The 104,081-nt window shown below is 41.5% G+C and overlaps 2 protein-coding genes across 2 annotated transcripts; one reads left to right on the top strand and one right to left on the bottom strand.

Moving 5' to 3' along the window:
- Positions 1 to 574: 574 nt before the first annotated feature.
- ppm1j (protein phosphatase, Mg2+/Mn2+ dependent, 1J) lies at positions 575 to 16,992 on the bottom strand. The gene is made up of 10 exons (XM_071519851.1): positions 16,578 to 16,992; positions 9,564 to 9,678; positions 7,267 to 7,596; positions 6,460 to 6,572; positions 5,833 to 5,917; positions 4,812 to 4,930; positions 4,551 to 4,614; positions 4,006 to 4,113; positions 2,924 to 3,075; positions 575 to 2,056 (listed from the first exon to the last, which is right to left on the bottom strand). The coding sequence occupies exons 1-10, from the start codon at positions 16,829 to 16,831 to the stop codon at positions 1,909 to 1,911; spliced, it is 1,488 nt and encodes a 495-aa protein (XP_071375952.1). The 5' UTR covers positions 16,832 to 16,992; the 3' UTR covers positions 575 to 1,908.
- Positions 16,993 to 22,898: 5,906 nt separating this feature from the next.
- Positions 22,899 to 89,350, top strand: tafa3a (TAFA chemokine like family member 3a). The gene is made up of 5 exons (XM_071519937.1): positions 22,899 to 23,079; positions 62,463 to 62,575; positions 81,714 to 81,863; positions 82,775 to 82,899; positions 88,559 to 89,350. Exons 2-5 carry the CDS (start codon positions 62,464 to 62,466, stop codon positions 88,568 to 88,570), a joined length of 399 nt encoding a protein of 132 aa, XP_071376038.1. The 5' UTR covers positions 22,899 to 23,079; position 62,463; the 3' UTR covers positions 88,571 to 89,350.
- Positions 89,351 to 104,081: the final 14,731 nt, after the last annotated feature.

The raw sequence follows: 104,081 nt of genomic DNA, 5'->3' as shown, positions 1-104,081 counted from the left end.
TGTGGATCTCTCTGGCGTGGCCTCTACACAAAGCGTTCTGCCATTCACCTCTTATCTGACCAGTCCCTCCTGACGTGTGGAGGGCCTGTGCACTTTCTCACGGCATCATGTCAATGGTGCCATAACTGGGAATTTACACCAAAATGCCAGTCACAGTTCCGACTGAACTCTGAATGGCAAAACAGGTTTTGTTCATGGTTATACAGTTATTTTACTTCACAATGGGGATTCCCTCTTAAGGAGAAACAATGAATAGCATTTGCAAATGCTTTGTGCTTATTACTAAACATGTGAGCATAAATAATGGACCAAACGTCTTTTTCCTCCTGTTAAAATAGTTATATTACATTTTTTTCATAGTTGTCATATAATTTAAACTCTGCTCTGCCTTTCCAATTTCTTTCTTCATTTCTTTATTTCTTGTAGGAAAAGGTTTGTCAGCGACAGGCTGGCTGAGCTACTCTGATTCATCAGCTGGCTAGTCCACATGTTTATTTCCTTTTGAGAAATACACAGCAGTTCATTAGAGACACAAGTGTGTGGTGTGGTTATTAATTAGCAAGTTCAAAGAATATGGGAAAAAAAATCAGATTTATTTCTAATTTGGTACACATTATCCCTCTACCTCTCATTGTGGTAGCTCATAGTCTAAGACGCACCGTCTTTCTCTAAACAATCAAGTATGGATAGAAACATAAAAATAAACTTTCCGATACAGCTTACAACCAAAGTTTTTTGTTTTTTGAAAAGCTATGGGTAATCTAAATAACAACATGACATAACAAAACAGTACAAAAGAGGTATACATTTGAGGGCGTACAATGTTCTTTGTCACTTCTATGAAACTTTAGTGCATCTGAAAGAAAACAAAACAAAAACAACCCAACTCTGAAGTCCCTCTCATCTCTTAAGCATAATAAGGCATATTTGTGAAGTTTATCACATCCTACCGTACCGAGACATTTACGGACTACAGATCACTTTTACCTCTGAGGGCTGAACAAAGAAAAACACACAGCTAAATTAAACCGAAGATCACATTCTATTACGTTGTGGCAAACACAAGCATTATCTTCCTTTCTCTTTCTCTGGAATGGTAAAAGTAAAACAAAATATACCGATCTATGAGCACATTCAATAAAAAGATACAAATCTGAATCCCAAATCAACCAGTGGGCTACCATTGACCATGTTATGACAGTCTTAAAGTGCTTCGGGTGTCATCATTCACTGCAGCTTTAACATTGGAAGTAGAGATACTGACTCAATTGATTGTGTTTGGGTCCAATGCTGACTAGGTCCATTTCTTCGATTCCACTTCAGTAAACCTCCATGCTTCTTTAATGTACAGACTTGGGTCACATAGTCCTTTTTTTGTTTTGTTTTTTTGTTTTTTTGTTTTTTTTTGTTTTTACAGCCGTCCATTCATTAACATTCCCATGGCATGACACCACTGCTTTGGTGCCCTCACATTCTTTTCCCTTTTTTAGGACGTGACGAAGATGACGACCAGCCCACTCAGCGTTTTGACTAGCTGGTCTGCTTTGAAGGTTAAAACAAACAGAAAAAAAACAAACACTACAAGGACTTAATTCTCATTGGCAACCGACACATAAAGCAGGCCAGGGAGAAGGAGCGCGACTTGTCATATGATGTCACTGAACGTTGTTTTGTTACATGACTAGCCAACAGAACAATATGTGTGATTGATCCGGGGTTAGGCTGAAGTTTTCCGGTCTGGTGGTGGATGATGGTGCGGCTCAGAGCCAAGTCTTCCCTATGACAAAGGTGTTTTCTTCTCCCTCTGCCCCAGTGGTCCGGGGGGGTGGGGGTTTTGGGGAGCTTGGAGGGACCATGGGAAGCACCCTAAGGAGTCAGCCCTGTCTTGGCGGCGGGTGCGACACCTCGTCATGTCTCTACCTCGTGCCCCGCCAGCGGGATCACAAACACGGTGATGTCATCGCCCGAGCCCAGCTTCTCATTGGGTAACCGCCAGCCGCGCTCTTTCAGCACGCCTCGTGACCTCATCAGCAGGTCCTGGGCTGCCAGTGTGTACCTGGTGTTTCACACAGATGGGGAAAGAAAAGCACAAACAATCAGAACAATATCAACAACGTAGTGAGATTCAGCCTGGGGGGGATTTCACACAGCAGGATCAACAGGTTCGCCACAAAACCTCAGAATCACAATCATTTTATTGGCCAAGTATATTTACACATACAAGGAATTTAGCTTAGTGGTTGCTGGTGTACTTTGTTAAAAGACACAGAAGAATAAAAGACAATATAAACCAATAAACAGTAATATAAAAAAACAATATAGAAACAGTAGAAGAAAAAGATAAGATCAGAATCAAATACAGAATATATAACTTAAAAATTGTTATGAAATATATCATATTCCTAAACCAAATATTCAGGTTTTGTTTTACAGATTAAATCAGTCTCACCAGGATATAGCATAATCTTTTTCACAGTTATCTGGCTAACTTTTCTAATGCTTTGTAAAATAAAAACAAGCACAAGCACACATACACACAAATATCGCTGCCTAAATCAAAAACTACAGAATCATACTGAGTCAATAAAGTACATCAAACAAACTGCCCCCTGCATCCTGAACATTGTTTATGAATTAATTGATTTCAATGCCTCGCCATTCTGAGCAAATTCAATCTGTAGCTGTAACTTGTTGCAGAATGCTGCAGGTGGCCTAAATATTTGTAAAGGTCGCCACCTAGTGGATACACTGTGTTTAACCGAGCCCAGTGTTGATCTTATTTTCCAATGGATTTATGAAACTGTACAACTCAGTGAAATTTGTGTCATTTTACTGATGGCTTTCACACGGCACATAGCATTAGTAACAATCATATAAGTAGAATGTAAGCCTCATAATAAGGATTATATGGCGGACTCCATACCTCATGGGATCAGAGGGGTCACAGCAGGACAAGAAGGCCGACACTGCATCTACCACCTCCCTGTCCGTTGTTACATCCCACAATCCATCTGTACCCATGACCAGGACATCATCCGGGCCGTGTTTGTTTTCAGCCACGTCATAAACCTTCACCTGGAATAAGAGGACATACTCTTCACCAATTTCATTCATCATGGTCTAATGATAAATAATATCATTTTGTATAAAGTGTGTTTGTGTATGTTTAGCATGTGCTTGCTTGCATGCAAGGGACATAACCTCCATATGCTGCAGTAAAGCTGCTTATTTTCATTTACATTTTAGGAATTTAGCTGAGGCTTTTATCCACAGTGACTTACAATGAGTGCAACAGTAGAATAAGCTTCAATTCCTTGATCGCCATAATTATAAGCAACGAAAATTACAAGCAACTAATAGCAAAGAGTGCAATGAGAGTCATGGGGTCCTGACAATATTCCTGTGATCCTAGGCTAAGGAGTGCTATGAAAAGAAATGAGAAATAAGAGCTAATGAGATAGGTAGAAGGTATTTTTTTAATTTAAAAATAAGAACATAAGAACACAAGTGCCCAGTTGGCAGCTCTACTGTACAGCTCCCATGTCTGAATATATTGAGCTGTAAGAATGAAGTAGCGTGTTGCTGAAAAAAAAGACATGTGCACACAGTAAACCTTTCCTAAATAAATAAAGGTAAAAAAAAAGGCCTGCATGTAAGAAATGCAAAACTGGAGCGGATGTGTAGCTTTGCACTCTATCCTCGTTTTATTAAAGAGAGAAAACAAAAGCACGTCATGTACTGTGTGCATTCTTCCCAGCTTTGATCAGACAAGAGGGTGCGGCACAGCTTTGGGCAACGTAAAAGAGCAACGCTTCCAGCAGCAGGCAACAAAGAGAAGCGCAGGGCTCGGTATCTGTTCACATGTATCCTGGCAACAAGAAGCTCCTGGGTGAGTAAAGCAACAACAACGCTGAGGCAACTCCTTCAGCAGTGTTGACAGTCAGCGTTGCCCCAGAAGCTGCTCGGCACGTTGCTGCATTTAGGCTTCAGACGCCTCGCACTCACCTCAGGGCAACATGAGAGGAACGGCTTGATGTGAATGTTGGAGTTGTACACCTTCAGGTCGTGATCTCCCAGCCCGCGGGTTACTCCGATTGTCGCCATGACGCGTGCCTACATACACACACACACACACACACACACACACACACACACAGTAACGTAGGTTATCGCTTTGGGGTGTGCTTAAATTCGAGGAAAATCCACTTATGAGGGATTACTGAGTGAACGACACTTCTCTCAGACAATAATGACAATTTTGAGCAGGTCTCACTTCTGCCCAGACAGATACTGCAGAATTGAACTGTAGACTTGAAAGCGCACGAATATAACCCCCCCCCCCACACACACACACACACACACACAGAGTGAAGAAGAGATAGCACAAGCACACACTAATAGTAGACAGTCTGTGAGCAATATGATAATGTGAAGTGCATATTCTGATTACAGCGTTATTAACTGGAAACTTTCAGCCCCATAACATTTGGAAATCTCTATGACAGGCTGTATATCCAGTACAATACATTACATTTTTTTCTGTTTCTCACCTTTTTGCCCTCGCCGTATATCAGGGGGAATTTCAGATCATCTTCAATGATTGTCTTGTAAGACCTAGAGCCAAACAACAGACACATCCGAGATGTAAACTACAGAAAAATTGACTGTGGGAAAATCATTAGTAATTTCTCGTAAAACACTCCGCCAACAAACCGTGCTGAACATTTTTACAGTGCTCGACACAGACAAAGGTGCCCATGAAAAACTAATTAACTATTAAAAATGTGATTAAAACGGATCCCCAGATTTACCAGCCAGTCATAGTGTGGTCTCGGAAGAGCATCTTCTTGCCCAGCTCGCTGTGCTGGATCCTGCGAGGGAACTCAATGTGAGTGAACTCATTCCCCAGGAGCTCCGGCCTCAGGAAGCCCTGTAGTAAAACACAGCATCAAACTGAAGCGTATGAAGCTTTACATAAGCCTAAAATGGCATGCCGCTCAAAATTCAGTAAGGCTTCTAACACATGAAACAAATATTTTTCACATTTACAATTTAGCCATTTCACTCTCACGCTCTTATCCGGAGTAGTTTACAGTGAGCGAAGCAACTGAATAAGCCTAAATTCCTAGATCATCAACATTATATGCAATCAATAGTAATGAGTGTAATGGTCAAAACCACCGTTCCCGATAATAAATACAATAAATATTCCTGTGTACCTCTAACAATCATGTATGTAAGGAGAAGTTCTAGGTAAAGAAATAAGAGCTGACAAGAAACAGTAGAAAGGTTTTTTTCAGCTGATGCAACTGGCTTTAACTTGTATAAACTTATATAACCTCAAGTTGTGTAATATCAAAAGGCTAAAAATGTAATAGTGGGAAACCGAGGACACAGAAGCAACAAATACCTAAGGCACAAAGCAGCTCCCTGTTTTAGCTGCAGTACCAACGCCATCCACCCACTCTGTGACTCAGAACTACGACTAAAACTGCTCCTACAGCAGGCAACCAGTGAACATCGATTTGGAGAGATTGCAGGATTTCCTTTTCCTTTTGGAGCCAGGATGCCTACTTGTATGTGCTGCACTCAACTGCAGCCACAGATTCTGCTCTGCCAGTAAAACCTCACTCGACTAGTGAAACTGAAATGTTCAGATTTATGCTATTCCTCTTTCAGTTGGTTATGCATTTTATGTAACCAGTAATGCGCTTGGAGAGAAATATTGTGAATCAAAAATCCCCTTACACAGATTTGTATGGAGTTCATTTCTGATTATTTGATTATATAGTCATTTTGATTGTCATTTGCAGCATACAAGATAAACAATACCAGATACTGCAGTCGCTGCCTCTCAGACTCGGGCGTGAACTCATTAGACATGGGAATAATTTCATCATTTCGTATGATTATGGCCCTGCAGAGAGAAAGAGAGAGAACAACAAATAAACAGGGAGGACAGAGAAGGGTCACAGAGACAGAAGCAAATTTCCATTTCTACACACAAGCAGCTAATATGAACAAGTTGCTCTGCAAGATCATTGATGCAAGTAGAGTGGACTAAATGATGCTGCAGTACACAGAACAGACTCCAGGTGGCGCATGAAGCTGCTGTGTGAGATCAACACATTGGCTTCCTTATCAGGAGATTCCCGGAATCACATGTCTGACATTTGACACTTAAACACCTATTACAAAGCCATAACTACGGTCATAATCACATCAATCTAAAGTGTAAATCATTTACACTTTAGATTGATGTGATTATGACCGTAGTTATGGCTTTTGGTGTCACAGTGACACAACCAAACATTTGTTGTCTTTATAAACCCTTTGCATAGGTAAGTACTTTAAATATTCTTCCTGTTTGAATCCATATCAGTCTACTTAGGGACCATTTATTTAATTTTGAAATAATCACATTCATTTTGATTAACCCTGTTTTACCATTTCTCTCACCTGCTATCTCCAGCATTGGCTACGTAGAGTTTCCCCATCAAATGGATGGCAGCTAAGGCACAACACCCACCAGAAATGGTATAGGAGGCTTTTTCCTTGTCAATCAGGTCATCCTGAAATGAAGAGGGAAAAAAACAATTAAATCAAAAGGCCAGGCGCTCACAGAGGTTTTCAGAACCCACTCCGCCTCTCATCACTCTGAAGAGCTCGTTCTTTCTCCATACATATTCATAATCAAAACAAAAATGAAACGCAGCAGTGCTAAATATGGAAGTAAACAAGGAGGTCTTGAAGAATACATTACCTAGGCTGTGCCGGGTTATTATCAGTACCATTGTTACCCTTGTTAAAAGCTGCACTAGGCAAGATTTTTATGCAGAAATACAGCCTTATCTCTCATCGGCGTAACAGAGAAAAATGCCATAGATTCACCCTATTTGCCCAAATGAAGTTCTGTTGTCGGGTGTGGACACTTCACGCATACGAAGTGACGAATTAAAACTTAAGAGGGAAATAAAAACAGTCTCCTTAACAGCTGTAACGACCACTCCATCCAGAGAAAGCTGGACTTAGATCTTTTGCCTCTCTCCCCTTGGGTTCCTTTGTTTTAAAGCGATGACAGACAAGCCAGTAAAGTTACATGATTTCTGGATATTTCTGGATATTGACGTTCTAATTTTTGAATCTCACTGCCATGCGGAGCCACCAAAGCGTGAAGTTGCCAAGTGCAGCTTGGAATAAACAAAGTACTGTTGTTGTTTTTTTTATCTTAGTGGTAAAAACATCCATTAGTAATCTCCTACTCACCATCTGTTTGAAGGCGTTCTCTATGACGCCCATCACCAGGCTCTCCAGACTGACAACCTTCTCCATGTGAAAGCGCACCGAGGGGTCGCTGATGGCATCGGGGTCTTCCGGCTCCTGTGCGGCTCCCTTCTTCGTCTCCACCTGGTACGGACTGCCGTTCTTGGCCAGGCAGATGGGGGGCGCGTTGGAGGGGTTCTCCAGCAGGTGGGCGATCTCTCCCAAACGGTCTCTGATGAGGCGATGAAGAAGCTTGGAGGCCATAATAGCGGCTCCGGACCCCGCATGGCCATCGAACACCCCCCAGAAGTGAAGAGGGATTCCTGTGCCATCCTAAAAAGAGCAATAGACATAACAAATAAATAAAAAAATAATATAAAATAATAAATACATAGGGTTATGGGTGTAGTCCAAAATCTCACTAGAGATTAGTTAGGAGTCAGGAGGCACAGATTTATGAGAGCTTACAAGCTCAGGGATTTCCTAGTTGGTGACATTATGATACTTTTTAATGCTAAGCACCATGTATCTTCCACTCTAGTTCTTACTGGGCCACAGCTGCAGAAAAGCTAGATTACGATAGTATAGGAAAGCTGGGAAGATATGAAATTCATTGTAAGCTGTATTTTGTGTAGTGCAACAAGTATAAAATGATATAGCACAGTAAAATTGCCAATGTTTGAGTGCAATAACACTGTAGTATACTGATCACAACAAACAGAAAAAACAGATAAATGCAATGTTATTCCTCATCAGAAGACTTCTCTGCCACGGAGCAGTGGGTTCACACAACGCCTTGCCACCTATGTGTTTACAGGCTTGTTTACAAGCCGTGCTGGACTGACAGACTAACAAACAGATGAACAGGCGCAAGACATCTGCTTATCCCTCTGATGCCGGACAAGAGGGGGGGGAAGGGGCGCAACAAGAGATGATGTAATTCATTTAGACAGACTGGAGGAGGTGTGTGTGTGTTTGCGTGAGTGTGTGTGTAGTCATTCGGTGGGTGGGTGTGGTTGGAGTAGTGACTCCAAAAAAGAGCTATTGACCACATCGCAGTGTAAATATGTTTAGGAAGATTAAAGGACCCCAGTCTAAGAGGGAATAGTTTAGTGAGAGGTAAATAAACAAGACACGCTTAAGCTGCTTAATGTTCTGCCATAATCACCATGATATTAAACACAGGAAGTTATGCTAATGAGGCCATTAATAAAGCTAATTCATTAAATAGCAAGTATTTCTGTTAACATACTTGTCTTCATATAACACATGGGTGGTATTAATATGAACTACCGATCTTATCTCTGTATCTCCGTTATAGTAGTTTCAAGAAAATTAGTTTTTCCTCATTAATATGCACATTTATGCAGCAAGGTGCTCCAAAATCAAATCAGACCATCTACTGTATAAGGGGAACCTGTGGTGTAAGTATGAAGTTTCTGTTGGGGTTAAGAGAATTAACCATTGTGGCGGGACATGCAAACAAAACTAGAACAGTCTTGATGCATTAATCTTTGTTGTAAGGGGGGAGAAAACTAATCCTCAGTGAGGTCTGCCGCTTTCAAGTATACACAGGAGACAGGTTGAGACAAAACTAAATACAGCTTAAGAACAGATTTAACTAGAGGAATTTAGGTAAACGTTGTCTTTATAGGTCGTAGCTTCTGCCTGACCTTGACCTGAGAGCAAAATCTGCCTTGCTACGAAGGTAGGGGTGAAGATACTGGTTCAAGGTGCTTGACCAACAAATGTTTGTGTATGTTTTTTTTGTTTTTTTTGACTGAACAAACCTAATTCTGATGCTTTGCATTGTGATGAAGACACAAGGACCACAGAAGGATATATTTGAGACCTTCCTATGATAGCAGGCATAGTGAAAACTGAGAAGTCCCGCAAGGATTGGAGAGGTAAAGGAATTATAAGTAACAAGGAGAATCAGTCAATACCAACTAGGATAAGAAGACACCAATATTGGGTATCAGATAACTACAATGCATGCAACGAATGTAGAGTGGAGCTATTACACTTTCAATACACTGCTGCTACGACTATATTGTGTTTTTCTTCCTCAAATTAAAAAGTTTAGCTCCTTTAACAGGCCGACTAAAGCCTGAGGTTGAACTGAGGTTGTGCAAATTCCATTCAGCGACATTCACCCCTGACAGCTTCGGGATTTACTGTACATTAACTTCAGATTCAAAAACATTATCAAGGATTATTTACGAAAGCGGCCCAGCCTTTGACCAGACATTTCATTCTTTATTGCCTGGCTCCTGTTTGGTGTTTGGGAGCTCTCTCACCCCGCTGTCCTCCAGCAGAGTGGAGTTGCGGTGTTTGCCGCTCGGCCTCTTCACGTACAGCTTCTCACAAGACGCCTGGTCCTCGTTCAGCATGCTCTTCCCCGCGTTGATCACCCTGGAGGAGAGAGACAAGAGGTGGGAGTAAGACGATTTATAATGTTTGCTCTGGATCCTCCAGCCGCACTGCATGAAAACATAATAGCAGTCGGAGAGATAGAGAGAGAGGTAGAGTGAGAAAAAGAGAGCGAAAGTGGGGCAGGATGCAGTCGTGTCCCAGAGGGAACTTGCAGGAGGGATTAAGTGTTTTCATTATGAGCTGATGCCTGTGGAGGATAATGGCTTTACAGTAATGCATGGTTTCATACTCCAGCAGCATCATCCATTCTCCTTTGTGCTGCAGCGGTATTCACTGGAGGCAGCAGGGCAGAACAGAGATCTGAAGAGAAACTCTCCCTAGCAGCTGTTTCTCTGATGCTTAAAATATTGCTATAAAACTATAATATCCAAACTACCGTAACCTCAATAATGACCTAACGTTAGATTAAATTATACTGACTTTATGGGTGCCTTTAGCTTCTATGCAATGAGGCTTAAAAATTGCATGCAACATAATACAATACGAAAATGAAATGGTAGCAGTAAGAGATCTTTATATTTGGCTACAGAGAAAATAACATCCTATCTCCACCACACCTTGAAATCTGCAAGTTAGTTTTACAACAAATGTAAGCCCAAACAAATTTTAAGCTGCCTTAAGCTGCCACATCAGTCTAACTTGGAAAGACAGTTCTACAGTAGTTTGGACCTCATGCTGGCATATTACATAACACTTTCAATTATAGATAAATGCCACATTAGCTAGATAATATAGCATAATATCTACTGCACAATTCTGGTAATTCAAGTATTGTCATAAAGACCTCTGCAGAGTAGGAGAGAGGGGATTAGTAATTTATTACTTATCAAGAGACAGAGAGAGAGAGGGGGGGGGGGGGTAGAGCAGAGAAACAGACAGAAAAAGAGACAAAAATGACAGACAGGGAGACAGAGAGAGAGAGCGAGAGGAGAGACACTTTTGTTCCGAGTCTCTATAAACTGAAATGTCAAACCAAGGAGACAAAAGAATTCCAGGGTAAGGATCTAATCAAAACAGGACCTTTGACCTTTCACTTTTCAAATAGTTCAAGCAATCAAGCAATCATTAGGGGAGCCGGTCACCGTGTGTCCAGAAGCGCTGATATCAGAGAGCAACAAAAATGAGGCACAATATGCAACTGCTGCCCAAATCTGGATTATAAAAAGCCCTTTCACTTTCTAATCAGTTGAAAGCGGCGGACTGGCACCACTGTGTCCTGCACCGTGCTCCCTGCATTAGGACTAATGATAGGGAAGAATTAAAAGTCGCCTGATTATCGTCTAAACTTTCTGCCAAGGCCCCGATGTTTTCAGAGATCTGGACGCAAGGCCAGAGAGAAACAACTTTTCATCCATATTGGAATATGATCACAGCAAATCTGCTGTGTTCTGCCAGCACTCTTTTTGGCTCAGTCATGCATATTGCTTGGTTTTCTATAGTTTCTCACTGACTTAGCCAACTGCTTGGTCTTTTAGTTGAGGTCATGCAACATTGGGAAAGGCTGGCTGCAGGCGGAGAGACCGCACTGAAGCTATGGTAGGCTTGTACAGAAATTGGCATAAAAAAATATAGTGTGCATTGTATCTGCTGTTATTGGATGCATATGTTGTTGTATCAGCCATGGAGGCCTGTCTTTGGTTAGTTGTTGTGTCCACTTTAACAAGTCATGTAATCTGGTATTGAAGAAAAATGTTATTTAACAAGTGAACAAGTGAAAACGTATGACAATAGGGTGTGATAATTTCACTTGGTTCCAGTGTGAATAAAATCAAATTTTCTTCACACTAGTGGAAGGATCTCACGTATTCTGCCTCGCTTCAAGATATTTACACTTGTTCTTAGAAGAGTCCTGACCAAGTGAAACTGCAATGGAAACAAGTGAAATGCTCTCACCCCATTAGCATAAGTTTTCACTTGTTTCGAGAAACATAACACTTTAAGGCTGAATATGACACTACATGACTTAAAATAGATATTTTTGCAGTGTAATGAGGTGTGTTTTTGGTAAACTCTTCAGCATCACTCACCAGTCCTGAGAGAATCACCACATCATCTGTTTTGAGAGTAGTCACATGTCTTCAATGAGCTATAACCATACTATAAAGCAAGGAATCTCTGTCTGTATGTGTGTCCTTCGCATATCTCGAGAACCGTTCGTCCGATCTACTTCACACTTGGCGGGTGTATTGCTGGGGACCCAAGGACGTGCAGTGTCGAGTGTGAACTTGTTTGGATGAGCGGTTCTCGAGAAAGCTGCAAGCAGCAATACCGGAGGCCAAGCAATCGGCCCGTTCCGAACAGGAATGTTTTGAACGGGCACTGTACTAGTTGAACATAATGTCAGATGTGTGGGAGGATGTGATTCTAAAGCAGCAGCTCAAGCCTTCCAATAATGTGACTTAACTGTGGGAGATATCTATGTTTCAGTCATATGTTTCAACAACTTGTGACTGAAAGCCATTGGTCATATCTGGCAAAACAACGCTTCTGTGTTTGATCTTCCTGCGTCACGCAAGGAGAGTTCAAAAGAGGAAGTTGACAATTCCTGTGAATTCTCTGATAGCGGCTGTTCTGCCTTTTAAGGCCATAAATATAATGAAATAGTGAACGGTGTTATAAGACATCTTCGTCATCTCTCAGAAAAAAAAGTGTTGCAATTAATTTCTTGTCATCCCCTCTAAAGCAGAACAGACTATTTCAGTGATCCTGTGGAAACTCCTCTCTACACAGTAGTTCAATGAACGGAAAGCCAGGTAGTACATTGTAATACAGCTGCTGAAAGCACCTCAGAGTAAAGGTTATCGCTATAAAATAATCCATTATTTGAGTTGTCTAGTATAATTTCCTGTCACAAACTTCTCCCACAGTCTGAAACATCTGTGCCTGCTATTGTAACAATGAATTATGTTTGTACAGTATATTCCTCCTTTGTTGAAGATACAAATTGTATAAAACTGGGTAATAAAGAATTTCAAATGAATAAAACTCCTCCCTCTGTTCGTAACACTGATACATTTCAGAGCGTGAGAGAGGACTGTTTCAAAGTTGAACATTAAAATCAGTAATCGCAGGTTGCTGCTGGATGATGCTACGTCAGGTGCTGGGTGACAGATGGACAAATACTGTAGGCCTATTTCATAAAGCCTCATCATCCGCAGCATGCGGAACATCATATTCTAACTTTACAGGGAAGTTTCACTGCAGTTCATGTTTGCAGAGCAGATGGTGCAATGCTGTGACGAAAATCGACTGGCAAGGCCTGCCAAAAGAAATCAACAACTAAAATAATGCTTTAGCAGTTACTACAGCAACTTATCTGCTGTGAAGACCACAACTCAGGTACTGGAACTAAATCATGCTGCAACTTGGAAACTGTATCTCAGCATCAACTGAGGATCTGGATACAGAATAATGTCAATCAAGGGTTTGAACTAGGGCTGGGTGAGATGGACGAAATTAATAATCACATGTTATATTATGTGAAAACACCTGACATCTTCGTGATATGGAGTTGCAGCCCCTTTTGCACAATCCACATCTCAATAGTCTCAAAGCTTAAAAATCCTTCTCTAACTCGTCTGCTTCTCAAGTTCAAGTTCATTTATTTATATACTGTAGCCCTTGCATGTTGCAAGGGACTTTACATAGAATGAGCCTAACTAGATCTAACTGACAACCACAGTCAACCACAGAACAGACTCATGCAACAAAAACTCGAGGAAGCAAAGACAAACCACAAGACACACAATAGCAAGTTTTAGCAAGACATAGCAAGACTACCTATTCTACATAGCCTAGTCTACCCGGAAATAAAAACACTGCCAAGAACTCCCAAGAAAACCTTATTAGGAAAAAACATGGAAGAAACGTTGGGCGGGCCGAATCAGAGGGATCCCCCACCAGGACGAGTGAGCGTGCAATAGGTGCCAGGACAAACAGTAGAATCTCTTTATCCACATCTGCTCCTTTGTGATTGGTATAGATTTAATAAGGGAAATCAATAATGGGATAATGGCTTTTACCTGGATTCACCTCATCAGTGTACTTAATTAAATTATTAAGTGTACATTCAGTGTAGAGTATGATAAAACTCTACTTATCAACAAGTTTGTGAGATATTTTATTTAGTATTTGCTTTTAATCATTAATTTAGACAACAACATTGTCTATCACAATAACTTGATACCATTATTTCATCATGATATTATTATTATAAGTATAATAAATTGCTAATCCCCTATTACTACCACCAAAAGACGATAATACTGAATTATTTCCCAGCCTTAGTTTGAACTCCCCTCCCCTGCTATGCACTGCAACTCGCCAATGTTATTATTTGATTAAAATTCGTTCTCCGTCATCTTGGCTTAAATCAAGTCAAGATATCCATGAAAAGAGGCATCCTACTGAAATGGTTTTGGGTGCAGGAAAACCCTTTTTGTTTTTGCTTCTGAGCCTTTGCCCCTCAACACTTCTTGCACCATCCTAGTGCCAGGGTGTGAAAGATTGCCTGTATATTAAATAGCCATTGGACCGAAGCACTTAGAGCGTCTTACCGTAAGTGCACTCATATGTGGATGCTGACACAATGCTGTACAGCGGCATTACAGCATCGATCAGAATCCTCTTCTAAAGCATCTTAACCCTGGCATAGAAATTACACAGAGATTTCAGATTCAAAATTCCCTGCGAGAGTTTAACCCAGGACAGCATTGTGGGTAAATGCCTCACTGCCGAGTAATCCTGTGCATCCTACTGCTGCACCACCTTTCACGAATATACACAGAACATGACAACACTCTATGAAAACAACAATCTGCAGAGGAAATGTTCAAATGGCGGAGGGGAAAAATTGCTCAACCGCTGTATTGCAAGGCCAAGACAAGCCAATGGCAACAATGAATCCTCATAATCACCAGAGTGAATGACTGCAGGCACTAAGTAAGTGATATCAAAGCGTTGAAGTTGCGCGGTGTCTGGAGCAGAGCCAGCAGGTCGGCCTCCAACTGGACAGCATCCACCTACACTGTGTTGGGCCTTCATTGTTCCTACTCATTATATTACAGCACAAGGGAAGTAAGCAGCACTTCAGCATTATGCCAGTGCTTCTCTCAGTCCACACCCATCATCGTTAATTTAACACCTTAGATAGTTTTGAACAGCCGCCCCCGGAGTCATGGAAAATTTCCAGTATACATGACTATTAGGTTGATTACAACTGCGATTTGGCATCATGACTGATTTTCAAGATCGGACCAAATCCAAGTGTACACAGCAAATTTTCTAGTGTTAATAAGTGTTTATTTTTCAGTGACAGTTATTTGGAAATTGATGAGTGTTGATTGGAGCTTTGTTTGTTCACTCATAGAGCTGATATGGCTCTGTGTTCAAACCCATCTAAAAGTGTTAATTAACTGTGAAGAATGGGACAAATAGAAGCACTGGCATACTGTTGGTTTTTACACTGTTGAGACTTAAATGAACACTGGCTTTGTTGATTTGATGATCAGATTTTGCTGTGTGACCAGCTCAGTGAATTGGGGTGTGGTGTAAACAGCACAGCCACTACTGCGATTACATTTTAGTGACTTATATTTCCAAGATGGCGGCACTGATAGCAGTGCACAGCCCCCGGACAGTGAATCAAAATTTCCTGGTATTAGAGCATCCTCATTCCACCTCTCTCGCTCATCCTTCTGAGAATGGGTCCAGCTTCCTCCTCACAAACCTCTCCCCTGTCCCCTTGAGCCACTGTGCATGACTCAGCCCTTTTCTGCTTCAGCACTGGGACCAGCAGGGCGGATGGGGGTGGGCAGCACAGAGGACCGGAGCTGTTCAGCCCTTCCTCACCCCCCTCCGAGAGGAGGCTGAAAGTGTTTTTCCTCAGCAGGAATCGACCAAGCAGCACATTCTGGCCAGCAGCGTGAATGGAGTTACTTTGATAGGTGCTGCGTGGTTTGTATCTGCAGGTGTTTATTACAGTATGCAGTAAACCCAAGGACATGTGGAGTGACGCTCTGCAGTTTAGGCACAGTGCACTGTTGGAGTTAGCTGTGAGTGGTCACTACTTCAAGTGACTACATCACATAACCTTTTTAAGAAAGACAACAACAAAGTTGCAGTGAGCAATTGAGACAGACAAGAGCATTACACACACAAACACATCCATGCAGACTAGGCACTTGAGTGTGTGTGTGTATATGTGTGTGTGTGTGTGTGTGTGTGTGTGTGTGTGAGAGAGAGAGAGAGAGAGAGAGAGAGAGAGAGACAAGAGAGAGAGAGAGGGAAAGAGAGAGAGACAGCCAGACAGAGAGGGATAGAAAGATATCATGGAGGTTATAAATCAGGTATTTTTGAATTTCAAAAATATCATGAATGTATGAACACCTACAAAAAGTAACCTGCTGCTATTATGGCTGTAGCAGAGTAACTGGGGAAATAATACAATTCATTTCAGGTTGACTGCAGTTCCTGCTTTCACTTTTGGATGGCTTGGCCATGTCTGATAAAGCTTCACTGTTTCCTCATAGCGATACTTAAAATGAACCGAGGAGGAGGCTGTGTAGGCAAAGCTTTGAGCACAAATGCCAAGGTGTTGTCATTATTTGATCCGAATGGTAATGAGCGTCTGTGTAATTAGGCTACAGTAAGAGGGGAGGAATACTGTAGGAATGGTACAATAGCAAAGGGCCGTATTGGCCATCATTTGGCTGCTGCAGTGGCTGCTGAGGCTGCAGCAACACAAAACACTTCATGATACACAGGCCCGACACGGATCAAGCCTGTCTTGCACATGAAAAAAACACACATCATATGGTGCTGTTATTTTTTTTGGCAATTCGTCAATGAATGGCTTTGATCGTGCAGTAACCACTCACTCTGCGTATCCCGTCCGCCAGGGAAGCCTGCTGTCTCTCTTTAACGTGAGCACCGGCCGTGATGCATGCTCGGTGGAGTACTGCAGGAGCTCCGGGGTGAGGTCCAAGAAGTCCGGCCGACCGTATGGGAACCGAGGCGGCAGACCGTCCGGTCCGCAGTTCTGACCGGTACCTGAGTGATGGTGGTGGTGGCCGTGGGGCATCATCCCTCCCACCAGAGTGGACATCGCGTTTTTAACTTTGCTTATCATCATCGGCAATAAAACATAGGCTAGAAAAAAAAATCCGGACGGAAATTTAAAAGCGATGCGATATTACGCAGGGCAAATAGAAAAAAGAACCAACGACGAGGATCATTTCAGGAAGCGATTTTTTCTCCCCGGCCCCATGTGACGCTTTAGACAGACACTGTGTTTTCCTCATTCACAACAGAATAACCCTCCACCGCCTGCGTATATAGGCAGTAATCCGGCAGCAGGCTGTATCTCCTCTCAAAAGGCAGGGCTTCACAGGGAGATGCAGCAAGACACAGCTTCACAGAAAAACACATGCACATTCAAAATCTCAGGGCTATAAATTAAAATATAGCCTAATACAAATTCAACATCTAGGCATTTGCGAACCTGAATATTAGGCTGCTTTTGTCACAATGACAGATTTGACAGATCTTAACCTTAAATAGCTAATCCCATAATACTACATTTTGGAAGGATACTCCAAAGATATCACAGCAAAACTATAAACTAGGCTATATATAATATTCAATAGGGATATGACCATAATATCATACAAAAATAGCCTGCCATACAGTAAAGGTCACTGTAAATTTGCTACTGACACACTACACTGTCCCTACACTAAATCCCTATGGGAATATTATAGTAATATTATAATGGGGGGATTATTTCAACATATACTATTGAAATAATCCTGTAATAGCCTACTTATGAGGCTATCTAATGTAATAATACAATATATTTGAATGAAATATGCACCCTGAGACTGAATTCATACATTACTCCCATGATGTTGGAAAGCTTATAGTTTAGATTTGTGAACATGAATAAATCTCAGATTATGTCATCAAGTTGCTAACACATGATTTGGGTTTTAGTGTGGACTCTGGGTCTTATAAAAATGACTGTAAGAGCTGACAGATGATTTCAGAACATTTTATGTAATTTATGCCGATTTAAATGGTATAAATCCTTATGCAACAACAGTGCAGGTACATATTGTTTGACCTATCAGTCCCATCCAAATTACTACTCAGATACAAACATAGCTTGTGGTAATCATGTAGTAACTACATAGTGTTTTGGTCTCCACCATCGTCAGATGTGCCCAGACATGTACTAACGTACTATGGCATCCCATCCTATCAAGGTGGTTTTCTGTTTTAATTGAAAATACCTGGTTACTATTCTTCACCTACAAACCACCAATTACCAAAAAAACTCTGTTTCCTTTGATCTGAAACATTGCACAACATTGCAGACTTATACAGTGATTACAGTACAGTTGGTTGTATTTGTCCTTGGCATTGCAGAAGGTCCATGTTTTGGTGTCCTTTTAAAAGAAGAGTAAGCACTTAGTGGTGCATCAAAACCATAGGAGCCTGCAACTGTGTTACATAACCGTTTTATCTGAGACCGTAGTCCATCTTTCAGCTGATAGTGTTCAAGGACTGAGGTGCTGATAAAAATGCCCCTATAGACTGTGCTTGCTCTTACAAATCATTGTCGCCAGGTAAACATACATGTGTCAATACTAAAGTTAATAAAGTTATATTGTCCTTTCATCTGTTATTGTATTGTATTTACTGTCTATAAAGCACTTTGTAACTTTGTTTTGAAACATACAATACAAAAAGTTTATTCTTTAGTATTAATTTAATATAATTACAATGTTTTCATAGGCTACTCCAGGACTCTGTACTTCTGTAATAAAGGTGGAGTCAGATTAGATTAGAGATCAGAGTAGTTGTGTCTTTGCTTGTCATTTACATTTTTTTTGTTTGTTTGTTTCTTTTGTTCATATGAGATGAGATTTTTTAGGAATTTGCATTTTTTTGTCACTTGATTTCTGTGCTTTATCACCATGAAACTAAACTAAACTAAACTAAACTAAACTAAACTAAACCAGCACAGAGACCACATTGGAGATGTTTTGTACAGTTCTTGATTAGGTTCTGCAGCCTATAATAACATAAATAGATGATTGCACCTGTATATATTTTCCACTAGATGGAGCCAGAGCATAATAGATGGGACACAACCGGAAAAGACTAGTGAGCAGATGTTGTGGAGGAGGCTAATGTGAATTTACTGAGATGTTCGCAGACCTTTAAAACAGATGGAGGTTGTTTCGTGCTCAAACATGTTACTTTTGATCCATTATATACTCAGTAGGATGCATACGTTCCTCAGTATGTTAACCTTAAATGATTACCATGTATGTATATTTGTGATTCTGCTTTATCATTGGTTACTGTCTGCTGTAACACATGCTGGCAAGTGATAAAAGAAAATGAAACGACTTCCTTTGCTTCAAAGGATGGTTTTTACTTTTATTTTCTCTCTCAAAGATGAAGCACTCTCAACATCCAATAGCAGTGGATGAAGATTTAATCTCTCTCCTGATGAATGACCCACTACTTCTCTGTCGGGGGGGCGGTGCTGAGGCACGGGGCACGAATCCAAGACTGATGTGAATCTAATGGAAACAGGGGATATGACAGGTGAATTTGTTTCTTTGATATTTTTCTCTAGCTTTATGTTTATATAGGTGCTCGTATGTAGGCTATGAGTGCTTGTGTGTGTGTATGTATGTGTGTGTGTGTGTGAGAGAGAGAGAGAGAGAGAGAGAGAGAGAGAGAGAGTGTGTGTGTGTATGGGGGGACAGACACTAGGCCCAGTTTAGAGGATCTCTGGTGAGAGGAGACAGAGGGAATACAGAGGCAGAGAGAGAAAACAAGACAAAAGGAAAATAATACTGTGAAAATCTCAAGAGTTCATATTTCATGGTCTGATAATGGAATATGAACACTCAGCAACCAGCGCTACACCGCAAAAATGTTCCTTTTAACAAGTCATTCATTAAATTTCATATTTAGTGTTACATTTTGTTTTCCCTGAAACAAAAAATCCTGCCAGTGGGGGTGAGATCATTTCACTCATTTCCAATGCAGTGTCACCTGTTTTGAGAATTCTTTTGAAACAATTGACAATGTTTTGAAACAAGGTGTATTCCCCCCTACTAGTGTCAAGATAATGTCACTCAATGCAAGAAAATTCTTGAAATTAGTTGATTTGCATGGTGAAAATTATCTCACCTTGTGTGCAGATTTGTTCATCTGTTTCAAATAAAACACAAATTTGAGACTCACTAGAAGATTAAATGAGATGAGTTCTAAGATGTAGCCTATTTGTGGTGTTTTATTACATTTTATAGTATTTTATTGCTTCTATCTCATGTCTTACATTGTGTTCTATGTGTTTTAAGTGTTTTACGTCTTGTGGTTAATTAACCTTTCTTTGTCCCTCTCTGTCTGTTTTAAGTGTGCCTGCCAAAACAAATCAACCATGTTGAGATGGCAATAAAGTACTGAACTTGAACTTGAACTTAAGATGCACATTTTTGCAGCGAAAGATTGACTGGACACAAACACAAGCCACTACAGCCTCTTTTGTCTTTGAAATATGCTCTTTTTGTTAATCAAAGCCTTCATGGCGGCCCCGTTGTTCAGACTGAATTGAGTTTACAAATATTCTGGCTTTGTGTGGCCAATATTTCTTCCTGTTCCCCACTGGTATCTAAGACAGTTGGTGAAGTTGGAAACTCCATTAGGGCGGGCCCTTGATGAAAACCCATTAATGGCTCCACTATCGGGATTGAGGTCGGGGAAAGACCTGGCAGTGCAACCGCACACAAAGCCATAAAGCCTGATGTAGCTGCCTCTCCTCCAGTAGCTGCGGTTGGAGTGATGCTTGAGAAGAATAAGTGTCCCAGGGTCTGCGAACCTGTTGAATTAAAGGGGGCATTAACTGCTGCTTCCTCTGCATTATTGATAGCCAGCTCCATTCCTGAGGCCATTATGCCTCCTATTTTTCCCCTCACAATTTTCTGGTAGACGTCCCACTGTCTTCCAGCACACTTCTGCGGTTAAGGCGAGGAGGGGTTCAGGCAGAGGGCTCGCGCTGCTCCCTGCTGGGCCTGTTATTTTAAGCTGAACCACCACAATCAATGCCCTGTTGAGCCTTCCAGCGCTCTGGCTCCCGGCGTGACGTGCGAGTAAGCACAGGATGACACTGTTATGCCAGGTGCCACCGAACACGACCTAAAAAGACAGTGAGGGTTCCTCTGTAAGATGTCAAATCACATAATGCCTAAAAAGCAGGAGATGTGTGTTTGTCATTGGCAGGCATGAAAGTCTCCTGTGGTGTGTCACCTCAGAGAGACCAGAGCCTGTTCAGAAGTGTCCCTGGCTTTTATTAGATTTGGATGCCAAACGCTCACTAATCGGGATTACCTCATGACTCTGAGTCTGAGTCGTCTCATCTGTGACCTATGTGCTTGTGGCCTTTTGTTGAGCTCTGCAACAGAAGCTAATAACGTTGGCTTTATCTCCTCTCCCACAGCTTGAGACACCTTACCTCATGGTTGACCTCATCCTGTCATATGATTTAATGAGCTGCGCTGTCACAAACCACAGTGTCAGGGCTATGACAAGATAGGTCTACAGTATGCACTAGAGATTAATGAGGTCATCTTCTCTCTCTCTCTGTCTCTCTCTTTCTGTCTGTCTCTACCTGTCTCTCTCTTTCTGTATGTGTGTGTGTGTGAGAGAGAGATTAAGAGAGAGAAAGAGAGAGAGAGAGAGGGAGAGAGAGAGAGAGAGAGAGAAAGACTTGACGACCTGGTAGGCGTCGGCCATCATATAAAGACTGGCCTAAATAGAAACAAAATAACAGCTTCTCTGTCTATAGGAAATTATGAACTGAAGTTACACAGGCTTTTAAAGTGATGTGAAGCCTGGCTTAGCTCTATATATCTGCTCCGAATTTTATAGCACAGCCCGGTCAATGATAATGGGCTGACATTTTTGTACTTAGTCCTCTAGGATTTGTGTGCTCTGCCCTTTGATTCTGTGTGTGTGTGTGTGTGTGTGTGTGCGAGACTGTTTACTGAGCTTGTCTATAAGGTAGATGGCTTTGGGTTTATGATGATAACACTCTGAGGGTGTCCAAAAGCAATCAAATCCAAATCCAAATGTTTGCCTCCCATCTCCACAGGCTATTTCAAAGCTTGTATTGATTATTCCGCCCATTGCTGCCTTTTGGGGGCCAGACAAAAGAGACTGCTTGAGAAATGGAGAGATGATAATGCGATTACTGGGGGGAAGCCTTTTTAGACTGGGCCGTAATGCTCGAGGAGGGAGGAAGTTTAGCGTCAGAGAAAAACAGATGTATTATCATAACCTCAGTGAGTGCTAATGCATGTCATAACACACCAGGTCCTCTCAGTAAATGTTTTTATGCATACCCACAGTCCCAAAATAGCTTCATCCATCTCAAGCACTTTTTCTAAAGCCATATCATGTCATATACTGGCCCCTTTTAAATTCATAGTTTGGTTTGTTTGCATTTGGTTGCAGTACATTTCATTATGATAGGTGCTGCAAATAAAAAAAATAAAAAAACAGCCATATTAACTGTGTCATTCAATAAAGAAACCACAAATAGTGCCGGCACAACTTGTGCCAACATTAAGGTGCATTTTATGGCCTTTTCTCTTACACAGTAATTGCGCAAACAAAAAGACAATTAATAGTTTTTATTTACGAAGTGGTCTGCTGCCATCGCGAAGAGGGCACAATCATCCAGTTGTTATTATCTGAGGCTGGATTGAGATAAATGGGCCATCTATGTAAATCTCTGCACTCCTTGCTCGCATCAGCACCAGCCGAGGCCGCAGATCTCCACTGGATGGCGCTGAAACACCGGCGCAGCGCCGCCCGGGAACACGCACACCGGGAATCCGGTTGCTCTCGCATCCCTCGGACCTCAAATGCATTTCTCTAACTGCACGAAGACGTTGCCAAAACCCAACTGCAACCAGTATCTGGATGGATTGTAATAATCACATCTTGCTTGAATCTAGAAACTATGAGTGACAGTCCGGCGTGTTGTCCAGCTCCTGCAGCGCCTTTGCGAATGGGAAGTTGTGAGAAAGAGCCGGAGGACCAGCAACTTTCATAGACTTTCAAGTCCACTGCATGCAAGTAGCCTGCAGCTCAATTTAGACTTCTTTGACTCAGGGATTGTGCGTCTGGAGCGCTTTGACATTAGCCCAGTCTTTTTAGGTTATGTGTTGTCGAGGGCACCTTAAAGCGGCAAGGAAATGGCATTTCTCTAAAGAACAAATCTCTGGTTTTTATGGTTGACAATGGAGAACAAATGAGAGGGACATTTCCCGGGATTAACTGACAGCACAACGACAGGTAGGTTATACTCGCCTGCGCTGAAACCGTATATATGTATTTTTGCATTGACATACACATATTTTAAATGAATTTGTATATAATGTATGGAATTTACGAACACTGGATGCTAATTATTGAATGCGAAATATAATTTATGTTAACGCATGTTTGAATACCCAATAATCAAACGCCTAATAGCTCATGTTTGACTGCGAAATAGCCTACCATTCAAACCCATGAATACGCTTATCGATTAGATTATTGATTGTTTCCACAAGGATAAATAGTTATTAACTTGCTGGACAGCAGACAGTACTACAAACTAATCAGATGACTTCAGGTGAGGCAGGCAAACGTTCCCTTTTAGATGCAGCTTTTTATTAATCCTCGACAGCAATATTCATGAAGCAAGATTAGGTTTATCGCTGTTATTAACTCGAAAATATGGTAATATGCCTTTGAAATCGCTGACTGCATAAATTAGACTAAACGTAATTCAAGTTATCCTGCTCATTTAGAGATCAGCGCGTTCATTTTTGGGTGCAGGAAGGCGCTAATGGAACTGCTTTCTGTGCGCAAATGGGCAATTTGCGTTTTTAAAATGCAAAACTTATTAGCGCAGGATGAAAGCCACGTAGTCAAAGGGAAGTGAGTGAAGTGTGTGGCCGCGGTCCTGCACAGAAGTTACTGTTGTATGGTCATTATAATTTCAGAGAAGAAAACCTTAAAACCTTGAAGTAAATGATCACTAATAATCCTGTGAATACACTCAGCACTGTCATCTCTCTCTCTCTCTCTCTCTCTCTCTCTCTCTCTCCCTCCCTGTCCCTGTCAATATCTATCTATCTATCTATCTATCTATCTATCTATCTATCTATCTATCTATCTATCCTATCTATCTATCTATCTATTTCACTCCCTATGCTACCCCCCCCCCCTCTCTCTCTCTTTCTCTCTCTCTCTCCCTCTCCCTCTCTTGTGATATGACGCAATGTATTACATCCAATATGGATCTGACATGCAGTATGTTCAACTTGTTTGTTGGGGATTCTTCTTTTTCATCAGACATTGGCAACATAAAGGAGAGCGCATCATTTACTCAACAGTTGCCACATTTCTGACATATATGGGCATCAAAAAGAATAACGTACCATTAGTGAAGGTAACACCAAACAAAAACATAGCTCCCTACAGTAAGCTTTGCAAACAAGTCAGATCGCTGCTCTGAAATGGGAGTGGAGCTGGAGTTGAATTCACAGCGTGGGCCGTGTCCTCTACCAGTGTGATTCCCCTCAACTCCAAAAAGCTCCAGCTAAGCAGCTTGTTTATGAGTTTAGAAACGTACAATATCTTTGTGGATTATGCTTAGAAGACACGAACAGCATCCCTAATGAAAACTAGCTCTAGTTTCCCCTGTCAGGCCCTCTGCACGCAGACTGTAGATATTTATGATTATGCTTACACACCACTGTGAATACTGTGTTTCTCTCTGTAGAAGTCTCAACCCTCCTGCCCTCTCTTTCCCCTCACCCCCCACCTCCCACTTCCTTTCGTTTTTTTTTAGTTTTTTTTTTATCTCGGTCTATCTCCTTGTTCGCCCCATTCTTTCATCTGCCCTTCATCCCCTTGACAAGCGTTGTGCGGTCAGCTGTTTTTTTTCTCCCCCCCTCAATTAGTGCTATCATCACATTTCATCCTGCGGAATACAGGGATGGTAATAACCTTACGGCTCCTATTGCGTGGTGATACAATTCTGCTGTGATTAATTGAAGTCCCCTCAGAGAGTCAGAGGAGGCGTAGATCTTCCCTTTCACACTCACTGACAGGCAACCCATTACAGTGTTTTATAGATCGCCGTCAGTAGCCCTTGAAGCTGCCTGCGGCCCACTGTTGTTCTGGAGGGTTTTATTGTGCAGTGTTATTGGTAGGTATTGCTGACAGGCAGAGCAAAGGCCACCATGGGATTATCGGAGATGGGATGTCTGTGACAGTTCCTCTGCGCTTGACAGAAACACTGGAAACTTTGAACGATTTGTGATTGTGGAAAACTTATAAGAATTGGTTACGGCGCTAAACACTTGGCATGAAGTTGCCCCTCGTACCTGTAAACACCCTGCCTTTGCCTTATAACCTTGCCGACGTCGTGCCGAGGCACACTAAGACATTTCCCCTAACAAGAGGGAAAGGAGGGGTGGGTTGCTTGTTCCATTTTGGTGGTAACAAAACACCCAGCAGCTCTGCAAAAAAAAAAAAAAATGCCATCACCCACTCAATGCCAGCGTGCAGAGGATAGATAGATTAGTTTACAATTTCAGTCGTGTTACTTAAAAGCCACCGTCGCACAGGCAATGCAACAAACAGCAGAGCCTGAAGAAGGCACAGGAGAGCAGGCTGAGGCTCGGAGAGAGAGTACTTGATATGCATGAGCCACCAGGTGATTTCCAGAGGAAGAGAACACCATGGATAAGAGGCTTGTCTCTAGTTTTAAGGAGCCACCCCAGGCAGTATTTGTGTTCTCCGCCAGCTTCCTGCTCCCTCTGTCAGATCAATATAACGTGAGACACTGGCTTGTGTTTGCAGGCATGAGACAAAACAAACACATATATTTTACTTTTTACTCTCTATACATAGGTAGGCCTACTTGAAGCCCTATGGAAGTTGTAGTTGTACTATGAAGACAGCCTGCTCAGACTGCAGTCCTTCGAAATGCTGCGTGACTGTTCTCACTCTCAATGCAAGACTTACATTTCTGTATTCAGTTTCCTATACTGCAGGCATGTCTAATGTGTCATTTTATGCATACAGTGCAAGTGCATATGACAGCCCAGTGTCTTGTCACAGGGAACGTAGCACTGCAGCGCCATGAGTTAACCATAAAATCTTGGGTATTGCCTCATTTGAGAAACTTGGTATTCAACACCAGCGCTGTGCATTTGGCTTTGCGGAACAATAAAAAGTCAGCCATCTATCTACATGATTACACCCGATTTCAGCAACCCAAGATTCCCGGCTCAGCACCGTTCACAGGCTAATGTGTTTAGAAAGCACAGTTTGTTCCACCTCTCAAAGCGCCAGCCCGAGCCGCTGAGGTGAATCGGTTGAGTGTTTAAGGGGAATTTCTAAGCCCCATCGTAGCGGTCGAAATGCAGCATCGTGACACGAGTGTGCCGCTCCGTCATGTGAGGAGGAGGAGGACGTGGGGGGAGCACATCCCATGTTTTATAGATGCCATTTAAAGGAGCATGCCCAAGATAGGCTGGCTGCAATGAACTGTAACCGCGACAAAACACCAAGACAATAAACAAACAAATTGGTTGCCTGGAAGCCAGCAGTGTCCCACTCACTCGCCCGGGCCTGATCCTTGCCGATGCAGCAAGCTGGTTTCTCCTTAGAGATTAGGCTGTGAAACACAACTCCATCTCTTATTTATTTATGTTGATTTGCTATGTGTGTGTGTGAGAGAGAGAGTGAGAGAGACAGTAAAGCAGAAAGAAAGTGTTTATAGTGTGTGTGTATGTGTGTAAGTGAGTGTTCCCAAGCATGACCTGTGTGTTCGCGCACGTGTATGTGTGCATAGTTTTCTTGCTTTGTTATTGGTTGGTTAACTCAGTTGCATCTGTTGTCCACTCAGTGTGTCTGACTGGGGTGCAGACCGGGGTCCTGCAGGCCCGATCATGTAAAGTTCACACGGCTTTGTTATGAAACGGGAGCAGTGAACAGCTTGCGCCGCGCATTTGAACAGGATCCCACAGCGCATTCAACTTTTTGCTTGAACTCCTTGATTGAACCTGAATTACAATGTACGCTGCAGTGTCTCATCAAATATTACGTGTATTTGTCTGCAAGACTTCTCAGCTAACTCACGTCCTCTTGCCATAGCACATAAAGTACATCCATAAAACATAATATAACTACTCATAATTCAAGTCACAAGTAAAGAGATCTTTTTCTGAGGTATGTTTGTTATAGGAACCTATCCTTTGGAACCAATTTGTATCTTGTTAGACGCCTATGAGATTCAATCCAAATGATCCAAATTAAACTTGACTTCTATCCAGATCTTAGAAGACTTTTACATTTCTATTTGAACTGTATCCTAGGTTCCTAGGTTGGGTATAATTTCCTTGGAATTGTATCCAAGATTTGGCTCAGAATATGACATGATTTCAAAATGATTCTTTCATATTTTGGAACCGATCCAGCTGGATTCCCAGAGTACTTTCTGTCTAGGGATGACACACGTTATCACACCTCTTCACATTCTAAACCCAAACTCAAATGTTCTTCCCTTTAAATCCATCCCCAGCATACACTGTGTACATTGGAGGAACCGGGGTCACTTTGCCAGAGAATTTCTCCAGCTAACTCTTGAAGTGGTCGGGACTCAACAGGGCAGCGAGGTTTTGAGTCGAGAAGAGCTTCTGCAGAGCTTAGGAATCCACTCTTCCATGGAGGGGGTTTTCAGCTTTGTCGAGCATCAGGCAGCCTTCTTTTCTTTTCCTTTCCTTTCCTTTCCTTTCCTTTCCTTTCCTTTCCTTTCCTTTCCCTCAGTCTCTCTCTCTCTCTCTCTCGCACACACTCCATTCCCTCCCCTTTGAGGTAGTCAGCGTTTGGCAGCCTTCACTCCCAATATTGTGCCATTGCACTGAATTCCTATCAACTCCTTCTCCAGCACAGTGGCGTAGAACTCAATTCTCCGAGCCCTTAACCATCAGCCCAGTGAAAAGGATGGGGAATTGCAGATTTTGAGAAGCCCAGTTCTAAACCCTGTTTCCTTTGGGAGGAAGAGAGCTCTCATTTTTGTTGGCAGATTTTTTTCCTCTCTCTCTCTCTGTTGGTGCCCCAGGGTCCTTGGCAATGTGTTTTTTTCCTCTTTTTTTTTTTTCTCGCTCTTTCTCTGGTGTTGTTGTCAAGCTCCACCTCATGCCTGTAATCATTAGACTCCAATTTGGGCAGAAAATTGCAATTACGTGGTTTAAAAATGAGCCTGTTATTGTCCACGCTTGTTATTTCTTTGTTGAGAAGGCAAGGGAAAGGCAACTCGGTTCTGATTATAATTAACGGAATAGGACGCAATAAAGCTGGCAATTATGTCAAAGTTCTCTCCATTTGCTTCATGGAGGAGGATTGCTGTCCAGGCAATTTTTTTTTTACTGAAGTTGGAACAAAGTGGCTTAGTCTCTTGAGGGTTTTTCTGCCGGGGTTTGCTGACATGATTATGGCTGTCCCTTCTCCTGCCCTCCTGCCCCTCAACACGCATACAATGGGAGGGTGTGTGTGAGGAGGGGTGGATTTTGTGACCTCAACACAGAGGCTGGTCAGGTTTCTTCATCATCAGATCCCACAACGGAAGAGCTGAGCAAAACTTCAAAGAAGGCTCCTATCTTCAAAAGAATGTACTCGTGTCTTTAAATGTATTGTGCAGAACCCAGCGTCTGAGCCTTGATCTGATGTACAAGACGGGAATGAGAAACAGAAATCTGTTATCGCCCCATGATAGAATTAGCTCAAGGGTAGCTGCAGTTCACTCCTCTCTTTCATCCATTCAATCATCGTCTTCTCTGTCAGTCATGTATGTGCACATTGTACTTGTACTATAAATACTTACACAGCATTTCGCTTTAATTATTCATTTGCATCTTGATTCGGTTTGATTTATCCCTCACATTTCCACTAATGTGATTAACCTATGAAGCACTGTCTTGTGTGAAAAAGGTGCACAAGCTTAAAAAAACATGCATCTATTTCCTTTGTATGACATGCAACTATAGAATTACCTTGATGCAAATAAGAAACATTTTTTATGAGTTTGCATAAGTGTGATAATTATCGAACCATGGGCTGTTTCTCTTTCTTCTCTCCATCATGTATCCTTCCTCTTGTAGCTATACTACTATACCCTTACAGTACAGAGAGGCTATTCTCTTTACTGCAGCATATTTCTGATGCTTAGATTGATGTCCGTTTTTCAGGCCATGAGAGACTTTTTTCGATATAGCATCAATTTTCAGATACACGGCGGAATTATAAGCCTTGGGATGGAAAACAATTTTGTTCTCTCTCTTTCCCTCTCTCTCCCTCTATCACCCTCCTTTTGCCTTGCACTCTCTCTCTCTCTCTCTTTCAAACACACACACACACACACGCTCACACACACACGCTCACACACACATACTCCCTCACCACGGCGTGCAGGGTGACTAATTTCTCTTGGGCTTTGGACTTCGGAGCAAGAGAGGGTGAAAAGGAGAAAATGAAAGAGAGCGGAGAGGCAGTGGTGCACTGGCAGCTTAGAGGAAGCCGCCCACATCGAAGGAGCCTGATACCTTCTCTCATCTCCTCTGTCAGGCCCTCCTTCTGTTCTTTCCCTGGATCAGTGTGAGCCAGGAGCACCCGGCATGCTGGTAGCCTCTTTGGGACTATGTCAATTTGATCACTGTTTACTCCCCAGTTTCAGGTACTGGAGACAAATCATAAGCAGCTCCCATCTGTGAAGAAAAACGGAAACCCGAGTGTGCTCTTTTTGCATCCAATTTGAGTCGTCTTTGTTGAATTCTGTAGAGTGGAACGGCTGCCAATCAGCGGGGCTTTGTTTACTCTCTATGTCCTGCTGACAACTGGCTGTTACAAATATCAGCTGTTGTCGTGTCACACACTGAGCCTTTTAAAAAATCATTAAACACCTGAACCGTACTGTACTTGCCTTTCAGTAAGTCACCAATTATACACGCCAGTACTAAATCTAAAACTAGGGATTTTTGGACCCAACACTCATTATTTAGGGAGCCAAGATCCAATTACGGATTTATCTGCAGATAAAGAATTTCTGCAATCTCTTTTGATAAAACTTCTAGTGAAACGGAGAGGAGCCGGCTACCATTCGAAAGCCAGATTGCTTATACAAATCTTGGTTGAGTGAGTGCGGTCGTTAGAAATCTAGGCGGCGATTGAACAGACACATTTTCTAGTCGTATGCGGGTAAACATTCCCCCATAGAAACACTTCCCAAAAACTAGTGAAGCAAAGAAACAAATGGCAGTCTCAAAGACTTTCCACTTGCTTAAATGTCTGTAAATGGAAAAATGTCCTCACTTATTACATTTTTGCAGCAAGATTTTTATGAATGAGCTGTTACTTTGTTGTACTGAAAATGCAATGAAGCAGAAATGAGAGAAAAGATGGGAAGAGGACGACTTCGTTCTTATTTGCTGGGACTTCACCCACTGGGCTGTATGCTCTGGTACTGAGGTTGGACTTATTGTGATAGTATCTCATTTACTGGCCCTATATGGCCACTCTTGGCCCATTCACATGTCTGTCCGTAGTTGATGAATGGAGTATTGTCTCCACTTGGTCATTGTTGATGGAATTAGGTTGGAAAGTTGAAAAAGTGACGAATCCCAGTGACAAGACACACCATTTGTTTGAGTTTTGTCAAAAAGAGGACACTAGTTTCCAACTAATGTATAGACATAGATCTGTCCACCTTAAATCATGGGGGAAAAAAACAGGCACTTTCTTGATATAAACGTAAAAGCTAGTGTTATGTATAGCGTGCACTTATACCCTTCTTTCGATATTATGACTTAGCAAGTTGTTAACACTGACACGGGACACCCCTCCCCTCCGCTTCATGATTAGAGACATAATGGAGATATTTTTGCTGCCACTCCCTTTCCCCCTCTTGTACATCTCTTAACACCCCTTCCCCTGGCCCTAATTCATTTAAACTTTTAAAGGGACCTCAATTATTCATGTCCCCCAGCTGTCTGTGGCCCTGGCCCGGCCTCCTGCGGTACCCCCGAGCAGAGTGTGTCTGGATGGACACATTCCCAGCCCGCTCATTAATTGATGCCTCAGTTGACGCCAGAAGTCTAATGCACTCTCACTCTCCCCGTCTCTTTCCTCGCCTGTCCAGAATGTCTTGTCTCATCCCTCTCTCGCACAGAGGGCGCGAGGGTGTTCACAGAAGGCGTGATGTCATGAAGTCGTTCTGAAAAGGTTCAGAGGGTGTTTTCACCCCTCTAGCCCCCCTGAGAGCAAAGACCGTGTTAGACAAGAGGTGAGATCTCAAGGAAAACTCGGTTCATGGCCAGACTGCGGGACTCAGGACCGGTATAAGTGGACAACATACACTTCTCTTTTTTTCCCCCCTTTCCTTCTATCTCTTTCCCTCTGTCCTCCTTTTGTTCCTCCTGAGCCAGGCCCTACATTCTCCTCCCATCAGCTGAGTATGTGGGTGGTGGTTACCTCCTCTGCTGATACCTAATTTAAAGTGCAGTCTGTACCAGAAGGGAAGGTTCAAGGGGGTCATTATACTGAACATTCACCACAGGGAACAGAACGTGAAGGGTAAAGCAGGATGAAAAGTGAAGTAATTAAGAGCTGCAAAATCATACAAGAAAGGCTTTACTTCTGTCTTTTCTAGCCATCAAAGAGAGGACACCACAGGAGGAATTTGCTTTAGGCAAAGTGGGAGTTTTTGCTTCACTTCACTTTTAAAATTTCGGGATTTTGGTTGCTAAGAATGTATCGTATAGAAGAAACTATCACTGTATTTCAAATTTTTGGCAGGAGATACAGCACATTTCATATCATATCACATCACCTCACATCACATCACATCACATCACATCACATCACATCACATCACATCATATCATATCATATCATATATCATATCATCATATATATCATGCAACATATATCATATATGATATATATGATATATATATAATGCAACATATATCATATCATATATATCATATAACAAATATCATATCATACTTCATATCATATCATCATATATATCATGTAACATATATCATATCATACTTCATATCATATCATATATATCATGTAACATATATCATACTTCATATCATATATATCATGTAACATATATCATATATCATATCATAGCATGGCAAAGCACATGTCATAGCATATCATATAGTCATATACCTGTCATCTGGGAATAGTTTTATTACATGACATTATGAGGTGAATTTCACACAGTCTCCAGCTTGTTACCTATATGCTGGATTTCTTCAACTGTGGCTTGCAATTTCCAAAATGTCTCCCATACTGGAAACGGATTTACTTGAAGGGATTTCTGTTTTAAATTGCCAACGTTTGACCCTGATAACAAGGTGTAGAAAAAATGAGTCTTGACTTTTTAAGTGCTCTATTCTGAAATACAAAGACGCAGTACGGAGCCTGTCATGGATGCCTGAGTGCCGGCCTGACCACTGTATTAGAACTCTGCAAGAAATCAATTCAGGAAATATAGAGGCAATTATTTTGTCTCCCACATTCGCTGACAAAGTAGCAGCTAACCGAGCCAAGAAGAAAATACAGAATTAAAGAGAAGAAAATAAATAAGTCTGTACTGAGGGGATTGGGGACTGTATATAGAACATGTGGGTGATTTGAAATCCTGTACAGCCCTGCAGAGCTGCTGTAATTAATGAAGACTGTGATTGCATTGATTCGCTGAAACCTGTGCTGAAATTTTACGGTGCACATCGAAGGAAATGTAGGAAAAGGGTCAGATTTGAGGTTAGGAAACATGCTGCAACAGGCAAGTGATCAGCACATACTTTTGCATCTATCACATACTGTTGCCTAGACAGTCGGTCCTATATAACGGGTCTTTTGGGCATGTAGAGGCGGGTATATGAATCAGTATATCTGTGTTCATGTCCATCCACATTTTCAGCATTATACTAGATCAGTGCTTCTCAACCTTTTTCATATCAAGGACCCCTAATTTAATAGACATTAGGGCCATGGACCCCCATTTGATGAGATTTTGTCTCTCTGACACAAATGTGAGAATAATTTTATTGTTATATATGATTTTGCCCAGAATTACATAACTATCTCTATTGTAGGTGGAGAGATAACAGTGAAACTATGATCAAAATAATTATTCTTCTACATTCTATAATTGTTCTTGTAAATGAAATCATGAAGTTTAACAATTCATCAATTTGCTGGGGATCCCCTGGAATGCCCTCGAGGACCCCTGGTGGTCCCCAGATCCCACATTGAGAACCACTGTACTAGATCATATAAAGTATGCAGTATTCTTTTGATATGCTGTAATGCCACACTTCTTTATCTTTGCAAATACCAGACTTGCATCAAACAGTATAAACCATAATTTTTTTTTTTAGCTTTTTTTTCAGCTACTTCAAGTAGCAGAGGGGCAGATTTGCCACACAGGATAACACAGTGAATGTGAAATCGTTTAGATGATTACAGGAAAGTATTTGAGTATTTAAGTCAGTTTAGTATACATTCTGTGGTAAACAACAATTGCCCTGATGTGGTAAACACCACACATCTGGTACTCCAACACTGCAGGTTAAAACAAAGAAAGCAAATACAGTTTGACCCATTCTGTTAAACACAGTATGTTCTTCTTTCCTGGCTTGAATTAGTTCAACTGATTAGAGTAAAATAATTATTTACCGACCAAATACTTTTCAACACTAATGAATTCAATCTATCATTTTCTATCATTAGGTGTGTGAGTTCTGGCATTTACTTCCTAATCGGATCTCAGAACTTCATTACACACACAGATCTCTCATGCAGAGCTTTTCAAGCTCGTATTTTCCTATCAAATGAGGTGTGCAGAGATCAGCTGTAAGCCATCAGCAACAGAGGCCAATTGGAAGGGTAATACACTCCTCCTTATGCAAAGATACACAGCCGCGCTCTATGTATTAGCATTTGGGAACGACACAAGCCTCATAATCCTCGGGATAATTAAAAAGGGCACTTTTCCCCTGTATGGCCTATTATCTGCAAATGAGGTCTATAAGAAGAGAGACAGATAGAGAGAGAGAGAGAGAGAGAGAGAGAGAGAGAGGAGAGAGAGAGAGAGAGAGAGAGAGAGAGACAGACAGAGTTGATAGTTTGACAGCTAACAGTTTGTGGAGACTCCGTAGAATTAATGGTGTAGGACTTGACAGACAGTGATTCTGCATTAAGATATGGCATATCTCGCCCTGAAGGCCCCTTAGGCACCGCTGGGACTACAGAGTTGGACATGCAGTCGGACATTTGCATTACACCAAAGGTTATAAAGGCATTTTCCTCTAGCGCTGGAGCTAGGCCAGAAGACTGGGCTACATATAGAGCATGTCCTTTCCAAAGAGCATGTTCTGCGACACAGCTTTAAGATCCTGACAGATACTGAATAGCATTCTGACCACTGTGAAAAGAAGAGTAAATCGTTTCTGAAAAGGGGAGAAAATTAAATGGTTCTGGTTCACTGCTAACAAAGTGGGGAATGTTATAGACGTAGTCTCCTCCATCTGTTCTGACAAAAGAGGCTCCAGTGATGGTACATGTGTTTTGCTCATGCCTCCTCCCAGGCATGGATGTGTATGTGAATATTAGGGTGCATTGCTGAACAAAGAGCTGACCTGCTCATCAAGCGTACTGTGGATAAATAAAGGTTAAAAAATGCAGCTTTCCCCTGTGAGAAAGAGTCCTGCTATACATCACGCTGCATCGCTATTCAGCACCGACATCAGATCCTTAGGGAATGGTTCCATTCTAAAACGATTATCCATTTTGAGAAACAAGTGTCTTGTGAATTTAATGCTGCCTTCCTCTAAAAATGTTTTGCTATTTTATAATTAAAGGTTTTGAAATAGCTTCAGTAATGTCCCATAGTGTGTTTTACTGTCACACCAGTAATCATTTTGCAAGGGTGTATGTCGCTTTCCCAAAAGGTGGAGTTTTCATTTTGGAAGGAAACTCTTCATACTGTACACAGCATATGTATATGTACTTTGCAAACTGGATCATTATTCTTTTTACAGTAATGTATATGTGTTTTTATTCTAAGCTATGGTTACATCAGCCACTGACTTTACTTTAATAATTGCCTTCAAATGCTGTGTAGTGTCAGCGGTGTTTACCTGCACTTCCATCCTTCATCCTTTGTAATCTGCCAAGTAGCTCAGATCCATACTTGACTTTTTCTGAGAATATTGATGCACTATATTGTAAGCGATGATGGTGTGTGTGTGTGTGTGTGTGTGTGTGTGTGTTTGTGTGCATCTGTGTGTGTGCTGTGTGCTCACGTCTGTATGTGTCTTTTATTTATCTGTGTTTGTGTCTTTTTTGTGTGTGACCCGACAGAGTATCTGCCTAATGTTGTTTTCATTATGAGTGTGTGTGCATGTGTGTGTGTGTGTGTGTGTGTGTGTGTGTGTGTGTGTGTGTGTGTGTGTGTTTGGGACACGCAAGTCTCTGCTTACGACAGTGCCCTGGTAGTAGAGCCCTCTGAAGGGGTGGGGCAGACACCGAGTGCAGACACACCTATTCATCACTGTGAAGCAGGGAGTTCATTAAAATAGCCCAAGCAGCCTCCTCTGTGGCTCCTGAACCACAGCCAGCCTCCCTCGCTAAACAAGTAGGGTCAAAAAGTGATCTCACTACACTTAGATACAGTCCAGCCATACCGAGCGCTGACACCTATGGATAAATGGATTGGAGCGTATACACATACATACGGGCGACATTTTCCGTTAAAGGAAAAATCCACCCTAAAACACTTCAGTGTTAATAGATACTGATGATATAGCTTGCATTTCTGGGCCCATTTTGTTGTTTGATGGTGTATTGTTCTTTGTTATTGTTATTCCCGTGGATAACTGGCCAATCGTAGACGACGTCACCTTAGGGTATTTCCAGCACAGCTACAATGGATTTTGATAGCAGAAACATTTTCAGCTATCTAAAACATCAACGGTGAATGTCAGATTTTGGTGTCAGTTCCTCAGAATCAAAGAGCGAGGGCTTCTTTCTAGACTCACCGTTTTGCACCGACGATCAACACTCATACAGGAAGGAATCCATCGCAGAAGAGGAAGAGAAATTACTCAACTGGCCGTAGCCTCGATAGACTTTAATGCAATGAAGCCGCAGCTTGCAACTTTGCGGATCTGTTGTCGGTTGCGTGGGAAATAAAACTCCCTCTTTGATGACTTTTTTTGTAATTTGAACAACCGGGCAAAGGCATTGTTCTTTCTGCACTCTCCCTTTTATCTCGGCTGGAAAAACTTGCTACACATCTCGCTATTGTTGTTGCTCTCTCCACCTACACATATGCAGCACAGAAAACCCCCTTCTCTGGGGTGCTGTCGAAAGTCATTGAGAAATGTTCCTGCACTGAGAAATGTAGTAAATCACTAACCGAAGTAGAAGTAGACGAGGCAGACTGACGGGAAGTGGGTACACCAAAAACAGTAAATTACAACACTTGATCGCAAAATAACCCCTTGAATGCTTTGAACATCACACATTGATGATATCTAACAGTATGAGAGCATCTGAAGGTGAATTTTTCCTTTAAGAGAATGGGTGCTGTGCATACAAGGACATGCAGACATTCACAGACACACAGGCACAGACACAGACTCTCTCTCTCTCTCTCTCTGTCTCTCTTTCTGTCTTCCTCACACTTGAGGATATAAAAAGGCGAAGTGGACACCTTGAGGAGACAGAGCGTGGCCTTTGTGGTGACCCAGACGAGTCCAGTTCAGTCCAGTTCAGTCCAGTCCAGTGCAAACAGTGAGCCAAACACAGACAGTTGGTCATACTGTGTGGGAGATTAGTCTGCTCTGTGACCATGGGCTTTGTGTTTGTGTGTGTGTGCGGCTTTAGTGACCTCTGAAGTTATCCCCGGCCCGCCGCTAAAACACATGACAGCCACACATGCATGATTTGGTTCCAAATGGGTTACTGTGAACCGAATGAGGTTACATTTTTCTTTTTTTTTTTTTCTTTTCGGAATGGGTGTCAGGCTGCAGTTCTCTGTGTGTGCATTTATATGTGTGTGTGTGTATATATGCACTAATATAAGCGCATATATAGGTAATACTCTGTGTGTTCTGTGTGTGCTATATTCTTATGTTCTGTTGTGTTTTACGGTTGGCGGATGGTGGTGCACCGGAGCAGATGTGGCATTTAAATGGCCTGCTTTTTGGGAAGCAGGTGGCTGAGTGTGATAGATCATAGATGTCATCTCTGGCTACTGCTTTGTTCTGTATTAGTAATACCAGAATGAGTTCCTGTCTGTCTATGGTGCTTCAGTGGCACACACATGCATGCAAACATGGACAAACATGGGCACAAGGACATACACACACACACACACACAGACGCACTCACACACACACACACACACACACGCACACACACGCATACACACACACACACGTGTACAGTACACAGACACCTGCAGGCACACACAAACACACACATACTCAAAAGCAAATATATGCACTCGCATACAGATAAGCACACGCAAACTCACACCAACTCCTTGACTAGTGCACACACAGACATTCATACTCACACACCACACACACACACACACACACACACACATACACCTGCAGGGGAAGACCAGAAGAGACCAGATATGATAAAGGAGCGTTCTCAGCCCTAAAATCCCACAGCGCCCCCATGTTAGACCTTTCCTCTGTCTAATGATCTGTAAAAGTCCACTGCATAATGTAGTCTGATGTGGAAAATCTAGTCTAGTATGCTGTAACAAACACTTACACACTTTGATTCTAATCTCCGAGCCCGCTGTCCTTTCTTCCAGCATGTATGTAGCGGTGTAATGATATTGTCCAACTGTAAAAAAAAATGAACGAAGTGATTATAATTATGGTCGTATCTGATTTTATAATGATGTGTGTGCCTGTGTGCGCTCTCCTCGGGGCTTGTTCCATTTCTCTTCTCACGCTGCTGCTCTTTATTCCTGGGGAGGAGAGAGAGGGCGTTCGAACGAGCCCATAGCAAACAGGACTAAAAATAATGACTCTGTGGCTCTGTTTGAGCTTTGCTGCTCTTTGCCTTCCCCTCAGGAATAGCTCTCTAAATACACACAGTGCCGAAGAGCAGGCGCAGCTCCGGGCTGGCTGCGTGCCTCCTCAGTCATTTTCCGTCTTCAAACATCCAAAAGCTTTATTGATCTGGCCCCCGTCAGCCTCAGATGCATGAGTATCTGTCTAATGCCATTTTCAATGTAAGGCGTGTATGTGTGTGTGTGTGTGTGTGTGTTTTTGCTGAGGAAAAAAATCAAGCTGAGAGCTGAATGCCAACAGCAGAGAGCTGAATGCGAGCAGCCGAGAAAGTGTGCTAAATTATTGTTATTATTAGCCCGTAATGACATCATCTCTCCAAGGGGTCTTGAGCAGAGTTTGCGAACAATCTTTTTCCGAAAACATCTGATTCCTTGTGCCGCATGTTCTGTCGGCGCTCCCCACTGCTCAATTAATTCTAATCAAATGTTTACAATGCACTAACAGCTTGGAATTTTGTGTGTAATAATGATGCAAAATTAAACTTTGTTTGAGATGATTGCCCAAGCAAACACTAATTAGCACGTCGCGAGAGGTGATGTATTCAAGCTGTCCAATCACAGGCGGAGAGAGAATCAGCGGGAAATGCGGATAATTGAGCCCCCACCGTTCATTCTGTCTGCCTCCGTGGCTCTTTGTGCCGTGCCACGCCGCTCGCAATTTTGACGTGTCGTTCTCTCTTTATTGCACTTCTTTTTACCGACTCTTTTCCCGTCTCTGTCACCCTCTCTATTTTTGCCTCCTCCTCATCCACTCTCCACATCTCCCTCTCTCAAGCCTCTCAAGCCTCTCTCCTTTCTTTCTTTCTTTCTTTCTTTCTTTTCCTCCTCCTCTCTGTCTGTTCTATATATCCCATACTTCCTAAAAATACATCAAATCAACATCAAAATTCAGCCTGCTCTTTCTTCCTCTCGCCTCATTCGTCTGCCTTTTGTCCCCTCTGTCTCTCTCTCTCTCTTTCTGCCTCTGTTTCATTCTTCTCTCTTGCTGCCTCCCCTCCCCATCCTTCACTCCTTCTTTGCTCCGTCAGCCTCCCTCTCCCTTTGCTCCCAGTTGAGTATCATTCCCACAGCTTCTCCCTGCCCTCTTCACAGAGAAGCACCACACTATTTCGAACACGGCCCTCTGGTCTTTGGCTGAGTGTGTTCACAGCTCACTGGAGCTCGCCTCAGAGGCAATGTGGCCGATCCACATTAGACCAGGGACGCAGTGGAGGGGAACCCACCTAAATTCAGTTGGTCCACCTTTTTATTTGAGGAAAGATTGCCCAGCCTCTCAAGCTAATACAAATCTCTTTGAACTGAATTCATTATATGCATGATGGTAGGAATTAAGAGACTGATGTGAGTTGCATGAAACTAAAGTTCCGACATAAACGCTGGCTTATCCTAATCACTGACTGAAGTTGATAATTTAGCCGCGTTTTTTTTCACAGCCACTGCATGTCTGATTCAGCCTCTCTCAAGGTGATTTTCAAATCCACGAATGCCAAGCTGATACTTGTGTCCTTGTGGAGAACGTTCTTCCCAAGTTATCCTGGATAGAACGAACTGTTCAAGAACACAGGCACAGAGAATGGATCTTCACAGTTTGAGACGGGGCTGAGTGCTGTGGCTCACACATTTATCATCAATTTGTGATGCTCAATTCATTCCAGGAGTAATTTTGTACTGAAGTGTTGTAATATACTTTTTTGGTGTACCTACTTTCCCTCAACGTGCTTCGTCTACTTCTACTCCAGTTAGTTTGGATTTCTCCCTGTAAGTTTTCTGCTATCAAACTCCATTGTAGCTGTACTGGAAATATCTTGATGTGACGTCATCTATGTTTGGCCAGTTATCTGTGGGAATTAGAAAAAAACACCACCACCACACAACAAAATGGCTCAAGAAATGCAAGCTACATCGGCAATACATATTCGTAACAGTGGAAGTGTTTTGAGGTGGATATTTCCTTCAAGACACACAGCTGTTAATGTAATTTTCCAAGCTGTTTCAGTTGGTTCTGTACTAAAGACTATAGTGCTGTTTGGACGTGATGTGTCATTCTCACACTGAATCTTAGGGCTCCCCATTCCTTCTCATTGGCCAAATCAACATCCGATGCAGGATCTTTATCCGTCCGTTATCACTCAGCAGCATTTACCGCTATATTTTTTGATCTAAATCTAAACCTTAGTCATGTCCTTTGACCTTTAAACAAACACAAGTAGTCACTAGTAATTGCCTTTGTACATCAATGTATTCAACTGACTTTCTCTTCAATGATTTTCAAAATTTTCCCTCATGTCTCTCGGCCATCTGGTAAACCAAGCAGGTTGAAACAAATGCAAAGAGCCAGCTTTGTTGCACACGGTCAACAAACATGAAAACTGTGTGAGAAAAGCCAGAACAAAGCGCTCACGTCACGCCATTGATTGGCTGATTGTGACATTAGCCTTGTTGACAGCTGTTCTCGCTATGCCTTAACTAGCAGGAGGTAAATGACGCACACCGTTGGGGGCTGATTGAATATGTTTATTTAACGTTTGGTCACAAGGCAGGCAGTTGGATGCCTGATTATTGGTTCAAAACATAGTGTTTGATATGGCAACACTGTGAAAGTGCTCGCAAAGTATCACCAAAAAGTATTTTCCAACAGAGACATGCCGGATTTGGAATGATTGTGTGTCCTCTGATACGTGGGCTGTTGATTTTCTGTGAAATAGAAACGGAGCGCGGTCGTGCAGACTGTGTAGACGTTACGCTTCCTGCGGGTTTGATCATTTTAAGGGCGTAATTAATCTTTCTCATGTCAGTTGTATCATGCGTGCCTACTCCAGGTGATTCACAGCCGCAGATAGGGCAAGATCAAACTTTCCCTCTGCGCTCTCTCAAGCAAGACCAACTCCCTTTGACACATTCTTCACAGAGAAGATAGTCTCACAATAAAAGAAGATATTTGTGCCCCGGCGTAGTATTTTGTCAAAGATAAAAGCTTTCCTCCCCTCTATCTCCCTTTTCATCGATATAGAAGAACACAGTGTGAAGGCAAACCCCATTTTCTTCTGCACTCCAAATATCTCTGCTGAGCAATGTGGAGTGTGTCATTTGTAATGAATAGCCCTGAGGTAATTAGAAACACGCTGCTCTTCCAGGGGAGAAAAAAGATTGTGAAGAAGTGATGATGAATAAATAGAGAAGTGGAAAAACAGAAAAAGAATGAAGGAGGGATGGGCCCTCCTGGCTGAGGAACAGATGCCACGGCTATATTTTTGATACTCTGCTGTTTGGCAGAGGACGCAGGGGACTTTTGCCAATTCATTAACCAGTCTTGCAAGGAGGATTCACACTGTCTCAAGCAGCACTCAAAACACTGCCTGCTTGTCTTGTCACTTTCTGCATGTCTGGATGATGATAGGGGATGTTTGTGTGTGTGTTTGTGTGTGTGTGTTGTCTGTGTTTGTACAGTATGTATTAGGGATGTGAATCTCTTTTGTGACTCACATTATCCAGCTAGGAAACAGAAATGTTGAAGTTATTAGCACAATAATGTTATTAGGCAAGACACCTACAGGCAAGGCACCTGAATAAAATAACTTGAATTTCTGACCAGTTGCACATTTTACTGTGACAAAGGTACATTATGTCACATAATGTACCTTTGTTTGCTATTACACACAAACACAAAACACAAAAATTCAACACAAAAATCTTACATTCTGCCCCACTAAAATAGAAAAAAAAAACACAGAATAGGAATAAGTCCTTATAATATAAAGCATCCAAATAGAACCACTCTGTAAATGACAGTGGCTCTTCAAAATTAAACAGAATAAAATGCAATGGCATTGCACAACTACTATTTTTTTTGTTTGTTTAGATGTAAAACACAAACTCAAATGTATCACTCACTAAGTGTGTGTGTGTGTGTGTGTGTGTGTGTGTGTGTGTGTGTGTGTGTGTGTGTGTGTGTGTGCGTGTGTGTCTGAAGTGTGAAAACACTGAAAATAATCATCCTGAGCATCCAAAGTGTACAGAAAACTTCAATCATGGCGTATGGTGGCTTCAAACATGTTTGAATACATGAGCACTTCCAAGCTGTTGCTTTGAGCTGTCATGTCGTTCCAGCGATTATTCCCTCATCACTCGAATGCAGCATGAGCTACGGCCACATTCACAAAGGGAGCGGGGGGGGCAGGCGGAGGGGGGCGGTTGCAGCCTGTGACACGGGCGGAGAGAGAAAGATGGGAAAGACACTAATAGAGAAATCAATATTCACCATTTTGACTGTCGAATCAGGTTTCCCTGTTCAAAAGATGGCCGATATCATGCGTTAATGATCCCAACCAGCTTGTTTGAATCGACACAGCCATATCTCACACAGCTGGCCGGGGCTCCCCGAATCAAATCGGATAATCCTTACCCCCCTAGAACGTGTGTGTGTGTGCGGAAATATAACTGTATTTGTGCCTGTGAATGTGTGTTTGCTTATGTGTGTGTTTGTGTGATGAGAGCGAAGGAGGCGGACGTGTGTGTGAGGGAAAGATGTCATCATCACCTCTCAGATGCCTGCATGAAAGGCTGCAGATTTCCAGCCTGCCTGTTTGAGTCGTGTCTGTGTGTGTGCGTGTGTGTGTGTGTGTGTGTGTGTGTGCGCGCGCGCGCATGTGTGTCTGTGTGTGTGCGTGTGTGTGTGTGTGTGTGTGTGTGTGTGTTGACGTGCTGATCGCATGTGCCGTTATTAAAGGATTTGTCCAACACCATGCCTTCTTTTACAGAAACATAACATCAACACATTAATAAATGAGTTTTATTTAACTAGCAGGGGTGAGACTGTTATTTTTTCAGGATCTCTGGTCTTTTGGACATTTTCTTGGTTTTGTGCTTTCTGTGATTTCTGCTTTTTTACAGAGATAGAAGTGGAAAGTTGTTTTTCCACTCCACAGTGCTTACAGTATATGACATCCTCTATCTTATAATGTGTGTTTTCCTCACTGTCCTACTGTCACTATACCTGGCATGTACGCACCTGTATGTTACAGGTAGAGGCCTTATATGTCACCATCACAGTGACCAGTAGAGGGCGCATCGGAGCACAGCACTCTCTCTTCTGTGTTGCTTCGTGGAATATGATCTGTCATAAAATGTAGCTTACTTGGAAATAGCTTTGTTGAATGCTACACAGACAGGGTGATGTTTATATTAAAACAAGGGTATCAGATATATTAAATATAAAATCAAAACACTTGAAAGTTTTTAACTTATCTTCACCTGCCAAGATTGCTATAAGATCCTGAGGATTACAAAACAAGCAAATGATGTACATGTGAGGCATGGTTTAATGAAATACATCACTCACTGGACAACAGGGACATGGAAAACAAAAAGCAAAACTACAGACCGAACCATGCAAGCTATTTTTGTTCATGTGATCTCAATATCACCTCTTGGGTCTTCGCATCACTCAAGGTCAGAGCAGCTGACCAGTTTGTATCGGTGCTTGTACTTGTGCGTTGGGTGACACGTTTCAGCTGTCCCCTGCAATTTAACATGACAGAGCTGAGCATGACTCAGTATGACAAGCCTCTCAGGTTGCAGGCTGATGTCGATAGCAGATTGCCACTAAGCTCCACTTCTGAGAGATGGCCAGGAAATATGCCAGGAGTCGGTGATTGACTTGCATCGTTGCATTAGGTAGGCTTAGTAGAAGTACATTGCAAAAATATCAATCTTTCCAAGTCATTTAATCTTGTACGAAGTCTTTAAAATCTTGTTTTGCTGCACTAGGTAAGATTTTTATGTAAAAACACATCTGTCTTATCAGCCTAAATCACAAAGTAGGACTGCAGCAGAGAAGAATGCGCCATCCCCACTGTTTTAATCAGTGGGGATGGAGCACTCTTCTCTGTTACTCTCATGTTATTCTTCTTTGTTATATTGGCACTTAAATAGATAGAACAGTTAGTCTAATTGAGACCCCTTAGATTCGATCTATTTGCCCAAATGAAATTCTGGTGTTGGGTATGGTCACTGGCATGACGTCTTCTCTGCCCACAGGAGGTGACAAAAACTTAAAAGAGAAATAAAAGCAGTTTCCTAAACAGCAGTGAGCGAGCGCTTCATCCAGAGAACAGAACGCTCACCAATATTAGATCTTTTGCCTCTCTGGTCCAATTTGGTATCCCTTGGTTGGTCCCTTGGCTGGGCTGGAAAACATGAGCGTGCTGTGTGCAGTTTACTGATGTCACGCCACATCATTGCTGGATATTTGAAGTTCAAATATTTCAAACTGTTACTTCTCAAAGCCATTTGGAGCCACCAATGAGCGAAATTGCCCAGTGCAGCTTTTTAAAATAGTAAAAGAAAAATCTGCCAATGTGGTGAGATGACTTCACTTGTTTCCAATGCAAATCAGCTTAAGAATTGTCTTTAATCAAGTGTGATTTTCTTGATGTGGTCTGCCTTATTCTGGCCTTTTTTTCTTTATAGAAAATTCATGAAAAAAGTGAAACTATAATGGAAACAAGTGGAATGGAATTATCTCGCCCAAATGGCAGATCTTCTCAACTATATTAAGAAAAATAAGATTTCAGGCTGAATTTGAGACTAAATGACTGAGACTAAATTAATTTGAGGCTAACTGACTGACTTCTTAAGATGGATATTTTCTGCAGTGGTCATAGAGGAATGGGTTTTAACTGGAATACAAGAGCTAAAGCTAAGCCTTGTCAGTATCAATACAGGCCTCGGTGATTTCCCTTGCTAATTCAGGTAGTATTAGCTTCTTTGTGACCTGCCTCGATTGCCAGCTTGCTATAATGCATACAGATGTGTTGCAGGTCATGTGAAGTGTGACTTTATTTAAATAATTCAGATAATATCTTAAAAGAAGTGCACCCTCTTTATATGCCCACCTTACCCAAGAGAATTTGCGTGTATATTGTTGTTGTACAATAGATTTGAAAGCAGGGGACAACACAAAGAGAAAATCTGGAGGAACTGGATGTGAAATCTGATGAAAGTAGAAGAAAAAACAAAGGCGATACATTGATCTCATGGCACACAGAATCCCAGCTCTCTGTATGCTAATCCTCATTGTCCAGATTCCAGACATATTGGTAGACATATACAAGCAAGGTCCACGTTTAAAAAAGGTTGTGTGTTTTTCAGGTGTTCCTGGAACATTTCATTCCTAGAAGAGAAAATATTCATTGGATTTGTACGTAGTATTTCACAGAGGAGGGAGAGAAATCTTCTCTGCATATTTCACATCCATGCTGGTAGATTATTCACTTGATCCATGCTAATGCTTTGGCATGCTTTTTCTTTTCTTGCTCTTTTTTTTTCATCACGGAATGAAAAAAAAAAAGGTCAGCCTCGCAGAAAACCTCTCTCTTCCTTATCTGTACCTCTGCTACAAAACAGTAGTGAGAAAAGAGGCTTATTTCTGTGAGCTATACAGTAGACAACATCCTTATTTGGAAGGTGATACTTTCAGGTAACCAAACAGACAGCTGCCAGAGAGCAGGCAAGGAGAGAAGGAGAGGAAAAGAGAAGAGAAGGGAGGACGAGAGGAGGATACAACAAGAGAGGCGAGGAGAGGAAAAGGAGATGAGAGGAGAAGAGAAGCAAGGAAATGAAAAGAGAGGAGAGAAAGGAAAAGCCTCAGAGTCAGCAGTCAGCAACATGTCAAACTGCTTTCCAGATTACTCTGCACCCAGAGACCTTAGAAGGGCAAGGAAGTAGCTGGCTACACCTCCTTGGCACTCATACGTTGTTTTTATGGATCTACGCACTGAAAGCTAATGCTGGCTCCTGTGAAGTGGCATCGACAACCTGAATTCGTTTCTAAGGTGCATCCAGTTTAATACACCATACACCGACTAATTGGCAAGTAAGCTCTTTGATCATATTTCGGTCAGGAGAGACTATGAATGCTCAAATGAAAACGTTGGAAACTTTGGCGTAAGCTCCATGGTGAAACTCCTCCAGTCGATTAGGAGTACATCCATGGATGGACGAAGGAATTGATCATATTAACGTTCAGCATCTGTTAGTGATGAAAAGGTTGCTAGCAGTTTCTCTTCTGTCTGTCTGGTATTTAGTGAGCTACGGTGCATATGCCAACACTTGATGATGATGCTAAGATTGCTTCCAGTACACCATGTGATAAAAAATTAACATGCATAGTAGCAGACCAAATAAATCCTGAAATACATAAAAATAAACACATAAGCGGTGAAAACACTACTCCTGTTTTTGTCACACAGTGGTGAGTTGATCAAAGAGCTCATTTGGCAAAAAAAACAAAAACATGTTAGAGCTTCAGTTTTTATTTAAGTAATGAAGATGCAGTACAAAAATAAAACATCAAATTGCAAACTTGTTGGATTTACTTAAAAGCTGATGCAAATTTTGTCTCAACTTTTGTGAGTGAAGTAACGTTTTTTGCTTGCATCACTTCACTCAGTGTTGATCTAATTGCATATTCCAGCAGCCTGACATCGGCCTGTTCAGAGGCTGAATAATTCTAGAGGAATTAGGCTTTTGTCTGTTTGAGAAATCTGAAAATGTGTTGTTGTATAAAATGCAAAAGAGAGGATGCTAGTATAGTATAGTGTAGTCTGAACATAGAGCATTTTACGCATGTATAGGGATGGGATGGGTTCAATCAATCAATCAATCAAACAAACAAACACAGCTGCGGTCAATCAGTCACATCCCTATTTTAGTTTATTTTTACTTATGATTCATTTTGTAGCTCTCACACACAGCACTGTATATGTCCTTCAATATAAATAGAAGGATCTATTTTCATTCCTTGGAACATCTCATTAAAACACATTGACAAGTGAGGCTCAGTAACAGGCATTTGTCATCTTCATCTCCGCCTCAAATCAAGCTCTCAGAAAACTGTCAGTTATTTGTCAGATAATGAATGAAAAAAAAACACATTGAATAGCGCTTCCATTGACTTTACATCAACTCAAATCAGCTATAATCACTCTCCTGTGAAATCGTTAACACATTCTGTCACTTTTCACACATCACTGACAAAACTTTAGCCGCAACTTTTGGACATCACGCCTGCATGACGTTTTTTTTTTTCTCACTGCTTCTCAGTATATCTAATATACGAATCATGAGGTACCATTGATCATGTTATTGATCGTGTTAACTGACAGTTGAATCATATCTAATCAAATGCAGTGCCACCATGTCCACAGTATATTATAAAAATAGAGAATGGGATGTACAGTGTGCGCCCTAGTCAATAGTCTTTTTATGAATTTCAACAGGAAAATCCTATTAGATTAGGTCAAAACCAAGTTGACGTGTCATATTTTGCAGCCAATCCTAGAGAATTTTCCTATTGGACTGGAAATGAATAACATTTTACCAACATGTAAACAAATGTCCATTGACCTGAGGGTTCCTTATTACTGGTCACATAATGATCACAGCTGTTGCTACATGTGCACTACTTACTATTGGCTCGAGGCCATCAGAGAACACACGGGTCCAGATTTGTGTCATTTTGAACACACGGGCTACTATAGGTATAGGCTATTGTTTTTCACTGCTGCAAAATGAATTCGAACCCGGCTAACTGTGTTTACTCTGAAATGATACGGTCAATAAAAAAGCAGACACAACGACAAATAAATCAATTAGGGGATGTGCACATTTATTTAATATCTCCCCAGGCCTCCTTTCTCTCTCTTTGTCTCTCTGTCTCTGTCTCTGTCTCTCTCTCTCTCTCTCTTTCTCTTTCTCTCTCTCTCTCTCTCCCTCCCCCTCACAGCTATAAAGTCTGCTGCGCCGCTAGATCCAGTAAACAATGCCCAAACTGGATTGATTAAAGCTTCTTTTTCCTCTAAAACCCATCTGTTGGGCCAATCAGGCCTTTCCTAATGTATGACCCAATCTGTGTCCCAGAGCTGTGTTTAATCCAGCAGCTTACATTAAAAGAGCGGGTGTGGAGTGGCGTTTCACTCCAGCCACCACAAGTGGCCGGACAGACTCTAATTCTGCAACGCTTTGAGAGCAGTGGTTAGAGGAATTAGTGAGAGTGGTGCACAGATCCGAGGCAGCCCTCACAGATTGAACTCCTGAATTTGTATCTAATAGCCCGCGCTCTACCCTACCCTCCTCCCCCGACATATGTGCATGGCTCGTCCCCGGGGGCCTGCTGAATATGGGCAGCACTAAGTGGAAAAGAGTGTTAAGTGTGGTTAAAAGGGATAGAGGGGATAGGAAACAGGAAAAGGGTGGAAATCGGCTTCAGCGGCACGGACAGAGCTGTTCACAGTGGTGGTGCAGTGTAAAGTAATATTTTAATGAGCGGTGGTTACCAGATCACCACCGGAGCCCCCACTGAGCCAATTCAGCGCTCAGATCAAGAGCATTAGAGAGCAACGCCGCCGCTAAACCGTCACTCATGGCACGTTTTAATGCAGCCGTCCAAGAGTGTGAGTGTTGTTTGAGAAAAAACACTCCTCTTCACACTGTTCTTCAAATAACATGTTTCCATTTCACCCGCTCCGGTGTTGACTGACACTCTGCCACTACGTCTCTCTTGATATCTTTTCATAAATGTCGCAGCTCGGCAGTGGGCACAGGGGATTGGTGCAGTCATTACACCGCGGCAGCATAACAGTTTGCAGTGCAAGTGAACGCCTCATACGTCTGTGTGCTCTTATGAGGAGAATTCTCTTGACTCAGCCGCAATACTAATGGGGCCTGTAGGACTTAAAATTGTGATAGAACAGTATCTCATTGGCTGGGTCTTTGGGGAATCTACCACTGAACAAAAATATAAACGCAACACTTTTGTTTTTGCTCCCATTTTTTATGAGTTGAAATAAAAGATCTAAGATTTTTTCTATGCACACAAAAGGCTTATTTCTCTCAAATTTTCTTCAAAAATTTGTTAAAATCTGTGTGAGTGAGCACTTCTCCTTTGCCGAGATAATCCATCTACCTGACAGGTGTGGCATATCAAGATGCTGATTAAACAGCATGATTATTGCACAGGTGTGCCTTGGGCTGGTCACAATAAAAGGCCACTCTAAAATGTGCAGTTTTATCTTGAAAAAATACATTTATTAGGCACTGAACTATGGATCTCACATGACAAGGGCTACAGATATGCATTTTTTGAAAACCAGTCAGGATCTGGTGTGACCACCATTTGCCTCATGCAGTGTGACACATCTCCTTCGCATAGAGTTGATCAGGTTGTTGATTGTGGTCCGTGGAATATTGGTCCACTCCTCTTCAATGGCTGTGCAAAGTTGTTGGATATCGGCAGGAATTGGAACACGCTGTTGTACACGCCGATCCAGAGCATCCCAAACATGCTCAATGGGTGACATGTCTGGTGAGTATGCAGGCCATGCAAGAACTGGGATGTTTTCAGCTTCCAGGAATTGTGTACAGGTCCTTGCAACATGGGGCCGTGAATTATCATGTTGCAACATGGGCTCTGGTGGACATTCCTGCAGTCCAAACTTGCGACATCTGTGGCATTGTGTTGTGTGATAAAACTGCACATTTTAGAGTGGCCTTTTATTGTGACCAGCCCAAGGCACACCTGTGCAATAATCATGCTGTTTAATCAGCGTCTTGATATGCCACACCTGTCAGGTGGATGGATTATCTTGGCAAAGGAGAAGTGCTCACTAACACGGATTTAAACAAATTTGTGAACAAAATTTGAGAGAAATAAGCCTTTTGTGTGCATAGAAAAAGTCTTAGATCTTTTATTTCAACTCATGAAAAATGGGAGCACAAACAAAAGTGTTGTGTTAATATTTTTGTTCAGTCTTTGAATTTGAATCTGAACGTATGCATGCACCCAGAAGTAACAGTTCAAGAGCATGCTTCCTATCAAGAACATAGGCAGGTTTCCCCAATACATTTAGAGCTGTTTTGATATACTGAGTCCTTTATGTGAAGCGAAGAGTATTACAGACAAAGCTAGAATTCCTCACATTTCTGGGTCAGATAGCATCCATAAATCTTTCTTATTGAAAATGTCATGTCTGCCCCACCCCATCCGCTTCTCCTTTCAAAATAGAAAAAAGTCAGAAATAAACAAAAACCAAAAGGAAAAAAAAAAAGATTGTCTAGACATATGTTGTTGAAACACAGATAATTGAGGCTCTTCGTCCTTGATCTGGAGATTAAATTTTCATTTACGGAATAAAGTACAAAGCTGAGAAAAAGCCTTCAAAGAGTCTCTGAAACTGATAACACAGCACATATCAACATTCACCTGACGTTAGGTAGAATGCCATTATAATATGTGCTGTGCTATCGTTTCGGGCCGAACGCAATGAAAGCAGTTTTCAACCTCGGGGCCTTGAGCTCGCCTTGCAGGCTGGCAACACATGCCACCAATTATTTTACCACAGTGTCAAGGTTGCACACTTTCCACATTTCGAACTCATGCTAGAGAGTCCCATCTCACCCACATTACAGTCTGGTTACGAAGCCACTGGAATTAAACAACTTTGCATTTAAAGTCAGCCACTTTTATCACTTTAATGTTAGATATAATTTTATATTGAGGTCTGATTGGCACTTGAGGCGCTATAGCGAATGTCCTTTGTAAAGTGGTGTCAAATGGTGTCAAAGCTATAGTACTGTAGGATTAGAATTAGATGGTGATGAGTGAGCAGAGTGGCTAATTAAGTGTTGCTTCTGCCTCTGAATACGGTTTCATATATCAGTAATCCTATATGACCTTAGCCACTGGAGACTAGGGATTGTTGGCTCATACACAGAAAGCTCGTTCACATATAGAATGATGTAATAGATTTCACTTTGTCCATTAACAGATCATTTGACACTGTAATTAAAAACACCTCGCAGTGATGAATTAATCAATTCCCCCGAGTGGGTTGGAAAGATAAGCTGAAAGCCGTTTCTCTCACACAGGAGGGCGGAAGGTATGCGCAGTATTTAGATACCTTGGAGAGGAAGTGGAGAGGGAGTGTCGTTCGAGTCGTGCTGCAACGGAATGAAAAGGGCAAGGGAAAGTACGAGCTAAAGAGAGGGGAGAAAGGAAGGAACAGTGTGTGACGGACAGTACACTTCAACAAATACACACCATGCATGATGCATACTCACACTTTAAATGCTGCAACAGATTTAATTGATTTTTGGTGTTTGTTAACATTTATCTATATTATAACATTTGGAAGGAACTATACATTATTATTGTTTATGTTATTATTATGTTATTAACAGTTTTAGCAGATAGACTAAACAGTCTATATTACTAAAAAACAGGGATATCTTTTATTCCTTTTCATCATAACTAGATGAAAAATACAAAATATCTAAAATGTAAAATATACTGTAGATTATAAGAGTTTTAACCTGTTGAGTTTGTAAGTCTGGCTAAAAGACTATTCAAGTGCCAAATTTGTTAAGACACCCTCACACCCACCCTTTACGTAGCCTATGTGGTTTCATAAGTAACCCCCACCCCACACACACACACACACATCACCACCACCACCACCACGTACACACACACACTGCACACCGCACACTGTACACCATATGGACAGCCTCTGGGCTCTTCCCTGTTGCCTGCGCCATTGGCGTGATGATGCTGTGACATGCTCAGTGAGGCACTCATTATCACCAAAGGGTGGCATGTGAGCCCTAGGTTACCTGGGAGGGAAGCTCTCGTTAGATATAAACAGCCTCCCTCTGTGTATTGGCCGTCTTTATGCCGCTCTCCTGAAACTGGGTGTTGCATTGCGGAGACGGACACATGATGCTATTTTGTATGTGTTTGTGTGTTTTTTGAGGGTGTGATTTAAGACTGACAATGTAGCGATCATTTGGCAAATGTGTGGCTTTTATGGTTGATATAACATTTCAGTAACATCATGTATTATAAACATAACGAACAGTAGAGGTATTACAGCAAAAGTACTAGTGGTGCTCCACAACTGTAATTTGTCCCAGTCCCAGCAGTCAGTGAGCTTGACTAGTCAACTGATTTTGGGTTTGATGTATACAGTAGCACACACTGTACTGTTCATCCTATTGTGGCTAAATGTAATGAATGATGGATGAGTTTCTTACAGAGTTTATTGCTGGGAGTTGTTTGCTTGATATGATCTGATACTGTATTTTGTAATGGAGTAATATTGGTGTGGTGTTTCAATAAGGAAAGCATATGGTTGTTTAATACACTCACAGCGAGCCCCGCTTTATAGATAATGCAACCTATGGAGTCCCATGAATTCTGTGATTATATGCAGCTGCATTTTCGTAATAAGTGGGGGATGACATTCTCGCTCAACTGACTATAGGTGAAACAAATAAACAGTAAACTCTATTCCCATGTGCAATTGTCTGCACACTCGCCAAAAATGTGCCCTCATTTATACTTTAAATTAGCTTGCATAAATAGGCTGAAGTGTGCCCGCAAAACACAAACAACACAAGACTCCCTGCAGGAAATACACAAAGGAGCTGCATAGAACAAAATCTTTTGAAGGGACTCTAAAAGGGAATTAAGCAGGCCTGTCAAAAAATTAAACTGGCTCTGGTTTGAAAAGGGATTCTTTTAGCTTCTCTCTTCTGCCTCGCCATTCCTTCTCCCAGAATGCATGGGGACCTGCCAAGCCACTGCAGTCCAACAGAGCCACGCTGCAGATCTTTTTGCCGTGGAGGAAAACCTCACACAGAGACTGATAGCCTTCTTATTTTCTCATGAAGAAAACACTTGACCAGTGTTTTCTCATCCTTAATTTGGAGACTTGAGCTTATGGTCTACAGACTACTTGTTGTCTTGGTAACAGACTAATGTCTAAATCTTTACTTTCCTCTTCCTTTTCAAACAGCAGAGGTTACCATGGTATCTCCAGTGAGATTTGGTTAGGTTGAGCCAGTTCAGCCAGACCCAAACACCAAAAATTGGCGAGTGAAACACAATCTAATTTCTCTGTACTCAAAAAAAAAAAAAAGTATATATATATATATATATAAATAAATAAAAAAACCTTTGTGTATGCCTTTGTCATGAGAACACAGGATGGGAGCTTTCTATTGAGTAAAACTAAACTTCTAAATTGCTCTGAAAATTGGCTTGTCCAAACATGTCAGAGGACTCAGTTAGACATCCAATTATGGCTCCACTGCTCTCGCAAGGCTATCGGCTGGAACAACATTTATTAACTGCTCTCTTATGAAAAATGAAGCCAAACATTCCGCAAATCCTCGCTAGATGGTGAGGCTAAGGGTTGACTTCTAATCCCATTCAGTAGGTTTGTTCATTTTAATGGCACCAGTCACCATAGTCCATGTGGAATTCTCTTGTATCGCCACCAGCTTAGAAGAAGAATTAGAAAAGTGGCAGTCGCATAGAAACATGCAAGAGAGGATATCTCACAGTATTTAGCACAGTTGTCATGACTGTCAGTGAAAGCCTGGCATTGTACTGTATTGTACATGAAATATCCATCTCGTCCAGCCGCCGGTTGTCTGCTTTCTTTCCCCTGCCGGTGATTAGATCAATTCAGCACAGTGGCAACATGCCCGAATGCTGCCAGAGATGCAAATTTTGTTTTTCTTTTGTGGCCTCCTCGCCCTTGTTGTTTTTTCTGTCTGCATTTTGTCATCTGGCTGTTAGTTCTTCATGGGTGACTCGCTTGCACGGACTGTGTTTTACCATGCCCAGATTAGGCAGCACATCCTCGTCCTCTTTCATGCTGTGACTGGCCTCCTCTTTACGCTTGCTCTTCCCCCGTTCCCACGCGTTGTGCTGCACGTTTATTATTTATGAGTGCATGCAAAGCTACTTCTGCTGAAGCAAATGGAACGGGAACCCTGCCTGGCTCCGACGTAAATAATACATTCGGCATGAACCTGCAGTCTTTCAAAGGTATTGCTGGACTTTTAGGTAGTGGAGCACGAGGTTGTCTCTGAGCCCCTGTATGCTTGGCCAGGGTCCCGATCTGCAGCCCTTTGGTGTTATGGCACCTATCTGCTGTCCCTTAGGGGGGGCTAATAAGATGCAGTACAGTAGTCCCAAGTTGCGTTTTAGACCATAAACTTATTATGATGCAGAATAGCAAGTCAACCAGCTGTAGCAGCAGCGAGGGAACTCATTATTTAAGTGGTACTATGACCGGTAAGTGTGGTTTGTTTTCCTAGATAGCTCTGCTGTGTCACAAGCTGGGTGAGAACATGACATGCACTTACAATACAGGCGAGCCATGCCTCTGAGCACTAAAACAAACTTTCTATTCCCAATAGAGAACAATCAACGAGCTTATTGATGGCTAAAAACTGACTCAATTGTAGCAAGGCTCTCCCTAACGGGTTTCAGGAACAGTCGCCCCTGGCCAGCATTAATGCAGACGACTGTCCCGCTCCCATTCACTCTGTCAGTAGCTCACTCTATTAGAAAACTTTTTTTTTTTTTTAGCAGAAAAGCTTGTCTCTCAAGTTGAAATTGACCTATTTAAGACTCAATATAGTAACTGCTGTGGAGTGCAGTGTGCAGCTCACTGAAAAGTGTGTGTGTGTGTGGGGGGGGGGGCATTATGAATCTGTCATTCCTCTGAGAGACATAAGAGGTAACCTCATGTAAAATTTAGGGTGGGTGCAGAATGGAGGTCAGTAGAAGTTTGGTTCAGCCAGATCAGAACCACATGGAGCCATGTTGCAACACAGATTAGTATTGCTGTTTTTCTCACCAATAAACCATGGAGGGCTTCAGGGTCTTTCTTTGGGAGGTTCAATACTTTAAAATAGAGCTGGCCCCAGCTAGCAGTTACCAACAATCGCTGAAAGCATTATTGAAATTGTCCACTAAGTATAAAATGAAATAAAATGAAATATATAATATTGCATTTTCCAAAATAATAGACAGGGCTATGCATTAGTGGCTACACAGGCATAGCAATCCTGACAGATTGGTTAAGGAGGGCTTGGGGGAGCAATCAAGAATGCATTATGCTGTTTGTGGTGGTGAAATTGCAGTGTTATGTGGAAGGAGCAGAGGGAGGGCGAACAACAGCGTTAGAAATGGGTCCCACTTCACTTGCTTCTGAAATTGTTGAGGGGCAATGTTAACTACACATACAGAGGTTGTTGGTCTGCTGGTTTAGTGCCGTCATTAGTCATTTTACTTGGGTTCAATTTCTTGATAGTTCTTATCTGCTCAGTCAGTCGTTGGAGCTTAATTGTATGAGCATGCGGACCCGGGTGCGCAGTGTTTATTCTAGAGTGACTTATATTGCTTTAAAGCGGCAGAATAATTTTCTGCTTCAGCAGACACATTGTTGGATGAAATGTGGAAATAAAGCTTGAAGATCCACTTAGCATTACTTTGATCTTATTACAGCTTATGCCTAGCTCATGCATTCAATTTATGTCAAAATTCTCTTCACGCTTTTGAATATTCATTTAAGTCAATGGTACACACTGCACACGGTCCAAAGCTGCATTTTATGTGCGACTCAATATCAGAAGTGACAACAGCATTGATGAAAAGAAAAAAAAAACACACAGAAAATGCAACAAACCTATCTTGGTAAGAGGGTTACTGTTTAAAATGCAAATTAAACTAAAGTATCCACAAGTTCATGAATTCTGTCCTGAGTGAAATGTTAATGCAACCAAGACAGCATTTATCGCCATAATTTTGTTTCTGAATTCTGAATACCATACAGTTTTAAGTTCCACATGTTATTATGCCTATACAGCTCAGCAATTATGAGAGAAAAGCTAAAAAGCTAAAAATCAGGGAATCAAAACTCAAAAAATCAAAACTCTAATTTGTGTAGTTCTACCGCTTTATAACCTGGAGCTGTTGTTGGCAATGAATGTCAGACTCATAAAATGTATTTATTTGAACTTTTATAAGCTTTATATTTTTTCACACTATGTAATGGACAATAAAAATGTATCTTATCTTAGTATTATGAATTATTGTTCAAAACCAGAAAATGTACTATGATCCCCAGAAACATTATCCTGGATACTGTCACAGTCACATTTTCTGTGTTAATTCTTCATGTTATGCATTGGAGAAACTGTCCTAGAACAACAGGGTAACGTATTTCAAGAATTCCGTTTTTTTTTCCCTTTTGAATTTTAATTAAACCCTTTACCTTACTGTGATGCTCGGATGCAAACTTGCAGTGTGTTGAATACAGTATGCCAATTAGGTGCATAAAATGTGACTCTAACAATATAAAACCAAAGGAGTTCAGTGCACATTGATGCTCACAGCACTCTTTTAAACCCACAGAGTCTGACTGTTCCTCTGTTCCCTGTTAGTGTGTAGTGTGATGATGCAATAGGACAGCTATCTGATCCCTGCTGTGTTGTACCGTGTGTCCGGTGGCACAGAACATGCTATGAGGAGAGAGGATGAGTCAGAAGCAGAGCAGACCTCATTGAACCACGATAGCAGGAGAGAGAAGGGGGGGGGTGGGGGTGGTAGAGAGATAGAGAGAGACAGAAAGAGATAGAGAGACTAGCCAAGTGTGGCAGAGAACTCCGGCTCGACTAAGATGACCTCTGCCTCGACACTGGAGGGGATGTTTTCCAACAGGTCGGAGCCCAATGTTGGCTTCTGGAACTAAGTACTCGGCCTCCTCTGGTCTGCCGCCTCCAAAATAACAGTACACCAAGTCCAGCGGGGGGGGTAAACAACACTGAAACACTGCCACGGTCCCCTACGTCTGCCCACTAAATTCACTGCTGTTTTTCATAACCCGGGTTTTCACTGTCAGCATTAGACACGATAACGGTTGCAAGTCGCATGGAGTTTGTTTGCAGTGAGTTATTGAACCAGAAATAGCTATGCAAATCGGGTTTTTACACAGCAGAATTGAAAATCTCTCTCTCTCCCTCACTTTCTCTCTCTCTCTCTTCCTCGCTCCATCTCTTTCTCTCTCTCTCTCTCCTCCTATGTGTCTCCCTATCTTTCTAACACACGTGTGTAGCCACAAATTCCTAGTTGCAAAGATTTTCTGAATGGAAGGCAATTTGTTTACCAGATATCTTGGAGCCATTGTTAAATAGTGCAAACTAATAGGTCTTCGAACGCTGTCGCTGTTGTCCCTGGGAGCACAGTGGGGCAAGCTTTAACTGATTGGTTCAAAAACAGAACTCAGGGAGTATGCCACACACTATTGACTGGCTAGATGCTTTTTGCACTTGCTTCCTTCCAATATGCCTCATTTTGTTTTTTAAAGATCGAGGGTAATAGGACTTATTTATTCATCAGATCAGCAGGCACCTAACCTGGAACCTAAATGTTGAATAGATTTTATATTAGATATAGACTCCATTTTGGAGAGAAGTGTTGATCTAAATGAGTGAGAGTAAGCCTTGGTTTTCAATTTGCTGGTATTTCTTTCCTCTTCGAAGTATGTTACTGCCTTATTTAGATCCTTACACATCTCGTACACGCCTGCCAACTGAGCCATATGCTCCAATGTTAATTGCATTTAGGCTCCAAATGTTTTGTGCACTTGATTACATGCCATGCAGCATTCCCTAAGAAGTTGATGATTTTGTCAGGTAATCAGTCCTGTTGAGTTAACGCCGTAGCTGACGAGCTGCCTGACGCTCATCTGTCACTTGTTGGTGTCTGGAATCTATGATTTTCCCATGGTAGTGATGTGTTATGTTCAAATCTTTTTTCTTGTTTAAAGTTATCTTTAGGATTGCAGGGGATTTGTGGATACAAAAATACGCCTGGGGCAAATTCCATCAATTTATGGCACTGGCCACTCTTATTGCCTCAATCCATTCATCTAGAGACTTAAGTAGCATGCTTTGTTGCTCATCCTATTATCACAATCCTTTGTAATGCAGTGATCTCCCCAACCTTTGGAACGGCAACGCCTCTGCTTCCAAGCCAGCTCTACTTTTCACCTCATCATTATTATCATGAAGTGTTTTAAAACAAGAAACAGAAATGCGTTATGTCAGACGCCTTCCCACATGGAGCGAAGGATGGCAGAGGAACTAATTAGCACCATGAAGAAGCATTCATATCACTCTTCCATGAAATGAGGTAGCTCAGATCCACTAGCCAGAGAGCAGCAGTTCATTACTGGCTCTCTCTGATCTAACAATGTGTTGACATTGCATTGTCATTTGCATTGTCACCCGTGCCTTCTTCTGTAATTCAGACATTAAGTAGACAATCGCTTAATTTCCCAAACACTCCAAATGGTGTGCCGATAGATTCAGTGTGGGTATTTAATTTCAGTTTATGGTGTAGTTCTGGTTTCAATGCAATCTATGGAAGAAATTTAAATTATTGTAGGAGGTCTGATGTATGTATTATACAATGCATTATGTAATATAGTGTTTTGAGTCCCAAGTATTGGTTAGGGTTAGGTTATTGGTTATTGGTGTTAACGTAGCTGTCATCCACTGACGAGAGTTGAAAGAGTACGTGGTGTGTTTTGACACATCGGTACATTGAGCCACTCAATATAAAACGTTTTGGAACATAAGCTCCAGTTACATATACAGTGTATATATGTATATATATATATATATATATATATATATATATATATATATATATATATATATATATATATATATATATTTATTTTTATGTATGTAGATCCCCCAGGCAGAGCACGAGTCTGCTGGATGGCCTTAGCCTTAGCACATTTTATGATGTTTCGTGCTATTCTTCGATTCAGACTGGGAATTGATATCATAAACTCTCACACTCAGGGAAGATAGGCTACTCTAACCACAAGGCCACTGAGCTGGGTGAATACTTGACCTTGTAAGTACGAGTTAATAAAAGTACATTTTTGCCTTTGCATGGGTACAAGCTGACAGAAATAGAATTATCTGCACAGAGTTAATGTGAATATTTTTTACAGCATACTGTAGTTATGCTCCTTCAATATTTGGGCTGATTTTTGGATTGCACAGTGAAACTGGACCATCAGTGTTACCCCTAAAATATAATTTCATAGATTGATTGCACTGGTTTTCCTGGTTTTAAAACAAGTAGGAGTTTTAATACACTTCGTGTTTTTTTATAGCTTAATAGGTAAACATGACATTCAATTCCTACTGGTGCCACCAATGCTAAAAAAAAATGTATGAACTGATAGTGTTGTTCATAGTGTTGGTCCAAATGGCATATGTACTTTCTTGTAACAATATACTTGATCTTATAATTGTAAGAAGATCCAAAACTAAATATTCATTAATTCATTCACTCACTCACTCATTCATTCAGATACCGTTTCATTTAATTTCATCCATGTTTTGTGTGTCAGTGTAATGGTTGTTTATGTTACTGGGGGAAGACTTGGCTCGGGGCATGACTGCTGGTGCACAACCAACTGCGTGTCACATTTGGATAAGAGATAAACAAAAACGCCTAACATGAACAACAACATTAGTTTGTTTTGCCCTCCAACCACAACATCCACCTCGGTCTCGTCCACTCAGTGGCATGCATCAGCAGTAAACAGACTCTTGTGTCTTATTGGTCCCATCGACTCACCACTGGCATTAGGTGCTTTGGGGAAAGTCTTGTATGAAAACTGTGTATGTGTGTGTGTGTGTGTGTGTGTGTGTGTCTGTTCTCACCTGACAGTGGAGCAGTTTGACTAGCTTGTTCAATCAACCAGAGAGTCACACTGATGTAATGCACGGTGCTAATAGCTGATTCATACGTCATTTTGGCGTTCGTGATGTTCACGGCACAGCACACAGTCTGCACAAACATCAGGCAATTAATGGCTCCTGCGGTCTAAGTGGCTCTTTAGAACTGAGTAGGGCTGCAACTAACGATTATTTTCATTGTGATTAATCTGTCGATTATTTTCTCGATTAATCGATTAGTTGTTTGGTCTGTAAAATGTCAGAAAATGTTAAAGTGTCGATCAGTGTTTCCCAAAGTCAAGATGACGTCCTCAAATGTCTTGTTTTGTCCACAACCCAAAGATATTCAGTTTACTGTCATAGAGGAGTAAAGAAACCAGAAAATATTCACATTTAAGAAGCTGGAATCAGAGAATTTTGACTTTTTTTCTTAAAAAATGACTCAAACCGATTAATCGATTATCAAAATAGTTGGCGATTTATTTAATATTTGACAACTAATCGATTAATCGATTAATCGATTAATCGTTGCAGCTCTAGAACTGAGTCCACGGTCAATCACCACAGTGGCAAACAATAACACACTTCTGGATAGTACCAGCCAGCCAGTCATCGCAAACACCGTGTCTCCGTGACTCCATCCGCATTGTTACAAAATTTTTAGGGGGCGCGACTCTACATGCAAGGTTTGCGTCACATCGCCTGTGATGTCATGGATGCCGCACAGTCCACAAAAAGCAAACTATAAAGCTGAGCCCAGGGGAGCTCCCCAAAACTGTGACCAAACCATTTAAAATAACTAAAAACAAAGGCATAGGTACATTCAGAAAAACATCCTATATGATCGCAGCCGTAAATGTATATGTGTGCCATGAATGTGTGAAGACCAGCCCTAACCCATTAAGCTAGGTTTTCCCTCTTTAGCCTCTTTCGTGATGAGCCACCTGGTCCCAGCTCCAAATCCATCAAGTGGAATAATTTCCCTGTTAACCAGCTCCGTCCGGCCACCTGAACACAGACCTCTATCAGATAGGAGATAGCAGCTAGAGTAGATTTAAATTCTGGTTGGAATAACACCCTGGCCTCCTGCTGCCCAACCCAAAAATCTACTAACAAATCAGGACTAATTCCTCAGCTATATTTCACTTTGAATATTTCACATGGCAGCAAGCATGTCAGCATGAAGACTCCAATAATGACTGTCCTGGGAATCCAGTGTCACCATAGATATTCAGTTTTTTCCCCCCAGTTCTCATTATCAATAACTGCACATAGGCAAAATTACTTAAAAGAAGTAAGATGTAGGACACAGGATGAAATCCTCTTGTCCTCTTTTCCTCGTGTTAGAAGAATGATTTGCAAAAGGTTTACAAAATGAAAGTAAGAAGGCGTCCCCAGAGCAGCCAATTTTGGTGGCTCACTATTCTTAGACTCCCAAAGAAGTATGTGCAATAATGTCCAACCAAATCTGTTCTATGAAAGTGAAATGTCACTTTATCATGTTATCTGGCCTGGTGTCGTAGGCAGGACGGGTAAAGTGTGATGCCAAACTCCAGGGACTGCAGGTGAAAATGAGTTCTCTAACTCTGGGGGAGTTAATGTAACTGGCCACTGTCCCTGTTGGATTTAAACAAAAAGATGTTTACTTCTACTTTAGATCTGTACTTTAAATCCAGCAGTGTATATCTGTACTGTAATGAGGAATGTGTAATCTATAATGTACTATAGATAGCAGAGAGATAATTGAGACTGTGCCAGTAGCATACTGACTGCCTCAGCTGTCTAATACTGTACAGCACAGAATTAAAACCTCCTGTTAAGATCTCACCCAGCTCTGGCTGTCAGTACAAAGGCGGGCACAGCAAGACATCTCCCTCTCTTTTGCTAGCCCCTGCCAAATAAGCAAGAGTTGAGCTCTTTGCATGAAACCAATCGTTTCACTAATTTGAGTGGCTGCACTGGAACAGAGTTCAAAGGAGAGCTGTGATTTGCGACTGTTTTCCTCATGAGAGAAGCTAGCTCTGTTGGCAATAAGATGAGATTGCACTGATTGCATTGTTTGTTCCGCTCTCTGTGGGCCTCTTAGATGGAGACACAGAGTATTACTGGACAACAACCCTCTGAAAGTACATGAAGATTACTGAGCTGAGCGCAGCCAAGACAGACCACACAAACAGCATTACTCACCTCCCAGGTAGAGGAGGATGACAGCAAGTGGGGGAGAGGGGACAGAGAGGAGAAAAACAGACTTCATTTGTTCTCTCTCCGTAGATCTAACACAGTGTCATCAATTGCAGTGTGTTACTACTTTCCAAAGTTTTGACTGTATGTGCTGGTGAGTTTGTATGCAAATACCTTAGTATTCCAGGGGAGGAAACCACAGGCAAACACATACATGTATGATTATGCATGAATGCAACCTAATATTTGGTTCAATCAGTGTGCTCTAAATCAACACAAGCATTGTTTGTTTGCTTTTTCTTGTTGAAGAAAGCTGCTTACAAAATATGAATCCTTACAAGCAATCAAAACATGAAGAGGCTGCATAATAATAGAAGGCTTTTGCTTGTATGTGTTGTTACAGTGCATTTAAATTTCCTGGCAGTAGGTAGCCATATTTGGTGCACCATGGGGAACCCTGTTGTGCCTGGCCCTCAGCAAGCTAATCCTTAACACAACAAAGGCGGCCTGTTAAACCCTTCAGATCCATACTTTGTGATTTCAGGAGTTACTCTAATTGACCACCTTAGACTGCCAAGCAGAAGCTTTGGGAGCTGCTTGGCTTTAGCCCAAATGAGCCGGCCTACACATCTAAGTGTCGCCTTCCCAACATGTGAGCAAAAATGGCTGACCTGTGGTGATTTTGATTTCTTTCTTCCAGAATGCGGGAGAGGGACCTACGGAGCATGTGCAGAAGGGCGCTGCTGCTGACCGTCTGTTTGGTGTCTCTCTGGGGACAACTGACCAACGCGTCGTCACACAGAAGCCACATAGGTAGAGCACAATGTGTTTTTAACCTCTATTTATACAGAGAAGGGTTGCTGAACATGGTTGCTCTCTTTCAGAATGGCTTTTTTTCATTCATACAGTCACACACATTCACACCTGGGAACTGCCAGTATGGCCACAGTCGTCCACTGCTGGCCACTGAACAACACCACCGGAGAAGCTGGGGATTCAAGGAATAGTTGAAACACTGGTGAAGTTTGAATGTCAATGTAACACACAACGAGCTAGCTGGTGCAGCTTCATAGCAGCCTTCTCCGAACAACTGAAGTGAATGGAGACTGTTTCTTTTGAGTTCCAAAAGGGCAAATCATTACCATGAAATTACTCCGGTAGCTTTTTTGGTGACTGTTTTAGAAACCAAGTGGTACAGCGTTACTTTTTTTGAAAGGTCAGATATACCAGAGAATATTTACATCAGTAAGTTTACTGGATACAAGTTGTTATACGTGGCACCTAAAAGTTAAAGAGTAATTAAACCCCCCAAAAAACATGCTACTGAAATTGCCATCTGCTATTGGCTCATCTTTGGTATCAGGTGATGTCACCACCTGTTGTACTCTACAGAAGGTTAAACCGACAACCTTTTGGTTATAGGCCATATACACAGAGTCATTAAACAGACAATTTAATATTTACTGCCTTTGGAGACTATATCATTAAAGCCTGACCCAGAAGCTAAATGCAGCCTTGTAAGTTACCATTCATAGACCGATTACATTTTATGGTTCTTACCCTGAACATTAAACCAAATGCAATAGGACGCAGAGTAGTATGGACAGTAACACCCATTTTAACACACATTATACCATGGACTTGCACTATATCATTAAATGGCAACACATTGTCACATGCAGGGCCATTTACACAGTTTACAGTTCAGTTCTCTTGCAGACTGTGTTAGCTCACAACAAATTATTAATTTGCCAGTTCAGTCCAAGACCATTCATATGTACTGGCCACACAGTCCATTGCTTTCAGTGACCTTTTGTAAAGAAAGTTATATAATTAGCAGAGTTTTATTTGCTACTTTGGTCAATAGCCAAGCAACACTGTTGAAACGCCAAGTCAGAGATGTGGTGTAAGGTTGGCTTTCGTGCATGTGGGATTTTAACAGTTTAGCAGTCATCAAACTAACACATGGAAAGAGTAATACCTGTACAGTAGGTGTGTGTGTGTTCATGTGTGTGCGTGTGTGTGTGTGTGTGTGTGTGGCAGGGGACAAGACCTTTCAAAGAGATTTCCCTTAATGGAGAGATGGCCTGATCCGTGGGCGTAAAGGTAGAAGCTGTGACTACACATTGAAATAATGAGCCTTATTCCACTGTAGGGAAAACAGCACACAATGACTGCAGGGAAATGTCTCCATGTTAGCTGAAAACAAAAACATGACCAGCAAAAGACTTTGATAAGGCATCAAAACCCAAGGCTACCACAGGAGAGACAGCATAGGGAAAGGATAAATATTATAAAAAAAAAAAAAAAAGAAACAGCACCTGCATAACTTTGAGTGTTCCTTGTCTAGGTGCGTTTCCAACCAAGGGACAGCCGCAAGGTTAAAGATAGCAGAAGAAAAAGCTTTGGCAGCAGGATTCATTCAGTGAACCTTAACTTTTGACATCACCGGCTGCTGATTAATACTGTACATTTGACTTTTTAATAGTTTCATTTCAGATTCACCTATGACCAGTGCTTAATTCGTAAATGATGAGGTCCCGGAACACCAATCATACATAAAGGAAACTGCAATGGCTTCAGCCATTTACCAGAGAAATTCTGGTTCGAGTAGTTACGCATCAATATTCAATATAAATACTGAAATACCTGATTGGCATCACTGATTGGGGTGTGGCCAGACCTTTCAACCCACAGAGAGCAGTGCAGCAGCGGCTTTCTGGCCCATGTGAGTTAGTATTGTTTTATTCGTTAATGGAGAGCACTACAATGTTTTATAAAGTGATTAGCGCTGTCAATCATAGGTTGCAGTATCACAATACTTCTCCCTTTAGTTATTTTCTCCTCAGTAACCCTGTAACAGGAGTTTATCTCAGTAGGTAAAGTGTCTGCCTCTCGTGTGGAAAGTTGTGGGTTCAAATCCAGGCTTGTCCTGGTCATTAGTCATTAGTTGTCAAGAACAAGCGGTATGTGTTCTAATAAAAAGTCTGGCCGTTGTGAATAGCTTCAACAATGTGGTTGCAATGAAATGATGAACTTTACAGAAGTCACGGGCCAACACAAAAGCTGGTGCTAAGCCTTAACTAATAGAGTGTGTGTCCGATCTTCACAACATGTCAGCTTTTGTGTGTCTTTCTATCTTCTGTTTTGTCTGTCTTTTCAAATTGTGCTCGGACCCGCAATTGCCGCTTGCGGCTATATTTACCAATTATTTCTGGACACTCAACATAGCGTGCAATTGCCCACATATTTAACTGTGGGACTTAAGCTCCGCACTTGAAATTCTGTTTCGCAGTCATCTATGCAAATATGAATTTCGATTGTCCCAGCAGAGACCTAATAGATTACAGAATATGCTAACACGTTTACAAACAAAAAAAATCATGCTTACCTTGTCTAATTTTCCAAAATAGTCCACAAAGCGGACATATGGACAGCAAATTCAACTTTTAGCCATGACGCTGTCTGAAGTTTACCATAACACACTCTGCAGAGCAGCTCACTCATGTGTGACGTGATTACTATGCGCTTGTTGTTACTTTCTAATAGGGTAAACACCTGTCTTCCTATGGAAATGAGACAGGTTTTTGGAAAGGAGGGGAAAGGAAAGAAGAGGCAACTATTGTGAGTATTACATGGCAGACCAAAAAAAAAAAAACTTTCATGCCACCAGGTGCCGGGTCCACGCAAATAGGTACCGGAATGCAGGTAGTCCAAAACCGTGAGGACAAATTAAGCACTGCCTATGACACAGCAGGAATACCTTAGCTTCACACTCTAGGCTGTTTTTTCATGTGATAATCTTATCAACACATTGAATATTTTCTATCCGTATTGAATACTGTTGATCAGTGTTTAGACTGACAGCACATTGGTAAATCCCACTTGTTTGAATGCAAATATGTTGGATAAATCATTTAATCTTCAAGCTTACGTCACCGTCTCTATGGTTTTGTATTTGCTCTACTATTGTAGTTTGTGTGCTTATTCCTGTGATTTATTAGGAGAGAGAGCAGCAGCACAAGTAGCCTGGCCTGGTCTCTCCGGGCCGGGCTGACACTTAGGTAATCACGCAGCCTGTCCCCGAGCTACGGAGGTCAAGTCAAGGTGGGCCCAATAAACAAACCTCTTTAGCCCCTCTGTTTATTGAGGTGGGGGCTTCGCCAAAGCAATTGAACCTTTCACCGTAGCCTGACGAGTGCATGCTGAGCGTACAGCGCACACACATAACCCCCGTAATAAGACTACTGCATCCCCCCAGAGCACCATCCACATTCATTAGCTAGTCATGAAAGAGTGGAGAGGGAGAGGAAGGGAGGGAGAGGGTGCAAGAGAAGAGTGGAGAGTGGTCTAGAGAGAGAGGGAGAGAGAGAGAGAGAGAGGGGGGTGGAGATAGGGAGAGAGAGAGGGAGAGAGAGAGAGAGATAGGGAGAGAGAGAGGGAGAGAGAGAGAGAGATAGGGAAAGAGAGAGGGAGAGAGAGATAACAAGTACCTCTCGGCTGTACAATTTGTTTTGGTCCCGTCGATAGGATTTAGACTGATGATGTGACCGGGTCAAAAGGGAGCCTCATTACTCAGCTATTTGGATATTTAGATACTTCTTTGGATACTAACAGTAACTCACTCTTTCTAGTTTAAAAACAAGCAGGTAATCAAGCTCTCTGCGGTTTGTTGGCCATTGTCTACAAGGCCAAATGCTGAAATGCAGCAGAAAGGAAAACAGGCGTGAAAAACACATTGCCCTGTCTGGCTGTGTGATGCAATGTGGCAGCAGCTCCCTTTTCTTGAGATAAAAATGCTCTAAGCAGTTCCGTTTACAGGTCGTAAACTCTGTTACATTTTTTTAAGTGTAAGGCATTAAGCCACATGGCTCATGGATAGCTCCACAAATTGGAATCAAAATGACTTTGGAGCTCAGGTTTACGCTGGGTTTAAATCAAGGTCCCGTTCTATATTCGCACACACAGGAGGCTACGCTGCCTTATTAATAAGATGAAACTGTGCACTGGCTCTCATTTGAATTCAGTGGAATATTTCCATATTTGCTTATGGTAGAGACTTTCTAAAAACTGTGTGATGCACTCTAATGGCTCATTCTCAAGCTGATTTTCATGCTTCAGGGGATTTTTTTTGTATTCTATGCAAATTGGCTTTAACTTTTTTTCCTCTTTGTTTTTAGTGTTTCATATTAGGAACAAACTGATTCTCCGGAGCCCAAATTAATGGTAGGATACAACATTAACTTTTTTCCCCCAACGTTAACTTTTTCCCCACTGCCCCAGTCAGATTAATTTTGGAAGAGATACATTAAGATGTGTCACATTAATAAAAAAAATGTAACTAAAAATCTGCTTACTAGACAAATTACAATTGTTTCCCTGTAGCAGCCTGGGAAAAAAATGCTTTGCATGCTTGATGGGTCTCCAATGTGTGAAGAACCTGGCGGTGGAGGAGCACTTTTTTTGAGAGTGTTTAAAGGCTTAGATCGATAGATAGATAGATAGATAGATAGATAGATAGATAGATAGATAGATAGATAGATAGATAGATAGATAGATAGATAGATAGATAGATAGATAGATTATTTACTGTAATAAATTCAAAATAATATAATTTGTGACACAGGTTTGAGTAGATTTAGTCATTGTTTTTGAACAGTGTTTGTACCAATACTGTAAAAAAAAAACAAGAAAGAGCATGCAGGTCATACCGCTTGCTAGTCTGCTCATTTTATTCTTACCACTCTCTGCTTTTCTCTTTACTCATTTTTTCAACTATGTAAAAAGGATCCTCCCATTTTTGGAGTCGCAGTGTGAAACAGTGTCATTCAGGAGACATGGTCACGGGCAGAGGGAGCCAGGGAGAGAAAGTAAGCAAGGGGGGAGGGAGGAGGAGGAGAGGTGGGAAAATGTGCCAGGACACAAATCAAAGGAGAGGTTGTACTTGGCCTGTTCACAGGTCAGTTAGTGCCTCATTTGTCAATTCACCTATACAAATTAAGGCAAAATAATTCAAATGGGGGAACATTTTGGGGAAAAAAATTTGATTCCGGCCAGTTGGACCGCATTTTCCACCTCATTATTTCCCATAAGGAGCTACCTGGGAGCTAGTGACAATCAGTGCTTCCAATTTCACAGGCTTAGATTGTAAATAGCCACACAGTGCAGCATATCTCCTCGCTGGGATCTCTGTTGCTGTGCGATAGCTTGCATCAGCTAGCTGCACGCTCCGCACAACAGGTCAGCTTGGGAGCCTTGCCCAGGGATGGCATGACATTATACCGGGCGGCGGCCGAGCGGGTCACCCCCTCCCCGGGGACGTGTGGGGATGTGGCTGCGGAGCATTCGGCCTGACATTTGGAGAACAGGTGGATGACACGATGGTGGACGGAGATAGAGAGCAGAGGGAGATTGAGATGGAGATGTGGAGCTGTTTGAGATGCACTGTGGGGATGACAGGGGTCAGCTAGCCCCATCTCCTGGTGGCAGCTACCGAGATTAGAAAACCGTCAAACGTCCTCTGCTATACGCATCTGAATGGCAGCTGTATAGATGTGCTGTGAGTGGCTGCATGTGGCCCCTCTTGTCCTCTGTGTGCGGTTGTGCAGAGAAAGAAGGGGAGCAGGAGGATGGTGTGTGTTCTGCGAGAATGCCATTAGTTTCGGAAGCAGTAATTCACAGGAAATCGAAATTCACTCATGAACTTGCTCTTTCTTTATCACATGTATTATGTTATGTAAAAAAGAATGCATTTTTATACATGTGCTATACCATGCAGGGTTTAATGTCATCATCAGCCTCAGCCTGCCTTGAAGTCAAGTTGCTTGCGTTCATGTGTTCAAGCGCACACTGATTAAACTAGTGGTTAGAAGAAAATCTATCTCGATGTTTCATTGTGCCGGAGGACCCCTGCTGGGTTCATAAGGATCAGATACAGTTCTGAACTTGTTCTTTTTATAATATGTATTATGTCATGTGGAAAAAATGTGTTTTTCTACATCTGCTACCATGCAGTATTTAATGTCTTCATCAGCCTGCATTAAAGTCAAGTTGCTTGCGTTCATGTGTTCAAGTGCACACTGATTAAGCTTGTAGTTAGAAGAAAATCCATCCCGATGTTCAATTGTGGCAGCGGACCCCTGCTGGGTTCGTAAGGATCAGATACACTCTTAGTCCTCTGTCTCCATTCCCACTCTAATTACAGCTCAAATGTAAACCCATTATCCCTCGCCACATTATGAGTTACCTCTAGCTATTCTGAAACTCAAAGAAATGAGGATTTTTGGATTTTGATAGAAATCGACAGAGAGCGTGGTGATAACGATTTGAGCTGATGAATGCAATTAGTGGAGAAGTGCTAACAGCATGGCGGTAATTGGGTCTTACAAACTAAAAGCCTGCCCTTACCCAGCAATTAGAGCAACCTCCTTTAAAGTTAGTCAATTGTATTGCTGTTAATGGCCTATGCTTGGCTGAAGCTGAGCAAGAGGTGGTCCAGTCCCCTTTCAAATTGGCCACTGCCCCGTTCCTTTGCTCATCACAGGGTTTCAAAGCTCTGTTGAATTTCTAATCTGTTGAAGAATTTTGAAGTAATAAATGTGTCAGTGAAGGTAATTAAATGCTCCAAAGACTGTATTATATGGTAGGGTGTTTGATATATGTTGCTTGTTGTTACATATCATTAACTTTGGAATGAGCAATCATTTCATAGAGCGTGTGTAATTTAAAGGGGAATACTGCCAAATTTCAGCTTTCAGATATATTACTCCTATCCTTTGCTAGTATTAGCAAGCACTCAGTAGTGTGTCCAGTAGCTGGAAACAAAACAGAAGAGTTTGACCTGCCCCTTAATGTGTGACATTATATGGGACAAATCCATAGAGAATTAATTTGAAACGGTGCAAAAAAGTGACTGGGATGGTATTCAAGATGATTTTCTGGACGAAAGGTCACATATTTCTAATTTAGAACAGATGGCACTACTATGAAATACAGTCTATTTATGTTTAAGCAAAGATTCAGTTCAGCCCATGAATTCAATCTCTCAAAAGACAAAGAAGGAAGTCCCGCGCACAAAAAGGTCACTTTTTACCTTTTATATAACTTGTCTTGAGGAAAGTCGATAGACAGAGATGTCGGTAGAATAAATTGGTGCCAAGGTGTTCTTTGATATGATTTGAGCTTGGGGTTCGTACTGCTCCCAGCACCACTCTCTGTGAAGTGGAGTCAAGTGGCGATGTGCATGTTATGCTCATGGATCTACAAATTTCCTTTCTCCTCCCAACTTTTGTCAATGAAGTAGTTATAGGCTGTACACCAGCATGACATCACAGATTACAGTCTTGCTTCTCTGGTGTTTGGCTTCAGAGAATACTTCATGCTCACTCGTACTGAATGAGCTGCCGGAGGCTATAAGTCTACTATATGTGAATGCTTAAGTTGAGCTGTATTCCCCTAAACGCTCTACAAAGGAATCTAAATGAGTATTTTCTAAAGAGGTACATACAGAATACATGCCTATAGTACGTACCACTGGCCTTTTAAAAGCTTCAGAGGAGCAGGCGGGGGCATCAGGATTATGACGAGACAGGAGTTGACAGGTGCAGCTATACTCACTGAAGCCTGCGACGTGTTAGTGTAGAACCAGTCCGATGGAGTAGAGAAAGCAAGGAACAAGGTAAACTCTAGTATCCCTTCAATGAAGTTTTGAGGTCAAGTTTTCAAGTGCAATAAATAGGACATACATACAAATGCTAGTAATCCAGTAATCTGTCAGATGTCGCATACACACTCGTCCATGCACACCTGCGTCCATACACACCTATACATATCGTTTGCATTAAAATACAACTTAAATAGTGCAAAGTACAAAAAGACCTACTGTAGGTCTTATCACAAGTCTTTTACAATAATGCATCCTGTACTAACTAGTGCATTAAAATCCCATATACAGCATTATCACATTAAGATAGATAACCTTCAAAAAGCAAAGGCAAATAATAAGTTACTTGTTGGGTTAACCTTTGTGAAAAGTCCTAAGTATGACTACTTGAGGAGAAGTCGTCACTTTGCCTTTTGATTTCATAATCACAGACAGGTGATTTACAGCAGGGATGTGATTGCCTGACTGCTTAGCAAATGGACATTATTGTAACATCTTGCTTTGAGACATCTCATCTAGCTGCCATTATCATTTGAAATAACTCTCTCATGTGCCTCTAGGATTTTTTTTTTTCTTTTTTTTTTTTTAGTTTGAGGGCTGGTTGTTGTGGCACTACCTTTATTAACACCAGCGAAGACTCCTCCAACAGCTCAACATCTGTCTCTGAATCGGCACAGCACTATTTCAAGATGGCTGGGAATATGTCAGGAAAGTTTAATGTCCTCTCTAAACGCTAATTCCCTGTACTTATTACTATTACAGATTGGCAGCCCCCAATCGTAAATTTAACACATTTGCTTTAACAACTGTCCCCTGAAAGCTCTTTTCTGTGCGGGCGCAGTTAGATAATATAAATCCTAACAGACATTTATGAGTGCTCATCTGTAGCCAGGCGATGTTGGGAAGGAAGTCAGAGAGAAACTCGTCAGCCATTCAGCCCTGGGTAGTTTCCTCTCTTTTCTTTTAAAGTAATGCTATGCTATGGCCTAGTAGTTATTCACCAGAGGCTGGATACTGACTGAATAAAGTGAAATATAAGCTTCTAAAATACAGTCTATCAATCGCCTTCCTACATCTCCCGGCTCCGCTCCATGACTTTTTGCCTTCCGGCTCACATCTCCCCAGGAATGAAGTGCGGCGCTGAGTGTCCACACCGGACCATAAAAACAGCAACCAAGGCTGAGCATCAAGTTTATGTGAATGGACTGGAGCATAAAATGTAATGGGTGGAACCATTGGAGTTGTCCTGGAATGGCTTTTTTAAAAGGTTTGTCGACATATTTTTCAGGAGGATGGTCTATTAAAAAGAGGGACATTTATATTGAGTTGTCAGTGGGTGGACAGGTCAGATGCTCCTTTAATAGTGTCCTCAGGTAACCAGCAATTCAACAGGGATCAGTGATGGCTGCCGCCTTACCACTAACCAAATTACACTGTTTTCCAGGGTGAGGTATGATTTAGAGCAACAGAATAACTGTACCTCTGCGTTAGCATTGTTAATGTGATTAGATGTCAGTTTGATTTAGGAAAGAATAATCTCAATAATCATCAGCTATGAGTAATTTGAAGCTAACTTCTCTTTATTTTCAAACTGTGCCTGTTGCTCTACTTTTAATGGAGTCTGCCTTCTCCTCGGTGTAATGAAGATGTATCTGTCTGTGTTTCAGATCGTTGTGGTGCTGTCATTGTTACAGATATGTACAGTTTAACTGGCACTCTTGGAGTGAAAGAGGGCCCTCATCTCCCTTTAGTTGCACCAGTGCTCTGTGTTTCGTGACACTGTGCCTGTCACTCAGTTCTGAAAGGCATTAGTGGAATCTGCTTAAGATGAAAAACATGGGAATCCAGTTGGAGAGCAGAAATGGCAGCCATTTAGAGCAGACATGACGTATCTTTGACAGATAACCAGCGTGTGTGCATGTCAGATGAGAGACCAGAGAAAGGAGTAGGATCTCTCGTCTGCTTCTGTCTTTTGTCTGCCTCTTTGGAAGCCTGTTACAGTCATAGTGAAGCTGAGCGTGGACTAGTACTGTCGATGAAACCTTCTGAGACTGTAATTTTGGGCATACTATAACTTTGAAATTACTGGGAAACGTTGATCTAAATTATAAAGCAATGCAAAGCTCAGTACTTACTAACCATAAGCCTACACCAAGACACACCACAAGACATTGGCAAAAGGATGGTATCTGAATTCCTGTATGAAAGAGAGGTCTTAGTCATACAGATCAAAACTCCCTGCATCCCTAGATCTCTTAATGCCATACCTCTCAGGCTGATTTGCTCCCATCCAATTCCAAACGGCAAAGAAAACAACTCCACAGACTTCTAATTTGGTCAGTAAAGGTAATCCATCACTGAATGAGAAGCCAACAATTGAGAACACCAATATCAAACTATAAATGTTTACATTTTGAAAGAAGTTCCATTTCATATTAATGTGCGCATTTAGGAACACAGTGAGAGCCGAGACAAGACAGGAGTGGGGTCTCACTTCCGGTTTCTGCTTGTAAACAAGAAGAGGTAAGATACCGGGAGTGATTTCCAATTTCCGCTTATTCCTCTCCAAAATAAATCTTTCAACCAATAGCTAACATTCTCTGTGTTTACGTTAGGACCCGGCTTCTGTCAATCACAGCCCAATCAACCGAAGCAAGATGCTTGCACCAGCAATAGTCTGTAAAATGAAACAAAAGAAATGTCAAAATGTAAAAATTAAAGCTAGATTTTACACAGTTACAACTATAATTTGCTGCCTTCTTTACTGGAAGTAAGTTGTACTATTTAGACAGCATTTGAAGACAGCCTTCCAAAATATTTACTTTTAAAAACAACTAAAATAAAGGAAAAATGGCACATATCTCATGATGTGATGAAAGCACTGGAAAACCATCTGCAGTAAGGGAATGCAAGAAATGAGCAAAAAAACTCCAATCACGGTGGAATGGTACTTTAATGTGTTGAACCTCCTCTTATTACATTTACAAGGACTGTCAAGAGAATGGAGACCGTGTCGAGACAATACTTTATTTGCAGTAGGTTTTGAGTGTGGGTATATGTCTTTTCCTGCCTCGCTGCTGCTTCTGCTGCCGCTGCTGCCCCTGGATTTAATAACTTTAGTAGCCATTCACTTATAAGGGTGCATGATTCCTTGAGGGAGTCCAATTGATCAGTCAGTGGTGGGCTCTAACATTGTGGCAGCCAGATGAATGGTGCTGACATGGACTTCATCTAACCCACTAAAGCACACATTCAGGGAGCGTGAGGGCCCACTCATCTGTTTCTACACCCTTTCTCTCAAAAGATTTTCCTCAGTGAGGAAAGGTACAGTATAAAAGGAGAATTCAGCTCTTTCTGCCAGGAGCTGGCCTATGAGAATAAAGACCAATGAGCAAGGAAATACTCACACATTATTTTAGTAATTGAAAGTCTCCATATTGCTCCCATATGCTAGTGTCTCGAAAGCTTCTTGTAGCAGTTGGGCTACGGTTGACTTGATTCTCGGTGTGCTTGTTCTCACAGGCACACTAAACCACTGAATATCGGCCCACTAAAGTCTTCCTTCCCTTAAACTACTGGCTGTGTGCCTCTCTCTCTCTGATGTGGGCTTATTTCCCGGGCCTTGCTGGACATGATTGTCAGCTCAGCAGGTTTACAGTTGGGTAGAAGTGAGTCAATCTTTTCTGAATACCGTAATCCAATTAAACACCAGTCTTGTGAGAATTGACTCCGCGTTACTCACTAGGCAGAGGAATGAATGTTTCATAAACCAATACCTCAGTGTGTCTGCGGTTTGTACGCTGTGACATGAAAGGATTCTCTGGCCTGCACCGAACATCTATCCATTTGAGGTGTTTTAACTGGATCTATTTTTAATACCCCTGCACATTTCCTTTTAATGAGCGTTTGAATATATGAAAATGGTGGCTGTGGTCCGTTTGACAAAGTAGATTTTACCTGGAAAATATGCTGCAGTCAGTTGCAGTCAGTTGTGTTCAGGCTTTGCCGGGTCTACCTAAATGGATTATCGGCATCTGGAGCAAACAGTATGATTTGAATCATTACTAATTCATACTGTGCCTCTATTGTATGGCCTACCACCTCTGTTTTTATGGCTGCTGCTGTTTCTGCGGTCTGGGCCTGTGGCCAAGACGTGACTCTGTTTTCAGTGTTTCGAGCTTCCTCTGCATTTGCAGACTGAAAAAGGCTGGCAGCACGCTGCATGAAGCAAGATTGCACCAGCAAATAAGTATATTTTGTTCTCTTTCCTTCTCTGGTGAAAGCCCACTGAAGCTGGACTTGTTGCTTCGTGCCTCAGTGGACAAAGAAGTTTGGTTCCTGTCTGGCCGATACAGCTGTTCATGTCAACAAGGCAGTCGAGAAATAGCATTGTGACATTAATTCAACGTAACGTTTTCAGGCACCCGACTCGGCCTCACACGATTGGCGACCAAGGCCTGTCAAGTGGGCTTGTTTGATCCCTGCACTCACCATCCAGATGGCTAGGTTATTCATTAGTTCACAACAGTTTCATAAGTGACTTGCTGTAAATTGCTGTGCAAATGCTTAAATAATTGGTTCGCCTCTGTAATGTACTTCTGCAAAAAGCTTTTTTTCCCCTCCTGCACGATCTCGGCTCCCTGTGTGTGAGCGAGCGCGAGGACATGCAGGGGCGTATGCAGCTGATAATCATATAACTAGATTAAATCCTGTCTGTGATTCACTGTGTATTGATTCCCCTCTGTATTGCGGAACACGGTCATTAATAAAGAAATCATATTGTGCTTCATATTGTGCCCTTATCAGTTTGAAGGAATTGTGTTTTCGTTGCTCTGATGTCAGTGAATCACCATCAAAGTGGTGTAGCTAACCATGAAATAGCCTTATCTGAATATTCCCCTGTCTGCAGTTATGTAACAGGTCATTGATATTCAAGACTTTGTGTCTTTCTTGTGTTTTTCATGTAGCAGGTCCTTGATGAATTCAAACCTTTGTGTCCACAGAACACCTTGAATAATACTCTATAGATTTTACAGTACTCTTGTCCAAACAATCTTGAGAGATTATAGCATTAGGACAGACAAACAGATGACCTTCACTGTTTCTGCATAATGCCTGCATAATGATGAATTAGTAGCCTTTGTGTTTATATTGGTGGTACAGATATTGGAACTTTGTGTATTACATGAGATATTACATGAGTAGTAAATTAGTTATATGTTCTACTGTATCTATAGTGAAATGGAGAAGAACTCAGATTACTGTTTTGTGGAAAATAGTAACTCCATGTGTTAGTTTTTAAATTTTTGTAATCTGATATTAGTTACTTTTTAAAATAAAAAGTGAAAGTCCTGCAGCATCTTGTGCAGATAACATGCTGCTAATTGAAAAAACCCCAAAACAAAACCTTTATATACTGTCTGTACGTATGCTTGTTATGAATACGATTAGCTTGTTGTTTTAAGAACAGAGTAATACTCTATCATTATACATTTTTAAATGATCAACAACACACTGGGCAGCACAAGCCATTTTACTGTGGCATGTGTTTGAAGTGGGTAACACACCCTGATGAGTTACTTTTAAAGAGTACCTTTGTAATGTAATTAGTTAATTTTAAGGGAAATAACAAAGTAAAGTAACTAATTTATTAAAGTAACTTTCCCCAACACTGGTATCTTGTATGTCTTGTGTTTTCTGTTTACACTGTTGCACTTACACTGTCAAACAGTACAGCGCGGTGTCAGCATGTGTATCTTGGATCTGTATGTGTTGTAAGTTGTCAATTTGACTGTGGTTGACAAGTAGTTTCTGCACCATTGTCTCCATGACAAATAAATACATCAGAAATCCATAGCTTTATACTTGGCAAATAAAGTATTTCTGAGTCTGATTCTGATTTGTTGCAGACAGCGGTGAAGTCACCCTGTCAGCATCAGAATGAACATCATGCTTCTCTTTTTCATGTATCCCCTGCTCTATCTTTTGCTTGACTGGCCAGGTGAGGCAGATACACCCAGTCATGCAGTTGACAGTTAGAAGCCTGTGTTGCTTTTGATGCCTCCCTACCTACATTTTAGATCAATTGTGTGATTGCTGTAGAACCTGAAAGCAACCTCTAGCTTCATGTAACGCATTTGATTAGTTCTGCAGAATGCAACGATGTGATATGGACAACAAGATACCACTTTATCCAGTGACTGGCATCAAGTTTCGGTACGGAAATGAATGTGCAGTGCCATCCCATAAGGGTTAGCAGACAGAGGTATTTCTCAAAAGCGATCTGAGCTGGAAAAGGCCCAATCCTGACAAATTACATCCTACTTTTGATTTACATGCAGCCTAGAAGAGTGGATTTGCAGAGTTAATTTTCAAAACGCTATACATCCATTTTAGAACAGATACATAGATCCATCCATACATACAGTATATACATACTATATACATGTACTCATTACCTAAAAATCAATATATCTCTAAAAGAGGAGGATCCAGTCTGTAGATCATTTAGTCAGTGGTATCATTTTGTCAACTATGGACTTAAATTACATAACGGCTTTTAGAAAGTATCATATATATATATATATATATACAGTACTGTGCAAAAGTCTTAGGCACATGTAAAAAAAATCTGTACAACGAAAAAATAATGAAATGAAAAGTTTCTAAATAGAAAAAAAAAAACTATAAAAAGCAGTCTACTGACACACTAATGCAGAAAACAAATAAACGTCTAAGACAAAATGTATATAAATATATATATATATATATATATATATATTGCACAGTACTGTACAACATCTAGAGTGCCTAAGACTTTTGCGCAGTACTGTATATATATACATATACATATACATATATATATCTATATATATATATAGATATATAGATATATATTTATATATATATTTATATATAAATTTAGTAATTTATTTTGTAAGAGTAGGTGTCACTCTTTTGATGGTGGATATCTCCTTTTGGAATAAAATTCATGCATGTATAATCGATGTAACTAGCAAAGTCAGGCCAACAGTGTTTTTCTGTAGTAAGTGAATATGACTGGCAGTTGTTGTTGTTGCATTAAAGCAATGCTTAGCAATGTGTAAAAAAACAAAAAACAAAAAAAAAAAACTCCCTGTTGAATTCACAGATGTGTCTTGTTGCTTGACTCTGCCTGCAAATAAGCTGCCTTTATGTAATAGTTTCATAACATCAACAAAAAAAAAAAAGAAAATCATATGAGACACATTTTTGAAAACACAAGGCTTATACCAAATGCATCGCGAATGCAAATTTCTCCATGAACAGATTTTATAAATAAACTCAGGGGAAATGGTTTTCTTTTTCCTGCCTGCCGTTTGTCATCACGTTAGCAAACTTGTCATGGAAAACATGACATCAAGTCAGAGAGAGTGCACTGGGCAATGTGACAAGTAAAATGAGCAAATTGAAAGGAGAGTGCATCCGTCAAGTATTCCTTTCTTGTGTCAGAGGATTCACACATTGCAAAGTCTTATTTATAAATGGCCTATACCCTCACAAAAAATGACAGGTTTATATTTTTTCTTTCAGATGTTCCCTACCAATTAGCATGAACCAATGCATGGTGCTGTCAAGTTCATAGCATTTGACGCATACTAGTTACACATGCAAATTGCCAGAATTTGTTTTGAATAACTGACTGCTTGTCATAATTATTTCTTTGTATCAGTTGCATTTAATCACCACTGGTTGAATTTAGGTTGATGCGTTTCTCTTAATGCAGCTGTTATACCACAGCCACATATTTATTGCTCAAAGGGGATATACTATTTTGGTACAGGGATTAGCCAGTATTTGATGAAACATACTTGCATTGTAGGATGGTGCTGCAGTGTCTTTATAATTTTGTGTTTGCATGAAAAAGAATAGCTTAAATCCATATTTTTTTCTGGACCGGTTTCTGTTTCGATGTGTGGACCAAATAAGTTTTTCATGTCAATGGTAAAATACCTTTTTGTTCGTATGTGTTCATGCAGATCCTTAGAAAAACAACAAGCCCAATCATTTAGTCACTCTATTCATTCTACATTTACCAATACATAGGATTTGATGCAACTATCTCTTGTGCCATTAAACTAAGGTGAGTGCCTGCATAAAAACCTGGCTTCGAAATGTTGGTAGAGTATGCCGAATCGCGCCCCTTTTTCCCTGTAGCAGCATTACTTATAACCAGCTCTTTGTGGATGCTGGTTGCATGTTGGCACTTATCAATCAGGGATCGATGAATATGATTGTAGAGTGGAGCGCTGTGTTTCAGAGTGGTATTGATTGGCGTAAGGGTTGGGCCTCACGCCAGTCCTCATTAGTGGTCTCTTTGTCCTTTCTCCCTTCTTTGTCTCTCTGTGTCTCTCTCTCATCTCTCCCTCCTGCTGACGTGGGTGCCTGGTGATTCTAACTGATGACAGTCCTAAGTGCTTTAAGTGAAACGTATTGATCACAGGTGTTGTGAACCACTTACACAGCTGCCTGGACACGCACACGCCACATTGGAGAAAATGGACAGCTCCTCTCCTACATGCTACATGTTACATTTCACAAGCCTCACCCTCAGTCGCTACCTGCTTCCCTCCCCCTTGATATCACATGAAGAGCCTGTTTGTCACCATAAACAGGGTGAACAGGGTGACCTAGTGGTTAGACAGACCATTTCGCAGCTAGGTTAGTCACAGGTTCAATCCCCATCACAGCCAGTGTGTCTATACTTGTCAAGGTGTCCTTCAGCAAAACATTGACCAACTACCTGCTCCAGGGCAAAGACTCTGAGCCTTGAAATTCATACATGTATGTGTGTCTCAAAGGACAGGTGAAAGAAACAAATTCCTAATTACACTGTGTATAATATAAGGAGAGAGTGCTCTAAATAATTAATGATTATTCAATTAAATAATCGATTTTCCTAAAAATAAACAGCTCTCTACCCTTAAAATGTCTTTCCCTAGTCTTCTTCCATGTACTTTCTGCTCCATTGTCTCTCACAACCGATCTCCAATACATGACAAGAGCAGTCGACAAACAGTTCATGGGTGTTTCCACTTATATGGATAGTTACCAGCTAGGGCTGACCGCCGCGCCCTGGTCTCTGACCTCTTGTCCTGCCCACACTGCATGGTGGTTTTGGGTCTGGCCCCAGAGTCCGTGACCTTGGCCAGCAACCCCAGTTTTAATCAGCAGTTCACCCGGGTCTCTCTCCCCACACATGCAGTCCCAGCCAGCCGCTTCCTGCACCTTAATGAGTCGGGAGTCCCAGGCCAGACCGAGCCTCAGCCCGTACTGTAGCTCTCTTTCCTCCTTTCACACCACAAATAGCAGAGTGGGCGTACTTAGGGCAAAGCTATAGCCAATGAACCACATCACTTCACAAGACATGGTTGAGGAGATTTTAGAGGCTTCGGGTTTGATGGCTCTCCCTTGACTCAGTATGTCTGTTTTTTTTTGCCAGTTAATTCAATTAACTGGCAAACAATTCAATTTTGAAGGAAGAGACGATAAATGTTATGTTATTGCCTGTTTTGTGGTCTTTTTTTTTTACGCAGCCCTGTTCAAATCGGCTTAAGTGCTTTCTCAATATCGGCACCAAAGGCATGTTATTTGTTTTCTCTTATAATCAACTAATTCAGAATGATTGTCTTTGCTCTTCTGCACCTCTAGTGATTGCCTATTGTCCACACACAGCTAGCTCTTAAACAAAGTTTGAATATTCTACCCAAGCAATTCCAACTTTTGAAATTAACTTTGACCGGGGGCGTGCCTGTGGCTTAAAGATAATCACATCAAGGGCAAGGACCCTGACCTGTTTTTGCATCAGTAAGTTTCTGTGAGGTGGAAAGCACTCAATCGGCAATTGTTGTCTTGCCTTTTGTGGGAATGTGAATAGCACCTTATTGATTGGAAGCAAAATGTTTTTAATGTTGTAGATGAGATTTCTGGATTGCTAACTAATGGGAAGATGGAAGCTCACTTCAATCTATTTCCAAGTCAAGTTCCAAATTGAAAATCTTTACAGGCATAATTAAGGCTTATCTGAAAAGAACGCTGAAACTTTCCAATGTTTTTTAATTTTTTTTTTTTCACCCATCCAACCCTGACTATTATGTGTAAATACACAGCACTCTTAGAATGGAGATGAGTCTATGCAGAAAAGTAATGAATATAAAATAGAGAGCCGTATTGATATTTGATCTAATTTAATGGGAATGAAAAAGATGTCCATGTAATTGTAAATGTAATGTACTTTCGCCTAAATAAGCAGTTTATAAGCAGATGTTAATCAAATGCGTTTCTAGTAGTATGTGTGTTTGTTGTTTTGTGTATATGCTTTATTCATAAGCCAACGGGGAAATTCTTTTTTTGACCTCTGGTTGGGGCGCAGGGTGAGCGGGTTAAGTATCTTGCTCCAGGATACTCTGACAGATACGGCCACACTGGGGATCAAACCTTGGCCCCTCCAACTCGGAGGCGACCTGGATTTCAAGTAGCCGTTGTGTTCGGCTGTTTCAAACAAGACTGTATTGAGAAATTATTCAAATGCCCTCATAGGACTCCAACCAAAGGAGGCGGGGAAACACCATTGAGCTTTGTTCAACCATCTTCAGAGCTACATTTATACTTTGGATTAATGATTTAGCACCTGCCTGTGTGAGCATCACAATAGACAAAATAGAAATCTCTGTTACTGTATGATGCATCTCTATTGACCATTTTCCCACCACTGCGTATATTGTATTGTATGTAGCACTCTCATCTTTAAAAGCAGCCTCCTTGGCTCTCTATGCATAATACATAACTGGTTGGCAAGGAAAGCTCCGGTATACTGAACACTCTAAGAACACACTAAGCATGAACATTGGAGATTCATATGGGAAGTGAGTTGCAGACTTATTCGCTCGGTAGTAACGATGCCTTTTCTAGCGTAGTTCATCCACTTCAACCCAGGCCTCCGCCAAGTTTTTTTAAGGTCAATATTTAGACGGGTCTGATGACGCACTGTATGTGTTTCCTGCTCCATTACCGCAAAAACATTGTATGGTGCTGTTTTGTTTGTCTCGGGGGATCAGGATTCATCGGCACTCGCGGGGCTTCACAAGACGAATAATCTAAGAATCAATATACATAACAGAAAAGTAGCATTCAGTGTGTAATAATCACATAATTACACAGCTCAACTGGTTATCGTCATTGTGTTGTTGTTGTGCTTGAGAAATGCCAACAAAAGTGCATTCTAACCGTCGTCTGTCTCTGTGTCTCCAGTGCATGTGAAAGCGGGAACCTGTGAGGTAATTGCTGCGCACCGCTGCTGCAACAAGAACAAGATCGAAGAGAGATCCCAGACTGTCAAGTGCTCCTGCTTTCCTGGACAGGTGGCGGGAACAACAAGAGCTGCTCCATCTTGTGTGGACGGTATGGCAGGCTTCTTATTATATTTTTTGGTAATGATTTGAAACTGACTTTTGATTAGGGTAGAAAAGCAGTACAGCACATACAAACTGTCACACTTGTCACTGTGCTTCTGGTACCGGTACTTTTTTTCAAAATAGAATTATTTGGCTATGAGTGATTTATTGAAAAAAAAAACAATGTTTTTTTGGGATTTTCGTGATCCTGCTGAAGTGTTTCCCCGCAGGCTTTACAATCTTTTAAATCAAATCGCCCACCAGTTCTTCCATTCACCCCTTTGCCTTTTGCTGGCTGTGAGGCCACACCAGACCTTGTGTTCAGCGGAGTAGAGAGGAGGCCAGGTCATTTAATATCATGTCAACTGCGGCCTCTGTTACAGGTGAATCGATCCCTATCTCCTCTTTTCACTATAATGGCTCTGACAGGGGCTTCCTGTATTTTGACAGTCCTCTCTCCGCTATAGAAATGTCAAGGGAAGCTGTCTCTCTCCCTGTAGGCCTCCTCAGAGCAACTTAAGACCTTGACGCTCCAACCTCTGCTGCTCGCTTTATTACCCCTCCCACACACACACACACACACACACACACACACACATGCGGCCGGCTCACGCGGCCCGCACCTGCTCACAACACTCAGCGGCTTGACATTGACCCACGCCCTGTAATTCACTCCTGAAAACACACTGGGGCAGGCAGCAGTGACGGGTCTCCGCTGTCAGCCAGAGATCAAAAGAGGCTCTCTTCACTCTCTCTGACATGTTGTATAGCAACAGGAAGCTTTCTGTGGGTTCACTTGTTGTTGCTTCAGCCTGAGCAGAACCACGGCTCTTCTTGAACTCTTGCAAAGGGCACACTGTTTGTTAATTACGTGCATTCCACTTTAACTATATTCCTCCTTTCCCCCCCCCCTCACAGCATCCATAGTTGCACAGAAGTGGTGGTGCCAGATGCATCCCTGCATGGATGGGGAAGAGTGTAAAGTGTTGCCAGATCTGAAAGGATGGAGCTGCAGTACAGGAAACAAAGTAAAGACAACCAAGGTGGGTGAGAAACATTGTTTGGGTGTAGTTAACTACATATTTATTCACATTTGCATTGTTGGCAGCAGACACTCTTACTCAGAATGACTTACAATGAGTGCAACAGTAGAATATGCTTAAATTCATAGATTGCCAACATTAAAAGCAGCCAACAGCAAGGAGTGCAAGGGCCAGTGCCCTGACAATAGATGTAACAAAACATTACCGCGACCCTCGAATGATCATGTAAGATGGAGGCGTGCTAGAGAAGTGCTTGGAAGAGGAATAAGAGAAACTAAGGAGAGAGGTGGAGAGGAGTTTTTTTTTCTATTTCTTCAGATATGAGCATCATACAGAGCGAGTAGAGAGGGAGGATATGGGAGAGGAGGATGTGATTCACAGGGGAGAGTCAGTGAGGCCGTTCTTATTTTGCATTTGCTTTGTGGAAGTTTGACTAAATTCAATTCTTAGTATTTTATTTCAGTTGCTAATTTTCTTTAGCCAAGTAGTTTAGGCAGTTAATTACAAATTAGATTTTTCATCAAACAGTTCCTACATGAATACAAAACTCGCTTTTATAGCTCAAGTGTGTCTTTATCAAGTCTCATAATTGCCTTCTCAGGTTTTGTGTGTGTGACCTGAGACACATCATTCAATTACAGTAAAACCATATTATTATTAATTAAATTGTTAAACTTCTTTCACTGTTAAGTAATTAGTAGTTTAGTAAAATATAATTTGATGTCTATGCTACTGCTGCTAGTATCCTCATCAACAATCATTGAATATTACATCAGCTTTTTCATCATGCTCACTGAGCTTTTTTTTTTTTTTTTTTTTAGAGAGAATCCAATTAGAAAGCAGAATATTTAGTAACAAGATTATTCATGAATATACATGATATGCCACATTAATATATGCAACAAGACATTTATCCTGTTTCAGCATAGACCTACTGCATAATTTCAAAATGAGCGGAATTGCAAGGTTGAAAGAACATGTCAAATCTGTTCTCTTGAAGATAATAAGATCAAAAATCACTCTTCCTGTTGAGAACAAAAAATGTGTGATGCTGTAAATATAGAAGCAGTATTGTCATGGGACCCGTAATTCTCAGTTGGTAGTTTATGTGAGATTTGAAATATGGAAGTACACAACACATGACAACTTTGTAGACGGAAAATCAATTAGCTTTTGTTTAATACACCAGATTGTACAGCAGTGTCTTAACTGGTACAAATTGGAAAACATACCCTTTGAGGAATCATATAGTGCAGCAGCCCAGTGCTGGTGCTTGCACAGAAAACCAACTGACGTGTATCCATCTGACTCACTTGCTTTTGGCGCAAGGATGAGAGAGCGGGCTTGAGTCGGGTCCTGCCTTTGAAAAGTCAGCGCAGGCTTGGATATTACTTCAAAAGTGCCAGTGAGAAGCAAAACAAAGGCAGGCAAAGGGAGGTAAAAGACAAAGGAAAACAAACAAACAAAAACCCCTCCAGGAAGCCAAATTGTCAAGTAGGATGTGCTAAAGCGGGGCGGGAGGGCTCCGGCTGTACTACTTCCAGAGATTAATAGAGGTTATCTGGACGTGTGTTTTGGGTTTCAGGGTGTGGTAGACCTGAAGTGGATGGGAGGCGGGGGGGCTCCGGGGTGACACAGTGGGCCCTCAGCCATCCATCACGGCCCAGTGTTTGACTCACCAAACGCCTGTACTTGAGCTGCCTCTTCCATTATTCATGGCTACAGGAGGCCTGGACGAAGCAGAGCTTTTTATTTTAGCCGGGTTAATAATTCATGCCCCCTCACACAGCCGCGGGAAAGCAGAGAGAGTCAGAGACAAGCAGGGGTCCAGGTGGCTAGTAGAACCCGTCAGAACCTCGACTCTTTTTTTGATTTGGGAGTCTGCGGGGGTCCCTACATGCTCCCTGCCCCAGCGCCTCCTGCAGAGAGCCAGCGAGGGAGGGTCAGTGTATGCTAGAGGGCTTTGTGCCGCGGCTTCCTGCACAATTAACATGGTCCTGAGAAACAGGTGGCTCTGGTAAGGATAAGCCGAAGGATCAGGGACTCAGGTTGGTTATGAGTTCTGTGGCCTCGGTATAATGACGGTCTCTGTAGGCTTTTGCTCTCCAATTGAAATCACAACACCTGGGAAGAGTGACACCTGCTCTTGCAAAACAACCTTTAGAACATTGAACACTTTGGTTCTCTTTGAAGGACAGTAGATAAAGCAAATCCTTGGTTGATAACAAAATAAAATTTCACAGACTGAATTCTAAAAAATTTAGAAATATTAAAAGATAGACTTCACATCCCCCCCCCTTAAAATAGAATAAATTGGATATATACTGTAGCATTATGTAAACAGATTCTTCAGTTGCACACTATACAGTAGGCCTACTATAAATCTTTTCTTTTTTTTGGTGTCCAACCGTGACATTGTTGATAAAAAATGATGGTGTCGTTTCACCTCATGATAAAGTCACATCAATAAATCAGACGCCTTAAACCCCTGCAGGGCCCGCAGACAACTTCAGTCGTTCCCTCTTTCTCCCCATGTCAAAGAGCAGCTAGTTTTATAGTCCTGCTGGTAATGTCAGGAATTATAACCCCAGCAGCTCCTGCTTTTCACTTCCTATCAATCAGAGGGCAGAAGGCAAAAGAACCATGCAGCCTTTCCACTTGAAAGGTGCTATGAAGCTCATGGAAAATGTGTTGAGTGTTGGTGATGGATGGCTGTCTGAGGCGGATTTGTTTTCAAAGACATAATGAAAATGACCTTGCGATTTACTGTACCGCGTGTTATAATGTGTGTAGGGTATGTACTCTCGCTTCCACATGTACTGCCTCGGCATGAAAACAGGTTGCCTCATACTGAACTATACAGTGTGTTTGAATAGACCGTGGTAATAGCATTAAATGCAGCATTGTGAACTGTGAACACCGACCTTCCTGCTGTTTCAAACAAGATTTTCTATATGAAGTTGGCAAGACTTACAAGTGTTGGTGAGGGTTAATCTGCAGATCCTTCAGTATAAACTTTGTAAGCTGTTCACCAGCTGTGTCCCCAGCCCACTCCTCAAACCGAGGCACGAGCCTAACAGATACACTATATGCAAATAGCCCTTGAGCTCAAGGTATTGTGTGTGGCGGAGGATGTGGAGCTGTGTGAAATCAAGTGTCTTTCAAAGTGGTTTAAGAAAAACTGCCGCTTGCGGTTTCAATTTGTCACAAAATCAGTTTTTTGTCTTTTATTTTTGCCCAACACCAAAAACAATGTAGCTCACCAAAACCAAAGATAATGCAACTGAAATTGAACCAAGCCGACTGCATGTTACTTTCTATTTATATTGTCAGACAAATATGTGTTATGTGATAAAAAGAAAAAGATTTTAATAGTTAAAGGGCTGAAAGATAGTGTGAGACGTCTCTATCAATAAGCGTGGTCGATGGATGGCCTGGAAAGAGGCGCTAAATCATTCTATCGACCATCGATTTGTGTCTTATGGCCCATTAAGACATGGCCGGAGGCTGAAATTGACCGTCAATTTGGGATTTTAGGGCAACAGTGAAGACTGTGAAATAATCTCCTCTGTAACGCAATAGCTGTCCAAAACGATCAGGCAGACAGAGTCAAGGATCAGAGGTGATCAGATCTTTATTGCTTTATCTAGCTAATGATAAGGATGAGATACACACACACACATACACGCATGCGTTCAATGCTTCTCCATCAAAGGTAGGGTCTTAGTTTGTTTGTCAATGGGACTTTGAACCTAGAGCTGACCAGTCAAGTGCAGTCTTTCATCCTGAAACAGCTTAAGCATCAAACCCTTAGGAGCTACCTTCTGTTCTCCTGATTCCCTTTGTGTGTTTACCCACTGATAACCCTCACAGTGACAGCCACAGCACCCTGGAATGCTAATTGCTTGGACAAGGTTTCACTGAGCTTTCCATTTTTGTTTTTGCTGCCTGTTTTTAAATGTTACTGTCTAGTTTCGTCCTTCAGCGCTGAATGCTTTTTATCTGCCTGAACTGTTTTATCCCGTCCCCTTCTCCCTCATGAGGTGAATTTCCTCTCTCCAAGCTGTCCTTGTAATTAAGATTTTGTTCTTAATTGACCTTCTTTTACTTAAAAAAAAGGCAACTAAGCTCAGAGCATAACGCATGTGGAAAATAGAAATCTGTACTATAACAATAATTAGCACACAGATGTAACTTGTTAATGCATAACATTTGGTGTAATCACCATTTTGGGTTGATTCTGAATCATGGCATCCATACAGTAGCTCCAAAATGCTGCTGCCAACAGAAATATGCCGGAGGCCATGGCTGATAAAGTTTGTCTCTGCCAATAGTGAGACAAAATAACTTGGCATGACTTCTTATATGAATGTATGTGGCTGCCTTAGTTCTACAGCCTGCTGCTACCACTGTAGCGCGACCAAATAGTTTCCATATTCTCTCTCACTCCCACGATTCCTGAGGATTGTCATGTTGAAGTGAAGATTAAATTGTGCCTCCCCAAACAGCGAGCACTGCGTCTTCTGTCGCAATGCTAGAATCTTTCTCTTGGAAGTGTGGCAGGGTGGGGCGAACACCTCGTCGGCTTAGACAACTGAATCCCTGCCAACTGCTAATTGAATGACAGTAATGGGTGCAAATATTCAGAGAGCAACACTTGTATTTGTGTGTGTGTGTGTGTGTGTGTGTGTGTGTGCGCGCGTGTGAGCCGACCCCTCTGATAGCACCTCCTGCGTCAGAGGGCAAGTCAAAAAGTTACTTGTGTTCCACTTTTAAAGGGCAAGCCGACAAACAGAGGACAACGTTCACCTTCCAGAGTATTTATAGAACAATGCTAAAAGTAAGAGCGGTACCAACTGTATCCTGTTACAATCCATTAGATTAATATTCATGAAAATGCCGGAGAATACTTATGCCAGCAGAATGCCATCATGAATAATAATAGCCGCCATGTTCTTATGGAAATCATCGGCGTTATATACATTGCATTGTGTCTGACTTCTAGCAGTTCATTGTCTCTCCCATTGATACAATATAACTAGTATTATTCCACCAAAGAGATGTGAATGAAGGACATGCCAACTGTGAATTTAAACACCTTTAACATGTGATACTTTTGACCTATAGATGCCTGCTATTGTTAGATGTGCGGCAACAAAATAAGAGATTTATTCCACCATTTGAAAAAAGTGCCACCTACTCTTAGAAATGATTGATAGCATAAAGAATTAATAATGAATTATGGTACTTTGTAAAGGATAGTAGGTCATTTAAGTCAATGTTGACAAAATGATAACACTTGTAGACAGGATCTTCTATATTTTAAAGCGGATATTTAATCATAAGCTTTGGGAATTTTTTTTTTTTTTCAAACTGGATTGGATTTTTAGTTTTGAAATAAAATGCTACAACTCTTCAACTTAGCCAAAGATGGATCTATTGGAATGAGTAAGTAGATGTAATTATTACACTACTCTCCCAGTGGGTGCGTGTCGTACTGTAAGTCAGACAGCACTGGTTTTGAGAGTGTTACCACTGCTGTGTCATCATTAATAAGTCAAATCCCTTTTTATGCTCAACATCCATTTGTGTCGCTGACACAAATTCCTCTTATTCTGTTTCCTAACTCAGATTTCTTTTTTTTCCCTCTCTCATCTAGGTCACCCGATAGTCCTCTGTTTCCAGGATAACCTTGTTTGAAACCAGACGTCGTTTCCCTGACCGCCACCATATGACTTCTGGATATGATGTGTTTTGAGAATTGGTGGAAACCAGGGACCAATAAGGACAAAAATCACTGACATTCCACTGAACATATGGAGAAAGATGACCAGGGGATATCATATGAGACTACATATCCAAAAAGGACTACTGCTTTTAGATCCAGCATCAACAGTAGCTGTCTCTGAACTGTACTGCCCACCAAATTTCTCTTTGTATTATAGTTTTATTCCTATGGACTAGAAGACTCAACCCCGAAGCTATTTATTGAGTGAATGACTGTGGATTACACAAGAAAGAAACACCCTTAAAACAAAACCATGTGACGTGAAATTTTTGTGTTATTTTCTTGCCACAGAGAGCCGCAGGACTCTTGATGCATATCTATGTTGAAGATCTAGTGAGATCATAAGCATTTTCATTCCTTTTAGCCTTATGAAGCAGATATCTCTTCTTTTTAAGGTTTTGTTGATTTGAAATTATCAAGTGTTTGGCTTTTTTATGTTTGTTGGAACATCAAGTCGTCTTTTCAAAGGCTTGGTACATCAAAAGGCGATGCCACAACAATAAAATGCAGAAATAATGTAATGATGTTTGACAAGGAGTCACTGGGGGTCAACACAGCAGTTTAAAATGACACAAGCTCAATTCTGCCAAACTGTTTTAATGGTATCTGTTGTTTTCAAAGCCTGGTGACTAACATTGATTACAAATGTCAGTATTATCTCAATAAATCTATCTCAATGGATATCACAGAATGGAAAAGTTTGGGTTTTTACACTGTCAGTATTAACGCTCTTTGTATGTCTGTGTATAATGCTGTATTAGCAGGAGCTGCTGGGACTCACAATTAGCTAGTCAAACAAATAAATTGAAAGAGAAGGAGGAAGAAGAGAAGTCAGAGATAATCAAGGTTGTGTTCATGATGGAACTGAAAATGTGAAAATCAGCAAATGCAGAAATAGACTGTGTTCCGAAATACAAAGGGAAAATCTCATGGCAACATTTCTTAAAATGAGCAGACTTCACCATAAGCCACCTGAATTCTAGTCCACAGAGACACTGATAATTAGCTAACAACACTAAGCCTATGATTCATTTCAAAACCTAAATGTTGTCATTATCCAAGCCTGCATATGTATGGTTGTTAAATGAATGTCCCCCGTCATCCACAAAGCTGTTCTATGTTTTTTTTTGTCTGAGTGATTTCCTGTTAGGTGCTGCCTGTAAGAAATCCCAAAAGCGTTGTTAGCGCATGTCATTAAAAGCTTACAGGAAATAAACCGTCCCAGGGATTCAGGCCGTGCGGCGGTGAGCGGGGGGGTGGGTGACGACGGACGGCGACGGAAACCAAAGCGCAAAAAAGGAGCAGGATTAGTTCACCCTGGCGGCCATGTTGTTTGTGCCGCCTGCCACCGTAATCTGTGGGGGCCAAGGGCGAATGACACGTCGCTCCATTTTGACACGGATATATGCTGTGGCTATTATCATTACTGATATCCTCATCAACATGCAGCTCCATTCCCCTCCCTGTGGAAACCAAACACAGGTTAGAGGCAGGCGGCTCCAAGGAGGCGGAGAGATAGGCAGGGAACAGGTGGAGATGTATTTATATTTCACCCGTATATGACATTTTCACCTCAGGGACAAGAAACCATATAACATGGGGGCCCTTGCTCTGATATGATAATAAGGAACATTTCTGAAATGTAAATTCACAGTATGCCTGTCATGGTTATGATTCCAAGACACACATCCATTCGCATACCATCTGTGTAAGAAGCGCAATCAAAGAATTTCTAGAAATCTTGCTGAGTCGGGTTTTTACAAAAAGAGAAGATTGTTTGTAACTTACATAAATCAACAGCCAAGCAGATAACCCTTTAGTGGAGTGCAGGGGTGTCTAGACTCCAAGCAAGCCGGTAGCTTTATGGGGAATTTCATATTTTGTAAGTCGATTTTCCTCTGTAATTGAAACAGTGCATTCACTACAGAATGCTCCTTATAATGAACATAATTAATTAAGCAAAAATGTAGAAGACATGCTCCCAAAGATCAGACCCGAGGGACCGGTGCTGTAGGGGAGGGTGGAGAGGCCTCCTACACTTACGATCCAGGTTGCCTTGTGTTTGGTTAGAAATCATTAAATTACAGTAATGACTAATTTCTCGTTCCTGCATGCAATCCGCCGGAGACCACCATGGATTTAATAAAGAGCTGGCGATGAATCACAAACACTGAATGGCTGAGAAAAGGCTACGTGATTATACAGAGTAATTCAAAAGTGCATTAATAAAACAATACAGAAACATTCCTAAATCATTTGAGATAAAGGCTATTTGCATAATTCATTAAGATTAATCAGACCGGCAATCCACCGCAGCGCTCCAAGGAAGAGAGAGAGAAGACATGAATCCAATCCCCTGGAAAAACCCTTTCAATCTACAAACAATGATACAAATCTACCCTTGGATCGGAGAATTAACCTCTGTGCACTTTATAGCCCCCACAGTGCTGAAACACAATCCTTCAGTCATTCACCTTTATGCGCGCCAATTTTCCATTAGTATTGAAATGTCTTTTCATACCATGGTTCCTCTGGGTTTTTGCTGCTGTGGCACAAAAGACCTTCACAAGAGTTGAATGGAAATGAATTTGGTGTGTTTTTTGAATACCACTGTTGTGAATCTGAACGCTGGCTGCCTGTGTGTTTTTTTTATGTGCCGCTTTTGACTTGCCGTTTCATTCTCTGCAGCAAAATGGGTCAGGCAGGACACACTGTGCGATGAGTTTGGCAGTGGTCACGGATCACATGGATGAGTCACCTGTTGTGCTGTGAGAGACCACCTGTAACCGCAGCTGATCCTCACCCAAGTCATGCTGTCCATCACCGCAGAGTTCGGCTGCTATGGGCTTTTTGCAGGCCAATACGACATCACATACTTTTTAGACTGAAGCTGCTGATAGGTGATATTTGTGTGGCAGATATAGATGAAATTTTACCATTTTCATGAGAAAAGATTCCTAAAAAAATCTGTTTTTCAGTGTTTACCCCAGAACTGTATTCTGAAAAAACCTCTGAAACCACATTTAGACCATTATGGGACACTAAAGCTCTTCATTGTAACCCATATGATACACACTCACTGGCCAAAATAATTGGAACACCCGTTTTCCATAAAACATAAAAGAGCTGTCACATGTTTGTTAAGCACAACCTGCAGCCCCTTGTTCTTAATCTGATTATCTACGCTGTTTTATGACAATTCAACTCATATGCAACTTTAAGATTATGGCTTGTTTTTTTGATGAGCATGACAATTAATCATAATTGACAGGTAATAATATTATTATCAAATAATAATAATTTATGAATCAAATGCTGATATGTTGCCAATAATCAGTGTTCCTGGTGTCCCAATTATTGTGGCCAGTGAGCGTATATATGCATAGACCCCATTCTAATGAAACTGTGTTAGGTGGGTTAGCAGCTCCTTAAGGCAAGGTGAAGCAGGTTTCAGTGCAGGTCTTACAGACTGACACTCCTGAAGCTGTTCAGTAAAATACTCCCACACCTCACTTGAATGATTTCTCCGGTCAGCCATCTGAAATAAAAAATAATAGTAGTAAAATGATATTCGCAAACTGCAGTCAGGCCAATATCTGAGTTTTAATAAAAGGTCAATACCGGACCGTACTGAATACTGAATACTGAAAACTGAATACTGAATACTGAGCAAACCAATATCGGTCTAACCCTGCTGCAGATTTACAGTTTTCTATCTAGTATTTCTCTTTTTCGCTTTTTGTTGAGGTATACCCCAAATTTATTAAGATAAAGGGACAGCTGAATATGAAATTAAGAGCAGTAACATCCAATTTGTGTTGTCGGCTTATCTGATGTAAACAACGAGATAGCAATCAGAGGGCAGTGGAGACAAATGTCTTTACTTCTCCCGCAAAAACACAACAATGCACATTTAGATCTAAATCAAGGAAGGTCTTGCACGTTAAGAAATCTGCACACCGAAAATAAAGCTCTCAGTTACACAAACACCATCTGGTAGGTTTGCCAGGGCTTTATCTTGACAGGATGAATTAGTTTGAAAAACTGTCAGATACACCAAGCAAAATTAGATTTTCTCATTTCATAATGAAAGCTGACAGAGTGTAATGAAAAACCACTCGATCTTGAAAACACCCAAGATGAACTGTAAAAGTCTGCCTGGAAAAACTTCCCCCGCTTGTATATCTAATTGTGTTGTTCTCTCCGTTTTCAATATCTGTGGTATTTTCCGTCTCTAAATTGGATGTTCTAATTCACTTTGGGTCGGAGTTTGATGTTATTTCTGACGGCTGTTTGTGTTATTCTCGTCAACCATAAGCAGTTTATTTTGAAGTGAGTTGTGCCTCTCTCCGTGAACGCACCGCTGTGACCCGAGGCATAATGGGATTATCCTGCTCCAGGCAAGACGCAGACGCCTGGAATTTTAATATCAAAGTATTCCTCCCTGTACCTGACGCCTCCTCCTCTCTGTGTTTCTCATGCCTGACTGGACTGAGAGGCGATTAGCCCTTCGGATCACAACACAGCCCACAAGCTGCTACACCAAGTCACTCACACATCCGCTCCGAAGCTTTCCCTTCTCTCTGGCTATTTTACAGCCGTACGTACTGTACCTTCGCACGCGCTAACAACGACTTCTAAGTGAAGCGAGTGGCAGCTGATCACGGTGGGTTTTTCCTCTACCTCGTGGATTTTCCGCCGTAGCCCAAAATGCTGTGAAAGAATCTGACTGGGTGCCCCCCCCCAACCCCCTGCAACCCCCGGCCCGAAGCTCTGCAGAAAGCTATAGGCACCCGTGTCCAAGTATAGTGTTGACAAGGCATTAGTGCTGGCCAGTGCATCTGCTCTCGCCCCTCATCAGAGACACTCTCCGCTCCCACACTGCATTATCACAATGCCCTCGGGTCAGCGGAGAGGCCTGCTGTAATTTGAAAAGGAAATTATCTTTTGTGAAACTTACTCAGACAGACGGAAAGTGGGGGAAGAAGAAGAATGATAGGGCGGGAGGGAGGGAGGGAGGGAGGGAGGGTGTATGTGTATAGGCAGGAGGGGAGTTGATAGAAAGGTGAAAAATACTACTTCCTTTCTTGGCAACCTGTGAACAGGTTAATGGGAGTGAGGTTTGGAATGAGCTGATATCTATCTGGATGGGCAGAGAGAGAGAGAAAGAGAGAGAGAGAGAGAGAGAGAGAGACACACATACACACGCTCACACAAAATGACATTCTGATGGATTTCTAACTGCCTTTTTTCTCCTTGGCCCCATTTCATGACGCGTGTGCATTTATTTATTTATTTATTTATTTCCCGCCGCTGTAAATAGCTTCCAGAGGAGGGAGCAGATTTTGTCTAATGGTCAGGTTACACGGCACCAGGAGCTGGGTCGGCCCCAATAAGGCGGCTGATGAGCTGAAGGACAAGTTGATGATGCTAGTGAAATTAAAGCATCATTCCACGTTTTCCTCCAGAGGGGTCGGAGGGGTCAAATGGAGCGGCGTCATGCTGTTGAATGTTTCTCGTATGTAAATTTCCCCTTTACCTGTTTTCAGTCGCAGATGGACCGCTTGTGTGATTCCTGTCATCACTGACACTGTGTCTCAAACTGATGTTTATTAAATGGTGACGGGGTGGGGGGTGGGGTTAAGAAATGCAATTTGGCAGTATGGTTCCGTGTTGGTGAACCTTGATGAACACGGAAGCGCTCACAATATCTCACACACACTCAAGCAGAAATCACGCACTCCTCCCCTTTATATAAGCTGGCTGGGAATGGGAATCTACCCTCTCTCGCTTTTGATGTAATTTGCAGAGATAGCATATGTCCACATTTCAAACAAAATCAGCTGCACAGAAGATTAGATCACCCGCACACAGTTAATTTTAGCAAGGCCGTTTTTTTTTTTATACATATATCAAGGCGCCGACGAGAGATTAAACTTTAAAGGGAACACAGATAAGGTCCGAGAAAGTTCAAACTTGTTTAAAATGTTTAATTCAGTTCCATCTCATTTGATATGTAGCTCTTCACCACATTGGGAACGATTGAAGTTCTTGTAGCACGCTTCAGTGTGCCGCCCCATCGCAGCCATATGGTAGTGTACAGGTGGACCTTGGTGATTAATACAAATGATTTATCAAAGTAAATAGCTGGAGCCGCTCACCATCCTCTCCCAGCCAAAGTGTGATTTAAGATCTATGGCCCACCGAGGTACAGGGAACTTCCTCCAACAGATGTTCCTGACTAATTATCTATTGTAGCGCCGATCCCAGAATCCCTCAGTTCCCCTGTTGTCTTCCGGTGGGAGCCTGGTCATCCCTGTTTCATATCCTTGGCTTGGTCTCCACTTACCTAGGGCACTCCTCTCCATCTGTGAAGGGAACCAGAGAGACACGCAGAGCAGCCCACCAGCAACATACAACGCCGTACACACACCTTTAGCTGTCATTTTCAAGCGCAAACATCACCTCTATCCTGCTGTTTAAGCTCAACGGGAGAGGAGTTATATAAAGTGCAACAGTCAACAGCTGTTATGTTTGAGTGTGCTTTGCAAAAAAACAAGCATCAGCTGTTAGTGTAGTGGTCTTTGATAAAGCCATGTGGTCAGTTATGGAACCAGACATTTGAACATCTTTGTTTGTTGTGCAAGTTCTGACCAGCCACGGTTACATTTTATGCATCTAATTCAACAATACACCTAATTCAACCAGAGCGAAAAAGCATGAAACTGAAAGAAAGAACTCAATCATTTATAAGCCACGCAAAGCGGAATTGAGTTGATTCAAAGGTATTGTAACTCTGTGTGCAGAGTTAATGCTGTGTGAATCCCTTTTCAGAAAGAATTTAAGATCTGGGACGAAAATGAGTTTTCTGCTCTTAACACCGTTCCCTTACGATGAGCATGTTGGCACATTTACGCAGATGAATAATTCAACAAAGGGGCATTTACAAGGAGAGCAAATTGAAACAGCGTGCATACTTCACAAACACTGCTTAAATATTTCAGGAGGGGAAGGTCAGAGAAAAATGGCGGTTTTAGCTACATAACGTGAGATGACAGAATACCTCTGGTTCTGTCAGCTGCCTAAAAACCGCCAGCCTTTAGTCGCGTCTTCCACTCAGATTAATGGACTAGAAGCTTGAGAAAACCCCCCTCCAATACGCAGAAAGAACTTCAGCACCTTAGACAGCCCAGGCCGGAGCGAGCCGAGCTAGAATGGATTAAGATATGCTTGGCTGCCTTTCGCAGCCCTGTCAATGTGGGCTGGGTGTCTGTGCCGTACAGATCAGAGAGACGCAGGAAGGTCATCGCCACTGGGAAAAGGAGGCACTGAAAATATTGTCCTGACAAGATGTAGAGTGACTTTTGCAACCCGAGGCTTGTGTTTCAGATTAAACCATGTTGGCTGATAGAAGAGGTGAAGTCAAAGGAGGTGTAAAGGGTGGATTTGAAGGGTGCTGAAGTCGCTGCCTTCAAATCCGGCAGTCCCCTACTCTGAACCAGTTCTTCTCATAATAATGTGTGGAGGATGTTCCCAACACAGGTGAATACAAGTGAAAGTGTGTGCAGCCAATTTGACATGGGTATCACCTTTGGAGCAGTAGTGTTAAAAGTCATAAATGTTACTCTACCCAGAATTTTCTTATGAATTCATAGCTTTTCTTCAACAAAACCATGATTATAGTTGTTGGTCTGTTAAAGGTGGTTGTTTTTCTTTTGCTTGTTTTTGTTTTCTATAACACACTAGGTGCCTGTCAAAGCACAGAATCACATATCTCCCTTATTAATACCTCATTATATCTGATGTCACATATCACACACACGTTTCATTAGCATCTTTTTTGAATCAGTTCCAAACACATCATTTTGATGGATCCCTGATGGATCTCTGTCCTGTGACAATCACCGTTACCCCAGGAGATCTCTTGTCAAACATTAAAAAAGAGATTTCAAAGGGTTATTGCCTATAATGTTCTCAGTTCAGCTCAGATCTCAATGATTTGTATGCTTGCTGCACTTAAGTACTATATATAGAGCAAATATATGGTCCAAGTTCCTTAGTCGTGCCCGTGTTTGCATCTGAGTTCTGAATTTGAGTTTGAAAAAGCTCAGCATAAAACTTTACATTTCAAATCATAAATTTAAAGCATGCGGATTCATTATAGATAAACTGTATCCAATAGTTCTCAGCTCAATCGAATAATGGTCTGCTGCTTACGGGAACACTATTCAACCGAGTAATGTTCTGTGCGCCCCGCTGGATCACCGTGGGTTATTTTTTAATGAAACTTATCGCTCATTAGGCCTGCCAGTTACGGAGCCGTCTTGCAGGTCTTCCTGTTTATTTCTCCGTGCTTTGGCAGTTTAGGTGCTGTTCTGGCTCAGTCCAGAACGGCCTCAGCAGCACTGTACATTAGTTTGGCTGATTCAGGGTTGTTAGCCATTTTTAATTTCCCATTAGACTCACAAAAGATCTATTCATGTTCTCTCTCAGGTAACTCATTAATTTGCTGTGATGCATATGAGATGGTGAGTGAGGGCTTCTTGCCAAGAGTTGGTTAGCATTTTATGCATAAAAGAAATACAGACTAGAGCAGATGGTTACATTAGGGACTGATGATATTGACAGAATGCAGTGTGTGCGTATGTTTGTGTGTGTGTGTGTGTGTGTTTACAACTTGCATACACTCAGTATGTACATGTTATATTATGCACTGTTGATGATCATGTGTCTGCGTGTGCATGTGTGTAAATCACATACATGCATGCATGTGCTGTATCTGTGTGTGTGTGTGCACTGCATGCTACGCCACATTCATATTGATATTTGTTATTATGTGGTGATATAGATTATATTTTCATAATTGCTAATATTCTATATCTGTCTCTCATTTGTCAGGACAAGCATGAATTTGTACAATGATGGAGACTGAAAGCAAAAACTAAGTGCTGAGAGATGCATCGAATGTGGCACTGTTTGGACCAGAGAGAAGGGGAGTGCTTGCACATCGAGCACGACACATTTTTGCCTGTAGTGTCAGAACAAGTGAGGCCTAACAGAAGGCTTGGTTGGCCCAACACTGCAGGACTTCACTTTCATTAAACTCCAAGTGAGTCTCAGCACGTTTGCCTTTGTTCAGGCTGTTCTCTGCACAGTGCTACCATTTTTCACTTCCTTAAATGCTGTATACAGTTGGGGAACCGCTGCATGACTCCATTTTTATGAATCTGCTGTAAGGTAAGTTGGCTCCGCAGTGGATTTAATTCTGTGATATATTCTCACAGAAGTAGACTGTTGAACTGGATCCTTACGACTGAGGTTAAGATAGTGCTGCTCAAGCTGTATGATCTAAAACAAAACAGACCTAAATTTGTTTTACATTCTGGAATGTTGTCCATGTGGGTTTATGTGGATTCATCTAGGTTCAACAATATGGGTTTTTGAAGGCCGATATTTCTGAATTGAAGCAGCTGATAGACAATATTTTGTGCCGATATTCAAAATCGTTGAATGACAATTTTAATTACAGTTGTCTTGCAAACTGAACCCTAACCCTTGTCTTGCTAACCCACAACAACAAAGCAAACAATATTGTCTATTTCAATTTCAGTTCAGTTTCTGCCAGAGTTATAATGATAATAATAATAATAATAATGATAATGACAATAATAATTCATGCATGCTTGAAAATGTCACATTAGAATCAATTCCGGTTAAGGGCTTTGCATAGACAACCAGTGTAGTATTGATCAATTATAAAATAAATCAAACAAACTGGATCATATCCTTCATATCGGAGGTGAACAACACTGACTGGCTGATGTTTAATAAAGGCCAATATCTGCAATCCAATATATTGGTCTAACCCTACAGCAGATATTGGCTGTTCTGTTTACCCACAGCTATTTCTTTTTGCTTTTGGTAGTGTGAAAATCAAACCTCTAAAATATGATAATAAGCAGCCAAGGTAAAATTACTTTTTTCAGCATTGCGGTCAAAAGAAATCGGGAGTAAAAGCCTGAGTGCTGGTGGTAAATATATATTCCAAAGAGGAGCGCCATAATGTCAAAGGTTGACTGTTCATAGAGGCATGTCGCGGTTTGTTTACTGGAAAATGGAAACACTGAACTAAAGTGAACTAATAGCTTCAAATCTATCATTCAAAAGATCATCTCCCCTACAAAGCATGAAAAGGATATCTTTTCCTAATGGTTAGCCTCCATCAAACTCAAGAGGCCAAGGACGACGAAAATATGAAACATGAAAATAGTAATCAGCGGGAAGAAGAAAAGAAGCAAAGAGCCCTCATGGAAGAACCTCTAAGGGGCTGGAGACATTGCAATTATAGAAACTATTGACTTGTGTTTCCCAAGGTATGATCAATTGCAGTGAAATAATGACATCTCTGTGTTGTTTTGACCCATTCACAGTGAAGGCAATTTATTTTGTGTGACAGGAGGCTTGCAAGGGACAACTCAGCTGATGTGTGCCAGAGATCAGGCAGAGGAGAGCTCTCAGCTGGAGAGACAGAAGAGAGAATTGGAGGAAGGTCATTGCTTGATACATCGGCCTCTTTCAGGATAGCCCCCTCCCCTCCCCCCCCCCAAAAAAATGTTCTCAGTAGTGAACCACTAATCTTTTACAGAGTTGAGGGTTAATAACAGTGAATTATTTCCTCCTATGACAAATGTCAACCATTTACTGTTTATATGAAAGATAGTGTGGATAATAACGCTACAGTTTTTAATTTATTAATCGAGTGTTAAAGGTGCTGTGTATACCATTTTTAACATCAATATATCATTTTCAAAGTAATTGTGATACCTTGGTTTAATTACGGTAAACAAATGAGAACATTGTGGAGACGCCCAGTAGCCTCTATCTCATGCCAGTCGTATTGTTTGTGCTAGAATTTCTCCAATTTACAGTGACCACATTTCCCATAAACCCCATTGCTTCTGTTACATAGTTGCCCCGCCCCCCCCTCTCTGGCACATGTGTTTGTTTTTATTTTCACTTTACTACAGAGGATAAACATTTTCCATAGACCTTTCACTCGTAATTATACTGATGTCTCAAAATGAATGTGGTAACGATTTATTGATGTTAATCAAAAGGTAAAATATTTAGCATATAGATGGAGTTTTCCCATGGACTGGTCTCATAAAGACCAGTGAATGAACCTCTGGTTGAAACAGGGTAACAGATGAAATTGATCATTGTAGAAGGGTGTGGTTTCCACCAAACCCTCTTCAAAATGAACTCCTCTCTCACACTCACACATCTGTGTTGGGCTGTGACACAGACAAATGGGACGATTGGGGACAGTAGAAAAAGTACTCCAAGTCCTCTCCCCTGTTCACAGAAAACAATCCATCACCCACCCTCCAACCCTTTCTGCCTCTGCCTTGTCTGCAAATCGCTTGATTCCCAATCCCAATTTCACCTTCCCATCTCTCTGGCTTTATTGCTGCTCTCTCCCATGACTGAATGGTGCATCTTGGACACACAAGCCCGTAATTCTTCTAAAGGAGTGGCCTGAAGATAAGCTGAGGCTAACTGGTACCAGGAGCTTGGCAAAAGGTCAATCAACAGCCATCATCTACTCCCCGCCAGATAACCCAATTCTGAGGTAAACACATATAGCTCACCAGTTCTGTAGTTCTCATTCAGTCCATGCAGCAGGCATGGCCTATCGCGTGTTCAATACCCTATATTTAACTTGGCTTTTATATGTACATAGGCATTACAATTACAAAGCCCTCAGGTAAAAGTGACAGGTATTGTGTATGTTCCTTGCATGTGTAATGTAGCTGTTCTATGTGTGAAGTCTCTGCTTACGGCCGTTTTCTGTATCTCTGTGTCAGACACTGTCATGTTTAATTACACGTCACTTCATGGACCCTCGTAATGGTTTGTGTTGCTTTTCCATCGGACTTGTCAAGTGAGATGTAATTATGTATACAGTATATGCAGACATGACTTCATCCTGTTTGGTGTACTAGTGTTTAATGTAGGTAAGTGTTTAAGTGTACTAGTGTTGCCCTTTACATTAAACCTGGCTATTTAATGAGACTTTGCATTGACACAGGTTTCTATCTCTAACTGGTCAGCATCATTTTCACCTGTGAATCATAATGAGTCACCATACAAAATTGTTCGCACTTCTCATTTTCATGCGTCTCAGAAAACCTGCGAAGCTTTTTACCACAGCAGTCACCAGCGAGTGTGTCTGTCACAAACGGAGAGTGGGACGGTATCAGTCTCTCGTCTTCGCAGCAATGAAGGACCAAGCAGCGATAAGTGGGAAGTGCACATTTCATGACGCAGTTTCTTTGATTAGTCGTCCGAATCTTGAGAAAACAAAAAAAAAGGAAGGAGAGGGAAGGAGGAAGAGAGAGATGAGGTTGTTGTTAATTCCGCTGCTGTCTGTTTGCATTTAAGTACTCATTAATCTGAGACAGGGCACACCCTGTTGTCTTACTGAGCATCTTTTATAAAAACCAGCATTAGCACTTCTGCTGCATTGAGAAATTGTCAGTGATGTTTCATGGGAGAGAAGTGCTGAGAAAGAGAGGGAGAGAGAGTGAGAGAGAGAAAGAGAGAGATGGATGCCAGTAGCATACTGAGATCCTCTGCTCTCCCTCCTCACAACACTCCTAGCCTCCATCCAGAAAGCGAATCTATAACACTTTTCCACACAAGTAGAGCTCCTGGACTGTGACCTTCAAAGTTTACTATGAATACCAATTGAGTGTTGCCAGTTCAGCGCTAAATGTATTGTATTATGGTTAATTGACTTACTGTTGGCAAAGATGAATGGAGCTCACTCCATTTGTTTTGCCATTAGCGTTGATTTGATACCAAGAACGATTTAGACATATTTTATTTTCCTTCAATTAGAGTAATGTAATCTATGTTTACAGAATACATCTCCATGCTCTGAAAATATCCATTGTAATTGGGAGCCAGACAATTAATTTGGCGCACAGTAAGTCAATGGAAATTGAACAAAGGGTTATGTTTGTGTCATTAACTCAGAGCAATTGGCAATTTATATGCTCTGTGTTGAGCTTGTGAACATCATCTACGCATGCATGCATATTCATTACCATGGCCACTCAATTCACAGAGCAGGAAGTCTGAACAAAGGTGAACGAGAGGCTGAACCCTCTAACCATCCATCATTATGCCTGCTAGAGCTAGTCTGGGAGGGTGGTTGCAGTGGTGTGTGTATATGCGTATGTATGTGGGTGTGATTGTGTGTGTGTGTCTGTGTGTGTGTGTGTGTGTGTGTGTGTGGGCACGCGTGCGCATGTATCGCCGTACATGTGTGTGGAAGGTGCAGGGAGTTTCTCCTCTCTCAATCCTCTCTGCACTCTACCTGAGGCGTTGGCACCTCCTCTTCTCCTGGAGCCTTGTCAATAAGCCCTGTGCCACCCCCATTCTGCCCAGAGGACAGCACCAGTCGGCTGGGTCCGGGGTGCAGCAGACCCCCTCTCCTACTGCCATTAATCCACTCCTTCGGCAGACAGAATCCATCTCCCCTCGGCACCTGTTTGACAGAGGGTAAAAACAGGGATGAGATAGCAGGGCTCAGATCAATCCCTTCGATCCCCTTCTCCATCTCAGCAGTCATTCATCAGCCGCTGGTTGTTGTTGTTGATGCTGGGTGTTGTTGCCTGTCCTGACTCCGCCCCATGCCCAGAAACTGAAAATGGGGCAGCTGAATTATGGTAAAGCAGAGGGACACGTCAAATTTTTTAATTTATTTTTGACACCTTTTCAATAATAAGGTGAAGAAATTTAATTTCATTAACTTTTTTCATTTTCAAAATGTAACTTTTACTTGCTCTGGATATATAGACAGGGCATTGTTTAGCCTTGCCTGGTTGGCAGGCTGATCTTTGATCACCCAAGGAGCAACACTCACCTTCACTGCGAAGGCGAACCTACTGTATATATGTGAGCAGTAACCTGTGAGCCCTAATGTTCCTGTCCCTGTCACTGTGCCCCTTGATTTTAATGATACAGTACCTGTAGTACAGAGGACAGAACAATTGCGGCTATTGCTGACAAGTTGGGATGGCAGCTCTGATGCTTGTCCTTTGTGTGTTCCCTGTAACACATTGCATCTATAAAGTGATTGGTGAGAGGTGGGGCAGCCGCTCTCCTCTAAACTCATTTCAAGGTGGAAGTGAGTGGCAATAATGTTAGTTGTAGTTGAAAGCTTAAAAAAAACCCTCACATACGTGTAGCTCCATAGACTGCAAAGATGTCAGTAATTAAAGCCACAGTGCACACAGTACATAAATTAAATGCATACATAAAAAAAAAAAATCAATTGCTTCCTTTCACTGTGGTTCTCAAACAAAGATGGGTAAAAAACATGGGTGGCACAACACAAACAACTTATTTCCATAATTGAAAAGGACTCATGCTGATGTGTATAATACCTCTCGACCTGTGATTTTGCCTAGAATCATTGTAATACCTCATTTTATTCCAATGTGAATATCTGAAAAAAAAAAAAGTGTCAATTAGGCAATTTTAAAAGATGAGATTCTAGACTTCAGTTTGGTGTCAAACCCCATAAGACTTGAAATATGATCAAACCTCTATTTGAATTATATTATGATATGTAAATAGGACAACCTAACACAGAGAGCATATGCCTATTTGTTGCTGTTGAGGCAATAAAATTCCTCTAGTAGGAATCGCCTGTTATTATTTATCAATTTATCAATTTTCAAGCTAGAATTATTATTTTAGACAAATTTATTGCCATAAATTAATGAGCCAAAACCCAATTACTTAACATCTTTATTGTTGCCCAGCAGATATGTGTGTGTGTGTGTGTGTGTGTGTGCGCGCGTGCGTATATACGCATGTGTAAGTAGTGTGTGTATAAGTAGGTAGGTATTTTCATATTGCTCACTTGTCTTTCACATATTACTGCTATACCTGTAAGTTAATAATTGGAAAGGATGCATGTCTGATTTGTTTTTCGCCTATACAATTTGGGATTTTATATTCATGGGTAAATGTTACATATCGGCCTAAATATTTGGTATAGTTGAGGCTGCTATTGGATTATTTGGCGTGACTGTAGATCTGTGTGTTATCTTGTTTTTATCTCGCTAAATTTTTAAAATGACATCATTTGTAGTACTATCGATTCTATGAGTCCAGGTTTCTCACCGTGAATCTCATGCTTAAGTGGATGTTATTTTTGTGGCCAATCAATGTGTTTTTCATGTTGAAAAGACCAATGCAAATGTGTAGCAACTCATGTCTCTAAAATACAGTCTTAGTGGGTTAAGAAAACTGTGTAAATATTATAATAATAGTTAGTATACATTATTATCAGTTTTAATATTAATATTAATGCTAG

Source organism: Centroberyx affinis, unplaced genomic scaffold, assembly GCF_046629955.1.
Source record: "Centroberyx affinis isolate AG114_WGS23_722 - 3 ecotype Tasmania unplaced genomic scaffold, CSIRO-AGI_Caff_v1 ptg000061l_1, whole genome shotgun sequence".
NCBI classification, from domain to species: domain Eukaryota; kingdom Metazoa; phylum Chordata; class Actinopteri; order Beryciformes; family Berycidae; genus Centroberyx; species Centroberyx affinis.
The sequence above is the reverse complement of the archived record's forward strand: the minus strand, read 5'-3'. Positions and strand labels throughout refer to the sequence as shown.

Excerpts from the sequence above, each read along its gene's own strand:
- ppm1j (XM_071519851.1), bottom strand. The coding sequence starts at position 16,831 with ATGATGATAAGCAAAGTTAAAAACGCGATGTCCACTCTGGTGGGAGGG. Across the intron at positions 4,931-5,832 it reads GGCAGCGACTGCAGTATCTG|GGCTTCCTGAGGCCGGAGCT; the intron begins GTATTGTTTATC and ends GTTTTACTACAG. Across the intron at positions 4,615-4,811 it reads GACCACACTATGACTGGCTG|GTCTTACAAGACAATCATTG; the intron begins GTAAATCTGGGG and ends GTTTGGCTCTAG.
- tafa3a (XM_071519937.1), top strand. The coding sequence starts at position 62,464 with ATGCGGGAGAGGGACCTACGGAGCATGTGCAGAAGGGCGCTGCTGCTG. Across the intron at positions 62,576-81,713 it reads GTCACACAGAAGCCACATAG|TGCATGTGAAAGCGGGAACC; the intron begins GTAGAGCACAAT and ends CTGTGTCTCCAG. Across the intron at positions 81,864-82,774 it reads TGCTCCATCTTGTGTGGACG|CATCCATAGTTGCACAGAAG; the intron begins GTATGGCAGGCT and ends CCCCCCTCACAG.